This window comes from Gopherus flavomarginatus, chromosome 9 (genome assembly GCF_025201925.1).
Source record: "Gopherus flavomarginatus isolate rGopFla2 chromosome 9, rGopFla2.mat.asm, whole genome shotgun sequence".
In the NCBI taxonomy this organism is placed as follows: Eukaryota; Metazoa; Chordata; order Testudines; family Testudinidae; genus Gopherus; species Gopherus flavomarginatus.
This window is the reverse complement of record NC_066625.1, coordinates 15,283,704-15,405,599: the sequence shown is the minus strand read 5'-3', so window position 1 is coordinate 15,405,599 and position 121,896 is coordinate 15,283,704. Positions and strand designations below refer to the sequence as shown.

The 121,896-nt window shown below is 39.2% G+C and overlaps 1 protein-coding gene across 3 annotated transcripts; it reads right to left on the bottom strand.

Moving 5' to 3' along the window:
• Positions 1 to 1,610: 1,610 nt before the first annotated feature.
• Positions 1,611 to 68,461, bottom strand: BAIAP2L1 (BAR/IMD domain containing adaptor protein 2 like 1). Of its 3 annotated transcripts, XM_050966737.1 has the most exons (14): positions 68,164 to 68,309; positions 56,868 to 56,943; positions 45,114 to 45,200; positions 23,702 to 23,763; positions 23,535 to 23,606; positions 22,926 to 23,063; positions 20,406 to 20,558; positions 19,676 to 19,843; positions 18,789 to 18,906; positions 15,969 to 16,176; positions 14,797 to 14,874; positions 13,914 to 14,091; positions 3,792 to 3,832; positions 1,611 to 2,738 (listed from the first exon to the last, which is right to left on the bottom strand). In XM_050966737.1, the coding sequence occupies exons 1-14, from the start codon at positions 68,212 to 68,214 to the stop codon at positions 2,663 to 2,665; spliced, it is 1,506 nt and encodes a 501-aa protein (XP_050822694.1). In that variant the 5' UTR covers positions 68,215 to 68,309; the 3' UTR covers positions 1,611 to 2,662. The 3 variants fall into 3 exon arrangements, with proteins under 3 accessions (XP_050822694.1, XP_050822696.1, XP_050822695.1); XM_050966739.1 differs by lacking the exon at positions 56,868 to 56,943 and having other exon boundaries at positions 68,164 to 68,461; XM_050966738.1 differs by lacking the exon at positions 13,914 to 14,091 and having other exon boundaries at positions 2,640 to 2,738.
• Positions 68,462 to 121,896: the final 53,435 nt, after the last annotated feature.

Genomic DNA, 121,896 nt, shown 5'->3' with positions numbered 1-121,896 from the left:
TATTTACAAAACTATACTTTTTATAAAGTGCTCTGTACTCCACAAATTCCAAAGTGTTTCACAATTAACTAGATTCTGGTGGCAGTGATTATGCAAGCTCAAAGAGTGTTAATGCTAGCAGAGATAGCCTTTGCCAATACTCTGGGAGGCAGAGTGGGAGCATTGGTCAGGACATCCATGTTAGTGCCTTCTTTTTGAAAAATTACCAAGGCTATAACTACCCACAGACGGCCACCAGAGATGATGCAGGGCCATCTTTGTACAAAAATACATTCAGTGTTTGGCAAGAGTTTGAGTCTGCGACCTTCTACGTCACAAGTGAGTGTCAGAGATAAAAGGATAAGGCTGCTTATTAACAAAGCTTTAAAACGTTCACGTGGGCTAATAGTTTTTCAAGTGCTAATACATAAGTGGATTACCATATGGTTAGGAAGTCAGACTCTGTGGTCTAATATTGCAGAACAGCAGCTTTACATCTGCTGAAATATTTGCCTATTGGCTACTATCAGACAAGGTAACTAACCTGAAGAGACTGACCACAGATCCAGTTCAGTATGGCAGTTTGTTCTTTGTTTTACCGTTCTGCCAGTTTCCCTCAGACTTTTCAAATAATTACTTAATTGTTTCATAATTAGACAGCTTTTTATTCAAATCTCTTTCCAGATCACTGTACTTGAGCTTTTCAAAGTACAGCGAACATCCATGAGTACAAATCCAATCTTACATTTGTATAGCGCTTTTAATGCTGAAGGATTGCAAAGCACTTTACAAACCAGATACAAGAATTACTTTAACTCTGAAATTTTAGCTATTTACAGTATACAGAAATAATACATACCAGTTTCTCAAAAGGAGTGACAAAACATGGTATCCGCAAGAGGAATGTAGGAAAACAAAGCAAAATGTAATACTCAAGTTAGAATTGGACCAGTAGCCTGGTGCAGATTTCCCTACTCTTGCAAAACATACAATGGGATTTTAATGACCAAAAGTAGTCAAATCTGTGTTTTACAGATCTGGGCAATGGCACCTTGACAAGTAGGTGCTACTTAGAACTGTGGTGGATCACTGGTCAACAGAGTTAGAGTGAAACAGACCATTAGGTAGGTGGCTACAGACCTTTCAGCACCAGGGTTTTTCCTTGGTCGTTACTTCCTGGAAATGAGAAGGCTCAACTCTGCCTTGTTTAGGAGATTAGACTCAGGGGCAATAGGGTGATAGGCACAGGTGAGGATTTAGGGGCTCAAAGTATCCATCACCATGATTAGAACTCAATTTCCTGTGGTCAGACCACCAAGGCTGTAACATTGTTATTAAATATAACACCCCTTTAAATAGAATGTTCAGAACAATCCGGCAGTGGCAGTAGGATGGACAAGATAATTAAATTTCTTCCATTTTGAATTTCTGTGACTTTAAAGGGGCACTGTCTACATAGCTGTAGGCAACACAATGTTTACTTACATTACTACCATCACTTAGGATTATTACAAATAAAATTTTAAAAATCCAATTTACTCTTTACATCTCTCTAATTATGGACAATCAAAGTAATTTGTCAGTCTTAGTGCTGCAGTGTTTGGGATATAGAAAACTGATACGGGGGGGGGACTGTTTGTTTAAAGACAACAGTTTGCACTGGAATTTGAAGGAAAATTGTGGCAATGTTTGATTTTTTTAAATTTTTTTTTAATAAAACAAGTTTGACAAATTTGAGTAGACATGGTCCTTTTAAGGACAGTACTGTATTGCAAATGGGTGTTTCCCCCACTTTAAATAGTTATTTCATTAGAACAATAAAACTCTTTTTCAGAGTAGAACATTACTGAACTAAAAGTCAGACTTCATATAATTTTAGTAGCTTTATGCTGACACTTCAGATCAAATTTCCATTTTAACATCAAGCAAAGCATACTACATTTGTCTAGAATCCTGGGGCACCTTATAGACTAACAGACGTTTAGGAGCATGAACTTTCGTGGGTGAATACCCGCTTCATCAGATGCATGCATCTGACGAAGTGGGTATTCACCCACGAAAGCTATGCTCCTAAACGTCTGTTAGTCTATAAGGTGCCACAGGATTCTTTGCTGCTTTTACAGATCCAGACTAACACGGCTACCCCTCTGATACATTTGTCTAAGCTCTTAGAGGATAAATATTTATTTATTTATAACCCAAGGCATCTATCTTAAAACAATGCAATACATAATAATTTTATACAGTCAAACTTCTACTCTTAGTATTAAAACAGTTGCATTGTTCCTTTTATGAAAAAAATGCAGTTTTTTCTTTTATATATCTACTAAATGATATATGCAGACTTAAACACAAACTTATCCATGGTATTTTCCATACAACAGATAGTGAGCATTTTGATAAAATATTAAGTATGCCGGTAACTACAGTATTCAGACTTCTCCCATACTTTCACAACTGTCTTTCTTCCTAAAAAAGGCATATAGTGTAAAATCAAGCCAAAATTCTCAAACATTTTAACCCAGAGCAATTACCTCATTTAGAAAGCAGATTGTTAAAATCAGAAATCCTCTCCAATATTCTCCTACTGTACACTAATTACATTTAAATAAACAGCCTTTGTAAATCATATTGCTGAACACAGCGTTTACAGGGAGTAAAAATATTTTCATGAATATTATATTCATCGAATTATTGGTGCTGATCTGTCATTTGTTACTGTTGGTCGGAGTTTCACAGTGGTAAAAGGATTTTCTCCGCTGTGAAAAGAAATATAAAATTACTACAGGTGTGAGGGCAAGACAAGGTATACGAGTAGCATGACTAAAAAGTAACTCTCATAAGCTACCATTCAATACAGCACAAGTATGTACTTGTGTATTTATGTGCTTTACTGAATAGAGATGGATTTAAGTATATGCATGAGTACTTGGTTGAATGGAGGCCATTGTCTGCATGCACTTTTTTCAGGGAGTTATTTGGATTTTTTTTCCCCAGGTTGAATTTTTAGTACATAAATTTCTATCTATTCAAAATATACAAGGAATTAAATGCTGCAGTAAAACTGAATTGTGCAACAATTTAAACTAAAATTTACATTTCCTTCTCTGCACTGACCCTTATGTGAAGAATAAAATGAGTGTTTCAACTACAAGACACTTTGCAATTATTTTTCATTCTGGTTAAGTTAAAAATATTTTTATGGGTTCACTTTGAGGGCTCTTAAGAGAGCAAACCTTTTTTCATCTGTGTAGCCCAAGGAGCTTTCACTTTCCATATCTGGGACTTCACTCCTGCTTCAACCAGTTTTAAGGATGTTCTCGTTGCTTTTTCTTTCCAATCCTTTATGTTTCCGTTGTTTGACCCCAAACTAAGAGCCTGACCCTGCTGCCTTTCATGTAATGGGAAAAATCCCATTGGCTTCATTGGGGCTAATTTCCCTTATTTTGCCACAGAAGGACCAACCCACTATGCTTGGCGGGGGGTATATGGCTACACTGCAAAGATTCTCAGGGTATGTCTACGCTACAGTTAAAAACCTGTGGCTGGCAGTGCAGATGTTCAGACTTGTGCTGGAGCCTGGGCTATAGGACCCTGGACACCACAGTGTTTTTAACTGAAGTGTAGACATGCCTTCATAGGGGATCATCAGCCTGCTCCTAACTGAATGCCTGGTTTGTAATGTGTGCCATGCTTTTTTACTGCTGCCCAGTAGGGGAAACTGCAAAATGGACACCTATTTTCCTTTTAAGATAACGACTAACTACTACTGCATTAACCTGTTATTTTAACATATGCTAAACAAAACATACCTTAGGAAAGGTGGTTTTATAATGCCATTTATAACAGGTTTCTGCAAAGGAAAGAGAGGCTGTTACCACATCAATTCTGAAAATTGTTCAGAAAGATAAGCTACTTGCTTGCAGTCAAGAATATATTTAAACAAATTAAGTATTCCCAACATTCACTATTCCACATTATTTGGCTGCACAATGAAATACTCAGCCAATAGGAAGGGACAATAGCAGTTCAAATGCAGAGGGATACGGAGAAGAAAAAACAGTAAGACCAATGCTTGAATATCAAACGTAGAAAATTAAATAAAAAAAATCAAACACATGACGGAGACCCCCAGAGATCTTCGCTGTAAAATATTACCCTTCTATTGTTTTCAAATGTAAGGTCTGCATGGGTTACCTGCATGTAATTGCTAGTTGAGCATATAGATCAAATTAAAGACACATTGGAACAAAAACATTAACCAAATAAGTAAAAGAAGATTCTAAAATAGGCTGGGAGAAATCTATTGATCTGACAGGTTAAGAATCCCAAGATGCTGTATCTATCGTAGCATACTACAATTCATTCTTCTAAATTTATAAGCCTCATTACTTGCAGCAGTTATGAACATAACACACAACTTGTAAAATGCTAGTGATTACAATAAGACACCAATGCATGAATGGCTGGTCTGGACCGGCTCACTTGTAAGAATGCAAATACATATTTTAGATGTTATTTCTATAAAACAGGATGTAATCAATATATCTGCTTGATACATTGTGAAATCATGTAAAAAGTAAAGACATCACCCAATTTAATTGCAGGTTTGAAATTAAAAACACTAGGGCACCAATTCTGATCTGTTTTATACTGGTTGCACTCTAGTCTAGCTGCATTTATTTCAGTATAGCTACTGCAGAGTTGCAATGGATTGAGTTCAGAATCAGACCCTTCCGTTACTCTCTTGCACTGAAAAAAATATCATTTTTACATGCATCTGTGCTTTCTCCACTATCTGTAGTAGTGTGATACAATAAAAGGGAAAGGATGTGAATAGCCATATCTTTACCATTTTATTACTATTAACAGTCACATATTTAAATATGAGCCAAAAATATTACTGTCTGGTTAAAATTAATATCTGGTATTGTACATTACTTTTCCTCCTGAAATACATGTGCAGTTATGAAGTTCAGATAACTACCCAAAAGATGGCAGTGTTGCACTGCCATAATGTTATGATAATAGTCAGTTTTACAGCTGAGATAAGGAAGTGTCACTATCATAGCAGTGACATTTCAGACACATATCTGAAATGTTTTCTTGAGACCGTTAAACTAGTTTATACTGCCTACTAGAGAGAAAAATTATACTAAATCAACTGTATAAGTCAATCCATAAATCAGTTCAATAAATGTACACTGCAAAATAAACAATCATGTTACTTCTAACAGTTGTCAACCAAAGAATGAAACAGCAGTTCAAAGATGATGAAAAATTGCAGTTACTAAAATGAAAAATTACAGTTTTATATTTGAACACACACATTTGGATAAAATTATAGGAATACATGATTGTCAACCAGTAAATGAGTCCTCATTTGGTTTACACTAAGCATTTCCTTTGCATAGGTATTCTAGGTGTTTAATTTTTTAAGTATACAACTGTTAGAAAGAAAATTGGATTGGTAAACAAGGGTCCATAAAACCTTTGTTTTTATGTACATTAAACAAATGAACATAGTTAAATCTAGATGTATGGCTTCTAATTTCACCAGTATGGTTGAAAAGGCATTTAGGGATCCATACTCATTTAGGCCCCAATTCAGCAAGGTACTTAAGCATGTAACTAACTTTATGTGCATGAGCAGTCCCACTGAAGTCAATGAGATTGCTCACACCCTTGAAGCGTTTAAATACCTTGGTGTATCATAGCCTGAATCATGGGTTGCTTGTTATTAAACTTGCCTCCCCTCCCATCAAAATGAAGTATTTTTAAAACCTGGGCTGCTATACTAATCCTTTTAAATGTAATTGTTCTGTAAGGAATCTCTCTGCCCCATGAATTGAAATATCAGAGGGGTGGCCATGTTAGTCTGTATCCACAAAAACAACGAGGAGTCCGGTGGCACCTTAAAGACTAACAGATTTATTTGGGCATAAGCTTTCGTTGGTAAAAACCCACTTCTTCAGATGCATGGAGTGAAACTTACAGATGCAGGCATAAAGATATTGACACATGAGGAGAAAGGAGTTACCTCACAAGTGGAGAACCAGTGTTGCCAGGGCCAATTCAATCAGGGTGGATGTGGTCCACTCCCAATAATTGATGAGGAGGTATCAATACCAAGAGAGGGAAAATTGCTTTTGTAGTGAGCCAGCCACTCCCAGTCCCTAGTCAAATCCAAATTAATGGTGTTAAATTTGCAAATGAATTGTAGCTCTGCAGTTTCTCTTTGAAATCTGTTTTTGAAGTTTTTTTGTTGAAGTATGGCGACTTTTAAATCTGTTACAGAATGTCCAGGGAGATTGAAGTGTTCTCCTACTGGCTTTTGTTTGTTACCATTCCTGGTGTCTAATTTGTGTCCATTTATTCTTTTATGTAGAGACTGTCCAGTTTGGCTAATGTACATGGCAGAGGGGCATTGCTGGCACATATCACATTAGTAGATGTGCGGGTAAATGAGCCCAATGGTGTGGCCAGGACCGGCGCTAGGGGTTTTAGCGCCTTAGGCGCACGGCAATTTCGCCACCCCGCGCCTCTGGTGGAGCTGCCGCAGTCGTGCCTGCGGGAGGTCCACCGGAGGCGCGCGAGCAGCCGACCGTCCGCAGCCACGACTGCGGCAGCTCCACTAGACCCGCGGGAGCAACGAACCGTCCGCAGCCACGACTGCGGCAGCTCCACCGGAGCCGCCTGCTGCCCCCTCTGGCAAAACGCTGCCCACCAATAATTCTGGCACCCTAGGCGATTGCCTAGGCCGCCTAAATGAAAGCGCCAGCCCTGGGTGTGGCTCATGTGATTGGGTCCTCTGATGGTGTCGCTAGCGTAGATATGGGGACAGAGCAGGCAATGGGGTTTGTTACAGGGATTGGTTCCTGGGTTTGTGTTTCTGTGGTGTGGTGTGTAGTTGCTGGTGAGTATTTGCTGCAGATTGGGGGGCTGTCTGTAAGTGAGGACTGGCCTGTCTCCCAAGGTCTGTGTGAGTGAGAGTTTTCATGAAGTGAAAGTAACTTTCATTGCCTCAGCTTTAAACCAAGAACACAGAAGCAAAGCCCCAATACCGAAGCCACTAAGCTATCCACTCTTTGTAAGTCAAAATACTTCAGTGAGTTAAATTGTGCTTCCAAATAAATTGCATTCAGTTGTACATTGTTCCATTTGAACACTAACCGAATAGTGCAAAGCATTCTAGATCAGCCTGGTGTTATGGAGTCTGTTTCCAGGCCTTCACAGGGAAAGGGTTTAAAAAAAATTGCCACAGAAGTGGGAGGGACAGGCAGTAAGTAAGTAACTCTACATAGTGCTCCCCTTTTCCCTGAATATGCGCATGCTCCTCCGTGTGAGTGCCACTTGGTCTGCGTTTTGTGGGTTCTTTTAGGGGAAGGAGTTGGAGTAGGCAAGGGGCATAGAGCGGGCATGATTCATCACAGCTGGCTTCCCTTCTGATCTAAGTGGCAGTGATTTCTCTCTACAACATCTATCCCTTCTGGAGTGGAAAAGGTCGGAGGCAGCAAGTGGGCATTGCAGAAATGTTGCTGTAAGGCCTTAGGGGCACCCCAGACAGAAGTGATGAAGATCACGTCCTCAGGAGCTGTGGAACTCATTTTTCCCTATGTACATTTCATATCCACAGAGCTTTCCCGTAGTGCCCCTCTCTCCTTTCTAAGAGGCTATAAACCCATCTTTTCCTCTGAGGGGAACATGCAGCTCTAACTACCCAAGGGGAACAAGCTAGAATTTTACAGGTGATTTTGCTCTTCCTCTGGGTTTTTCCATGCAATGACAGCACAGAGGCCACTATCATTATGTTTATTAATTTTTAAAAATCACCTAAAATGAATGGTCTCTAAAAGTCACAAGAGGTAAATTAACCACATGAAAAACTACACAGCACAATGCTGCTGAGACAATTTAACTGATGCAATAATTTAAGAGAACTACAGAAAGTCACCTCTTTCCCTGTCACATGGCAAAGAACTCACTGTACTGCTTGCTTAGCAACTTCCACTGTGCTAATAAATCTTTAAACTATTGCAAACGTGATTATAGTCAAAGGACATGTTGATCTAGTAGGACTCACCAGTCAGCAATAGAATCAGTGAACCAATATATAATTTTGACATTATATAATTGTTAAGGCTCATTTATTCTTCATCCAAAAATGAAAACTGCAAATGTTTCATAATGTAGGTGCTTCGTTCACATAATTATTTTGGAAGTTCCTAGATACTTTGTCAAATCTTTTTTAAAAACTTTCCCAGTATTTTTTTTTAAACACAATACTGTACTATATTTGCTTTTTTTTTTTTTGTCTCTGGTGCTTCCTGATTGCATATTTTCAGTTCCAAATGAGGTGTGTGGTAGATTGATCAATTCATAACTCTCAGGTTCTACTGTAGTTGATTTACTGCCCGCCCCCAGCCTCGCCCTCCCAGCACTGTCTTCTGGTGGGGCTGCTGTTAAGTCTGTAGTACACTGACGGAGACACAGCTCCGTGGAAGGGCTGGAGGTTCTGCTCTTTTCCCTGGTGCAGCAGGAGGACAGAACCACCCCCCCAAGTTAACATGGGATGGATCATGAGGATGGGACGGGGAGAGCGTGGGGGCCCTGGGCTGGGGCGGTGAGGAGTCGCATGGAGGGTCACATGGGGAGGTCACATGCCCCCCTTCGCTGGTGGCCTCCTGCCCCCACCTCCGGTACCAGCAAGAAATTGATTTTACTTGCACCAGTGGCAACAACAGCTGTTTACCCCATCTAATAATAAATCCAAAAGCAAACAAAATAATAGCACAACTGTCTACAGAGTTTAACAACAAATGCAGCGTGGCTATTGGAAGAACATTTACATGTACAATATTAGGAGTTGTGGCCATGCTCAAGTGTATAAATTGTTATTACCCCCATTGAAGCAGTGGCATTGGACCAATTTATAGAGGGTGTGCTGAAAGCCACTGAAGAAAACTATACCCTGTATATGATGGAAACCACTTCAAGCCAAGGGGTGCTACTGCACCCCCAGCACTCCTGCATTGAATGAATGGTCTTGCACCCCAAAAAAGCAACGTTAATCCCTAAAGGAATATGTAAGCCAGGAGGAAGGAGAAATAATGCTTTGATTTTTTTTTTAAATAACTCATTCTGTTTCCAAGTCTGAAAATATTTTTGAAACGTAAACATTAAGATTATACTTAAATGCCTTGTCAGAAGTGACATATAAGCAAACAGATAATAACGTGTTCAATTACTGGTTTCTATTTAAGGTTGTAGTTCTGGTGGATATACCAGGATCTGTCCCCTATTTTATACTCACATAACAAATTAACATTTTAAAATTAATAAATACATAGGTAGGAGAGTCATACACAAGTGGGTATATATCACATTTTAAAGTATTCTATATACAGGTTTTAAAATCTCCTTTTATTAATTGCATATCATAGGCCAGTATTTTAATGTCAAGGTCAGTTTCAGTATGTGTATTGTAATGAGGCACCATTTTAAAAAAATATTTCCCCTTATAAATCCATAAAAACCATAAAACGGTGCTTATTCTAAGCTCTAGGCATCTTTGATATATAAAACACAAACCACGTCAGAAAAAAAAAAAAATCAGCAAATGCCACCATGTACTGGCAATAATCAATTAGCCCTTTAACAGCAATTATAAAAAATCCCCACAAAAAAGCACTATTTTAGACCAAAGACTCCGCTGCTGCTACTGTGACTACACTGCTATCTCGATGAGAGCTAGTGTTAGTATGCATACGCAAGCAGGGGAATCACTCCCCAGGTCGTAGCATAGCCTTTGCGAGAGTCAGACATTTACTTTTCATGGGAGGTATGGAATTATTTATCAAACATTCTCATTTGGCAGGGAATCTTTGAGTTTCTGCATCTGCAAGTGATATATATTTTGGCTTGTGTCTACAAGTAATTCTTCTTGTATATGTATGAATATTATTGTGGAACTCCTAAGCAAGAAAACAGAAGATCAAAGGGAAGCTCACTGCATTGGAAACTATATGCAGTAAGAGAGGACATTTCCAAGAGACCTGGCTAGCTGAACTTCTGGCAAATCTTCAGATTCTTTAAAGGAATCAGCCAGATACTGTAGGTCATGTGTTTTATTTAAAAAAAGCCAATCCAAATTTTGATGTTATGACAATTAATTCTTAAAAGAAATATTGTTTCTTCCTCAAGGAGAATTCACATTTATTTTTTTTCCCCCTTCTGGGCATGTCAAACTTCATTATTTCATATGTAAATACTCCCTTCTTTCCCCCCACACTTTATTTTATTATTTGGAAATAACCCAGCTTTCAGATACATCATAACTTGTGTTTATAACTGGTTAATGTGTGTCATGTAAATCTTTTTGCCCGAGTTCAAATCTTCAAAATAATACTATAATAATGTGAGGTTTTGGATAATACTTACTTATTGTTTATTAAATCATTATTAAAAATAGTATTTACTAGTTCATAAATTTCCAGAAATATTGCTCATTCTCTAAATTTTTGAGATACATGTGGACAGAGAACCACAAATACCCATATGCAGACACAAATATATAGGCTAATCTATTTTGTCTAATTAAAAAAAGTGCCTGCCACCACTGTATCTAGGCACTTGTACACATCTAATTATATTAATAAATTAATTAAAAAAGGAGAGAGCGAGAGACCTCTTTGATAAAGACTATAGTTTTCTGATGCCACCTGAAAGTCACTGCTCTCAAGTACTATCATGTACATATTATTGATCACTAACTGAATATTTTAATATTAATCAAAAAGATGTAACAAACTTTCAGTTTCTGCGATCCACTTTCCCAGCAGGATGTTCTGAGACTTCTATATTTCACATTGCCACAGTATGAGATTTACAGGGGCATTCTCATTTCTACTATATGTTCCAGCAGATCACTTAACAAGCACAAACATGACAGTTTACAGTGCTAATTAAATTTACTGTAGTTATAAAATACTTAATTCAGTCATACTAGTTTTCTGTTTATTTCTGATGCAGTAACTAAATGTGAATTCTGTTTCGTTATTCATTCGTGACAGAGTGGTAGGCAATATGGAATTTAAAGACACTCACAATGGAATTATACACTATTAAAATTTGACATCTTACTGTGGCACTGCAACTCAGTTTTAGCAGAGCTTCAACTACTGCCTTACAGACTGTTATATTAAAGCAGATTTTCCCCCCCAAAGCAGGTATTCTGCTTCAGAAATTTTGGGAAACAATCTGAGCAAAATCATTTATCAGAGTTAGGTATAAACTCAGCAATCAACACGCATCGTTTGTATTCAGATTTAATGGCTAAACTACCAAGCTTACAAATGAATAGGTAAAAAATGCAGTCCATTCAGTCGTGTGTGTTTGCAGGATATGGGACTTAATGCATGTTTCTAAATACTCCCCCGGGTCCGTGTACGATTATTTTATAGACTATGAGCTATATTCTGCCATCAGTTATACCCACACACCACCATTTACTTATATAGGGTTGCACAGATCTTTCTGAAGGCAGAATGTGGCTCATTGCTCTCAATTGCTTGGACTATTATAATTTTAAAATGATGTAAGTGATCGGTTTTCCATCACCTTCCTTGAGATTTTATTCAAGGGTTTAATATCTTCCAGTGCTGGGAAGTTTTCTCAACATTCAGCCTAAATTTCACTTCCAAAAAATCATATTATTCCTAGTTATGCTCCTAAACAATTCCTCTCCCTTCTTAACGTTAGCTTAAAGACAAGGACTGAAATGGAAAAAATGTGGTGTTTCCTAAACAGGGCCAGCTCCAGGATTTTTGCCATCCCAAGTAGCAAAAACAAAAAAAAAGCCGCCATCGCAATCTGCAGCTCTACTGCTGCCGCTTCAGTCTTTGGTGGCAATTTGATGGCTGGTCCTTCACTCCGCGAGGGAGTGAGGGACCCGCTGCCGAAGACCTGGACGTACCACTCCTCACCACTGGCCACCCCAAGCAGTTGCTTGCTGGGCTGGTGCCTGGAGCTGGCCCTGTTCCTAAAAAGGCTTGATCCAGTGCCAACAGAACTCGATAGAAAGCCTCTAACTGACTTCAGTGGCCATTGGATCAGGCCCCCAAGGACACATATTAACTTTGGCATTGTTATTTTTAGGCCTATCTGCTATTGATTAGCAATTAAATAAGATGTCAGTTTTTAATAAAAACAACGAGGAGTCTGGTAGCACCTTAAAGACTAACACATTTATTTGGGCATAAGCTTTCGTGGGTAAAAGACCCCACTTCTTCAGATGCATCTTCGGTTGCATCTGAAGGAGTGGGGGGTTTTACCCATGAAAGCTTATTCCCTAATAAATCTGTTGGTCTTTAAGGTGCCACCGGACACCTCATTGTTTTTGTGGATACAGACTAACAAGGCCACCTTTCTGATATTTGACACTGTGCAGGGCACTCAGTTTTTAATGTTTGTTACATTGTTATTTTTGAATGTATTAAAAACAATGGGTCTGTCTGTCTATTTCTAATCTATCTATCCTTTTTACACATGCTAAGATGCATCTTCACTTTCTGAACTGAAATAACAACACAGAATTGTTTACATTAAATGCTTATTTTGTTTTAGTAAGAATCTTAATAAAGAGTAACCAGTTTGATAAAATGACAGAGATGCATGAGAAAGAGAAAGTGGGTATGTCTGTTTTAGAGAAAAGTAGACAAACTCGTAAATGTAGATTAGAGGAGGCACTATATAACAATAGTGAGAAGTAAAAATTATTTCAGGTGGTTAAAGGTAGTTTAATAAGTAGTAGCCCGAGCCTCTAAAGGAAAAAGTTTTAATTAGACATCAGGAAAAATGATTCTTACAATGGGGACAGTTTGGCAAAAAAAAGACTTTGACATTAGGGATGTGTGATGAGGGCAGAAGCTGTTAATGTAAGCTGTGGGCTCAATCAGCCTCTCCCGGCTACACCTGCACTGTGTGTGTGTTGAAGCAGTGGGAGGGGTGGGGACAGGAATGAAAAAGGCTGAACCAGGCAGGTCTCTGACTCTCTCAACAAGAGAAGCCTGGCTGGAGTCAGGGAGCTGAGAGGGACTGCTGGCAGACAGAGCCTCTATGAAGGAAGGTAGGGCTGCACCTGGGAGTCCAGGGCTCTTGGGAAGGAAAGTAGAAGGAAGGAAGTCTGCCCAGGATACTTGGTACTGGTGAAGAGGCCTGCAGGGAGCAGGAAGACGCCTGCTGGGGTGATAGAAAGTTCAAAGAAGCTCTGCAGTGAGCCTGTGGAAGAGGTTTGGAGAGGGAGAAGTTGATACACTTTGATCCTGGTAAGAGGCTATGGCAAAGGCTCTCAACAGAGGAAGAAGGAAGGTAGGAAGTGGTCCAGGGATGGAGCAAGGGGTCTGTGTAGTCAAGCCTTGACTATTTATTAAAAGGCACAGGACTGGAACCCAAGGGAGGAGGGAGGGAAGGCGTGGGACTGTTGTCCCCACTACTAGCCTACTGAAGAAGGTGCACAGATAAGGACTACTGAAACTTCTGGATACCAGTGGTAAGGGCTAGTGAGTCCAGAGTTGGACTGAAGGCCCAGTGTAAGGCCAATGGACTATTATTTGTTGGACCATTGGTTTATCCCAGAAGTAGTAGTACTGTCTGTGACCTGGCTGGAGGGCTGAGTTGCAAGAAGTACCCCACCATGGGACTGCAATGGCTGTCAGCAGGGGGCGCTAAAGGAGGAGTGCTTGCTACACTATGCCCAGACACAAAGAGGGTTTGCTGATTGATAAGGCACATGCATACATGGTCTTCAATAGCAAACAAGATAAAACAATACATAGCCTGTGAGGAGATCAGTCAGATGGCCAGACAAATGATAAAGGATGGAAAAGAACTGTTGGACCCATATAACTGATTAAATGTAATGCAATTTTACTCACTGGAGTTGTGCTTTCTGGTGTGGCCACAGGTGCTTTAACAATAGTACCTTTGGAAGAATCTGCTCTCATTTCTGAAGTTGTGCCTGTTTGCAAAGATCCCAGATAATCTGGTGGGGGGAGGACAACACCACCTTTATCTGCTAGATTTACAGAACTGATACTTCTGATTGGTGCAGCGCTAAAAGCGGGAAAAAAGCACATAATAGCTTAATTAAAACAACAACTGATACTGGTTTGGGCCCCAGTCCAGCAAAGAACATAAAAACATGTGCGTAGCTGTTAATACACGAGTCATCCCATTGACTTCAGTGGGTCTACTTGCACTTAAAGTGTTTTAATAGATATAGGTCTTTGGTGAAAGAAGATGGTGTTTAATCAAGGCATATGAGAAAGAATATATAATGTTAGAAAACATTTATAGTATAGATCACATTACTGAACAATAAAACACTAGGAGAAATTAATTTTAAGAAGAAAAAAAGTTTACTAGAAAATGTGATCACCTTGACTGAATGTGGTGGGTCTTTGTCTAACGAGCAGAAAAAAGCAGAAGAGACTCATTTAATGGTTCCTACTGCATTTGGATTATGAGAGAGGGGAAAGGGGGATGAATTTAACTGAGTGGAGCCCAGGGGGAGAACAGGAAGTGACCAGCATAGATCAGACCATTATGTGCATGAGGGAGGATAGGGTGGGGAAGACTGGAGGATTTGCACTGAGTGCATTCTGGAAGGATTTCTCTCTCTTTCATCAGTCACCGGCAAGCAGCACCTCTGGGAACAGAGTAGGACTGGGTAATTGGCTGCGTGCATCGCTGGGACACAGAGTTTCTGTAACGTTTAAAGATCGTTAGACAGTTCAACAAACCGCATAATAACATTACCTTCGCACTGGAACATGTTCTGTTTCATCACTTGGCTCTTCCAGTAGTTTTGTGTATGATGATGGAAACCATCCTTTTCTGTAAAAAGGGAAAAAATGGACAGACTGATATATTTGAGTATTTATACTTTTAAATTGATGGCACTGTATGGAAGAGCAGGCTCAACAAGGCTAGATGAAGATTTAGCTTTTATGCCTGGCTTTTAGTGATATTGTTTTCAGAGGATTTTGTGTATATACCAGGGGTCGGTAACCTGTGGCACCGCTGCTCTGGTGTTCCAGCTGCTGGCCCCTTGCCAGCCGGGGTCCTGCCGCCGGTCCCACTCTGCACCTGCTGCTGGCCTGGGGGAAGGAACCCCAGTTTGGCAGCAGGCTGTGAGCCTAGCTGACAGGAGCCAGCAGCCAAAACCCCAGAGTGGGGGCTAGCGGAGATGCTCAGGCCACTAACGAACCCCCCGAGCTGGGCGGGCTGACCTGCTCAGCACACCGCCACTCTGGGGTTCCGGCTGCTGGTCCCTTGCCAGCTGGGGTTCCCCGCATCCCCACTCACCTTGCTTCAGCGCAGGCCCCCTGCCAGACAGGGTCCAGGCTTCCAGCCCTGCTCAGCCCTACCAGCCACCAGCTCCACTCACCTCAGCTGCCAATCTGGGGTTCCAGCCAGTTAACAACTGATCACTCAGAAGCCCGTGTGCTGCTTAAAATATCCAAATACATGCCACTGGACATTGGAATACTAAGCAAGGGCAAGGATCACACTAAACTAATAAGATCTGCATTTTAATTTAATATAAAGCTTCTGAAACATTTTGAAAACCTTGTTTACTTTACATATAACAGTAGTTTGGTTATATATTATAGACTTATAGAGAGATCTTCTAAAAAACGTTAAAATGTATTACCGGCACATGACGCCTTAAATTAGAGTGTATACATGAAGACTTGGCACACTACTGCTGAAAGGTTGCCGACCCCTGATATATACACTTCTTTCTATATGACAAATTTGCCTCCACAGTAACACCTTCCTGGCTGCTGAACACTTCCTTCAGAATTCCCAATCAATGACAGTGAACAGGGAAGCAAAAAACTACTTGCCAATTTAAATAGACATAATAAAATATGATGCATTTATCCCTCTGATGCTGGAATCAGGTAATACACTGATTGACTTACACTTTAGTCAAGTCATGTTCCCCATAAAGCCAGCCATCCTTTTCTTCAGCTATAAGAAGTGTGATGACATCTCCCTGTGCAAAGCTAAGTAATGTCTTGTTAGTTCCAGCTGTATGTGGAAAGATAGTTTTTACTTTCTGCCTTTTCATTATGTTCAGTCCTGTGGCAACAGAAGTTGAACGTGATAAACTGGCATCATCTGAATTACCTGTTAAAAAAATCAGTGTAACAATAACCACAGGGTAACAGAGTGAAACAGGTGCCTAAAAAGAGAAAAGTACAACAGCAGCACCAAAATTTTCCACCAAACAGCTCATCCAAACTATCTATTGTCCTGGCTCAATGGTTTCCAATTACAGTAAAATCTTCACAACTGCCATTTGCAAATAATTAACATTACCACAATATTCCTTCTGCTAAGTATAGCAAATACTATGGCTAGCGCAATAACTTTAAGTTAGTAAATGTAAAACATGTACAGAATTTAATGACCACGACTGGTTTCCTCCAGTGACTGGATGTTGCTAAAGTACACATTGATGAGAAACCTGACATGCTATCATTTCCGGTTCCAGAACACTTTAACTGTGTTCAGAAACTAAAGGCCTATAAAATCTGTAACAAGAACTCAGCTTCAGTTGAAGTCAGTGAAAGGTACAGTGAAACTCTCAAGAGTTTTACAGGCAGGTGTTTGACACCACTGAAAAATCAGGCCATTAATGTGACTACAAAGATGTCTCAAACCTTTGTCAATGACATAACTACTACACATAATACAGGAACTCCTCACTTAAAGTCATCCTGGTTAACCGATGTTTTGTTGCTATGTTGCTGATCAATTAGAGAACATGCTTGTTTAAAGTTGTGCCATGCTCCCTTCTAACCTCGTTTGGCAGCTGCCTGCTTTGTCTACTACTGCTTGCAGGAAGAGCAGTCCCTTGCAGCTAGCTGGTGGGGGCTTGGAACCAGGGTGGACCGGCAGCCCCCTATCAGCTCCCCACTCCCTTAAGTTCCCTGTGCAGCAGCTGCCTGCAGTTCAGCTGTGTCCCTTCCCCCACTGCCATGTGCTGGTCCTGCCCTCTGCCTTGGAGCTGCTACCCCTGCTTGCTGTACCGAGGAGGAGGGAAGGAAGAGGGGGGCTAATGTCAGGGTGTCTCCCTCCCCACTGCTCCTGCACCTGGCTTACCCCATCTTCCACAGAGCAGGGCTCAGGACCAAGGGAGCCTGCAGCAGCTGAGGTCTCAGCAAGCTGATCTAATAACAAGGCAGCGTACTTAAGGGAAATGCGCATATCTCCCTCCATTCCTGCTGTCTTGCAGAGTGAGAGAGTTAACCCTTGAAGGCTCAGCCAATTGCTAGTTCATCATTTAGCAGTCAGGGAAATATCACACCCTCTGACTCCTCCACCTCAACCAAGTTTCACAATCATCATCACTGTGTATCTGTATTAAATTGTTTGTTTAAAACTTATAGTGTGTGTGTGTGTGTGTGTTTTGTCTGGTGAAAATAATTTCCCTGGAACCTCACCCCCTCATTTACATTAATTCTTATGGGGAAATTGGATTCGCTTAACATTGTTTCGCTTAAAGTCGCATTTTTCAGGAACATAACTACAGCGTTAAGTGAGGAGTTACTGTAAATAGTTTGAGTGTGTTTGAGCAGGAGAGCCAAGCATTATTTTGATTATCTCGGAGAATTTTGTGCATTCCTTAACTTATGATCTTGCCCTAGGTTTTTTTTTCTAACAAGCAGAATATAATCTGGATGTAATGTTTTAACACCAGTACAGCATATCCTAATCTTAATGGCATTTCCCAAATCTTAATGGGATTTTCCATTTGAGCAGTGAGAAACAATGAAACAGTAGACTCATTTTACCTCACACTTGTTTTTCAAAACTACTTTTGGCACCATTTTTAAACAATGCAATATTTGTTCATTTTTACTACTTGGATGCACTGAAATAATCACTTCGATTAAGAGAGAACGAGCTAAATTAGAATGCTAGCAATTTCCATTTGGCTTTACAAAATGGCACACCAGTATGCCAAGAATGCAAAGTGACGGTCATGTGGCTGACCAAATACTGTATTTCATGAGGATGATATTAAAACTTATTACACTTTCATCAGAGAATCTCAAGAGTTTTACAGGCATTAAATAAATGTGGTCCAGCACTGCACTACTATTTTTCACCACTTTATAGATGGGGAAGTTAGGCAAAGGGAGGTTAAAGGTGGGATTTTCAAAGACTCTGTTAGCTGAAATCTACTCCCACTGAAGTGAAACATTAGGTGCTTTTGAAAATCCCACTTTGAGTCTTGCTCACAATTAATCAGGAAGTAATTGGCAGAGATTGATAGAGCCCTGCAAATCTGTGGATATCCGCTTTATAGCCACAGATATCTACATCCAGACCATGTTTGTGGATCATGGATCGGATGTGGATACAAATTTTGTATCTGTGCATGGCTCTAGAGATTATAACAGAATCTAGATCTCTTGATTTGGGCTTTTACCATAAAACGTTCTTCCCCCTTCAATATTTTCATTTTTCTTGTTAGACAGCTACCTACTGCAATATCTTTTTACTAAGAATATCGCTAACATTTTGGAAAGACAATTTTTCCTTCCCCTAGGATTTTCCTGCTGGAACTCCAAAGATATATCATATAGTGACTACGGTGACAGCCAAGACAGCTACACTAATTTTTGATAGATAGCACAGTATGTCATTTGTATGTATTGTATATCAGTAGCAAGATGAAAGTGAAGCCCATTTTCTACATTAAAATAACATTTCAACAAGTAAAAACTCACCTGCTGAATTATTTAATCTTTCCGAAGGAACCTTTGGAACTGCTGGTGGATTGTTAAACATGTCAACTAAAGGACTAGTAAATGCTCTAACTGTAGGAGCAGGGGGCACTCTTCCAACCTAAAGACACAAAGTTTTATTAAGATAATATTATCATAGTAACAAAATGACAGGGATCTCTTAGATTACTTGCAGCACTGAATTCTAAAAAGTAATAACCAAATATTCTTAAATTATACAAGCTTAAAATTGTGGAAGGTCCCTGGCTGCCCAACTTCTTTGATTAAAAAAAAACAAACTTGGAGGAGTCCTCTGCCACTGGAGCCACAGGGGTGCAAGGACCTTCCCCACAGAACCAGTTGCAGGAGTGGGGCCTGGTTTCTAACCTAAGTATTCCATTCAGTTACACTCTGGTTGTTATATATTTCATCAGATATATAATCACTATTATCTTTTCAAATCATTTGAAAATAGTAGGTTAGGTTTCTTTTTAATTCAGAAAAAATAAATACTCTCTTGAAGTAAACAGGGTGCCCCCTGTTCCAAGTATATTTCAGTATATTATGACCATTTTATGGCTACCAATTTAGTTGAGTTTCATTCAGAAACTCAAGTGTTTCCAAAAATTATTTCACCTACAAATAGGGGTCTGAACATAAGAGCCTATGCCTTCTTTTTCCTGGCAACCCAGAATTCACTGGAGTCAATGGGGCTTCATGTAGATACAAGAATCTACCTGATGCATCTATTTACTGGACTGAGGCTCCAGTTTGTAACTCATTCCAGAATCATAATTCAAGTTGTTTGTTATGGCTTTTGAGTCCAAATGTTTTTGTACATGAAGAGATGGAAGTCGATCCAACCTTGAGAACTTGTAACCAATACATACCATACTATTTCTCTCTGTCACTGGTGAAGGTTGTGGAGTTCCTGAGATTGGAGTGGACAAAGGCGTCTTCATATCTTCTATCATACTCATAACTTTTTCTGGCACTTTTGTGGCATCACTACACATTTCCTGCCATCCAGGCAACTTGGAGTTAAGTAAATCTGCACACTGTAACCAGTAAAAAAAGTTACATAATATGTTTTTGGGTTTTTTTTTTGGTTAAACCAACATTTGAATTGTAAAGGGGCACATTCTGCCTTTAATTACATCCATGCAAACTCAGTGCTGTATATAGGGTTGTACATATGTCAGGGACAACAGAATTTAGTCTAATATAAATACTCTTGCTAGGGAGTCTTTACATACAAATGTAAAGTAATGCTATGTGATAGAAATAACTGCCGTATTGTAAGACTGAGATATTGGAATATTTATTCTATCAATCCATTGAAAGATCTATAATATTTGATTTCTGGTCATAATGTATTACAACAAGAAGTAATGGATTACTAACCGAAAATACTGCATTGAAAATATTTTTTTATTAAATAAATAAAATTTTCATGAGCTACATATTATATTTTATATGATCTTTATCATTTATGGACCTCAACATACACAAAGGAGATGAGTTTTGCCTCACCTCATTAGGCCCTATCAGTTTTACCTCACCTGATTAGGCCCTGTGAGTGTTTGCATTCATGCCACCTGTATTTCCAGCCACACTGACCTGTTTATGATAGAAGTGCATGTGCTGTGTTAAACTGCAGTGCTTGTCAACCAGAAAACAGAATCTTCTTTTTTCTTCAAGTAGAGCTTCTCTGCAACCTTCAGCAATAAATCTTTGAATATCACTCTGTCGAGAACTCACAGTTTCCAAATACTAAATAATAATAATTAATAAATTAATAATGAATTATGCTCAGGCTACTCATGAGCTTGACTTTTCTTACACAACCCTACTTATCTAAGCATATCTTGTTCCTTTCTGGAATTATTTTAAGAAGTCTAGTAATCTGAATTCCTTTATGTAAAGGAACATGAAGCTGTTGCTTTAAACATCTCTTTTACATTTCAGATAATTATTTATCCTTACTATGCCCACCAGAGTAGACAAAATTGATTGTTTGCCAGTAATCATGCACATACTAGAAGAAAAAAACAAAATCCATACAGTGCAGCAGCAAAGGGAAAGAACTTCTAGCCTCCACACAGAAATGAAATAGGTCATAGGACTACTTCAGACTAGCAGCAAGTGAGCAGAACAAATCAATTTGTGTATTTTTTTTTTAAACTTCAGACATTATTATCTACTATCTGTCTTTTTTTTTTTTTTTATCCCACAGGTCCTGTCTCTGGGCTCCCATCACTATAGTCTATCAGTGTTTCACAAATATTAACAAACTTAACCTCACAAAACCACTGTGAAGTATGGAACTATCACTACCTCAATTTATGGCTGGGGAACCGAGTCACCGAGAGATTGAGACCTGACCAAGGTCATCAAGGAAGTCTATGGCAGAGGTGGGAATTAAACTTTGATCTTCTGAATCCCAGTCTAATACCTTAACCACAAGACAGTCCTTCCTCTACTGAACTTATGTTATTATACAAATAACTACAAACAGTAGCTAAACATTATGTTCAATATACTTGGCTAAAATGTCAACTGTTTTATAAAGAAAAAACATTTAATTTTTTTCTTTATCTTCTATGTTCAAAGAATAAGTAACATGAAATGAAGACTGAAGGAAGTGCAAAGAAAACTGCAAATAAACAAGTATTTGAGTATATCTGATACATACAAAACATTTATATTAAAATTTGTACCATTATTTGAAGCAACAGCACAATCTACCTGTTTACTTTCACAATGTTACTATTTTTTATTTTGCATCATAATGGCAAGGCTCTTTACAGGAACACTAGGACAGGTAATACTAAGTGATAATATATTATGTTTAGCCTAACACCTTTCAGAATGAAGGTTTCCAAAGCACTTCAAAAACTTCAATTGATCGACCAACTACACACAGGTCTAACTTTACCCACTATTGTTACTATAGGCAACTGTTATATGTACACAGAGGAGTTAACACCAGTCTTTTACAAAGATTACCTGGTGATCTTTAATTAACACAAATAGTCAGTCCTAAGTTTTACGTCTCCCCTCGAAGATGGCAACACAATGTCCCCCAGTAGCATACTGGAACCTCCTGCACCTAGTCTGACACTTGCTGATACCACCTGCTCCACTAGGAACTTGTGTAAAGGGGTTGGGGGTTGGAGATAGAATGGCAGAGAGGGAGTTTATCAGTGGAAGGAAGGGGAGGGGTGTGTGATCAGGTGAGGCTCCACTAGTCCTGATTCTCTACTGGTAGATGGTCTTCTGCTAATAGCATCACTTAAAGCTTTCTCCCTGCAGCTTTATGTTATACCAAGGCCAGGCAGAACATGAGAACGGCCATACTCGGTCAGATCAAAGGTTGATCTAGCCCAGTATCTTGTCTTCCCAACAGTGGCCAATGCCAGGTGCCCCAGAGGGAATGAACAGAACAGGTGAACACCAAGTTCACCCATCCTGTCGCCCATTCACAGCTTCTGGAACAGATTCAGGGAACAGTGGCTGGCCCTCTGTCAACCCTCTCCCCCACCCTCCCGGGCCCCTCACTGTGTCTGAACTTGCTTGGGCACAGTTAAGAATTCAAGCTTGTATGTACTGGAATATATAATAAGTTGCAATTAATTGTGGCCACAAGTAATAGTATCTGGATGTCCTACTATTTGATGTTGATTGTAAATCCAGTAGTCAGAAATCCAAATGCCATTACTACAACCAATAATTAATTGCTAGTACAAAAATAGAAGCCACGTTAAAAACAAAATCCAGGGCCTGATCCTACAAAGAGTAATACAATCAATGGGACTCCATGTAAGGAGTATAGGATTGGACCCTAAACCTTAATGTCAGTTTTTTTTTTTATTACATATGCTAGTAATCTTCTTAACCCAAAATAACTTGGGAAAAATCAAAAACAATAACAACTGTTTTGAAGTTCTTCCGTTGCCAAATAACTAATATAGGAATTATTCTATATGATAATTAAATACATTACAGGCATAGAAATCAAAGGCAGTTTGCTCTAAAGGAGAACTTGAACTAACAGCTGTAAGTTTTCTATTACTGACCAGTTTCCCTAAACTGGATAGAAGAGAGGAGCCAATAAGTAAGAGGAGCGAGTACACTAACCTCAAATTCTTTATTCTCATATTTCATTGCGTTTCTTCCACCTTGACTTTTCCTTTTGATTTTTTTCAGCTCAGCCTGAGATTTTTCCAACGAATCTAACTTGTTTCTGTGTTCTGTTTGGTATCGCTTTAAAGTTGCCTGCAATCAAAGCATTGAAGTATCTTGCAGTGCATGCAACAATACAACTATCAGAGCACTAATGCAGGCAGCTAAGAAATCCACTGTATTGTTATGATGATTAACATTAACGCTACAAATATGTCAATTATTTTTCTTCATGTTGGAGAATCTAGTCAAAACAAAATTCCACTGTTAATTCACTCTCAGGTTTTTCATTTACAATTAAAAATAAATGAAAAATGTTACAGAATTTTTTTTTTTAATTTAGGATTTAGATAATATTCTCTAATATATAGTTGTACATTGCAGAATAACTTCTAAAATAAACCAAATAAGTTGAAAACATCCCTCAGTAGTTAAAGATCAAATTCTATGTATGCTCCTTTTGTAAATTATCATTTTAAAAAGGCACAAACAATTGCTATGGCTACACGCAATGCAAATAAATATATGAGATTTCTTTTCTGGTATTTAATTCAGTGTACTTACATTCATATATTTTACATCCAGTTCTGTTTTCTTCTCCAGTTCAGATATAATCTCTTTATGAAATTTTTTGAACTTTAAAAGTAAGCAAGTGATAATAGGGTTATTTAAAATTAAAGTAAAACAGTTCTTTTATTTCAAAAAGATTAGATAGAGTAAAAAATACTTACACTTTCCTCTAGGCTGTCATTAAGTATCTTGTTTGTGCTTGAAATCTCTATAAGGACATGTCCTGTCGATAAACAAACACGCATTATTCTTGTTTCTTTACAGATGTTTGAAGCTGTCAACACACAGTAGAAGCAGGATGATACCTTTATAATTAATAGTATAAAGTGAACTAAGAATTTAAGCAGGGCACCTTCTTGCAATGGTTAATCATGACAATCTTATTCTGGAGAAAATAATTTTATCTGGCCACAGTTTTACTAACCAACTTACACACATGACTTAGGTAATAGATTATTGATTATTCATGTGAAAACAACACTGAACCTGTCTTCATGTTTTCTAGCCTACCCCCCTATATGCATGGAACTCCCTCCTTGGACTAGTCAGCAAAGCCACTGTCCTTTCTTCCTTCCTCCTTTAGACCAACTTCTATAACTGCTGTAACTACGTGAAATCAGCCAATCAGGGCAAAATCCACAAAGGCTTTGAAGAGAAGACAATCCCTCTCAAAACAAAACAAAAATACAAACAACCCCTTCCCACAACAACACCCCAAACAAAACAAATCTTTCTCCCCACATTTAAGGGAGCTGGAACCATCAAGCTGAGGACATAGCTAGGCTATGTAACTGTGTGAACATATTGTTTATACCCTTATCTCCCTATCTTCCCTTCATTATTGTTTGCCATGCTCAATTTACGTCTGTCTTAAATGAGGCTGAAGTAGAAACCATGTCTTTTGGGGTTGTAAAGCACCTCGTATACAAGGCACAATGGAACTTGCGCTAATTAATGTAAAATATGGGGTGTACAATCTTTTCAGGGAGAAAGATGTGTATCTCCCGCTATTTCTTGGGCTGCCCATGTCTGCCCCATCCCAGCCAGTCTCCATCCCCTGCAGGGATTGCTTCATGAGATTTGGCAAAAGAAGAGAAAAGAATGCTATGGAGACAGCTGAGCTCCAGTACCTCTGGAATGAAATATATCTCCAGTTGGAGGATCCCTTTTGTGCCCAAATCTTGTGGGTGGAAGAGCTGGGCTATTGTTAAAGGGATTTTTATATATCTGTTTTTCTGGGTCATTGCATTCACCTGACAGAATGCTGTGATTGTTTCTTTGGGTGTTCTCTGTTTGTAGTTAATACAGTGTGCAGGGGTAAATACCATGTGAGGTGAGAGTTGCTGTAGTAACTAGTTCTTTATATGCAATAACAAAAGTAAATACAGTGCAGTTACATAAAAACACTTGTCTGGTAAGTAGATGGCATGAGGAAGCGAGCCTGTTATTTTAGGACTTCAGGAGTGGATGCACTCTCCTCTAGTATTCCTGTTAATAGAACTCCATCATCACAAAGATATTGTAAATGTTAGACTGGTATTCCCAGACAAAAAACAAGATTAAACTGGAGAAAGTCTGTACACATTTATCAATAACGTAAAGGGAAAAGAAACTTAAAAACAAGAAATTCAAATTTAAGGTTACACTTACAACTAAAACTAAATGTTTGAAAACATATAAATGATGGGGGTGAGGAAAAAAAGAACTGACAGTACATTTACTTTAAAGGGCATTTAAACTTGCCTGTGGAAACGTCTTTTAAGAACTTACTTCCACTCTCTCTTACAGCATGTGAATTTGCTGCCACAGCAACACACTTAGCTAATGGCTGGCAGCATTGTAAAGATTAATGCAGTAGATTTTGGAGCTCCAAGTACTGACAGCTATCCAACAACATTGGGTGCTGGCTCACTCTCTCATCACCCTTTTACACTCCCTTCCTTTGGGTTTCCCCTCCCACCACAGTGTAAATGCTTAGTAAAACAACCCATTCACCTGGTGCGTCAAGAATGGAAAACCTGACGTGTAAATGTTGTTTTTCTTGTCTGAAACGGCACTCAGGCTGACTGTAAGCCCTCAGTTTTAGGGTCTGAAAACTTAGTTAGAAACACATTTTTTTCACCCTTATTACAACATGTATCTTGGCAAAATTTATCTTGAAATAAAACATATTTTTAAAATTACATGTTATTTTAAAAGTTTGCACTGGTTTAGTTTACAAATTTGTTTTCTTCATATTTGTATTTCTTACAACATATAAGAGTACATTTTTAAATTAATATTTTTAAAGATTAGTGACCATCTGTTGCATAACATTTTTACCTTTTTTAAGCAAATTCAACCAAAGTGAATCTTAGCATTCTTCACTGCCGATAAAAAACCAGTTTCATGCTAGAATCCCCTCATTGCTACCAGTAATCCAGCAGCACTCATATGTATTAGCTGACCCATTTCACTTCCTGTTTCATGTTTTGAGTCAACATTTGGAGCAGAAACCCATAGTAAGTGACCTGTGATCTAATAAGATGTAAATTATAGGCCAATAGACCTCTGGTATAAATCGAGAGTACCTCCACTGACTTCAGAATTTGGCCTTGTGTTGTTAAAGGGTACTTTAAAAAGAATTTGGCATACTTTTAGATTATAATCAATATAGATTAAAATAATTTGAAAGTCAATGGGAATTAAGCTCCTAAGTGCGTAAGTAACTTTTGATGACAATGTTGAGCAAAGCAGCACCTCAATAACTTTACAAACCTAGGATTTATGGATATTTACATGGGGAAAAATATGGACTCAAACTGCTCACATGTAGTTGCCCCATTTTCTTAGTACTGCAGATGAAAATTGGTAAAGTTAAAAGCAATTATATTTACTGAACACATGCAGAGTGCTCCACAGGAGACAGAGGAAGACATAATCCCTACCTCAAAAAATTTACAACAGTACCTTTTACCAGAGTATCTCAAAGTGTTTTACAAAAAGGAAATAATCTTTTCCTCATTTTATAGGTGCGGGAACTGAATCACCAAATGTAGTTGTACTCTGAAAATTGACAAGTCAGAATGGTACTACCATGCTAATTTGTGAATCATATGTGCTTGATGTACAATTACTTCTGATAACTCATCTTGACTTTTGAGAATCAAGCTGGCCTCTTTCCATCTCATTCCCTTAGTAACATCTGTGCAATCCCATTCCCATCACATAGGTTTACAGAAGTGCAGTGAATCAGAACTCAGTAAACAATTCTCTTGATGAAACACAAAATGGAATAGAATCCCATTAACTTAATCTTAGCTGTGTTGGTTCTGCAAAGCTAACATGAAAAACACTTATTTATTTCAGTAAAGCAAATAGATATGACTGCATGCACAAAAAGAGAAAAAATCTGAATAATTTGTATTTAGTTTTCAGAGTAGACCTGCACTTTAAAGAAACTTTCTTAGGAGAGACAGATGGAGCCTCACTTTAAGAGCCTATGGATGAACACACTCCTCTTTAGGGCTGGTCTACACACTGTTTTTCTACCATTAAACAAACTGATTTAGTTAAAATGCAATCCCCTGGTGTGGTCACACATATTTAATATTTGATTTAAAAGTCTGTATATGATATTAGCTTATGTTAATTGTTCTTAATATGAGAATTAATTCAATCGAAAGACAAAAATAGAACATTTTTCATGCTAAAGAACCTACCTATAAACAAATACTCATATTATGCAAATTATGTAAGCCACTTGAACATGCTTTGAAAATGTCCAATGGCTACACCAAAATTAATGAACACATTATATATATAACTTACTGAGGAGAACACAAGTATTATTTCTATTAAAGGTGGATTGTTCTGGAAACACTTCAAGACCACATCAGTAATATTTTTCAGAATGTTTGGAGTGGTCTTCAAGTACGTATACTATTTCACTCATCCATCTCCTGTTGTCTCATCCATGGCAGTTCTAGTTCCTTAAATATGAAGCAGCTCACCACTTTCATTTAATTAGGCATGTGAAGAAGAGGCTGAGTCTAAGTCATAGGCTACAATGGGAGACATCGAAGTTGACAAGTATTTTTAGGTTCGATTTATATTAGGATGAGTCCGTTCTATAGATTACTTTCAAGCTTTCTTTCACCAGAAAATTCTTCCACTTGGACATAGAGTAAAGTCCTTTGAAGCCATTAGTCCCCCAAAATGTGGATAGGATAATAGGGTGCATCAAATAAGTATAACTAAACAAACAAATGTTATTACTAACTGTGTTAAGTTTGTCACCCTTTCAAAGGAAAGATTTATTGCATGAAGACAGTATGATCAAAAGGACCACTGTATTCACATCCCACACACTAGTATAGCCATATAATCTTTGTCCAAAGGATTGTGTTGTGTGTTGTGAGAAGCCCAGTTGGGAGCTACAACAGCAGAGCATTGCAAAGCACCCAAGCTTATAGCACGGTTGGTGACACACCCCTCACTGGTCTGGATTGCAGCCTAAACTGTGACAGAGGGTTCAGTGCACAAGAACAATTCTTTGAAAGAGGCTAAAGAGGTTGAATTTAACCACAATGGAGTTTAACATAGATCAATAAAATGAAAAGGAAAAATAAAGCAGCACGAAAAACTGTTTGCAAAAAGACTAACTGCATTTAGCTCCTAATACAGCTGGCCCAAGTGTGACTTTGATTAAAAAGAAATAAAGAATATTTGTGGAATTAACTTCAAGTGTGCATATTAATCAGTAAAGCTAGGTCAAGCCTGCCCTTCTGGCATTAATGCACTTGAGATAACAAGTGCAGAGTAGCCAATCAGTATTTCATGTTATAAAATAGCACTGACGTATGAACATTCAGTGCTATTCTATGAAGATGACCACGGAGGGTAAGAAAAAAAAAAGTGAAACCCATATGAAAGGTGGTGGTGATGAAGAGATATTATCAATACAGTCACAGAGACTATATCTGAAGACCAGTATGAATATTGGATCAAATGCCAAAAAGTATCACCTTCAGTAGATAGTCCTGTTGTTTGGATAGTTGGACTCCAACATGTGCAGAGAGGTTAGAAAAATTGGAAACCCCAGACTAAAGAATCAGAGCGTAGCTGTGTTAGCCTGTATCCACAAAAACAACAAGGAGTCCAGTGGCACCTTAAAGACTAACAGATTTATTTGGGCATGAGCTCTCGTGAGTAAAAACCCACTTCTTAGAATTTCACATCAAACTACTTTAAAAAAAGGTTACAATTAGGTCAGGTTTGGCTTAAAAACACAGGTTTTGTAAAAATAAGTTTTCACAAAGACTAAGACCAATAGAAATATTTCCATGACTTAAACAACCAACCAAAAATTTTCCAATGAGAACAATTTAAACCCTTTAAAAAACAAAAATCAGTAGTTGAAATCCATATTACGCTATATCTTGCTAATGTATTAAATGACCTGAGATTGACTAGAAACTATTTAAAAAGTGACATTGACCAGTCTGCTCTCACTTTGCAAGTAGAGAGAAAGGCAAAAATTAAATTAGACCCTGATCTTGCAAAGACTTACACACACACTAAACTCAGCGCAAGTAGTTCTACTGGTCAATGGAACTACTCACAGTGTGTAAAGTTAAGCACGTTTGTAAATTTTCACACAAATCTGCACGTTACATTTTTAAAACTGCTTTCAGTTTCAGTGCTTGAAGTTGTTGTATTTGTTTTTCAAAAATATATGCATTTGAACCTGGCAGTGTCCTTTGAAATCAAATAGCAGCACATAGTAAAGTTACTTTCCAAATAAAGCAATCAAAAGAAATAGCTCTTATGTTCAAGAGGCAGACAGAAGTGTCTATTTATAAGAAAAAGCTAATCTGCAGAGGTGCTTGGCAACCCTAAATCCCACGTGCCCAAGGGGAGGCCCATTGAAGCAACAGAGTACATGTTAACAGACCCTACTGCAGAATGAGGGCCACAGTTTAGTTTATAATGGTGCCTGTCACAAGGGGAATGGCCCCTTAAGGGGAAATGGGCCCTAATTCCCCCCCTGTGACAAGCTATTTGCCTCCACAGTGGAGGAAATGAATTGAATCATGTGACATATGGTCACGTGACAAAACCAGGCCTCTAGGGGTTAGAAAAAGAGAGGCCTGAGGCTGTGGATGATCAAAAGTGAGACAGGCATAGAGCTGGAACAGAGAAGTGACCCCTTGTGAAGGAGGAGCTGATCCAGACAGAACCTAGTTGGAAACTGGTACAAAGAAATCTCCAGGGAGCAGCAAAGCTCCTGCAGAGACTGAAAAACCAAGAGCGCACCTGAAGAGCAGCAGAGGAGGTCTGCACCCTGACCTCTTTGAACCATGGAGAGTTGGAAAAGCAGGCAAAGGCTGGGGGAAGAATTCCAGGTAAGAGTGCCTAGGAATGGCTGCTTGAATTATTTTGGGACTTTGAGAATGGTCTGAATTGTTTTGAACTCTAATAAATCAGACCCCCAAGAAGGAAAGTACTTACTACACTTGTGAAAGCTTTTTGTGAGTTATTGATGAATCTAAGAGAGCAAAGTAAGGGAGGTTGCTGCAGAGCCTTGAGGTTGAGGCAGGGAGGCACTCTAGAAATTACCAACCCTCTTACAGTGCCATTTTCATAATCAACAACAAAAAAGTTCTGATTTGTATCAAAGTAAACCTACTAATGTGCTGAAGAATTTTCAGGAATTGCCCTTTAAGTCTTTAATTTTGGCTAAATTAAAATGGAATCAAATAACAAACCTTACTATACTTTTCATTCAGTACAAACTGGTATAAAAATCCTATCCTATTGTAGCACAGGTTGTCTGACTTGTTTGCAGTTGAACACATAATACAAGTAGGTGAGTTTTTTGTTTTTTAAAAAATACTGCAGCAATTATTGGTTTAAAATATAAATAACCTCAAAATCCTGACAGCATTCCTTTAACTGTAGAAGTGCTTTGTATTGATCTGTAAAAGCAGCAAAGAATCCTGTGGCACCTTATAGACTAACAGACGTTTTGGAGCATGAGCTTTTGTGGGTGAATACCCACTTCTTCAGATGCATGCATGCATCTGAAGAAGTGGGTATTCACCCACGAAAGCTCATGCTCCAAAACGTCTGTTAGTCTATAAGGTGCCACAGGATTCTTTGCTGCTTTTACAGATCCAGACTAACACGGCTACCCCTCTGATACTTGTATTGAGCTGGTTCACAAATACTTTTCTCAAAATTTGCTCAAGTTACATTAGCCACCATGTTTCAAATAAGTATTTCCAAATTGAATTTTTTAAGAAGTTTATTAAAACTCAGACAATTCATCTCCTTTAAAAATGTCTGAATTTATCCCTAGTTCAATTTCATATACACTCTCTCTAATTTTTGAATTATTTTAATCAGCTGTGGCTTGCTTTAGTAAGCTAATATAACTATTTCATTACAAATAAAATCCAAAATGTTTTAAATATTTGGAAATCTCATTGCATTTGATTCAGAAGACAAGTTCCACAACCTTCTTAACTCCATAAGGCCCTAGAAGCTGCCTAGGACTAAGCATATTGGTTCAATGGCCAGACAAAGCTACAGTATTAAACAGCAAGTTAAGCAGAATTGTAACAGCTACTGTTACTAATTTTGTGGATAGGGTTCCAGTGTTACTAGGAGGTGACAAGCTCATGCTGCTATTCTTTTCTCTCTCTCCAGCTTCATTCGTGATTCAGGCAAGTAAAAGGCTCATCTTCCACATTAAACCCCTCCCCCACCAATAAATTCTTCTAGCACAAGGAAGTAGTAATCCATTCACACATGCATGGATACACCCCTTTTCATATGCCTGATTTGATCAAACTCTCAATATCTTTAACAAAAACAGAGTAAAACTGTTTTTACCTTCCCCCCACCCCGTCTTGAGGAATTTGCACACCTCTAAGGCTAGGTCTACACTGCGATTAACAACCTACAGCTGGCTCATGCGAGTTGGCTCAGGCTCATGGGGCTTGGACTAATGGGCTGTTTAACTGAGGTGTAAACATTTAGGCTTGAGCTCCAGCCTCAGCTCTGGGACCCTCCCACCCTGCAGGATCCTGGAGCCTGAAAGTCTACACCACAGTTAAACAGCCCCTTAGCCTGAGACCTGTGAGCCCGATGCAGCTGACATAGCCCAGCCAGGAGTGTCTAATGGCAGTGTAGACCTACCTTAAAATACTAGACTAAGGGTCTGTCTTCCCTGCAAAATTGACTTATCTACACTCTAGTTACTTCTCTTAAGGTAGCCTAGCTTGAGTGAGAGTAGCCACACAGCAAAATAACACTTGAGTTGCTGTGTCCTCACACACACTACACAGGTATGATTGACTATACTGATTCTAACCACTACTCTAGCAATTAGACTACACATTGCTCTAAGAGTTACGAATGCAGTCAAGGATTCCTGATACCTCAAATTCTTCTGCTGTCTCTCAAATTGTTGTGACATACACTTTCATAGATTCATAGACTCTAGGACTGGAAGGGACCTCGAGAGGTCATCGAGTCCAGTCCCCTGCCCTCATGGCAGGACCAAACACAGTCTAGACCATCCCTGATAGACATTTATCTAACCTACACTTAAATATCTCCAGAGATGGAGATTCCACAACCTCCCTAGGCAATTTATTCCAGTGTTTAACTACCCTGACAGTTAGGAACTTCTTCCTAATGTCCAACCTAAATTTCCCTTGCTGCAGTTTAAGTCCATTGCTTCTTGCTCTATCATTAGAGGCTAAGATTAACAAGTTTTCTCTCTCCTCCTGATGACACCCTTTTAGATACCTGAAAACTGCTATCATGTCCCCTCTCAGTCTTCTCTTTTCCAAACTAAATAAACCCAATTCTTTCAGCCTTCCTTCATAGGTCATGTTCTCAAGACCTTTAATCATTCTTGTTGCTCTTCTCTGGACCCTCTCCAATGTCTCCACATCTTTCTTGAAATGTGGTGCCCAGAACTGGACACAATACTCCAGTTGAGGCCTAACCAGCGCAGAGTAGAGCAGAAGAATGACTTCTCGTGTCTTGTTTACAACACACTTGTTAATGCATCCCAGAATCACGTTTGCTTTTTTTGCAAAAGTATCACACTTTGCCAGTGGGCTACACATCTACTCTAAAGCCTGATCCCAATGGGGGACCACAACCTATTTCTGCTATCAGTTACTCCTCTAGTTAAAATGGAAGTGGCTGTAAATTTGAAGGCCCTGTGTACAAACCCTGATGATGACAATGTGAGGAGGGGAAAACAGTATGTCATGACAGAGTATCCTAATATATCTGCCTAAAAGGGAAGAATTAAAGTTGCAAAACTAACCTTAATTCCGGCTTTCTTTTTTTTTAGTTCTGAGTGATTAACTTTGCAACTTTAATGTTCTCTTAACATTTAAGAGAACATTAACACAGCTGCTGGGAGCAAGTCCTGCAGCTTGGGTTGACAAGCTTTTGTTTGCAGGGTTTATGCTAGTGTAACACCAACAGACCCCAGTCGTCAGCATTGAACCTGGGACCTCAGTACATGAGCCTCTACCGCATGAGCTAAAATCTAACTGGCTGTTACCTTAGGCTGTAGAGTAGACTCATTAATCTCTTTTTTTCTCTCTCTCTCTGTGAGATCTTGGTGCCACTAGATGGGACAGAACACCACACCCAGGAAGTGTGTGGGTTACACTAGCATGCTAAAAACAACAATGTAGTTGTTCTGACTCAGGTGAAGCATAGGGAGGAATGTGGGGTTCAGAGTCCAAGTTCTAGCCAGAGCCTGAACATCAAAACTACCTTTGCAAAGCTATTTCTAACACGCTAGCCTGAGATCTGCTAACATAAGTCTGTCAACCTCAGCTGCGAGACTCTCTCCCAGCAGCTGTACTGACATACCGTACTCTAAATGGCCCATGGAGTTGCTCAAGACTTACCACCTGGGAAAGCTTATAGGTGCTTAATAGAGCTACATGTAACTAATAAAACTCAGTTGGTACTACATGACATAGATCAATCAGAATACTTCACATAAGTTACAGATGAAAATTAATGCTGAAGAAAGGTCTGAATGTACATTTTATGGATTATTCTGTCTAACTTCATTAGGCCTGACATACTAAGTTGTTCAAATAAAGCAACTGAAAGTTCTTACCTAACATGCTTTACACACAATATAATAATGATGAACTGCTTACAAATAGTCACTCCCACACAACTACTACCAAGAGAAATAAAATATTTATAATGAAGACTATACTAAACTTTCCATTTAGCCAAGTCAGGAACACTGTTCCAAAACCAACCTTACTTGTTAACGTACAACACTCTGAAAAGGAAATGTATTTTTATTTCCTGCTGTCAAAATTTTCTGCAAAATCAACTTTTTGCCACTATAGTTTGATCTCTCAAGGGACTTCCCACTGAGCAAGGACAGCAGGACCAGGCCTATACTAAGTTCCACAGTATGTCTTTTAAAAAAAAAGTTTTAGACTAAAATATTTTTATCTAATGTTAATCAATCAGATGTATATGAACATTAAACATCATCTTGTTTTAAACAATTGGTAAGTTAAGGTCGCATTAATTAATTTTAATGTTAAAAAGAAAAACAAAGCAGGTGCACTATAAATAATGGATGAAAAATGGCAAACTTGCTTTTTCCACCTGTCACACTGTTGCTAATAACTTTAAAGACTGCTGCAGGCATATTTTTGTTCAAAGTGTACAGGAAATGGTTTACATTAATACATGTATAATAAAGACTGACATTTTATAAGACCCTGAGAACATTATATGTAATGGCTTTGCATGTCTGAGCTCTAATCTTATTGAACAAGTAAGTGGTTTTAATCATTACACAAATCAGGCACAAATAGAAAATAAAGTTACTACACAACTATAGGTCTGAACTTGCTTGTATGAATCCCTGCTGTTCTTTAGGCAGATAGTAAAGGAACAGCACACACCTGAGTTGGTCTTTGCTCTTGCAATAAGACCAGCACAGGCAAGGCACACCTAATAGCAGGAAATGAAGGCTTCCTGTGCTTAAAAAATAAATAAAACAGGGGTACTTATAAGCTATACTGTGGTTCTGTTCTGGGTGGTCTGGTCCAATTTTAATATTGGAACTCTCTGCATATCTTATCAGTTTCTCAGTCCCAGCACTGTCAGAAACATCTAACTCTAAAATGAAGAAATTAATGAAACACAAATAATATTGTAAAATTAAATGTCAATTGGTAGAGTCCTAAAAAAGTTGCCTTCTCTTAGTAATGGCCCATATCCACAATTTCTTGATTAGAGTGTATATTCTTTAGGCAAAACCTGTCTATATTTTGTCTCACACAGCCCTTAAAATACAGTCAACTCTGTATTACTAAAACATGTGGACAATCACATTACATATATTCAGTGGCCTTCTCCAGGGCTGGTGTTAGGTTTGCCCACCCTTCAGGATTGTCCTGGAATCTCCAGGAATTAAAGATTACTCTTTAATTAAAGATTATGTAATGTGATGAAACCTCCAGGAATACATCCAACCAAAACTGGCAACCCTAGTTCGTGTCATCTAGGTTTCCTACTTTTACCCTATTATTCTCCCCTGCAAGAGAAGCTTCAATAGCACACAAATATAACTAATATAATGAAAGCTCAAATGCCATTCTATATGCATGTGCAGTCAGCTGCTTACTCCCTTGTGCATTAGCAGAATAATGCTGGAAGGAAACACACACTACCAGATGTGGCCAACTAGGCACATATGTACAGATCTGTGGGAGTGATTATCATTGGCAGGGAGTGGACTCCTGTATATGACACTCAATACCCCAATCTAAATATGTGACCACACCCTGTTTGGACAAGCCTCACAGTTCAAAGAGCTGCCAGAGGGAACACAGCTAAATAGTGCGCACACACAGAAGCCACAGTGTGAAAACAGGCATCTAAGTATGCTAGACATGGGCACTGGCCAGTGTGTTTTTTATCTATCTATCTATATAAGCAAGGAATGCACCGAAGCTTTGTGTGGCTTCTATGGTTTAGATGCCAATCAAACAAGATGCCTACAAGACTAACATATGTAACACCATTATCCAGCGCAGCCACACATGCTACAAGACAGAGCCCCTTCATAGTGTCTTTGCTGTTACCCACAAATCATGCCCAAAGCATCAGATTAATACACACCATTGCAGGTGTGTTGAGGGTTTTTTGTTTTGTTTGTTTTTTACCTTCAGGGTGTCTTCACACATATGGTTACATATGCATTATACTGTGCTCTGTACAGTCGGGATTCATACATTGGTGTGTGTACAGTAGCAGGTGCTTGGACGTGGTGTGTTGGTGTATAAAAAGCAATGAGTCAGAAAGGGGTGAATATGCTAACTAGTACAGCCTAAGAAATCTGCATATCTTTAAATTAACCACCCTGACACAAAACACAGGACAGTATACTGTGAGGCTACTCGTTACCCCCACAGCTCTTTCACTGGGGCCACTTTAAGAGTGTGGGTGGTAGGTGCTTGAGAAGTTGTTCAAGCTAGCATATTTTTCCAGTTATTTATTTAAACATTATAGAATTAAAATCTTTATCAGTCCATCATATGCCTTATCATATTTAGTAGCAGTGCCAATTTCATTGTTTTCTCTGCTATTAATACTCTCTTCCCCAACCTCAGTGTCCCTGGAGTTGATCTCAATGGGCTGTCTTGAAGGACACCAGTCTATCCCTTGCCTTTTAGCTTTTTCTCATGGCTGTAGGAGTTACCAACATTAGAAAATTCAAGTTTCATAATAGAAGTCTTAAAACTGAAGTTAAAACAATGCAGCTGAGTATGAAACAAACATTCTCCTGTAACCTTAGAAGAACTAGCTGTAGTAGCAGAAGCTTCTGAGCATGTGTGCCCCTTGAAGTGCCCTCCCCACACTATCACTTGGTGCCCATATTGCAGAACTTTTTGTGCTTTGTGCTTTTAGAAATTACATAATCTGAAGGAAGAAGAGGGGTATTTTGGGCTTAAATTATTTTGGGTGGTTTGTCCTGCTTCACTGTGTAGTGTCAGGTGATCTGAGGATGTTAGCATCAGCCGTCATGTTCCAGGCTATTTCCTAGCTTCCAGTGCTAACTGCAGTGTATGATTAGCTATGGTTGGTGACTATTCACTGGCTGTATTCTATTACTTGTGAACTCTTCCTGCTAGCAATGATTGTATGCAACAGAAGGATCATGCATTTCCTCTTGCTTTCTGTTCATTATTTGGTTGGAACATTCCTAGGCTGTCTATGAAGCAATTTTGGAGGAAACTTCTGAACATCTGGCTTCTGGGATATTTGAACAACAGGCTCCTTGGGCCATCATCAGAGGATATATATGAGCCCCATCTGCAGGCTTCTTTTGGGTGTGCTACCTTTACTTGACAGAAATGTACACAGCTGCCGCTTTGTCTAAAGAAAGACATTCCAGTTCTGCGGTGACATATAATGCAGGGACCTGTTAAGATTCTTACAAAGCACGCGCCTCATGTCAGCAATGCAAAGCTTCAGCTACTCTAGATAACTAATCTTTAACTACTTTCTCTCAACCCTGTTCATGGACTTAATTTAAGCACATAAATCTGGTTAGTTGCTGAAATACAATCTGTCTGATTTCTTTTTCCAGAGTTCCTGAATATGCACACCTCCCACTAGGTGCTCAGCATCTCTAAAACTCGGGGCAATGATTAGGTGACTAAATATGGACTTATCTGCTTAGGTTCAAAGCAGCTATGCAAACTTCCATCAATTTGTTACATGCAAAATAAAGGAGGAAGGAAAAGGCTCCAAGCAAAAAAACCTATACTACTATTTTGCCAGAATTAGTGTATTTATTAGGGCTGTCAATTAATCGCAGTTAACTCACATGATTAAACTCAAATTTTTTTTTATTTTTAGGAGATATATCAATCTCTTAGAACTGGAAGGGACCTTGAAAGGTCATTGAGTCCAGCCCCCTGCCTTCACTAGCAGGACTAACTACTGATTTTTGCCCCAGATCCTTAAGTGGCCCCCTCAAGGATTGAACTCACAACCCTGGGTTTAACAGGCCAATACTCAAACCACTGAGCTATCCCTCTATTAAAAAAATTAATCTCAGTTTAAATCAGACTGTTAAACAATAGAATACCAATTGAAATTTATTGAATATTTTTGGAGGTTTTTCTACATTTTCAAGTATATTGATTTCAATTACAACACAGAATAAAGTACCCACTTCATATTTTATTACAAATAGTTGCACTGCAAAAATGAGAAACAAAAGAAATAGTATTTTTCAATTCACCTCATACAATACTGTAATGCAATCTCTTTATCATGAAAGTGCAACTTACAGATGTAGATTTTTGTTATTACATAACTGCACTCAAAAACAGAAGGTTGGATTTTTTTTTTTGGTGGTTCGGGTTCTGTAGTTTTCACATCGGAGTGTTGGTCTTTAAGACTTCTGAAAGCATGCTCCACACCTCATCCCTCTAAGATTTTGGAAGGCACTTCAGATTCTTAAACCTTGGATCCAGTGCTGTAGCTATCTTTAGAAATCTCACATTGGTACCTTCTTTGTGTTTTGTCAAATCTGCAGTGAAAACGTTCTTAAAATGAACAACATGTGCTGGGTCATCATCTGAGACTGCTATAACATGAAATATATAGCAGAATGCAGGTTAAACAGAGCAGGAGATATACTATTCTCTTCCAAGGAGTTCAGTCACAAATTTAATTAACACTTTTTAACGAGCATCATCAGCATGGAAGCATGTCCTCTAGAACGGTGATTGAAGCATGAAGGAACATATGAATCTAACACATCTGGCATGTAAATATCTTGCAATGCCGGCTTCAACAGTGCCATGTGAACACCTGGTCTCACTTTCAGGCGACTTTGTAAACAATAAGCAGGCAGCATTATCTCCTGCAAATGTAAACAAACTTGTTTGTCTGGGTGACTGACTGAATAAGTAGGATTGAGTGGACTTGTAGACTCTAAAGTTTTTTTACATTGATTTGTTTTTGAATGCAGTTATTTCTTGAACATAATTCCATGTTTGTAAGTTCAACTTTCATGATAAAGAGATTGTATTACAGTACTTGTATGAGGAACTGAAAAATACTATTTATTTTTATAGCACAAATATTTGTAAATCAAAAATAAAAAAAGTGAGCACTGTACACTGTGTTCTGTGTTGTAGTTGAAATCAATATATTTTAAAATTTAGAAAACATCCAAAAATTGTACATAAATGGTATTCTATTGTTTAACAGTGCAATTAATCACAATTTTTTAATTGCCTGACAGCCCTATTATTTATAAATAAAATACTTAGGTTTGTTTTACTTCTGAATGACCTAATAAAGTAGAACCCCCAAAAGGAATAGAGATGAGTATACCAGCCTGTGTTTCCATGTGTGGAAGACAAGATCTAGGAAGCCTACCTCTCTCCCCCTTGCACTATCTACTGCAGATTAGAAGTTATAAGTTGATACAGTACGATAACAGATCGGTCATGACAAGAGAGTGTTTGAAGTACAAGACGAAGAGCTTATCCTTGCAGAAACAGAGGTCAGCCATGCGATGATGATGTGGGATGTCTAACTGGTAGGTGATGTATGGACACATACTTGTCTGGCTGAAGTGTACATTCTCTCTCAGTCCACACACACACACACACACACACACTTGTTTGGCCTAAAATCTGACAGCATATGAGCCAAATAACCATACAGGATAAAAAAAGTCTCTAGAAAAACCCAGTTATTCGTTCTCCATAATATGTCCCTTGTATCAACATATATTTTCATAGAGTATCAGGGTTGGAAGGGACCTCAGCTCAGGAGATCATCTATTCCAACCCCCTGCTCAAAGCAGCACAAATCTATTCATTTATTTTTAAAAAAAAACAACACCCTGTTCCCTAAATGGCCCCCTCAAGGATTAAATTCACAACCCTGGGTTTAGCAGGCCCATGCTCAAACCACTGAGCTATCCCTCTTTCTAAAGAAAAGAATTATCCATAGCACAATTTATTTTTTGAAAAAACAGAGAACCAACACATTACAAATATTGTGTGACTCATACCAATGAGTCACCAATAAGAAATTTATTGACAATTTATCACAATTTAATACAAAATGACACAATGTTTGGACTTTAAGCTGAGTGCAAATGTATAAAAACAGTTAGTTGGTTTAACAACTTAGTTAAAAAAATCATTTTAGAACTTGCTGTACAAACATTTTGAAACTCCAGTTTCAAACACTTTCTAACAGTAAACCTTATTCTTTCAGACCCATTTTGCATCTCGTTTTCAAGATAGCTTCCTGTGTACTTAATTTGTTTTTAATTAAGAAAAACATTGTTGGCTTCTTCTAATTCAAGTTAAATTTAAACTGGAGTGTTCCTTAGTCTCTAATTTACTAATCCTTTTTAAAAAGACCTGGTCCTATATAGCAACTCGTGCTACAGCAGCAGGTAGACTTTTGATTTTTCCAGAAATTTCAATTGGCTGAGATGCCAGAGTAGTTCAGTTTTTGTTGGCATCACTCAATTTGCCTGTCTATCCACAACTCATTTTATTTCAAATAGTAAAATGATTGTAACTATACAACAGAAGACAGTCCTGCACTGGCAGGGAGATGAGGGCAGATAATCTATAGGCTCTTTTAAAAAAAAAAAAAAAGAGTCAATGAGCTAATAAAGAAAAGGGCACTCCGTGCTTAGCTTTCTAAGGCAGCTGAAATACCTTCTGTCCAGCTTTTCCCCTGATTCTGTATCAACTTGTTTTCTCACCCCAAGAAAACAGCTATCCCTCCACCCCCAATTTGATTTCACTTACATTCTGTCTTTTGTTCTCATTTCTCTTGGTATTTTGTTCTCCTCTAAGTTGCTATTTTCTTCCCTGAATCTTCTGCAGTTTTGGTTTATACCCTAAGAGTCTCTAAATTTCTTTACTGTAGACTTTTTACTGGAAGTCCAGTCTTCTGCTTCATTCCAGGGAGCCTAACATTTTTCAGCTCAATGTGCAGTAGTGGTCAAAAAGGTTAACAGAATGTTAGGAACTATTGGAAAAGGGACAGATAATAAGACAGCAAATATCATAATACCATTATGTAAATCCATGGTTCACCCACACCTTAAACAGAGTATCCAGTTCTGGTTGCGCCATATCAAACAGGATATAGCAAACTAGAAAAGCCCATTTTATAACAATTTTATTCCTACATCATCTGATGACATTACTGTCCCTTCAGATGCTAGGTGATGCCATTGCCACAGAAGAAAAGCAAAACCACCTCCTCCATCCTTTCTATGGCAAAACTCCTCTGGAAGTAAACAAACTTCCATTTATTAAGACTTGGTAGTAGGACCAGGACTGTTTCTTTATGACATGGGATCTTTAAAACATCCTTTTATGTTCAAATACAAAATTTCAGTAATTTTGGCCAAGATTTTAAGTAGTAATTAATTTTGGGTGTTTCAATATTTGGGCGCTCCACTGAAGACATTTTTATAAGTTTCTGATACTTTTGTTTAGAAAGCCCTGAGCACCTATCCTGAAAATCTGGCCCCTTTAAAGGTGCCAAGTTGGGCTTCTGTACAGAGGCACCTAAAACAAAAATTTTAGAAGTGACTAAAGTGATTTTTATCCTATCTATTGGTGGTGAATTAGGCATATTTTGATAAATGGCATTTGTTAAGGACCAGCTCAAAAAACAGAAATAAATGGGAATTTTGCCATTCTCTAAGTAGACAGAGAAGGCCCTACAGTATTTCCTTTAACACATGAAAGTAAAATGTGCTGAATACCTCTCAGGCTGACATTTGGATGTAGACCGCACATACTGATAAAGATACTGGAATTTTTTCCTTTACCTTTGCAGGTCACCTTTAGAACAGCTTTATTTGTTCGTTTAATACAACATGCCAGTTCACCTCTAATCAAGTGAAACAAATTCTGAGAAACCAGTTCACAAACAGACATGCACATTACCAAACCACAACACAATTAGTCACAATTGGCTTTCCTGGCCCGTGGAAGACAACAAAAGTTGTATGGTAGAGGTCCTGCAGGTCAAGAATAGAGCGTATTGGCAAATTTCTCAGGAAGCTCATGAGAGGCCCAATTCTTTTCTGTATTACATCAGTGTAAGCCCAGAGTAACTACTAAAATTGGAGTTGCACAAAATTTTTTTACATAAGGGTAGATTACAGCAAAATTTGACCTCTCTTTTATATATTTGATTCTACTCAATTCATGTTCTTATATTTGCAATTACTGAAGAATGTGTCACAGTTAAAGGCTAAGTTTCTATGTGGCTTTAAGCTAAGATACCACATCATGAGACCTGCTTAAATGACTTTTTTAAAAAGTATACTCCTTTGTCTCCGAAAGAGTTGAGTGCTGTTTACAGACCTTTTTAATAACGTGAGCACTATTTTTTTCAGACTTTTAAAAAGTATTACTGTGCTTCTTCAAATGTTCTGACCTTTTGTATTTCTACAACATGTACATTATCAGAGAAATATTTTTCCAGTTTGACTTCTGTCTTCTCAATGAAAATAAAGATGTTGTTGTTATACCAAAAAACTCAGTATAAAGTGTTTGTGTGCTGTGTTCAGGGTTTGAATCTGGTGACAATCAGAATTAACTCCTTAAACCCTACTTACAATACACACATTTCATAATTACTTGGGGGAATAGGCTATTAGTCCAATGATGAACATAATTTCAATGTCAATAAGGAGCACTCAAAACTCAGTTCTTTTGTAGACTCTTCTCCACTAAAGAAAGGACTAACAATAAATTTTGTAGTTAGCCTTAGAATACCTAGCAATGACATTTTTAAAAAGAGGAAAAGCCATTTCAAGTTCTGTAAAGAGGTACACTTTCTGTGCCTTCTAATCAGTTCTTTAAAAGGAATAAAGTTAGCAAAGGCATAACTAAAGTTTTTTTATTAACTACTGTTGTTTATATGCATTTTTACACAACTAATAGCATTTTAAAATTTGTGTGGTTTTGTACTATAGCACAGAAACTACAACAACTAGACTTGCGGTAAATGACTTACAAAGCAAATAAAGAAAATGACTATATCATGAACTGTTTGCTTTTTACTGTTTGCTGTTCTACCACTCCCTCAGTTTGAACGTACAATGTGAAAAGTCACACAACAGTGGCTTCAGAACAAGTCATTAAAATGTGAGCAAGCACAAAGAAACCAATATTCACTTCTCAAGAACAGCTTAACTCTTACCATAGAAATATTACAAAAAAATTCAGTTCCTCTCACCAGTTGGATTCTGTATTAACAAGTAAAATCACAGGAGAAGGAGCTATCAGTTCCCTGTTTGTCTTCTATATATAGAACTTTAGAGAAGGAGACTCTTATTACAGCATAGTTTAAAAACAGACACAATCAATTCTGTCAATAGTTTTCTGTATTTCTTAAAGTATACCGAGGTATCATAAAAGCAGCAAAGAGTCCTGTGGCACCTCATAGACTAGAGGTATTGGAGCATGAGCTTTCGTGGGTGAATACCCACTCCGTCGGATCTTTGCTGCTTTTACAGATCCAGACTAACACGGCTACCCCTCTGATACTTGAGGTATCATAGTGCTTCTCTCTTATAAAACTTATCTTCTCTGACTTGATTCTGCAATGAAGTCATAATCCTTTGTTGGAAAGGAACAGTTGTCATGGAAATATTTGTGGTGATGTATTTGTAGAATTAGTATTATGACTTCACTGCTAGCAGAACAAGGAGAACACTGATAGGGTGTTCGGAATTTTAGCTCAAATGGCAAGGAATCTTATGAAACTTACAGATTATAATATTTCCTGGAGTCTTGTCTCTTTCAAAGACTGAACTTCAAAAAGAATATTCTTAATATCTTTATAAGATTATGGAAGAAAGCTTAAAGTAGGGTTTAGATTTTCAAATATATGGTGCTCAGATGACTATCAAATCTTGTTCTTAAACTATCATATGCTAACACACCCACCCCAATGTTCTGTTATCCAAAATCCAACATTCATATCTAAAATGAAATTAATTTTTTCCTGTTGCTTTGTAACAGAGTATTACAAACGTTGAAAAATTTATGCACAACTATAGGTACACAAGACCAGAAAGAACTGTTACATTTATAAAAACATCATCTTATCTTAAAATTTAACACCTCTTAAACATAATTTGCTAAGGTACTAAGTAAAGAATAGTGGATCTAAAAATTAAATATAATTCTCAGGTTTATGTAGTCCCTCCTTCTACCCATTATATACAATAAGATTAATGTATTGTGGCTTTAGCCCTTTAGTTAGTCTTTATTTCCTTTATAAAATAAGTGAATACTCTTGAGGATTTCCTTCACTTTTTTTTTAATTTAATTTTTCCTTACTAGCAATCTTTGTCCATCATCCCCGATTCATTTCCTCCTACTTCTGAACATTTTTTGTTAGTTGCTCCTGTATAAAATATCTAGTCGATAACAGTGTGACCTAGCCCAGAAACAGGCTTGGGAGGAACACTGCAGTCTAAAACCATTTTTGGGTGAATGATCAGGTGACTCATAGGGAATTCATGTATCACAGCATAGTAAAATTCTGGGATTTGTTCAGCTCTCTGATGTAATAAAAATCATAGTCCTACAAAAGTTTTCCTGGTTAGCCTGAGGTGAACTCTTTCAGGGGTGTGTATGCCTGCAAAAAGCAAGAGTGAAGAACTAAGGAAGGTAGTTTTTGTTTTCCCATTTAAACTCATCATAACCAAGGAGGGAAGCAACATGAGTTGGCAAAAAATGTAAGTGCACTTCCTGCAAACAGTAATACTGAATTCAGCAACAAAGAAAAGTGTTCAGCTTATGAAATTTGAAATGGGACTGTGTGAAGACATTGAGATGGATGGGCATTTCTCCTAGGACTGAAACTACGTGACACTGGTACAATTTAGTGCAGCAGTTCTCAAATTGTGGGTTGCAACTGCATCTTAATGGGGTTGCCAAGGCTGGCTTAGACTTGCTGGGGTCTGGGGCCCAGGGATGAAGCTCATGTTACAGGCCCCCTTGCGTGGGGCTGAAGCCCCTGGGCTTCAGTTTTGGCTCCACCCGAAGCGGGGGGTTCAGGCTTTGGCACCCCCACCCTGAGCACTGGGGCTTGAGACAGCTCAGGCTTTGGTCCCCCATCCTGGGGTTGGGAAATAATTTTTGTTGTCAGAAGGGGGTCACAGTTCAATGAAGTTTGAGAGTCCCATATCTAGTGCATTCCAAAGATACATTTTGCTCTTCAGAAGTATTTTAGTGAGCCCATCGGATAAGTCTCTGGGAGGGGTAATTTAGTATTATCAAAGTGAAGGATCCTAGGCAGAGCAGTCACCCCAACTCTCCCTTCAGTAAGAGGCTTCTACAAGCTCCCTCACCCCAGCAGCTCCTTCCAGTGCCTCACTGTCCCTTGTCTGTTAAAATCTAACTAGTTTGGTGAGCCTCCAGCTGGGAAGGAATAGTATCCTATGCTGTAATTGAATTAAATGTGATATACAGTCTTACTTACCCAATTCTTTAGAAACTGGAGATGCAGTTGCTATTTCTCCAATCTTTGCAACACCATCATAATATGCTCTTCCAGCCAGTATCATAGCTATAGGGAAAACAACAAGAGTACTCAGCTTGTGTTGCATTCAAAAAATTGAGTACATTATGAATTACCGTCCACCAGGAAAAGGTGGATAATACTTCCACAATGCCTGCCTGAGGTTCAAATGGCGTGCACAAACTTGGTTCTTTAACTTTTGGGAATTATTCTAGGGTATTCTGAGTCCAGTCCAGCGTCTGTTGATGTCAATGGAAATATTCTGACTTGAACAGAGGCAGATCAGCCCCCAATAATAGTAAATGGCTCACATCCATTAATATGATATAGAATTCCCAAAAAGCATATTATGTACTTTTTTTTTAAATGGCATAATACATACAACCAAAAAGCACATGTCCTTTCTGTCTTACTTTAGATTCATATGCACCCTTAGTTCCTATTAATATTAGTGGACACTTGGAAAAATTCTACTCCATTGATTGGATTACTCAAATTGAATTAAAATGGATTTTAAAGTCAGAGTATGGAGCATTGCAATTGAGTGGCCTCATCTCTCAGTAAATAGCATAGCATGTTACTACACAGAAAACCTGCATTTAAAAGCAGTGATGAGGATCTTGAACTTCAGGCTAGGAAAGAATTATAAGGATTTGAAAATATCATGACAGATATCAGGAGAGCGAGGACAACTTTTAACTGCTCCCCTGCAACTCTTAATGAGGAGGTAGTTTTAGAATTCAAAAGCTATAACAGAATACTTAAAACTACATGGGAGAAGGCCTGGGATATTCCAGGTAAAGTATTTTTAAAGAAAGTACAAAATGAAGTTATGAGTGGGGTGAAAGATCCTATAGAGGCCAACTCCAGCCCACAAACAGTACTTTCAGATGTTGTTTAATGTGATTTTTAACAGCTAGAAATAAGAACCACCAGCAACTCATGATCAGCAAGTTCTCTGTGGACCACAATTTGAAATTCTCTTGTAGAAGTAAGTTTAGTACAGTGTTTAAAAAAAAAATACTCCTTTCCCCCCCCCTATTTTCTATATTAAACTCTTGCATAGTAAGATCATGGTAAAACCCTCTCAAGTCTTTGATTCCGGCATACTTGCCACAAAGTAGTAGATTTTAAAATGATAAAAGTTCAAGAATGTAAATCTCTTGTCATGGGCATTCTATGAATCATGCAGGAAAAGAGTCTATATTCACACTTTAGTATATTGTAAACAATATCTAGTATAAAGATTGCCATAGACTGTACTACTTGTGCCATTATTCTCATTTAATAGGATATGTTTGGCTAAAAGGTGTGAGTGTGGCAAATTCCCAGTACACAACTATTTTTGGTCTTTCCAGTTCTATGTAAAATCTAAAAAATAATAAGTGTCACTAGATAACCCTATCAAGTGAGAGAAAGACAATGGAATGAGATAATTTGAAAACATCTTTTTGTAACTTCTCAATGTTTTAGACTTCCAAAAATTTGTATAAAAGGGGAGAAAAAAGCCTTCTCTTCATTTCTTAAGTGAAGATCAGCTAGGTAGATTCTGATATACCTGTCACTTCTAGGATTCAACAGAAAAGCTCAACCATCACCTATCAGAAAATCAAACACTGTATCAGCTGGAAACACATAAAATTCATAGGAAACAAAAGATCAGCATAAATTATATCAGTGAACAAGGTAACCAGTAACAGCTTTTCTTACTGACAAATCATAGTGTGGTGCAATACTTTGAAGATGACACAACTGGTCTTCTAGGAACAAATTCTGCCCACCCTCCCTTTCTGTGGCTGCAGAAGTTCCCAGATGCAGTGAAGATCTGCTGTGAAAGCTTTAGGGAAATCTATAAGAAATCTACAGTGCCAGAGTGTTGAGGAAAGGCAGTGATAGATCTGCTGCTGTGTGTTTCCAACAGCCAGTGATCCCCTGTGAAGTGGCATCACAAGAGTGACCAGGCACATGGAAGGATTACTTCTCATCTTACCTTCACAGAACCTCCCTATAACTAAGCCTGGCTACGCAGAGTTGGTAGTTAGGAATGAAGAATAAAACACAGTTACCTTAAACAGAAAGTTTATGATGTGAATTATTCCAGATACCTAAATTGCTATGACAGAGTAGCAAAATCAATACTGTTGATTCCCAAAAAAACAGATGACAATAAAAGCAAGGCACTCTTAAGAGACCGAATTCAATATAATTTAAATTAGTGCCAAAAGAGAGGTCTGTAATTGCCCTATGATAAGTGAGCATGAATTACAAACTACTAGTGGAAAATGTTTGCCATTTCACTGCTAGTCAGTACGTCTGAAGCATCCAGCTAATGTGTTTATCAAGGGTAGCTGAATGAACCAAACTATCCATCCTAAACATTTTATTCATTTGAAGGGAGGTTCCATTGATACAATTCCGTACATTTTTAATACACAAATAATGAAGCACCATTAGATACTCTTTTGTAATTTGTGCTCAAAGGACTTTCTTCAAGCAGTTCTCTAAGTAAGATTTTCATGTAAAACCATTGTTATATATATGGACTATTGTGAAATCACATCAAGGTTATTGTTCTATTAACAGGCAATACAATGGCACCTTAACTTCCAACAGTACTGACTACTAATATTAATGGCAACTGTAGTTGTGACATTCCCCAGGATACAATCTGGAATGTTGGACAGCTGTGTCCCCTCAGTTCTCCAACCTGGGCTGCTTTTTACACTGCTTTGCTGTGAGAGCAACTACTCCTTGCCTGCTCACACAACCTCCAACATGTAAAATTACCCCCAGGTATACTGCAAGAGTGCTTCAGCCAGCCACCCCTGAATTATACTGCAGAGTGTAGGGTTATCATACGTCTGTATTTTCCTGGACATGTCCAGCTTTTTAGTTCTGAACTTTTAAAATAACTAAAAATGTCCAGGAAAATACAGACATATGGTAACCCTAGATGGGAGCTGCCAGAGCTGGGCTTGCAGGTGCCGCAGCGGGCAGAGCCATTTGTGCCCCCCCCCGCCCCGACCCTAGGAGCCAGAGGGACCTGCTGGATGCTTCCCGGGAGCTGCCCCAGGTAAGCACCACTGGGACTCCCCACCTTGCCACCCCGGCAGCTCCCTCTGACTCTTAGGGTCAGGTTGTAAGGGGGGGGGAGAAAAGGGGAGACAGAGGGCTCTCTGCATGCTGCTGGCGCCTGCAAGCCCCACTCTGCGGCTCCGGCAGCTCCCATTGGTGCTTTAGCCAGCCAACGGGAGCCACAGAGCTTGTGCTTGTGGCGGGTGCAGCACATGGAGACCCCTCAGCTGCCCCTGATCCTAGGAGCCAGAGGGACCTGCGGCAGGAGGGGTGAGTAGGCAAGCGGAGCGGGGTAAAGAGGCAAGCGGTGAGCCAGCAGCAGGGGGGCGGTGGTAAAGAGGTGAGTGAGCCAGCTAGGGTGACCAGATGTCCCTATTTTATAGGGACAGTCCCGATATTTGGGGCTTTTTCTTCTATAGGTGCTTATTACACCCTACCCCCGTCCCAATTTTTCACACTTGCTGTCCGGTCATCCTAGGGCCAGCAGGGGGTGGGCAGGTGGGGATGCAGAGGCAAGAAGTGGCAACCCAGCGGCAGGCAGGGGTTCTCGGGGCGGGCATAGGGGTTTCTGGCAGGGGAGTGAGGAGGTGAGTGGCAGGTGGGAGGAGGTGAGCAGTGGGTGGTGGAATGAGGAGGGATGCAGCAAGCCAGCAGCAGGCCAGAGGGGTGAGGAGGGGTGCAGTGGCGGGGCTGAGCGGGGAAAGGGTACGACCTGTGGGTGGACTGTGGGAGGGGCCAACATCCCTGTGGAGTGTCCTCTTTTTTTGAATGTTTAAATATGGTAACCCTAGCAGAGTGCCACCAGCAAATTCACAGTCCCAGACTTCCCCCAGAAATGTGTATCTTGTACTGCCCAGATCTTTCCTTATAGATTCATAGACTCTAGGACTGGAAGGGACCTCGAGAGGTCATCGAGTCCAGTCCCCTGCCCTCATGGCAGGACCAAATACTGTCTAGACCATCCCTAATAGACATTTATCTAACCTACTCTTAAATATCTCCAGAGATGGAGATTCCACAACTTCCCTAGGCAATCTATTCCAGTGTTTAACTACCCTGACAGTTAGGAACTTTTTCCTCATGTCCAACCTAAATCTCCCTTGCTGCAGTTTAAGCCCATTGCTTCTTGTTCTATCATTGGAGGCTAAGGTGAACAAGTTTTCTCCCTCCTCCTGATGACACCCTTTTAGATACCTGAAAACTGCTATCATGTCCCCTCTCAGTCTTCTCTTTTCCAAACTAAACAAACCCAATTCCTTCAGCCTTCCTTCATAGGTCATGTTCTCAAGACCTTTAATCATTCTTGTTGCTCTTCTCTGGACCCTCTCCAATTTCTCCACATCTTTCTTGAAATGCGGTGCCCAGAACTGGACACAATACTCCAGCTGAGGCCTGACCAGCGCAGAGTAAAGCAGAAGAATGACTTCTCGTGTCTTGTTTACAACACACCTGTTAATGCATCCCAGAATCACGTTTGCTTTTTTTGCAACAGTATCACACTGTTGACTCATATTAAGCTTGTGGTCTACTATGACCCCTAAATCTCTTTCTGCCATACTCCTTCCTAGACAGTCTCTTCCCATTCTGTATGTGTGAAACTGATTGTTCCTTCCTAAGTGGAGCACTTTGCATTTATCTTTATTGAACTTCATCCAGTTTACTTCAGACCATTTCTCCAATATGGTCTGAGGTAAACAGACCATGAACAATACAAGCTCATATAAAGTCCGTCATTTCATTAACAGAAAATGTTATCCATAAATATTATCTCAAATGAAGTTTCCTAAACAAACACACACTAGTTTAGATAAAACAAATTTAACTATAGAAAGAAAGATTTTAAGTGATTACAAGTAATGAGATAAGTTTTAGTTTGTGTTTTACCTTTCTTACTTTGTAATGAGTTGGGACTTAACATGTTAAATTAATTCAAAGCATAAAAGTGTCTCTCTCTCTCTCTCTCTCACGCCATGCTCTTTTGCAGACTTCCTGGTTGGATACTTTCCAGCCAGGACCCATCCTCCAGTCCAATGCTCTTTTCCTTGTCCTTCAGGCATTGTGGATGTCATGGGCAGACAGAAAGGAAGGAGAGGGGTGGTTTGGGGCCTCTGTTTCTCATTTTTATATATTTTTTTTCCTCCTCTTTGATAATCCTCTCCTGCTGGGGTTCAGGAAAAGCAAATCTGGGGAGATGGGAACTTCCAGCTGTTCCATTGCCAAGATGTAAATTACTTGCTCAGATCCTTCTTCCTGCCAGAGTGTCCGCTTAACAAGGTGCCACTCCATTTGATTATGCTGACATTCCATTTGGTTATGCTGATTATGCCAAGGCGTCAGTTTGCCTTTTGTCTCTAAGGAACTGGTTTGTGCCTGCTTTTCTAGACTTGGAACATGTCTCAGCAATATCATACAGTAGAATCTTATAACTTTACATACAACGTTGTCACATTTTACCAGGAGAATGATGTTCAGCATGTTCAGCAGTTTTCAAATGATACATTTTGTACAAAGTATGCCTTGTGAGGTATCATTGTTTTGTAAAAAAGATGAACATAAGAGTGCAGATTGTCACAACAGTCTGCTAGACCTTTATGTTTTACTCTTCTTAATTTTTCTGTAGCACATGGACTCATGGAAATGAATACACCTCTACCTCGATATAACGCTGTCCTCGGGAGCCAAAAAATCTTACCGCGTTATAGGTGAAACTGTGTTATATCGAACTTGATTTGATCTCCCAAAGCACACAGCCCCACCCCTCCAGAGCGCTGCTTTACCACGTTATATCCGAATTTGTGTTATATCAGGTGGTGTTATATCGAGGTAGAGGTGTATATTACAAATATTTAACCTGCAATCATCACATACTTCCAGCTCTTATTTCACTAAGTGTTCAGAAAATGTCTGAGGATTTTCTATGGCTAGAATAATAATTAGGTTACCAAATATAGTTCTAGAACTATAATGCTATTGATGTTTTTCATTTTAACTTGTAAGGCATTCTGGAGTCTTTAAATTATAGGACTTGGAAATCTTTCAAGAACTTAATCTTTCAGGTTAAAGAGATTTATGCTAGCTAGAGTTGGAATGCTAGATAATCAGATTTGGCATTATCTTTATTTTCAACTGGTGACACTAACACTCCTGAAACAATAAGTAAGTTGCCTGAATGAGCCATACAGCATAATATGTACCAACATTTCAAGTTAATATTTCCACTTCCTTGGACAGATCTGAGGAAGATTTGTATGGAGTATTGTCTGAATACAATTTGACAATCAAGGATTTTGTCATTCAGAGAATCAGTTTCAGTCACCAAAAAAACCCTATATCTATCTGTGTTTAGATCTTATTTTACTCATGAACACACAAACTACTTTGAGCCAAGGTTCACTTGAAACTAGACTGAGACTATCAATTGATATCATACAAGTTACCCAACAGCTATCGGCTGCTAATTAGGTCCTTTTTAAAAACAGGGAACGCTACAAATCTGTGTATCAGAGGGGTAGCTGTGTTGGTCTGGATCTGTAAAAGCAGCAAAGAGCCCTGTGGCACCTTTACAGACTAACAGACGTTTTGGAGCATGAGCTTTCATGGGTATTCTTTGCTCCTTTTACAAATCTATGGTATCCTCTGGAAGAATGTGTCGAGTGATAGCCTGTTTGAACATCTATATGATTACAACACTGTCCCATCACTGACTCTAGATGTCACAATGATTTTCTTTCTTTGTTCTATTTTCATAGGTAAATTCTCCTACATAGGCATATGATGATCCAGGAGGTCCCTACCAGTCCCAAGTCCAGTCCCCTGCTATTGCAAGCAACTCCATCACATAACCCTGTTCACAAACTTATCATGCTTCATTTTAAAACTAATTAGTTTGTTTTCCCCACCAGTCCTATTAGAAGCCTGTTCAAGAACCTCACTTCTCTGATAGTTAAGTCTTTCTTCCAATTTTCAGTCTAAATTTATTTATGGCTGGTTCTTACATGTGTTCTTTTGCCGTAATTGTCCTTTAGCTTAATTTGATCTTCTCCTATCTTGATTTTTACCCCCATTATGTATTTATAAAAGGGCAATCATATCCCCTCTAACCCTTCATTTGCTAGTCTAAACAAGGCAAGCTCTTTGAAAACTCCTCTCCTACTCAACTTGCTGTGGGAAATTTAGATTACTAGCACAAAGCATATCAGGATGTAACAGCAACTTGAAAGTGAGCATATACTATAAATTCTTCCAGGCTTGCAGTACTTATGGCACAGTAAAGCTGGACTCAGACCATTTCAATTCAGCTAGAGGGCTGTTAATTGATAGAACTTACTAAATATCAATAACATTTCTCACCTTTTCTTGGTCAGTGAATTCACAACTCCAAAACAAAATGCATTCTGCATGTTTGACGTAATCACACTTGTTAGGCAACAGGCATTATAGAAATTTAAAAGGCAAAGCTGGAAAACTTTGATTGCTGTAAGACACAAGGACTGACCTAATATACAAGAAAGAAATCCTGTTCTCTGAGAAGACGTGACAAAGTTGTAACTGTCTTGATTTTAAGACAATGTTTTGTCTGCTTTCATTGCATATTGGCTGGATACAGCATAACTGAGTTCAGGTTTTTCAGGAAACATTAATATATTATTATGTTTAAAGTCATAGCAGTTTCAATTATTTCCTGTTAATGATTTCCATGTTAATATGGGCATTTGATTTAAATGGTAGGGCCAGTTTTGCTGGATTGAACACTGAAACAGCAAGATTCAAACTGGAGAAGGGCTAGCAGTGAACAGCAGTTTACACATGTAGAAGTAGTTTATAACTAACAAATCTGATTCCCTGCATCGTCAGGGCATCTGGATCAGATTTTTATGTCATGAAGTTAAGAAGTAATGGCAAGAATTGGTCAGATATTCTTGCAAGTGGAAATGATGCATATGCTTTGAATAGTAGTTTATTTTTGAAGGAGACAAAGTCTTCTTCCTTTATCTTTTTGTTGTAGTAAGCTTTTCATTCCCCAAGTACAATCCAAGCAGGCCATCTCCTCTGACCTTAGAATACTCTTGTTGGGGACACCAGGGAAAAGACACAGGGCACTAGGCCAACCAGCCAATTATAGTTGTACTGCTGAAGGGAGGGTTGCCAATTTTGGTTGGACGTATTCCTGGAGATTTCATCACATGACGTGATCTTTAATTAAAGATTAATTTTTTTTTAATTCCTGGATACTCCAGGACAATCCTGGAGGGATGGCAACCCTAGCCAAAAGTAAAGTCATTGCCTATCCCATAGTACATCAAGTCGTATGTACTTTGGCTAGTTGTCCTTAAGCCAAGCTCCAAAGGGGTTACAGGATCCCCTTCAGTTCCTGGTCTCACTCCCCTACACTACAACTCAATTTTTTTGATGGGTAATGCCCATTACTTTCTAACTCTTGATGGAGTTGATCAGTACTCTTCACAGTCTGGGTCTGAGCCAATTTTCTTGCCCCATTACCAGTATCTTTATTTATGGTTTTCCAGGTAAGCAAAGCTATCCTGAGGGCTAGATTTGAATCAACTGGACACATTGCAACCTCTGCTAAAGCTCTGACCAGCTATAGATTCAACTTCTTTTCACCACATGGACTAGTGAGGCACTGGATCAGGGGTGGGCAAACTTTTTGGCCTGAGGGCTGAATCAGGTTTCCGTGCCCCCCTTACCATGCTGTCCGGAGCACCGGTGTCTGGCGGCGCTACAGCCGTGCCGCCCGGCTGGAGCCGGGCCATGCCGCCACCGTGCAGAACAGAGACCAAGTCGGGCCGGGCTCTGCAGCTGCACTGCCCCAGGCGCTTGCTGCCCCGCCACCCAGAGCAATGCGCCGGCAGCGGAGTGAATGAGCTGAGGCTGCAGGGAAGAGGGAACAGCAGGGGAGGGGCCGGGGCTAGCCTCCCGGGCCAGGCAGAACAGGCCCACGGGCCATAGTTTGCCCACCTCTGCACTGGATCATCAATCATCCCGAGGGCGTGGGCTACAGAAGTAGCCTGAGGCAAAAGCTTCCCTCTTCTTGCATGAAAATGAAAAACTTCTTACCATGTTCCAGGTCCCTGCAGTCTCTCACTCCTTTGTAAGCCATCTTTCACAGGGGTTTAGTATTCAAACTTTCTGAACAGATGCTGCCAAATTAACCTCACTGACTGAACTATAGGATACAGAAGTCCAAGAGATCAGTATGGTGCTCTGATCTAAATCCAATATTCTCTCAGGCTGGAAGCCACAATTCTAATTTCGAGCAATAACTTCTAAAATTTCTCCACCACTTTCACCAGATATGATTGAATGATTTGGAGCCGACTGAGTATGTGAGCAGGAGTTTGCCTTTTGTTAAATTATATTCCAATATATGCAATCTAAGTTATTTAATGCTCCTTTTTAAAAGTAAGGTTTTTCTATGCTGGGTTTTTAATGGGAAAACATACTATATAATCTCTTCACCTGTTTAATGACTGGTAACTTGTAATTCAGAAAAGAAAGGGAGATATATGTAACCCCACAGTATCTACAAAATCAGTAATGAAATGTTCTGTGTGTCGATTTAAAGTTTTACTGTTTGTCCGTTTTAATTCTGATTTATGTGAGAAGTCATGATACATTTTACCGCTTGGGAACAGAATATTTACTCCTCGTTACAGCTCCACTTAAACCATTTACAGTTTACATAAAACAACAATTATATCAGATCTCTATTGTTGGCTCCCATAATGTGCCAGTTGCTCATCAGCTGCTGTAATTAAATATTCATTCATATTAAATTGAGCACACATACAAGACCCAGTACATCAGTCTGCTCTTAAGAACACATTATCTGCTACACAGTACATAACAGCAATGTACTTCTCTAGTGCTGCTGTACAGACCAAGTACATTTTATACCACTGTTACAAACACACTTTGTTAAAATGGACATGAGTAGAATTTGGCAGCAATAAGAGGTTTGAGCTGCATTTTCAAAATGTTAATGAGCAATACACAATGAATCAAAATAGCAAGTATGAAAACCTCAGACTCATAGACTTTAAGGTCAGAAGGGACCATTATGATCATCTAGTCTGACCTCTTGCACAATGCAGGCCACAGAATCTTACCCATCCACTCCTGTAATAAACCCCTAACCTATGTCTGAGTTATTGAAGTCCTCAAATTGTGGTTTGAAGACCTCAAAGTGCAGAGAATCCTCCAGCTAGTGACCCGTGCCCCATGCTGCACAGGAAGGTGAAAAACCTCTAGGGCCTCTGCCAATCTGCCCTGGAGGAAAATTCCTTCCCGACCCCAAAAATGGCGATTAGTTAAACCCTGAGCATGTGGGCAAGACTCACCAGCCAGCACCGAGGAAAGAATTCTCTGTAGTAACTCAGATCCCACCCCATCTAACATCCCATCACAGACCACTGGGCATACTTACCTGCTGATAAAAAAAAATCAGTTACCAAAATTAGGCTATCCCATCATACCATCCCCTCCATAAACTTATCAAGTTTAGTCTTAAAGCCAGATATGTCTTTTGCCCCCACTACTCCCCTTGGAAGGCTGTTCCAGAATTTCACTCCTCTTGAAATGTTTAAGTATTGTTGTCATATATCGTACTGACTTCATTCTATAAACTGCATAACTGATAAAGCATTAGTTAATTGAATCTAAACAGACATTTTTGTAATAAGTCAATTTTCCTTGTATGTGTCTCCATCATGCTGTAATTTACTGTTTTGCAAAATATGCACTGGAGTTTGAGAGTGAAGAGAGATCTCAATGGCTCTTTGGTTGAAGATAAATACATTACCATTGACATGTTCATGAAGTCTAGGACTGTGACAAAGGAGAATGACAGGCAATAGATACCTTCAGCCTCTTGAATCAGGTCATATCATTTAGGGGGTCCACATCTCTCTAATATCAAATTGTTCCATAGGTCCATGTAAAAGAAGTGAAGCAAACCACAAGGGGTCCCTCTAAGCAAACTGTGGGGGTCAAGCACCCACTCTTGTAAATCAATTCTTATACAAATAGTGTCACTAAAGTCGATGGGTATATGTCACATGAGAAAAAGTTTGAGACTGGGTCTGAGGACACTAATTCACTTATTTCAATTTTAACTAGATTTAAAAAGTGACACTATTTTTTTTAAATGTAGTCCAGTCGTGCAAACCTTACTCATGCAAGTAGTCCCACTGAACTCATGGGGCTATTTGCATGGGTAATGAATACTTATGTGAGTAAGAGTTGGCAGGAACAGGTCATTTTTCCCATGCATTTCTAAAGACACTTAAGATATTAAAACATCTAATTTTTTTAACCTTGATTTTTTTTTAACCTTGATATTTTTACATTTCCACTAAGCTTGGACAATGAAAATTGATTAGTCAATTTCACTTTATTTTTCATGCAGTAGCACTATAGTAAAATGTTTGGGATGCAAACACTGCAGCTAAAATCTTATTTTCACTGATTTAAAGAAAAATACAAAACTTAATTAATAGAAATTATGATTTAACATGCAAAATTGAATTTAGACATATATAGCTTCTAATCTTAAAATGGCATATACATTTAAATAAAAAGTTATTAGATTTATAATTGAATTTAAAAATTAGGAAGACTTACCATTAACAGCTTTTTCATAATTTTTCCCCAGGTTTATTACATTTCGTAGCCCAGGATTGAACTGTTCCATAACATTCTGATGATCACAAAAAAAGCCACATTATAACAAAGAAAACTCAGTGCACGCAGTAAGTACATGAAAAAGCTGATTTGAGTCACCACAGCATAAGCCAGCACTTGTCTACATTGCAATTAAAAACCTATGGCTGGCCCGTGTCAGCTGACTTGAACTTGTGGGATTTGGGTTAGGGGGCTGTTCAACTGCAGTGTAGACATTCCAGCTTAGGCTGGAGTCCGAACTCTGGGACCCTGAGAGAGAAGAGCGTCACAGAATTTGGGCGCCAGCCAGAGCCTGAATATCTACACTGCAATTAAACAGCATCCCTGGCCCTGTGAGCCCAAGACAGCTGATGCAGGCCAGTTGTGGGTTTTTAATTGCAGTGTTGACATACAGGTCCAGATTTTAATCTCAGATGCAAGGCACATATTGAAAATCTGCTATTGTGAATGTTTGACCTCCACAGTGAATTTTTTTTTGAATGCTAGGCATCCAAGATTAGGATATCAATGCAAAATTAACCTCTGGCCTAAGCAGTGCAACACTTCCAATTTCAATGGATTTGTGCTCACTTAAAACAGAGATGAATCTGACCTTTTCTCTAACCTTGGTAAGAGTGCTCATATATTCAAGACTAAAGTTTACACAGATCCTTCTTTAATGAGGGAGAAAAGGAGAAGCAGGAGTAAAGGGAAATCCCTTTTCTCCACTACTGCCTAAATACTATAAGACAAAGAGACTACTGGCTACTATTCAGAATTTGGATATTCCTTCAAAAAGAAAGAATGCTTTTGAGTTTTCTGACTGGACAGGTGACTTGGAGATGACTTAACACCTTCCAATCAAAAACAATAAAGTAATGGCCCTACTGAAAGGGTTGTTTTTTGTTTTTGTTTTTTTGGTGAGTCACAGCATGGCATTTTTGAAAGAGTAGTTCACACATTCAATTTGAAAGCTCAATGTATTGTATGGTGTCAGCCCAATTTGAGCGATGGTACTTCCACCAAAAGTAAAATGAGAATTACTGGCTTCCTTCAATGCAAAACAAAAACAACAAAATAATGACTATAGCTGCTTTTGAATGTTGAATGTTACAATTACTTTGGCTGGAGCAACTAGGACTAGAAATCCAAAAAACACATAGTATGTTTGCCTTCATAACCACCAAATTCTATAACAGGTGAAGTGGCAGAGATTGTGAAACTGTCATTAACAATTCAGGAAAATAGCTGCATTGGTCCAATTTAGAAAAAAGTAACCATTCATTGAGATCCAGTTTTAAATACTCAAAATTTTAGAAATGCCTCCTTTGTCGAAAAGTGGAAGGAGAACAGCAGCATTTTCCTTCAGACCAAGATATTCAAAAATACCCACTGATTTTTTTGGTGCCAAAAGCTGAGATCTCTTGAAGAGGTCTGATTTTTTTCAGAACATCCATCCTTGGAAAATCTGGCCCTTTAAAGGTGTCTCAAATTGGGTAATAAAATGGATGCACCAAAAATTACTAATTACTTTTGAAAAAGTTGGGTCTGGTGTTTAGCTACTTGGTAAGTTACTTGAACGGTAGTCCAGTAGATGTATGTGGTTGTGGTTTACCTGTAATTCACATAGTTACCCCATTTATGTTTGGAAAAAAAAAAGGTAAAGAAGCAAAAGAGGAGTGGGTTGATCTTGCATTCCTTACTTATGCTAAACTTCCACTGATGTAAACAACACTTATGCCTGAGCAAACAGCACAGGACTGGCTATATTTATCGTATTACTGGTCATTTTAAGCTAAGTAGTTTCAATATTATGACTCTCTTTTCCCCTTGTATGTCAAATATAATTCCCCATACATATCTTTTTAAAGGAATTTCCTCTTGATATCCACAAATACTGAGCAATTAATCTTCACAACATATCCTTTTATTTGAATATTATATAATGCTAATTTTTGTGAATCGCTGAGATTTTGCAATGTTTATAATTTCAAATTACCTCAAGTACTTTTATTCCAAAGCAATGCTATAACTCAAATATCACATGTGAACGAAAATGAAATAGAGAGAAATATAAAATTATATTGGATTAGTTCTGCACTATCAATTTTAAATTGAACAATTTTAAAAATCTCCCATCTTTTTCAATTTTTTTTTCCTCTGTGATGGCTTGTATAGGAAACCCAGCAGCTGGAAGGGGGGTGTCTTATACTGGGAACAGATACATTCTATTAATGATGTGTTTTGATATCAACTTATACATATGTTACTGAAAATTGTTCTGCAAGTCCATTATTTTTTGTTTAAAAGCAACCTTTCCATTTTATGACATTTCTGTAATGGTACATCAAATACAAAAAGAATAGAGACTTATTTTTGTAAAAGTGTTACAGGTTCTGAGAGACTCTAGAAAAAAAGACCTATGAAAGACTATGAAATCTGCAAAGTAAATTACAAATCTGACAGTGCTACATTACAAACCACTAGAAACAAACAAGGATCATTACATATCTGAAAACTCACATAGTAATTGAACAAAGGAGTTTGACCTGAAGCACTAGCATCTTTTTAGATGTCAGTTAAATAAATGTACTTTGAAAATCAAGGTGTTCAAAATACACACCTTCTGTTTAACAGAAATAACAGACAACAATGAAAAAGTCTTAATCTTTTGCGTACCGTACTGGTAATATACTGGCAAATGTATGTCTATTTAGTATATGCATAGACCAAGAGACTGTGATAAGAACATTTTAAAATTTAAAAAAAAATGGGAAGAAAAAAAACAACGAAATTGTCATCTTAAGGCTATTCAGACACCATAAAGGAAAAAAAGAAGCCTTTTTTACAAAGCATCAATCCACAATGAAACCTAGTCAATTTATAAAGTGAAGAATGAGTTAAAATCGGTTTCAAGTACTACCTCACTTGTGTTTTTATGGTCCTATTTTCCTTTTTCTAAAATAAACCCCATACAGAGGACAGAAGAAACTAGATGACTGCACATGAGAAACAATGAAAGTGATTGATACACGCAATGTTGTCAAAACTGGAGAGAGAGAAAAAAACATTTCCCCTATATGGTTTTGTTATAATCTTGAGTGTTTCTTGTAACAGCGAGTAGAACATTTTCAAACTCACTCTTTTATACATTTAGTAGTCACAGATTCTACTAATAACATTTAAAATATATGTGACTGTTTATATTTTGTTGGAATGAGAAAATTATAGGGTTTAGACACTGCAGTGCTTACCCATGCACCGCTCTCACTGAGGGCACACTGTAATATAGCATTTTAAGGATGTGTATGCAAATGTATGGCAGCGACTATTGTCATACTAAAGCCCTGTCAGACAAGTCTGTTTTGTAATACTAAAAGAATTATAGCATGTTTCTGTTCACACACTTGAAACCAGTTTTCTTACAGAATTAGACTCCATCCATCCGTAATTCACATGTTGATATCAGAACCAACAAGACTTAAATGGATATCTTCGGAACTTTTCCCTCTCAAGTGATGCAGTATTTTATTTAACAAAGATGCACACATGTACACTGAATACATTTATTTTTCTCTTTAACATACAGACTTGGCCCAGGTACTCTCATTGCTAGGAAAACATAGTATGGAAATGTTGATTACCAATGCCTCAGTTTGAGTGGGCAATGTAACCGCTTCCCTCCAGCAAGCGGTTGCTAGAGACATGATCATGAAACCTACTTTTAGCACTGATAAATCTCCCAGTTATTGCCAAGACTCTGACCTTCCACTTCTGCGTAACGGTACTGAAAAGTTTGTGGCCTTCAACCACACTGCCATTAGTCCTTATACTTCGATACCTTTCAATTTGGCTTTCAAACTGGGTAGACAAAGACTGTACTAGCTTTATTGTTCATCTCCTCCTAGAAACAGACAGAAGTCCAGGGCCAAAGTATTTTTTACCATCCATAAGTAGATTTCAGTACCATTGACCATTAGATTTTTGTTGACTCTCTGCAGACACTGGCAAGTATAGACAAGATTATGATAGAGTAAGTCCACTTAAGTATAGAGCATTCTCAAGAAGAGTTCCGCTATATCACCCTTTCTGCTCATGGTGTATATGAGGCTATGGGGAAAGCTAGAGAATTTGGCCTGCATTAATGAAAGACACAACTCGTGGATCTTTTCTCTAATAGACCCAGATGTGGCTGGAAGCCTTGACACTGCCACAGCAGTTGACTGTTAGCAGAAGTGCCCCAGCTAGTCTCTAGATTTTAATGCTTGAGGGATGGAGACAGGACATTCCCTGTGGAAGGTCCTGTGCTCTGGAATTTGCTTGTCTGATTCAATGCACTGGCCATAGTTAATTGACATTAATGGAACAGTGCAAAGCTCATCTATTTTCCTCAGGCGTTTGTCAAAGAGGATGGTTGGTGGGAATGTTCAGCATTACTTTGACGGTTTGGGGAAAAGGAAACAAAATCCACTTAAGTTTGTTATCTGGCAGAAAATTATGCATTTTATTTTTAAAATTTCCTACTCCAAGATTATTAAAATCCACCCTTCAGACAATCTCAAAAAAAAGGCAACTGAATTTATTTTTAAATAGGGTTTTCTTCTGTTCAGCAGTAGAGAAAAGCAGGATGAATCCTATCATTTTATGAAAATAACCTTAAGACAAGCAAAGTCTGATCTGTTTATGCAACTTGCTTTGTACAGTAATGACACTTCTTGCCCCATCCCCAAAAACGTCCCACAAAAATGCAGAATATTTTTCAAAAAGAAAATGGCTTTATCTTGGAGTTATCTTTGAAGTTGATGGGAGCTGCAGGTGCTCAGCATTTCTCAGGCTCAGGTCCAAATGTTCTGACAAGTATTAGTATTTTACACATTGCTGAGATATTTCATAATTTAAAAAAGTGATTGCTTTATTTTTGTTGAAGTAGTAGAAAAGTCACCCAGGGATAAAACACTGGATTTAAAAAAATAATTGGCAGAACATGCTTTTTTTTTTTTTATAACATCCCAGTGTTTTATAACTTCTGCTATTTATAATTTATTGAAAAACAATAACCCAAGAGAACTTTTAATATTAATTATTTGTATTACAACAGTGTGTCTAGAGGTCCCAGCTGAACCAGAAACCCATTGTTTGAAGCATTATACAAACACACAAAAAGAAATGGTCCCTGCCTTGAAGAGCATCATCCAAATAGACAAGACTACACCATGCCTTAGGGCTTGTCTTCATGTACTGTGCCGCTGTAGTGCTTTCGTGAAGACACTACTATGCCGATGGGAGCGCTTCTCCTGTTGGTATAGTTAATTCACCTCTGTGAGAGGCAGTAGCTATGTCGACGGAAGAAGCTCTCCTGCTGACACTGTACTGTCTAGACCAGGGGTTATGTCAGTATAACTACATCGCTCGGGGTATGGATTTTTCACGCCCCTGAGGAACGTAGTTATATCAATATGTTTGTAGTGTAGATGTGGCCTTAGTTTTCACCAGCGAGAGTGTAAATTCTAACATGCACCAGTGTGTCACAAACTAACTGGCTTATGTGGACCCTCTGGCATGCACTAAAAGTCCCCCAATGAAATGGGACTACCTTTCACATGCAAAGAGTACTACATTAATGCGCACTATAGATCTTTTAGGGATTGCTACATGGGCCACTGTGTGTGCAACAAGCACAAAGGATGGGAAAGGAAACAAATGAAGTGACAAAATCCAAGTCTCCTACATGTTAATCCAGTGCCCTATGCTCTGGTACCACAGTGTGTCTTATCTATTCATAAAAATACTTAACTAGAAGAGAACAATAGGCATATAATCAGCTCATACAGCTTTCCGATCTTTAGGATGAATGGAAATTAAGAGGAAACACCTATTCAAAACAGACATCAGGAAACGTCTTTTTATGCAAAGTACAAAGGCAAAATGACCTGCCATGAAAGAGTTTGAGATAAATATACTGTGGTCATTCATGAAACAATTATATGGAGTTGTACTAGAGTCCACTGCTGGGCGCCTTCAACTCCTATTGAAGTTAATGGGAGTTGAATGTGCTTAGCACTCTCCAGAATTAAAAAGGAACGAACCTTGCATGTCCACATGTTCTCGTTCTCTCTCTCTCTCTCTGTGAGAGACCCACTGTAGGAGTTCTTTCCTGTAAATGCTCAGCTTTGCTTTTTATTTTGAGATACACCTATGCAAAACAATAGCTCAGCAGGTATGAACAGAGCTAAACAATACCCAGAGTCCCTGGAGCTTCAGGTTTACATCCTGCTGACACTTTAACCAAAAAAAAAAATTGATAATTACTAAATATACAGCATGTGTGTTTGTGTATAAACCTTACTATTCATATTATTAGTGTTAGATATTTAGTCATAGCAAGAGTGAGCCATACCTTAGTAGTTATTAATTAAAAGTTTATATTGGGCTGATTATATGTGCTATTTCATATTTAAAATAACTGCAAATTACATTTAGAAGAATCCTGTAATATAACAATTTTATGTTTGGAAATCTCCTTGAGATTTCTTTAATTGACTCAAATAGGAGTCAGATATAAACATACATAAAACAAATCGTATTGTACTGTGCCTAAAACTTTTTTTTGCATGATCATACTACGTCTCTATAATAAATAAAATTAGGGCCTCATTCTCCTCTTCATTAAGAGTCTCATCCTGTTCCATTTAAGGCAATGGGAGCTTTACCACTGATGTCAATGGGTGCAGAATCAAGTCCTAATCCCATTTTATACTGGTGTAATTCCACAGTAATCAACAGAATTACAGTGTAAAACAAGACTAACAAAGTGAAAAAATTAAGATCCAAGTGTTTTCAAACCAGGTGAGATCTTATGACTGATCATCAGTCAGCTTGCCAAACATTTACTATTTAAAGGAGAAACACATTAAAGCATCATCCATCAGTATATTTCAAATATAAACTCTTTTTCAGGAGGTTATGAACATGTGACCCAGGATGAAATCTAGGTCCAAATGAAGCATTAAGTTGGCACAACTCTACTGTGGTCAATACAGAATCATATTTTACACTTAGGTCGAATTTAGCTCTTGGCACTCCAGATCTCAACCTGGGAGTGTCTTTTTACATTTTTAAACACATTTTTTAAATAAATTTATGTTAGATTTCAGTAGTACAAGACAATTGTTTTGATGAAACATTTAAGGTTCTTAAATTGATTTTAATTTGTTTTTAAAATGAATGTGGCAGGCAGTCCATAATCTAATCACTGGTCAGGGCCAGCTCCAGCGTTTTTGCCACCCCTGCTTGCTGCGCTGGTGCCTGGAGCCAGCCCTGTCAGCGGTCCCTTTTTCTTTTAAAGGAATTTAAAATAACTATTGTCAAGATTTTTAACTATGCATATATAATTACGTATTTACTTGAGAAACCATTATTATTTAATAATTCCATACATTACCAGAAGAATCTAACACTTCCTGGAGTAAAGAGGATATTTTAAAAACTGTCTAAATATGCACTTAGAATGATTGCTATAGTGTTCAGGACAGTTATATACAGTTTAAAATCTAGGCTTAATAACAAACACCATTGAACTATAAGGGCTATCACCCCATTAAGAGTTCTGGAAACGTCATAAGCCACAAGAGCACAGCATGAGTGTCTTGTGCAGTCACTAGAACATAGAAATGGAATTATAGCTTTCTAATTCAATGCTTTCTTGGTTATCATTTTGCATAGTATGCTATCACATGATTCACTCGCAGTTTTTCTCTATACTGCTGCTAGCATGAAGTCACATTGGCTGTAGAGCCTTCCAACAAGTGAATGGCCTAGCAGTCTACCTGAGGTCACAAAATATCTACTCTCACTGCAGAGCCTCCTGATTCATAGGTGCAACATCACTCCAGTAAATTATTAGGGTTGTGTGCTATGAGGAATGTTGTGGCTGCCTTTAAATCATGATCTTCCACACCCTCAAGTTTCATCCTGCATGTGCCACTGTATCATATACTTAAAAACTATGTAATACCTAAAGAATAAGAGGGCAAGATTAAATATCAATCTTAACTGAAATTCTTTGCTTTTGTTGACTTGTGGCTTTAGGGTGGCTGTGTAATAACAATGTTGATTAGTTTTGGGATGTTCACTTTTTCTTTTTATATAGCTAAATTAACACACAAATGATATCCCAAAGAAACATGAATTTACAGTCTACCTTGTCAACTCATCTTTTAGCCAATCTGATTATTTGTATAAATATGAGTAAGAACTTCATACAGAGTGAGTAAATATGTATTCAAAGGGCATCCAATAGCATGGATAGTACTATTAATAGACTACAAGGGAGGCAAGGTGGGAAACAGACAAGCAAGAGAACATTTAATTTTCCTTTTCTTTTCCAATATCTTTCAGTTCCCCTTCAAGCTACGATTTTTTTTTAAGGATGAAAGCCTATCACTGGTCCTGCAAGCCCTATGTCCCACTATTTCTCAGTTCCTGTAATCCTATTACAATTAACTTTCAGAGCTTCCTTCTGCAAACTTACTCAGGAAAACGATCATTATTACTAACAGGTACACTTGTGTGAGTAAAGTGTTGGCTAATTTAGGGCCTGTATTGGTAACTGTGATGTCACAAATATTAGAGATAAAAGCTCTCTGCTCTACATTCTATTTATACACAAAGAACCTGATCTTCCTTCCAATAAAGTCAATGGTAATTTTGCCCAAATTTGGTATTTTAAGCCCCCTAGTCATAGGTGCTGGAACTAGTGGTGCTGGGGGGCCCTGCAGCACCCCCTACCTGGCTTGAAGTGGTTTCCATCATAAACAGGGTTTATAGCTTGGTACAATGGGTCCCAGCACCCCCACTATACAAATTGTTCCAGCACTCCTGCCCCTAGTGATCAAACAGAAAACACAACATGATGCCAACAAAACTGGACTAATTGCAAAAATAAAAGGTTGTAGGATCAGTGTGATAATAACAAAACAAATGTGTGGGGGAGGGAACCTTACAGAAACAGTTTGAGGGATTATAAACAGTCAATTTTTAAAATTTTGTTTTATGAAAACATACCGTGACAATGTCATTATTATTATTATGTATTATCTTGTATGAAAAAGACTAGAAATCCTTCATTTGGGCTCAAAGCTCTAAATGCACATATGTAACTTGATTCACAAGTGTTTTTTGCAAGTCTGAACACTTTGTCTGGTAAAAGATAGTATGCAAAACTAAGATTATAGGCCAAAGATTGCACTCATCTCTCAGTCAAAACTCTGATTTTAAAGAGAGTTTTTCATGAGTAAGGATTACAGGATTTGACTTAGTATGATTAAATTCAGTGTGTTTAAATAGAAACACATGCAAAAATTGTAAGTATAAAGACCTTTAATATAGGTAGTTGTTGAGTTTGGAGAAGACTGAGTTTCAAAATAAGTATGCACAGCTAATGTAGAGAAACAAAACATTCTGCAACTAGTAAAACAGGTGTGTGTGATTTTTTTCTAATTATTAGAATTGGACTGTCACTCATAGTTCATATACTTCTACATGAGGCTCATTTGTGGCTGCATGTACATATTTTTACAAAATGGATTTTGTATCCTATAGATGTTGATTTATTACACGCTTTAGCATATACTTATGATGCAAGTTAAAATTTTAAAAATTTTTAAAGGAAAAATGTCACACCCCATACATGAACTTACACATAACTAATCAGCATTCAGACGTACAGTTAAGCATGTCCCCATTTATGAAATCAGATCCACAAAGACAGATCCCTCTGCTGATTTGTAGCCTGCCTGAGGCTCAGATCACTGCATGAGTGGACCCGTGTGAATCTGATTGCCAGACTGGGGGACATGCCAATAACTTTACTCAAGTGCTTAAATATTTTTAGGCTCTAGCCCGGAGTGAGAATCACTGTTCATAAAACACCAGCAGTAAAATACTCTTATCAAAATGGGCTATATGAATTACTGGTCATTTAAAGTTATTGATTCTGCTAAAGAAAAAATAAATCTTGAACTCTTTAGGGCAAAAGAGCTTTAACGCACTGTGGATTATATTGCAATAGAGTGTTATGTGCATAAGCATACATATAAACAGACTTGCCATAAATTTGGTTAACAGTTGTCATATTGGGATATGTATACCCCACGAACATTAACTTTTCATGGATTTATCACAAAAAAAAAAAAACAAAAGCAAACCCAAAACAATGCAAGAGACATAAGCTTAGCTGAAAAAAGTGAACACCCATGGCACAATATTTTAATATACTGTTTTCCACGTGAAACTACAAGCAGTTAAACTAATATCCTTAATGATATCATAAAAGTTTTTTGAATTTTTTTGTGCTGTTTATCCACACACACACACACACATACATTCTTCTGTAGTGAGGCATGTGTAAACATATCATGGAGAAAACTTGCTTAGTAGTAGCCTGATCAAGGTAAAAGACCCTGACTCTTTGGGAGCAGTATACAAGAGGACTATATTATCATCATCCTGGGTATGCTGAGTTCTCCTATATTATTTAGAAAGGAAGAATAAGGCAAGTATGGTATACATCAGTGGCTCTCAACCTTTTGAGACTACTGTACCCCTTTCAGAAGTCTGAAAGGGGTACAGTCTTGTGTACAGTGTACCTCTAAGTTTCATTTCCCTTAAAAACTACTTGCTTACAAAATCAGACACAAAAATACAAAAGTGCTGCAGCACACTATCACTAAAAAATTGCTTACTTTGTCATTTTTACCATAGAATTATAAAATAAATTGATTGGAATATAAATATTGTACTCACATTTCAGTGTATAGTATATACTACAGTATAAACCTATCATTGCCTGTATGCAATTTTAGTTTGTACTGACTCCGCTAGTGCTTTTTATGTAGTCTGTTGTAAAGCGAGGCAAATATCTAGATGAGTAGATGTATCTCCTGGAAGATTTCTACATACCCCTACGGGTAAGTGTACCCCTGGTTGAGAACCAGTCAACTTTATACTGACATGTGTTTCTGAAAGGTGACCTTTACTGTGCCAGCTGTCCTCTTCCCGGAGGCAGGAGGGGCGCGTGTGTGCCCAGGCAGGGGCGCCCCAGCTCTCCCCGAGGGAGCAGGGGCGCGTGTGTGCCCAGGCAGGGGCGCCCCAGCTCTCCCCGAGGGAGCAGATTGCCCCTTGGGCTGGGTTATGTCGCTGACTCCCTGAGCGCCTCCTTTCGCCGCGCCGCGCCGCGGGCCGGCCCGCCCCTACTCACCCTGTAGGTGCTCTCTGTCAGCTTCTTCACCTCTTCTGGATCCCGAGACATTGTGGCCCCGGACAAGGCGGCAGCGCCTCAGCCAGGAGAGAAGGGGGCGGCGGCGGCGGCGGCTCCGGAGAATCCGGCAGAGAGGCCGAGGGGGCCGGCGAGAAAAACTTTCTCCTCGAGGAGCTGCTCCGCTGCCCTCACTCGGGGGCCCCGCTCCCTGCCCGGCCGCCGCCCAGAAAAGTCCCGGCAGAGGCGGCTCCGCTGCCACCGTCGCCCAAACTGTCAAACTTGTGGAACCAGCCAGCCCCGCCCCGCCCCGCCGCGCTCCCGGGGCGGAGCCTGCGAGGTGGGGCCGTCTGACGCGGCAGGGCCCGCTGGCCGGGCAGAGCGAGGCCTCCCGGGAGCTGGGGTGGGAGCGGGTAGGGCAGGCGGATCCGCTCTGTCACCTGAGCTTCGAGCTGCTCTGTGGCGCGGTGACGGGGCCAAGGCTCCCCAGGGCACGACGTGGCACCACCACAGCGACGGGCTTCGAACAGCTCTGCCAGGCGAGCTCCCCTCGGGGGACACAACACGTCAAGGCCACTCAGAGGTGGTGCCATGGGCCTTCTGGCGGGGTGCGGCTGAGTGCTGTGTCACTGCAGTATTTGAGCACCTCAGGAAGGTTAATGGAGTTACTCTCAGAGCACTTGGGAGGTAGGGAAGGGTTATACCCCTTCGCCCCCCGCTGCGGTATTGAGGCACACAGAGAGTGAGTTGCTTGCCCATAGTCACCCAGGCCTGGCATTAAACCCAGATCTCCTGAGTCCCCCTCCCGTGCCTTACCAACAGGACCACCCCCCCATGTCCCTGAGACCTGAGTTAAGTTTAGGGCTGTGCAAAGACTGCAATGGTACATGATACCCTCCTCCACCCCTAGCTAAGGAAAAGGGCTCAGGACTGGCAGCAATAAAGGAAGCTTTTTCAAAACAGAAAGGAGATGAAAGGGGTGAGAGGGTTTGAGGTTTATTGCAAAAGCTTTCTGCAAAGTGGATGGGATTAAGACACTGGCGTCCACTTTAGGCACATTTCTTTAAACAGCTATGCCTCACTCTCCACAATGAGGTTATTCCAGGGCTAACTGGAGGGAAGAAGGGTTGGAGCAGTCTACAAATATTTACAGTGTGTGAACATCAAGGATGGAGAAGAATATTAGAATCGTAAAAAGTAATTGGAAGTTGTGAGATGAAATTCAGAAATGACATAAACCCCATGGCCTTGGACATTTAAAACTATGAATTGAGTGTGCTGGGGCTCATTAGTATCAAGAATGATTTTCCTGTCCCTGAAACTTGCTCAGACTCTTCTATAGTCTAGACGGCAGATTCAGTCTCATTACGAGCCTCTCTTCCTAAAAATGATTTTCTAAAAAGGGATGTTCCGAATTAGAAAGAGTTTGTTTTCAAGCTTAACAGCTTGTTTTAATTAAGAAAAACTTGTTAATTTTTTCCCATCTCTCTCTCTTTAAATGTTGGGCTTCCCCATCTGGTATTGTCTCCTTGTTTTTCAAGCCACCTTGTTGCTGTGGTGAGATCATAAGAGGCAAACAACAAGAACTGGACTTAGAACAGAAAGGCAAATGGACTCATGTGGGAGGAGACTTATCAGGTTTCACGAGTTGTAAAACAAATTGTTCTCAAGGTGTTTATGCCTTTAATTCTTCCTGCTGGGAAACAGTGAGCTGTGAGAGCATTATCATGAATACAACTAACATGGCAGGCACAGAGGCAGGTTTCTGGGGCATTTCCCACCCTTCCAAGCAAAGTCTCAAGCCTCTGGAATTTATTGTATTGATAGCATTTCTGGAACATACAGTTTACAGTACTGTCCTGATAACTGTTCTTAATAATTTTGGGTCCAATTCTGCAACCTTTACTCACACTGAGTGGTAGAAGCAGTATGTACAAGAAGTTCAATTAAAGTAACCTAAGGGGGCTATTTGTGTGAATAAGGGTGATGAATCAGACCATTTATTTCTATACCTTTTTATAACATCTTTCAGCCTGCTGGATTTCAAAATGCTTTGCAGCTGGAGAACCACATTCTACCTAACTACTCCATGGGTGTTCAAAGCAGGTGCACAGATGAAAGGGTGCAGAGAACCCCCCACCTTGCATCCTGGCACAGCATGAGAGAGCCCTGATATATAAATCAGCTGTACATTTACGTCTTGATTCTCATTTAGATTTAAGGCCCCTTTACACCACTGTGGCAGAATCTCGCTCGCAGGGTTTACTTCACGTACTACTCAAGTGCAACCACTTTTAGGTTACATATACACTCCAGCAGCAGATATGATTTGCAGGTCATGTAGATATACCCATACTAGCTGTAATCTAGCCAACTTGCTAAAAATAGAAGTGAGGATGGGCAGGTGTGGGCTTCAGCATTTGTTGCACAAGTGAGCAAATACCAGGGGGGATCAAACAAGCAGACTTCTGCAGCCCTTGCTGAAGCCCAAACTCATGTCTGTTTTTAGCAAGCTAGCAGATTACAGCTAGCAAAAGTACATCTAGCTGCAAATCACAGCTAGGGCTGCAGTGTAGATGTACCCTTAGGATGATAGACAGCAATAACATACAGCCACACTACACAACAACTTAAGACACAAAGTATAGAATACTATGTCCAACACCCCACCCCCCGCCTCTCTCTCCCACAAAACCCTGTAGGAGGGATTTAAATTGGCTGTATTATAATAGTAACATTAATTACTTTATATATGTTTACATTCAGTATGGCATTTTAAAATTTTATGATTCTCAGCACAACCTCATTAAATTCACTGGAGGATGAAGAAGGCATTGCTATCTAGGACCAGAGCGATCAGTTCTGGAAAGGTTTCTCTTGTGATCCTTGTGCTTACCCTCAACATTCACCAGTAGGTTGCATTGTTGTCCACTGATAAAAATGCCTCTGCATGTAAGGGCTGGTCTACACTACGGGGGAAAATCGATCTTAGATACGCAACTTCAGCTATGTGAATAACGTAGCTGAAGTCGAAGTATCTAAGATCGAATTACTCACTGTCCTCACAGCGCGGGATCGATGTCTGCGGCTCCCCCTGTTGATTCCGCAACTCCGTTCGGGTTGGTGGAGTTTCTCATTTTCTTCCATCAGCATGGACAGTACTCTATTTTTAGCTTCTCCAGTCTTCAGATAACATATTTTTGCACTTGAATTTATAGTAACAGAAAGGTACAAAATTTTACTTATTTTCTTTTTTAAATACTTCAGAAATATAAAACACAAAACAGAAGGAGGTAAATTAAGATTTAAATGCATAAGCAAATCAAATTGAACAGGTCAAAAAGGATCAAAAACATTTTAAAGATAAGGAATGCCACAAAGGGAATTGTATATGGCAAGGGAGAATACTTTAATTGGGGAAAACAATGTTGTTATTTGTCCATCAAATAATTATGCAACATAATGAAAGAATGAAAATAAATAGTTGAACCAGAGAAAAATAGAAAATATACTGAAAGTTAAATTTCGCAAGTCTGGCTTATACTTCAAAGATATACACACTAAAAATGTTTCCTCCAATGTCTTGGAATCTGTGTCGAAGGCATAGTAATTTACAGAATCAATATGTTGAACTGTAACCTTTTTATTGGAAAAAATGTGTGTACATGACATTAGATGTTAAAATAAAAATGGCAAATGCGGAAAAATATTTTCTATTTCTTTTATGGAAATTTGTTTTTCATGGTGGTGAATATTACTACTTCTAATCTTGTTGACATTATTTGTATATGCAGCATTCAGAAAAGTTTACAATATACCTCTTGTTCTGTTATTCAAGGTTTTAAAATATCTGCTTCCCTGCATAATAAATGGTAGTATTGTTCAGATTTAGTTTAACATAATTGTGTTTTAGCAACCAACATAAAAACCCTTACTTGAAATATGGAAGTATGGTCTAATTACATATTTACAAATTCTCAAACATTGCTGGATCAGAAAATCCCACATTCACACAGAAGGCCCCTGATAGCAATAACAGTATCAGCTGGACTTGACAGCAAAGTTTTATTATAGTACAAAATTCTGTATTTTGATCTTTTATTATAAAGATATAGAGCCTTTGATCTCAAACTGGTTTCTCATTATTTGTAACTCCATTGACTTAATTGGGTTATTCCTGATTTGAACTAGAGTGAATGAGATCAGAATTGGTGAAATAAGTCTCCTTCAGCAAGTTACTTAAGCATGCTCTTAAATTTGAGCACCTGAGTAGTCCCATGGGATTTAAAATTAGACATGTGCTTAAGTGTTTTTGCCAAATCAAGCAGAATGCTCATTGCATTGCAGGTGTGAGCTCTTAATGACTAAATTTTGCTTTGTGCTCTGTTGCCTATGTACAAATATCAAAATACATCATACTGTTTTGAACATTCTGTCCCATATTTTTGTTTATTTAGGGTAGTGGTTTTCAACCTGGAGTACACATACCCCTGTGAGTACACAGAGGTTTTCTGTGGGGGGTACATCAACTCATCGAGATATTTGCCTAGTTTTACAAGAGGCTATATAAAAAGCACTGGTAAAGCCAGTACAAACTAAAATGTCACACAGATAATGACTTGTTTATACTGCTCTATATACTATACACTGAAATGTAAGTAAATATTTATTATATTCCAATTGATTGATTTTATTATTATATGTGGTAAAAATGAGAAAGTAAGCAATTTTTCAGTAAGAGTGTGCTGTGACACTTTTGTATTTTTATGTCTGATTTTGTAAGCAAGTAGTTTTTAAGTGAGGTGAAACTTGAAGGTATGCAAGACACATCAGACTCCTGAAAGGGGTACAGTTGTCTAGGAAGGTTCAGAACCACTGATTTAGGGAACATTTTTCAAAAGTGGCCTCTGATTTTGGGTGCTGCAATTTTTGATCTAGCAACTCCACACACATCTTGGGTCTAATTTTTAGATGTTTGGACCACACATGACTCTCATTGACTTTGAGTCATGGGTATTAAGCCATTTTGAAACCCAGGCCCAAGGTGTCACCTAGAAAAAGATGACATCCAAAATCAGAAGACTTTTTGAAAACTTTGTTTTGCTGAAATGCAATATTCAGAATCTTTTATTATTATTATATTATGAATATACTTGTAACTATATAGTAAAACATATTGTAACGTCAGAGGTATTAGAAGGGAAGAAGCTACTCCTCATTGTCTTAAAAATCCAACAAAGTTTAATGCAGGTGGGGCTCTAACACAGGTGCCTGCCTACTCTAGAGATGAGGACAGGTGGCTTCACTAACCAAAAGAACACTTCATTTCAATCTTGTACCTTCAGCCTCTTTTTAAATTACACCCACCTACAACACAGCTAAGGGAGGAGGGGAAGCCCATCACATTATTTGAAAGATATCTAAGAGACATTATTTTAATTTGTTTGAATGAAGTCTCCTCCATAATGTTCCTAATCTCTGATGAATGAAAACTATAGTCCAGAATCTCTGGTGGGTTCAATGTGAGCAAAGAGGACACCCACACAGATCCAACTGTAGAACTGGGACCAAGGAACTGAACCAAAATGAACTGGGATATTCACTCCCCTCACAAGGCCAATCCCTCTTTGCATTATTTTAAATAAATTTAGAGATGTTCCCATGGAAATTTAAATTTGAATAGACTTGCTACTGAAATACTGTATCCACAGAACAGGTATAGCTTGAGCAGCAATTGTGAAAGCTTCGTTGAGAATTGTCAGCTTGTCACAGTTTTTTACGTGTAAGGGGTAAGTGTTAGAATTCATGTCTGTGAAAAAAATAGAATTTATCCTATTAAGCAAATATATAGAATTCCTAAAAATTAATTGAATTTAATACTAACATTTTTTTAAAATGTCCTAGATCTCATTGACAAACAAATATACTTTTAAAAACTATTTAAGCATATTGTGATCCATTCATTTCAGCTCATCATTAAATCTTCAACATGTTTTACTCAGATAAACACAACTGTTAGTAATTACACAAATTACTGTTAAGCAGTAATGGCATATGCGTGGCAGAGCCAGCTGTGGCTTATTTCATTCCCTATGGTCATTAGCAGGCATTTAGCTTAATTAAGAAAAAATGTACACAGCACTTTAATTTGTAATATGAAGTGATATTCAAAGTCTACAACCAGAATAACATTTTCCAATCTAGAATTTAAAGAGACTCTCTCAACCTCATTGTTTCAAATATTGATTAGTTTACAAAAAAGTTCTCTTTCCAACCTTTTGAACAATATAGTTTGAATTAAAAAAAAATCTTAAAAAGATTTTCTCCACCTCTGTTCATGTTTACAAGGATCATTTCAGGTAGTTTCTCCTCTACTGGCTGTACAGGGAAACAATGAAACTTATGTTCAAACTGCTGTTCAATGAACAGTAAATACGCTTTTTGTAGGACTCACTGAACGTAATGAATCTGATTCTACTCTCACATTAGTTTTATACCTAGTTCAGAGGATTTACTCCATTTTTAAACTAATACAAGTATGGGCAAAATTAGCCCCCATATGTCCCCTGATGTCATTCCCATGAGCTGGATTTTCGTGGTGAGTGGAACTTGAGTCAGTCTGTGATTTATGGCTCAATCCTGTGAGGTGTTGAGCAACATGGTCCTGATCTGGCAAAGCATTTAAACACAGGCTTAACTTTAAGCATATAAGTAGTCTCATTGGCTTCTTGGGAAAAGGAGAATTTCAAGCAGCTGCAGAATGCTTTTTATAATCACAGGTGATAGGGCTACTTCTTCCCACATACCCTTTAATAGGGACATGCTGTCATGACTTTGTAGCCTAGAAAGCTACATTTTTGTTCAGGCAAGACTCTTTGGTCTATTTTTAGTCAGTTTTTGGACACCTGTGTTGTTGACACCTTAGTGTCTCCAGTAACAGATTACTATGGCAATATAAAGAGGAATTATAACCTATTGATTTCTCCATTGTGAGATCTCTTTTTCATATTGGAAATATGTGTTATCCTGAACATTGAGAGTGAGTTTTTCTCTAAGAGATTTTTTTGTACTTGCGCAAGACACTTCAAGTTATTTAATTTCCCCAGGATTGACAAACTGGCACTTTGACAGGGCAAACTGGTGGCTGTTTCCACTAGCAGATCCTGAGCAGATCTGCTGGTAACTGAGAGTCTTAATTTTTCAGAAGCGTTAAACCAGTTATACAAGCACTGATTTCTTATCAATAGATGGATAGATTTTTGCATCCTTTATTTTATCAGCTGTAACCACTAGATGGCAAGCATGCTATACATAACAGAACCAAATATGATTTTTATATAATGCTCAAAGTGCTTTACAGATTAACAGGGTAGATACTGGTAATAAGCAAATGGAGCAGCCATTATGTTGCTCACACACAGCCTTGGACTTTTTTCCTTGAGAGACAAAAACATTTGTAGGATGTTGATATCACTTGTCAAAAAAGTGCCTTGAGATTTTGAACTTTCCCCTGGAGGTCAACCTTGGATAGCAAGTCCAAGTCCTGCCTAGGGACTTGACCTTCCAGCCTTTAAGGGCTGGTCTACACTAAGGGGGAAAATCGATCTTAGATACGCAACTTCAGCTATGTGAATAACGTAGCTGAAGTCGAAGTATCTAAGATCGAATTACTCACCGTCCTCACGGCGCGAGATCGATGTCCATGGCTCCCCCTGTTGATTCCGCAACTCCGTTCAGGTTGGTGGAGTTAACGGAATCGATATAAGCGCGTTCGGGGATCGATATATCGCGTCTAGATGAGACGCGATATATCGATCCCCGAGCAATCGATTGCTACCCGCCGATACAGCGGGTAGTGAAGACGTACCCTTAGTCTACTGACATTGTGAATGCTGCCGTATAAGACATGCCAATAACATACTACTTAGAATATGTATATATTCATTCCTCCCTTTTGTAATCGATCAAAACATGTTCTTTATTCCAAAGGGATAAACTGTTGTTGCCTGAAGGAAAATGTAGAGTATTACAGATAAAGGTAGGATACACTTATGCTGCTCTTACTACTTCTAACTGTTTGGCTATTAAATTAGTTATTATTATTTATTTTATTAATTGTTTGAAATGTAGTATGTTATAGGCCCCAATTAGAGATTGATTCCCCTATTATTCTAAGCACTGTACACACACACACACACACACACACACACTGAAAAGACAGTACCACACACATTTGGGCTCTGTTAATCTTAACTCTTATTTTAAAGTGGTATCAAATAAACAATGAATATCAGGGTATTTGTTCAGTGGCATCTCAGATTTACACCAAGCCACTTCTGAAGCTACTCGTTGGCTCATTAATCTGGACTTGATTATTTGAACATTGCTAATCACCTCTCTTGCTCAGTGGTGCAGTCCTAAATCTGAAGGTACCAGAATGACACTAAAATATAAATTTTTCTTCAACAAGGATTATGTGGTAGAAGCATGAGGGCTGGAGCCAGGCTCTCAGGGCAGCTTCCTGTCTGCCCTGGGCTGTAAATCTAGGGCTGGAGCCCTGCTCTTCCAGCCCTGCTCAGGCTCTTAGAAACACTACTGTTTTCCCAGGCTGCTGGCATGGTGCTGGGCTAGCCAGGGTCTGCTGACTCTGTGAAAGTTTGTATCCTCAGCCAGAGGAACCCTGGAGTGGGGACGTGGGAACCTCAGCTCCACAGACAGCACAGCTAAGTAGAGCCTGATCAGGATCAATACTGGGGCCCAGTGCTTTGTGGCCTTTAGTGAGAGGGATCCCAAGGTGCCTTGGGCGTGCAAACCTCAACAGTGGCCTGAGGCCAACACAACAGGATGTGGTTACCCAGAGGGTTTGGCCACAGCCTGCAGGGAGATGCTGCAGCTCCAGCTCTTCTAGGAACCCTCTCCTCTGTGCCAAGAGAAGGAGCTAAACAAAGTAGCAGTAACGGCTGTGGAGCATGCTGTGAAGCATCCAGGTCCCTCTGGAGCCCACCGGCTTATACCCAGGCACTGCCCAAACAAATAATGTATCATAACATAGAATATCATATGTACAGTTTATCCAGTGTTCATATAATATATTCTATTATGATATGTATTTTGTTTGGGCAGTGCCCACTAAATCTTTAAACCTTCTTTAAATGTTTAAAAAGTACATTTAGCAACTTTGATAAATCTCCTAACTTACTACGTTACTCCCATTAACAGTTACATGCATATTTCAAAAGGGAAATATAAAATGAATTCTGATAAATACCTACCAATACAAGGTAGAAATTCCAGTGACTAGATGGATTTAGCATCTACTCTGCAAGTGTGTTTAGTGTTAAAATGCTCTGGACCAAATTTTGCCATCAACGTTCAGGCAATAGTTCCCATTGCCTTAACTGGGGCTACATATGTGCATCAAAACACAAGATTTGGCCTTGTGTAAAAACGTGAATGCTTTTGCTCTTGGTAAACTTTTAGGCTACACTCTGCCCTCTGCTACATCCTTGCAACCTCATTGAAGTCAGTGGCAATAACTGAGGGCAGAGTTTAACCCTTCATTTTTAATAGGACTTATTCTGTATATTAACCATTAACTATCAATTTTAAAACATGAACTAATTAATCATCACAACACCCTCTTCTGTGATGTGAATGAATATTACTTTAAAAAGACCATTTACGCTGGAAAGACAAGCACCTAAAAGTTAGCAAATGCCAGAATGAAGGTCAGCCGTACAACTTTACTTGGTTTCCCTTGGCCATGTATATTATGATACAGTTTGTAATTACATGATCCATGTCACAGGCCCCCCAAGACTGCACACTGTAGCCACAGAAAGGTGTTCTTGAGCAAGGTCATCTCTGGATTTTAGTGGTACCAGGATCTGGGTGGATAACTTCCATCCTATGCTCCCTGAAGGTGAACGTGGCTTTTCTGAGTGTCTATGAGAAGTCCCTGTCAAAACTTCACCTGATTTTAATCTACTGTATCAAACAATAAGGCTACTTAAATAAGAACTGGCTCAAATTTGACTAGGAAGTACACAATGATCCCACATGATCTGTACATTTTTTTTAAATTTTCGTATTCCTTAAATCCTGCTCAGATGCTACCACTTGCTTCTGATTTATACAGAAATGTTTTAGAAACAGCAGATGGACCCTTGGTAAGCCCCAGACAGAACACCCCAAAAGGCTTTTTCTAAGAACATATTTTGTTGTTGAGCTCTTCTAGCCAGGTTCTTGTTGTATTACACAATACCCAGTGAAGCTACTTACAGAAAATGTTATGATCTCCTTCCGCATGGGGAAAGCAGTGGAACAGGTTTCTACACCCTGCGAAGAATACACTGAAACTTGTTTTGCTTCAGTCTTCAGAGGACAGCAGATAGCCAGTTCCTACCTTTATCTTTCCTTTCTGTTATTTCTCTGTTAACACAAAATGTTGGAGAGTAAGAAACATGAAGTGTTAGAGCTAATTCTGCTCTCAGTTACATCGCTGCTAATCAGGAACAATTCCACTTACGTCACTTTGAGTTCCTTCGGATTTATAGCAGCATTACTGAAAAAATTGGGCCTAGTGCACCAGGTTTTTTGCTTTTCTCTTTGAAACGGATCAGCTCTCTGAAGAATACTGTGGTCAAGCCTATTGACTTTCTAGGGAATCAGAAGAGAATGAAGATTACTCTTGTAAATCCTAGGAGCTGAATTCTTACCTTGCATAACTTAACTGAAATCATGAGAGTTACACCGTAGATGAAATTGTCCCTCTTGTGTTTTGAGGAGACCCACTTACTGTTTTCCCATGTTGTCCATATAGACACAGTGATCGATATTAACATTTCAGTTCAAGGATGGCGTAGAGGGCTGTTCAAAATAACTAGACACCCTGGAACCCTATGTTAAAATCCAAGTTTTGGATCCAACTGCAGGAGATATATTGACTTCCATGCAGTTTACTAGGTCTCTGATCCAAAGCTCATTGAAGCGAATAGGAAGACATCAATGGGCTTTGGAATAGACCCCATATGTGAATCTTCTGGATGATACTATAAATACTGAAACTCTTTTACATGTACTGTATAAATTCATATCATCCACCACAACTGGGGTAGAAAGCAGCATCCAGAATGGTGGATTTTCGCTTAAGTATCATTATACACAAAAGTCAGGGCTGTTCTGTACATTCAAGGGGAACTCAGTGAGTGCCTTATTCTTTTAATTTGTCTTGAGCTTTCAGTGACATCAAAAGCTATTTTAAGGGGAAACAAGTCTCCAGAACTCTCTGCTACACTAATGGAATAGTATTCAGAGAACATCAATTGACAGATATGTTCTCCTCCACTCATTCTGAAATGTCAACAGGCAGATATTGAACATTCCACTTTTTCATTATCTACTGAACATCAATCAGTTGAGTATACTGTATGGATAGATGGGATGTTTTTATAAAGTTTTTTTCCATTAGCATCAAACAAGGTACATGTTTTTCCAGCTTAGATCATACATAAAGTCATAGGAATTGTTCGCTGCCCACATCATTACTATTATAGTGCTACCTAGCAACTAAAAGTAAAAAAGCATCTTACAGGGAAGAGTTGGGCCTGAGCTGCTAAATTCAGGTTTGAATTTGGATCTGAATTTTCCCAGAATTCAGGGTTGTTTGGATCTGTAATTTTGGTTTCAGAGTCATCTCTTCTCACATTATTATACTAACAGAGCCAACTATAAATTGTGGGTACTCTGTATACAACATTTACAGAATAAAGGGACACTCAAAACAGATGATGGTGGAAATGGAACAAAGTGCTACCATATTTATCCACTGAATATAAAAATGAAGGTCCAGGGCTTTCCCTTGGTGGGAAGACAAACAGAGGGAGTGAAAATGTAATGTCCTCAATGTAGAGTGTTTCTTCTGATCAACCTACTGGAGGGCACCCTCCCCTGCAAAATTAACATCTCCTAAAACTTGTGATTCCTTCAAAATCATTTTCACCTCTTTTTCTGGGATTGCAGTGATCTTGCAGAAATGTAACATGACCTGAATAACTCAAATTATACATGATAATCCAGATTAAAAAACAGAGCACATCATTGTGTAGCTCTTACTTTTCTTAAAGTGTGTAAAAATTTGTATTTCAAGCTGCATTAACAGCAGAATAGGGCAGTTAGGTCTCCAAGATGCTTAACACACCTATGGTATGTACAATGGGGTGAAGTAAGCCTGGGGTGGCATCTTTCCCACTACTGTCTCTTGTTTTTATTTATTTAAATTAGGCTCTTAAGGTACTAATCTCATTTTGATGCCTGCAGATTTATTCCCCGTGCATCAACATGAGAATAAAATATGTGCAGTCTAGAGAAAATAATTAAATGAATCACTAAAGCATAAAATGCTCAAGTTAAAATGCTTAAATATTCCATTTGATGCAACTATATATGACAATGCAATTTTCATCAGCCCAAAATAAGGATTCAGAATCCTCTTAGGCCATGTCCAGACTAGGTATTAAAATCGATTTTAGATACACAACTTCAGCTACGGGAATAACGTAGCTGAAGTCGAATTTCTAAAATCGAGGTACTCACCCGTCTGGACGGCGCGGCATCAATGTCCGCGGCTTTCCGTGTCGATTCCGGAACTCCGTTCGGGTTGATGGAGTTCCGGAATCGATGTAAGCACGCTCGGGGATCGATACATCGCGTCCAGACTAGACGCGATATATCGATCCCCGAGCAATCGATTTTAACCCGCCGATGCCGCGGGTTAGTCTGGACGTGCGCTTAGTCAGGCTGCTCTGATTTTCATGGCCATTAAGAGGAATTGCACTGAAGAGAAGATACCAACGCAGTATTAATGCTACTGTCTGGGATGCTGCAATGTCACTAGGTTTCTGAACATGCCCATGTAGTTGAGATAAGGCATTATCCTTATAAAATTACTAATAATGACCCTGGTCAGTGAAGTAGCACTATTGTAGCATGCAGACCTTTCTGTCGAAATTGTACTGCCCTTTTATAAGGTATCTGCAGTAGGATAGGAACTTTAAATTATTGGCTGACCAGGTACCAGAGCAAAAAGTTACTGAAAGATGTAGCTATGACAACCCAGCATAAGTAGACTAATTGGCAAAGGAGATGAGCTAATAGTCAAGTACAAGCAGTTGTGAAGCAATTCATACACTTTTCATATTCTATACGAATTTTACAGCTATTGTGGGACAGAAAACTGTTTTTCTTTCAGGGCCGGCTCTAGCCATTTCGCCGCCCCAAGCACGGCAGCACGCCACGGGTGGCGCTCTGCCACTCGCCTGTCCTGCGGCTCAGGTGGACCTCCCACAGGTGTGCCTGCAGATGCTCCACCGGAGCCGCAGGACCAGCAGACCCTCCACAGGGAAGCCTGCGGGAGGTCCACCGGAGCCGCCTGCCACCCTCCCGGCAACCGGCAGAGTGCCCCCCGCGGCATGCCGTCCCAAGCACGCGCTTGGCACTCTGGGGCCTGGAGCCGGCCCTGGTCGTGGCTCCATTTTAATGGGGTCGCCATGGCTGGCATTAGACTTGCTGGGGCTGGGGCCAAAGCCCCACCACTGGGGGCCAAAGCCGAAGCCCTCGGGCTTCAGCCCTGGCTGGCAGGGCTCAGGTTACAGGGCTCCTTGCCTCGGCTGAATCTCTTGGGCTTTGGCTTTGTCCCCCCATCCCCAGTGGCAGGACACTGTCAGGCTCAGGCTTTGGTCCCTACTCCTGGGGTCATGTAGTAATTTTTGTTGTCAGAAGGTGGTCGCACTGCAATGAAGTTTGAGAACCCCTGCTCTAACAGAAGGAACCAACATGAGAATGAGATACCAAAAGACCTATGCCCCAGAGGTGTGGTACCCACCTCTTCAAACCCATATGCCTCTTCGTGCCCCTTCCTCCTGCTTCTTAAAAACCTAATGGTGACATTTGGAAAATATGCTCCTTAACCTCTCTGTGCCTAAATTTAACCATGTAAAAATGGGTACAGTAATATTTATTACCTAGCAGACTGGGTGCTGTGAGGTTCATTAATTAATATATGTGAAGTGCTTTGATATCCTCTAATAAAAGGTGCTATGTAAGAGTCAAAGATTATTCTGATGTCAAGAAATGCAGAGAAAACTGGGACTCCTTTCTTAAGCCTACAACTTTGTACTGAAGATAATTTTTGAAGCATCAGTTTGAATCTGAGTCACAACCTTAATATTATTTAAATAAATACATTTTTTCTGTTTATAATAGAATAAGTCAAAGGATTCTGGGGTCCCCATTGTCCTAATATTCAAAGTCCTCCCTGGAACTGGCCATGACTGAGAGATCACCAACTATGATCAAAACCTACAGTGACAGCTGTGTCCAACTGGAATTGCAACGCTGTCCACAAAAGCAGGGAAACTGAGAGCTGGATCAGGACCTAAATGCAAAACTTATCTCTTTGAATTAACTTTCTTTTATGAACACAGCCAAAACATAAAATACACGCAAATCATGTATCTTACTACTGCTAACTGGGAAGGAAAGGAGGGAGATTGTTATATCTTTCTAATTGTTAGGAGGCATTCGCATACCATGGTGGTGGGAGTCAGAGAAAATTGTAGATACATGACAAAGAAAATGTTACCGAGTTAACATAATGTTTATATCCATTCTAACAAGCTGGATTTTTATGGTTTGGCTCACAGAGAAAAATGATAAATAGATTAAGCTACAGCACATTGTTGATTCACACTTCCTCTTATACCAAGTCTCTATATAATAGAGATTTTGAACAGATTCTACACTCCTTCAGTTTCACAGCTAGAATCAATTTAGCAGATCCACACAAAGTGTGAGAAACTAATAAGTTTTTTTCATCTTTAAAGTAGCTTTTGCGTCATTCTGTCCATTTCCCACCCAAAAAATTTCTCACCTTGACGCAAAGGACTGGCTTTAGGTTAGAGAAATCTAATGTTAATTAACATTTGTGGTCATGGTGAGTTGTGCAAATGTAACTTTAGTACTAAAGAAAATTGATATGCCAACATTGATCTAAAATACAGAAGATAAAGGCCTATTTGAAGGATATCTTTTCCTTCAGAAAGAGGAAATCCCTTGATCTAACCTAGAGGTAAAATAAATGGACCTTTTGGCACCCAGAAAGATAATTTTTATTTTTAAGTGTATAATAATTGAAATAACAATGGACATAATTTGAACAGAAATTGAATAGTTGTTGTAGGTTGGTAATATTTTCATATAACTAAAGATGTGTTGTAATAATAAAAAGTGGTGAAAGGAATTATTTCCCAGCCCTTTCCCAAGATGAAACCATTAAACAGATTATGCTCCACCTAACGGTGAGGCACTTTGACTTATGCACATACTTAATGCAATGGTCCTCTGGATATGTTCAGGAGAATACCTGCACAGAACTTATTGCAGAATCAGGGCCAAGCCAGTGGTAGAGTGTCAAGCTCTAGACCACATTATCTCCATATTACAGGGGAAAAAATGTAATAAGATCTTTGAAATTTCTAAAACAAGTATTTTGTTAATCTGGAAAAAACATTCCAAGTTTAATAACATTTTTTTGGTTAGTAACTTATTTATTTGTGCAGGCATAGTCTTTTTATTGCTGTGGTTGTATTCCAGGATTAAACAGATGGCGCATAGTGTGAATTCAGTGCAGTAGTCAGTTGAGGGCAGCCATAAAGTCAGCGCAATACAAGGACACTGATGGCTACTTAAAGTATGGGCAAAGGCCCAGTGTGACATACCAGGGTACAATCCAGACTAATGATCAGCTGTGTCACCTCTGCCCTCTTATCTGGGGTGCCCTTTACAATGCTTTCCTGCTGTAGCCTCCAACCAGACTGCTCACAAGTAACTTCTAGCATGCAAGTCACTCCCAGCTATGTCTGTGTGTGTGCTGCAGCCAGCCAGCCACAGCTTGGCTCTTACCAGCTTTGGTTATACTGCAGGTTGATCCCAATACACTCCCACTCTTAGATTTTCTCCCCAGAAGTAAATGTCCTGTACTGCCCAGCCCTTTCCTGGATAGTACAAGTTTATATGAAGTCTGTTATTTCTTTAACACAAATAATATGCACACAACTTGCCACCACAGATGGAGTGTCCCAAACACTTCAATTTAAACACACCAGGTTAGATAAAACAATAAAACAAGTTTATTAACTACAAAGAGAGAGATTTTAAGTGAGTACAAGTAATGATGCATAAAAGTCAGAAATGGTTATAAGAAAATAAGGTTAAAACAACATTAGTACCTAACTTAACAAACTATATTATATTCAAGCAAAGTTTCTTACCATCTGCTTTCTGCAGTCTCACTGACCAAACCCTCTAGGTCAGGACCCCTTCTCCCAGAATCCAAAGGTTTCCTCTGTTGCTTCAGGTGTATAGCATTGATAGGCAGGGAGAGAGAGATAGGAGTGCCTTGGGGTGTTTGTCCTTCTTTTCAATAGTGTTAACACCCCTTTTGAACAATATTTCCAGATGGTGCCAGCACACAAAAAATCTATGTGGAAGGATGTTCCCTGCTTCTGTTTTCTCACCTGTTTGAGCTTCCTTTGTCTCCTCTTCCTGCTTGATGACTGTTTACTACTTAAATGCAAATTAAGCAGAGCACACATTCCTTTGTTTAGGACAGACCTGTTTGCCAACCTCAGTTTCGAACATGTGTTAAGAATACCATACAGTGGAATCTTGTAACTTTATCAGGAGATACTGATCATCAAATTATGAGTTTTCAAAAGATACTTTACAAGGCATACTTTGTACAGAGATTATTACAGCAATGTGCAGGGTGTGAATACAGGGGTATGTTCTGTCACACTCAGATCCTGCAAACACTTACATACTTGTTCAGATTTACTACTGACTATGTAAGGTAGTAAATTTAAGTACATACATGTATGTTCGCAGGATTTTGGACAAAGTGCAAAGTTCAGACCAACTATGAGAGGCAGCAACTCAAAGTGTAAGCAGCAAAAGAAAAATAAAGACTAAATGAAGCGTGCAGTTGATAGTAACAAGAATATGTACAATATGTTTATTTCCACTGTAAATGTTTATTTGTAGGATTATTTTCTTGCTCTGCTTCTTCAGGTCTCCTTCTTGCTCTCATCACTGCACTTTGTTTATTCTATAAGCAGCCACCTGTGTGAATATGTATTATTATTATTACTCCAGTTGTTTGAATTAAGCAGGGCTAGATTTGGGAAGGGGTTTACAAACTGAACCTACAAGTTGTTGGGGTGGAATTGGAAATGAGCACACCCTTAGAGATTTAAGTTTGACTGGCTTGAAAGTCAAAGGGAAACCTCTCCTTCCTCACATTAAGGCTAAGCACCCCCTTCCAACCTTGGATAACACAAGGGAAGCTGGCTTTGAACTGAGTGAACATCCTCAGGCTACCTTTACCAGTTTTCCTCCAGAATGGGCTGAACTTCAGAAATCCACTCAACCTTGAAGAACTCTTGTCTTAGTTTAAGTAGGTATGAAGTTCAGTGTGAATAGTTTATCCAGCTCCAGTTACTGGATATCAGGAATATAAGAATATAACCTTTAGCATAGAGCAGAACTATACAAGTTCTCTTTTTTATATATTCTAATTACATAATACTAGATAGCTTATATAGTATCTGTCAACCTGATATCCCGATGAATCAATTTCTAAACAGGCACCTGTCATGTTTATGGGTTTTTGCTGGGTTAATGCTTTTCACCGTTGTTGACCAGTGTGTAGGCATCTGTGCCACATCATGAGAGATTACCTATTCTGTGGGGCATATTTTGTCTAGGAAAATGGTATTTTGTATTATCATAGCTATTGGAAGGTTCAGTAAACATGTTTTAAAACATGCTACCAGCATACAAAAGAGATGATTTAATGCTTCATTATATTTTATAAATACTGAAATGTATATTCTTCCTTTGATAAGATGCAAAGGTTCTGCACCACGACCAGCATGTAGGTAGTTAACTCCCTACTAATCCAGTCTGTTTCCCACACATGAACAAGCAGGCCTATTTGGACATCTTTCTAGGACTTCTGATTGAATGAAAAGAGCCCCCACCTGTGTTCAATTATTAGATAATGGTGTGATCTGAATCAGGAAGCTTTATAAAGGAGTTTCCTTTGCAGTCAGTTGATGGTAGTTGTACCTCCCCCCCCCCCCCCCCAAAAAAAAAAAAGGTCTGCTCTGTTGACCTTCATGCATGAGGTTAAAAGAACAATTTAGTCCCATGTGAGACAAAATACCTAAATGAATGATTTATCTTGGAATGATTTTTTTGCATTTCAATTAATATAAAAAAATCTCAGAACAGAAATGTGCCTGCTGACCAAGAGAATGTCTTGAAAAGGAAGTAAAAATATATCATATAAATATAGCTGTTCTCCAGTCTAGTGCTATTATAGCTACTGGTGAGAGTAATTTACTGTAGGTTATTATAATTCTCTTTCAGATGAGAGATTGTTATCCAGTGTCGTTGCAATTTGTGGGATAACTTGGCTCATCATCCATTTATTCATATTAACTTAGAAACACTGCAATAGTGACAATGGAATTGGTAAAATAATTTTGTGCTTGCACTGTGTCTTTTATCCAATGATATTAAAGCTCTTAATGAAAATCTTAGTCTCACAATGCTTTTATTAGATAGGAAAATATTATTGTTTTTCGTATAGGTATACGAGAAACAGAGAGAGTGTAAGCAGCTTATGCAACAAGCTGGTGCTGAGGCAGGAATGGAACCTGTAAGTCCTGACTCCTTGTCCTATGCTCTAACCACTGGAAATACTATTGTGTACGTTGTTATGGTAGAAGATCTGACTCACCAAAGGAAATGCTTGTATGATAATATGTAGGTTAGGAAAAAGTGCATATTTTTCAGAAGTTACAATTTTTCTGCCATAAATTAGTGTAATTTCTTTCTCTATTATCCTGCAGTCTCTTTTTGTCTTTCTCAAACCCTCTAACTACTGGCAGAATAAATGAGCATGTTATATATAGTGTTTTTCAAAGCTTGCTTCTGAACTGCTAATACTTTTATCCTGCCCAAGCTGATAGTCTTTCAACAAGATTTTTTACAGTACGGTATAATATGTTTATTGGCTCTGGCTCTGCAAATGAATAGTTCTTGAAGTTTAAGGCTCTGTAGCAGCACCATTAATGTTCATTAGAGTTAAAGTGCTCATCTATAATCTCAGTGACAACTACATGAGTGATATCCTCTTAGAGATTTTTTCATAATGATACAACTTGTTTTCTATCTTGTAGCACTTTTGGAAATGCTAAGGAAAATTTGTCATTATTAGGTCATTTTAAAACATGTACATTAAAAGTGGCAATAGAGGCCAAATTCTGCTTTCGCTTAAACAGTGTAATTCCAGAATAGCTTTACTGGAATGGAACAAAGAACCAAAATTTAGAATTTAAGGTTAGAAGGGAACACCAGATTATCTAGTGTGAACTGTATATCACAGGCAACCAATACCATCCGACATCTGCACACTAAACACAATAGCTGAAATTAGACCAAGTTATTTCAGCCCTCAGGAGACAAAACTATTATGTGCCACAGACAGATAACAGGAAGGACTTAGTGGGACCAAAGACTGCAGTGGCAGGGAATTGATTGATTGGAATGTGTCTTTGCCTTATAGTTTTTTGGTTGCTTATATAACAACCCCACCATGGGTTTTCATCAGAGATCGAATTTATAACATTCAACATCAAAAACTGAAACTTAAGGGAGTAACTCCATTCAGAGAGAGATATTACCCATTATATAGACCAGCCACTAGAGGGGGACATAACACATTTAGGCTCTGATGCTGGCAACACCTATGCATGTTCTTAATTTTGTGCACTTTGAATAGTCCTACTGACTTCCCCACAACCAATATGCAGGGAGTTGATTCCCTACTTATCCATTCAATTTCACTGGGGCTACTTTCAGTGTGTAAAGTTGAGCACACGAGTAGGTCTTTGTGGGATCTACTCCTTAGCCACTGTGGTACGCTAAGACACAAATATCATTCTCCTACACAGCATGTAATATTTGTTTTGACAAGCAATGAATCACAATTTGTACAAAATTACATTTGTGGTTCTTGGCTTATTGCAGGTAGAAAGAGAAGGAGAGTTTAGTCACTAATTTTATTTACTTAGAACTGGTATGAAACAGTTGAAAAATTTCAGGACAATGTTTCCCTTTTTTGGATTAATTCTAATTTTACTAAAGAAACAGAATTGTTGACAGTCCATATTTTCTTACAAAAGCATTAAAAGACACACTTTAAATACATATTTTAGTTGGAGGCAACTTGAAGGGAAAAAAGTAAGAACTTAAAATGCATGGCCTAGGGGTACTGACAACAAAAATTTGATGGCCTCAGAGTGCGGCCACCAACTCTTGCTGGTGGCTGCTCTGACAAATTTTCCTAAAATACTTAATTAACTTTAGGAAAAACAAATAAATATGCACATATACACATCCAAATCATTGTAATTTTTTTTATGTAGGGTTTTTTTTCATACTCAATAATAAAAATAATGTACAGTTGTTTGTTGGCACTCCTGGCCTCCGCTGCTTCCTAGGCCTGCTGCTTCCCCTTTCCACAGCCTCACAGCCCAGGCTTACCCTGCTCCTTGCCTCTTGACTATGGTGCTGGGTAAAGCTGGCATTGCTGAAGCCCAGCTGCCCTGGGCAGAAGCCCAGAGCCCCACGGCTGGAGCCAGGAGGGGCTGAAGCCCAGAGTCTGTCACCAGAGCCCCAAGGCCAGAGGGGGGGAAGGGGTTAAACCTGCTCCAGAGCCCCTGGGTTCTTTGGGGAGAGAGCCTGTTGCTTTGCCCTCTCCCCCATATCTGCCCAGGAGGCTAGAAACCCCCCTGGTGGCTGCATGAAGCCACAGTGGCTGCATTTGAGAAACACTGGCCTAGGTCATACCTCCTGCCCCCATTAAACCATCAAGAGGGATGAAATATTCCTCATGAAGATCCTATCACAGAGACTTCTGTACCAAGAGGATGGGGGTCTTCTCCCTCCTGAAAAAGGCTACGGGGCCCACCCTAAAACCTGGCAGATTACCAGGGATTCATGAGAGCCCACAGCCATCTGACAGAGGACTCAATGGTAAAAATAATGATGTATAGCTATAGGCTGACTTATCCATTCCAGAGAATCAGCTCTCAACAGGGCTGAGGGGGCCAATGTGTTCTCCCTTCAGTCTAATCCTGATCTCTGCCCACACACTCTTCCCCCATAGCCTGTATCCACCCCCTCTCTTGGTACGGATCTGAGAGCTGTAGAGGGAAATCTGTGGGGTCCATAACAGGAGACAATCTACAGAGGTAGCTGATCTCCCTTTTCATGTAAGGCAGGGGAGACCAGTATTTGGAATAGACACAGATTTCAGGGGGACAATCTGGCCCTATGGCAGCATCATGGAGATTATTACCTTACTGGAGTCACAGAAAACATACATACCTCGGAACAAAACATCAGAAGGATTAAGGTAAATGGCATTGTAGAAGAGATTATTCACACAAAAAAAATTTTTTAAAAATGGAAATCCAGCCCAAGCACTTCTAACTGCATGGATTGTAAACTTTGATAAGATATTCAATGGAAATTAGGAGAGCTAACAACAAGTTAAGAGCAAGATATTAACAAGTTATCTTTGTATTCACATGAGAAGCAGAAGGCCTTTAGGAAAGTTGGAAGTCCACAATCAAAGATGATAAATAGATGGCAGAAGAGCTAAATGCCCCCTTTTCCCATCTGCTTTCTCTAGAGAGGATAATAGTTACATGGGGGGAGGGGAGGGGTTACTCTTCAGGTAGAGAGGTTGAGTAAAAAGAAGTGAGAAACTAAATGAAGAAATTAAATTGCAACAAGTGCCCCAGAGCAGTTGATGCTTTTTGGGAGTTTTAAAGAAAGGAGCCATCAAAGTAGTTGAACTAACAAAAAATATATTTTATCATTAAAATTGCTAGTGAACCAAAGGGATGAAGGGGGGAGAACTTTGTAGTCATCTTTTAAAAAGATAATATTGTGATACCAGGAATTATAGAACAGTGAGCCTTAGTTCAGTACCAGGAAAATAGTTGAGAAAACCATGAGAGATAACAAAAAGGCAGCTATACACATAATAATGACAGGGACAAATCAACATGGCTTCTGTAAAGGTAAATCATGTCTGTTTTAACTTCTAAGAATTGTTAACAGGTTTAACAGACTAGAGCAGTGTTTCCCAAACTTGGGACGCTGCTTGTGTAGGGAAAGCCCCTGTCGGGCCGGGCCGGTTTGCTTACCTGCCGTGTCCGCAGGTCTGGCCGATCGCAGCTCCCACTGGCCGCGGTTCGCTGCTCCAGGCCAATGGAGTTGCTGAAAGTGGTGGAAAGTAAGTCTCTCGGCCCGCGCCACTTCCAGCAGCTTCCATTGACCTGGAGCAGTGAACCGGGGCCAGTGGGAGCCGCGATCGGCCGGACTTGCGGATGTGGCAGGTAAACAAACTGGTCCGGCACAACAGGGGCTTTCCCTACACAAGCGGCATCCCAAGTTTGGGAAACACTGGACTAGAGGATAAAGGGGAACTGGTTGGTATCCTTTATTTAGACTTTCAAAAACCTTTTGATAAATTCCCCCATAAGAAACTATTAGGAAACTAGATAACCCCTGAGTCAGTGTGAGAGTTCTGTCATGGATTCAGCACTGATTAAGATATAAGAAGTAGAGAGGACTAATTCTCTGTTTAGAAAGAGGTCAAAAGTAGGGTGACTCTGAGCGCCATACTGTGACTGAGATGTCATTATGTTAACTATCTGGAAGAGGGGTGAATAGCAAGACGTCAACATTTTTTCATGACACAAAATTATTTTAGTTAAGCATCATTAGGAAGATTATGAAGAACTCCAGGAGAAGGTAATAGAACTAGGTAATAAAATGTCAGATTAACTTCAGTTTAGACAAGTGCATGGTAATGAAAAAGTAAATCACTTGTACATGCTGGATTCTAAATTAGTTCTAGGGAAAATTGCATGATACTATATTGGATTATTTGAGAAATAGTACTGCTATCATGTAATTAAAGACTGTGATAAAGCATAAGCACAAAGGGGAAAAGTTACTGTAGAATTGCATATTCAGTTCGTTTTTTACATTTACTGACTTTTGAGCATTCACAGTTGTGATCACTCAGGCTTTTCCTGATGAGAGACCCCCACTGGATCAATGTCACCCAATGCAGTCACAAAGGTCCACCCACAAGGAAGTAGCTTGCAGGATTAGGGCCTATATTTGTAAACTTAAAAAATAATTTTTGTATGCTAATGTAACCTTTTTTCAAGGGGGAAAAATAGCAGAGAAAACCCAGAGATATTAAGGTTGTATAAGCAGATCTACAAAGCTCATTGTAAGTTCATTCAGAACTCTTAAAGTTAAAGTCACAAAACTAAGTGAGTGGGCAACAAAATGACAAATGAAATTTACTGTGGATAAATGTAAAGTAATGCACATTGGAAAAAATAACCCCAACTATACATACAATATGATGGGGGCTAATTTAGCAACAACGAATCAGGGAAAAAGATCTTGGAGTCATCGTGGACAGTTCTCTGAAGATGTCCATGCAGTGTGCAGAGGCAGTCAAAAAAGCAAACAGGATGTTAGGAATCATTAAAAAGGGGATAGAGAATAAGACTGAGAATATATTATTGCCCTTATATAAATCCATGGTACGTCCACATCTCGAATACTGTGTACAGATGTGATGTCCTCACCTCAAAAAAGATATACTGGCACTAGAAAAGGTTCAGAAAAGGGCAACTAAAATGATTAGGAGTTTGGAGAGGGTCCTATATGAGGAAAGATTAAAGAGACTAGGACTCTTCAGCTTGGAAAAGAGAAGACTAAGGGGGGATATGATGGAGGTATATAAAATCATGAGTGGTGTGGAGAAAGTGGATAAGGAAAAGTTATTTACTTATTCCAATAATACAAGAACTAGAGGTCACCAGATGAAATTAATAGGCAGCAGGTTTAAAACAAATAAAAGGAAGTTCTTCTTCATGGAGCACACAGTCAACTTGTGGAACTCCTCACCTGAGGAGGTTGTGAAGGCTAAGACTATAACAGCGTTTAAAAGAGAACTGGATAAATTCACGGTGGTTAAGTCCATAAATGGCTATTAGCCAGGATGGGTAAGGAATGGTGTCCCCAGCCTCTGTTTGTCAGAGGATGGAGATGGATGACAGGAGAGAGATCAGATACTGGGCTAGATGGACCGTTGGTCTGACTCGTTATGGCCTTTCTTATGTTCTTATGCAGGAAACTGACTACCTCAAAGATAAAGCTTCAATACACATTCTGTTTCTGAACCAAAATCTTTTTTGTATATAAAAATGTTTCTGCATTGAAAAGGTTCTTTGTGGGCATTAGCAATGATGCTAACTAGCTACGATACTAACGTTTCAGAGCTCCCAACATCAGGAAAAGTTACTTTCATGTATTCACAAAAATAAGATAATAAATACTTCTAACATAGATATTTTTTATTCTTTGCCAACAAGGAAAGGGCCTTGTAAAAATTAGCCAGCTTTAAAGTTTCAAATTGTAAGGCTGAATGAGCAGAAAATCATTTTACAAATGTACTTTGTAATGGGAAAGCATTCTTTTTCCATTTTACATACTTCAAAACCAACTGAATAGGTATCACTGAATATTTAAAAAAATCACGTCTAGACTGAAACCAAGCATGGAAAATTTCAGTCCAAATGATGAAGCGCCATATTGTTCAACCATATTTAAGCAGGGGCTAAAGGGAAATTCTGCTGAAAATGGTTGGCAGAATATTGGTTGACAGTTTCAGAAAGCTGTGTGTCATAATGAAAATCCTGATGTAACTTCGCTTATAGTGGATGATATCATGGATTTACTAAAATACTAGTTGGAGGGCCATTTACACTAAGAATGTTTTCCAGACTTGGTGTAATTGTACATTTGACCCTATGTCTTGTGTGTGCACTGTCCTAGTACATAACATAGCTCCTCTGGGAAACAGGTCCAAGAATGCAGTTTATTCATAATCTTGTCTATGGAATTATATTAGCTTTTTACAAACATACTATAAACAGATCTATATATAATGTAGATTTATGTTTAGTCATACATTATACTTGTAGGTGTTTACAACTTAAGACATTTTGTTAAAGATTTTTTTTTTTGCTGAAATGAACTAGTAGATAAATTAGACTAGTTATTTTCTACTCTCAAACTGCATGCAGAATTCCCAGTAGTATATGCAGGAGTTCATGAATGGATCAAAACAGTATATGGTGAAATATTATTTAAATGTTACTTGGATAGATCTAGGTTTTAAAATATCTTTAAATATGGAGAAGAGTTGAAGAATTTGAAAATGATATAAGCTAGTTAAAAAAACATCGTACAGTTGCTTATGTATTCCCTTTGATTTCTCATTTGCAGTTGCTGGGATAGAGGAGTTCTCTGAGTTGTTCTCTACCTGCCATTTATTTATAGGAAAACAGCCAATAAGCTTAAAAGCTTAAAGCTTTGCCATTCTTGGCCTGATGACCCCTACGTTTATGTCTCCCTCTTATATTCAATAAATGTAATCTACTATTATAAATACTATAGGAATGAGTACTATAGAGTTGCTACACAATAATAAGCTATAAGGCAGTCACATTTAGGATTGAATGGTGTTGATCCTGCAATAATTTCAGCAGTATTTGGATAGCCAGATAATTAAAACAAAATCTTTGGGTATGAGACAATTATGCCCAATTCAGCCACTATTGAACTACTCCTGTGTGATTTTTAGAAGCTGTTTTCTTGGGTAAAATCCCTGAATCCCAGAACTCCAAAGGAAAAAATGCTTTTCAATTTGTAAGCAGAGAAGGAAGATGGCGTAAAGGATTCACACCACCAATGCCCATGGCAAATTCATTTCCCTCTTGCTGACCTGATTCATCAACAGATGACACAGGACAGCAGATGAAGTGAGGAAAAATAATAATGATTCTAAGTACTAAGGTACAAAAAACAGCCATAAAAGAGGAAAGGCCATTGATGTGGCTGCACTGAAAGAAGAGTTGATATACTTGAGAAAAAATACTAATACAAAATCACAATGATCCCAATTACAGAGAGGAATTCATAAAATGTTAGAAAGAACTTTTGTATTAAAGTATGATCTAGAGGTACAGAATTCTTTTAAAAATATTCTCCTTTGAGTGATAGCTTATGTATATATTCCGCAGCAGGTGTATGTGTTCCCAGTGCACTCAAGTTGAAGACTTTTACCAGCAGTACCACTAGCCAGCGCATGTGTACCTGCCGTCTTTGAGTTTTCAGGTGAGCCTTTACAATATCTTTTCAGATGATCTGGAGTCTCTCCACGGGTAAGGAAATTGCTGATGAGTCACTTGCAGTGGAATGTATATGTACACAATCACAAAGGAGAAAAAAGCTGGACTTAGCTGTACCTTAACTGTTTTTTCCTCCAGATGTGTTGTACATATATACATTCCATGACCCTCCCACCTTCCCTGCTACTTCAGACATTACATACAGCAGTCTGAAGGAACAGAAAGGGAGGTGGCAGACATGCTGTGATGGGGTGTACAAACCCCATACTGGTGAAGACAGGGTTAAAGAGCAACTCTGGGCCCAGAAAGCATCACCCAGCCAACCCTACTGGGCATGCTCACAGTGGAGTCCGAGTTCAAAAGGGAGCAGCTAAGCTCAGTCAGGGTGGACGGAGCAGGGGAGCAGTTGTGTGTTGCAGGCTCTTGCTGAGAAGCTGCTGAGACACCATATGGCAGGGCCCAGGTCTCGCTGTCAAACCATCCCAGGCCTTTCAGTTGCACAAGTTGAGGACAATGAGATGTGACTGTGAGAGGAAGACCCTTTGCAAGAACAGAGAGGTCTTCAGGACAGCCCAGAAGTGAAACTGTGACACCAACAGAGGAACAGAAGCCGGGTGGAAGTGGCCTAGGGAGCAGGCATAGGGGTGCCCACTTCCGTAGGCTGCATGTTTTGAATTATTGTTTCATTGGGCCATGTGTTGGAACCCAGTGGAGGAGGGGGTCCCCTACCTCTGGCCATTGACATTAGCGGCTAGGAAAGACGCCACTGACTCTCGTTATTGTCCGATACAACAATGGGTGGTTTAGCCATCGGCTCTTGATGCTGGACGAGGCAGACAAAGACCCTTGCCCCTAGGCAGCATAACCCAGAGTATGCCACCAGGCAGTGCTGCCAGTAACTGCACTAACCCCGCTCCTGACACAAGACCTTGTATTCCCCCATCTGGGAACATGAGGAGAACAAGGGTTCATGTGCCACCTAGTAGCACTGCTGGCAGAAGTCTCCAACTTGAGTGCATTGGGGGCACATACACCTGCAGTGGAATATATATGTGCACAACACATTTTGAAGAACAACAGTTATGATACAAGTAAGTAACAATTTTTTAAATTTAGGAACTCTTTAATTCTAACTCAGTTTTGGCCTTGGGCAAGTAATTTAACTTCCAACTCAGTTTTGCCATCTGATATGATGGTTATTTTGCTAATATGTAGTGCATACCATAGGGCTTTTCACCTTAAAATCCCTATTAATAAGTGCTAGGTATAGTATGACCAACCTCAAGTGTTTGAAAATCAAGAGATGAGTCCTCCAAAATCATGGGATTAAAAGAAAAATATGTGGAGTTCTTTTAATTTATTTTCTGTCTTTTGAGCCTTTAGAATACAATTGATCACATTTTCAAACTTTTCATGAAGGCAAACTTAAAAAAAAAGGTGTGATTCTCATGTAATTCCAAAATTCTTGAAGGTGGAGCTTTAAGAAAACCATAAAATATCGTGAGACTTGTATTTAAAATATGAGATGTAGCAAGACGGTTAGTATTATTTTTAATTATTTTTAAAATGGTAATTTTCAAAACTAAACATACTATACATCAGATTTTTGTTCACATATTTCACGGTCAAGCTTAAATACTGGTTAGTGTACAATGTGCAATACCCTTTGTGGCAGGGTGCATGAGTAACAAAGGTTAACTTCAGCTGATCTCTCTCCCCTTCCACAACTGCTTGTGGAGAGGAATTATTTATTGGTTGCTTGGGAGACAGAAATGGGAGGATACCTTTGGGAAACTTAAGATCCAAGCACAGGGTCATAGGATTTGGCGAAATCATTTAATTTAACTGTATATCGGTAAGATCTTCACCCACGGACACAACACATTCTTTCACTGAGACATAGAAAAAAGCATAAATAACAAAACAAAGATAGAGCTGAGCACTAAATTGCAGTTCTGGAATCTACCGGAATCTACACTAGTACACTGGATGATGTGTGAAGTTGCTATTTGGGTTTGGTTTATTTTAGAGACCAGCACAATGGCAAAGTTTGGATCTAGGTCTGGTTCAGGCTCATCTGTAGACCTACCAAACACTTTCTAAAAGAGTCTTGTACGATACATTTTATGGGTAAATTTGATGTGGAACACTCAATATGTTCTTTGAGAATTTCTTTTTATGAATTTCATTTGTCTGATGTTTTACATAGTGCACAAGATCTTCCTTCTTTTGAAACAACAGGATATATTTGGTCGGAATGTGCATGAAGAATAACAAAACTGAACCCCTCCCCCACACCAAGATACAGTAACTCGCTTAACGTTGTAGTTATGTTCCTGAAAAATGCGACTTTGAGCAAAACGATGTTAAGCGAATCCAATTTCCCCATAAGAATTAATGTAAATAGGGCGGGGTTAAGTTCCAGGGGAATTTTTTTCACCAGACAAAAACCTATATATTATATAGATATACACACAGTATATGTTTTAAACAAACAATTTAATACTGTTCACAGCTATGATGATTGTGAAGCTTGGTTGAGGTGGTGAAGTTAGAGGATGGAAGAGGGAGGGATATTTCCTGGGGAATGCCTTACGGCTAAATGATGAACTAGCACTTGGCTGAGCCCTCAAGGGTTAACACGTTGTTAATGTAACCTCTCACACAAAGCAGCAGGAACATGAGGAAGAGGAAACAGCATAGCAGACAGAGACAGATACACACCTTGTGTATGGGAGAGAGACTGAGATGCACACTGCCCGTTTAAGTAAGTTGCCCCACTCTTAAGTGCATTGTCTTTTTAAGTGGATCAGGAAGTTGAGACAGCAGCTGCTGTCCCAAGCTCTCTCTGTTTCTCTCCATCCATGTCCCCCCACCCCACTCTATATGGAGAAAGAGTAAGCGGGGTGCAGGAGCAGGGGGATGAGGGACATCCTGACATTAGCCCCCTCCCTTCCTCCCCTGCACAGCAAGCAGGAGTTTCTGGGAGCTTCAAGGCAGAGGGCAGGAGCAGCACATGGCAGTGGGGGGAGGGACAACTGAACTGCCGATTGATAGCCTGCTGGGCAGCTGCAGCATAGAGAACTTAGGGGAGTGAGGAGCTGATAGGGGGAGCTGATAGGGGCACTGCCAGTCCACCCTGGTTACAAGCCCCCACTAGCTAGCTGCAACGGGCTGCTCTTCCTGCAAGTAGTGGACAAAGCAGGCGGCTGCCAAACGATGTTAGAAGGAACATTGCACAGCTTTAAATGAACATGTTCCCTAACTGATCAGCAATGTAACAATGAAACAATGTTAACTAGGATGACTTTAAGTGAGGAATTACTGTACTGATGGCCTTAAAATGGAAGACTAAAACATATGTTTATATACAAATAGTGGGGATTATTAAACACCCTCTGTATTTAATTGTCCTTCCCATGCAATTTACAATTTGTCCACACCTTGGATAAGATGTAAGGAGCCAGTTTGTGGGGAAAATTAGTAATACCCTAATTAGGTTGGTTTACTTCAACAATTATATGGATGTTCATATAAATAGATTATACTACAGTGCATAAGAAGAGAAAGTAGAAAAGAAATAAAGATGGGTCATTTGTTCTGGAGCACTCAGACAGGAGAGCTCACTGCTCACTTAATGCCCAATGTTTTGCACTACACTACACCACTTGTACCTTCTCATGGCAACTCTTCACTTCCTTGTGGCAGGAGTCAGAAGAAAGGCAGTATTATCTGGATTTTGTTTATGAACTCCAAAAGGGATCTTATGCCAAAACAGCAGATTGTTCAGGAAAGGAATGTGTTCATATCAGAACACATGTGTAAGCCCTGTGGCGTGAAGCTTTAGAGCAGTGACACTCAGACTGTGGCTCTCAAGCCGCAAGTGACTCTTTAATGTGTGTCCTGTGACTCTTTGCAGAACTTGATAATAAAACACTGTGTGAGTATTAACCAGTCAGGATGATTTTACTATGTTATTAAGCAACCAAGTTATCAACTTGCATTAAGGTACTAACTTATGTGCTGGGCAAGTAATTTAACTAAATATATAAAACTAAATATTTCCACTGTCATTCACACTACTGTGGCTCTTTTGAATAATATTGATTGCTAATTTGGCTCCTGAACCACTGAGGTCTGAGTGTCACTGCTTTAGAGGGTAGGGGGCTTGCTACTACCATCTGTTGGTGAAGAGAGGAAAGCGCAATCAAGATTTAGTTGGTGTTGGTCCTGATTTAGTTGGTGTTGGTCCTGCTTTGAGCAGGGGATTGGACTAGATGACCTCTTGAGGTCTCTTCCAAACCTAATATTCTATAATTCGGTGATTCTAAGAGCATCTTTGAAAGCTGTTTACCTAGCGCTCCAGACAGAAGTTTCAAAGGGAAAGAGGGTCAGTGCTTGTGAGTGGGAAATATTGCCTATTAAAGGTGCCCAGGGAATGTGTTTAGTTTTTTCCAGGTTTCTGGGTTGGGACTTGAGCCAATAATGTTTGTTAATTTTAGGAGGAACCCCCTAGATATTTGACTCCAGCCCTTATTGCTGCTGACAACACCTGTCAGAAGGATTACACATTTACCAAAGAAAGCCCCAAAGTCGTATGTTGCTCTTTCCTTTTCTTTTAAATGAAGACAAGATAATGCTGTGGTAAGACATGGCATCGATTATCCTGATGCTGCGCCATTACAGCAACACAGAACAGGCAGAAAGGAGTCTTTCGTATTACATAACTTATTTTTCTGTGCTTGTCTGGGAAATGGAGCTCAGTTTGTAACCAAACTAATTCCAGGGTGTCTTGTATCAAGTAAAGTTGCCAACACAGTAAGCGTATTCTTTCGCTGCTGTTTAGAAACACATACCTGTGCCATTCTTTTTTTCACATCCTTCTTAATCTTATGCAATGTTGATTTCCCATTTAAAAACAACTTGCCAGAACACTATAAAAATAGGGGTGTAGGGGTCAAGTTACAAGCATGTTTGAGCTGAAGAGAAGATCTGATGTTAGTATGGAAGTGACTATACTAAGATCTGTGTTAAGCCTCTGAGCATGCCCAGTGAGATGTTTCCAGAAGTCTGAGCAGTATCTGGCTGAGCTGAATGCTCATGCAGTTAATAAAAGTGCTTTTTCTGTCCTGCCTGCCTTGAGTGCTTATTATACATTACATATTTTATTTTAAGCTTGAGGTTTTCCACATGTTGGAAGCTCCAGGCCCAGAATAAAGGAATTGAAAGTATGTTTTGGGATATAAGATAGAAAGGGAAGTTATTGATCATATTGCCAGGTCTTAAGAGAACATGGGCAATTTAGTTGCAATGTTTTCCCTTTTTAAGATAGGCAATTAAGAAATATATATAGAGGACAATTTCAGTTTATGCCAAACTCAGCCTATCAGATATTGCACTCTTAGTTCAGTTTTCTCTGAGCTCAGTTTCTAACAAAAGAGGAAATGTAGCTGCTATAACTTTTGTTATAATAAAAGTACTTATAAGGCCCTATGTTGCAGACCTTACACTGAGTAGCATGTATTTACCAGAGTTTTGCCATTGGAGTTTATGGGACTACATGTGTAAGTGCTACTCTATGTGAGTACAAATTACAGAAGAGTATCTTAATGAATCACGCCTCATAGCACTACTGTGAGGTAGTTACATAGTGTGTTACTTCAGTTTACAGATGGTGCAGAGGTGAAGTGACTTGCCTAATGACATAGAAGGTTTGTGACAGAGCCAGGAGGTGAATTCAAATAGTCTAACTCGTGGTCCTTTTCTGTTGCCATGAGACCATCCTTCCTCTCTAGTTAAAGAATCACTTTTTATAATACTCAGACAGTAAAATCGCTGACATGTTTGAGCTAAAATACATGTTGTTAGTGTTGTGTATTTCTTATTTCAAGGACAGAACCAAAATCTGTGAAACAATACAATAAACAGCATTTTTAAAGAGAGTGCTCTTCTCAATGATGTCAGGGCACTTTTGCCTTCTAAATATAAAAACTATTAAAAGTCTGTTTTTTCTTTAACTTAGTTCCAGGTATCATTAAAAACATATTCCCAGAAGTGATGTGCTGCTATGGGCCATGCCATCCTACTTATTTGCTTCCATTTCCAGACCAAGTGCCCCTTACGAATCATGCATTATTTCCTTTTACCACAACTCAGAATTAGTAATAATTTCTCATGGAGGTAATCTAGGGCACCAGAAAGGAGGGGGGTGGGGCAAAATGGGTATTTTATACCAGTTCAGTTTGCCTGATGTATTAGACTGTATCATTTGTGGGCAGTGCTGGAGTTGCAAAAGATTCCAGAGGGAAATAATTAGGAGCTACCAGTTACACACCAACTCATCGTTGTTATGGCTGAATACTTCCAACTACCCAACAGGACAGAAGCTCATGATGCAGTTGCTGCCACAGACATACACACGTGACAGACTTTATCTTGAAGGAAGAGCTTTATAAGTAATTTTGGAGCAATAACACTAGCATATGGTACAACAATTTAAATGAGACAAGCAGGATCATTGTTCTGCCACAGACTTCACAGATAAGAATAGCAGAAGCAATACAACTAATGAAAGGTGCAAAGCCTTATGGAAAGATTTACTGATAAAATGGATTGACAAAGCTAGTGAGCCTAAAAAAACCCAGCAACCCACAAATTAAACAGTGGAACAGCTTTTCCTTAAAATGCAATGATCAAGGCAAACAGATGAATGTAGGAGGCATAAGATAAATCAGCTGTTAACTCCCCTTTAAAAATCATTTATTTTTAAAGGGGATAAAAGGGCTTCTTAGTGCTTTTTTTTTAAATAAAAGTTTTGGGCTTTTCATCTTTTTAGAAGAAATTATCGGAAAATAAAGTGTTTCTTGCATCTACATTTTATTTATTTATAAAAATGAAACACTTGTTGCCCAAAGCTATGGATAGATTTACATAATAAAAAACATTATGTCAACATTTCATAATAAGCTGACAACAGTTGGGAGTTAGAACAGATGATCCTGAATCTAATTTCTAACTTACACAAGAGGATACAGTCACTATCAAGCTACATTCCTTTGGAGTCATGTGACCTCCAATCCAACCCTACTTTAGGGAAATAACCTGAGTGAAGAAAGAGGGAGAGCACCAGAGCCTGAAAGTCAACAAATTCAGGCTCCAGTAGAACCAGTAAGTGGAAAATGTTCCAGTGCTGAGGTTCTTCTCTTTAAAAACACCCTATTCCCTGCATCCCTATGTCTGAAATTTGGAGTGTAACAATCATCCTCTGGCTGATCAAAATAGAAGGAGAGAAGTGGTTTCCAAGTTAGCCAACACTTTAATTAAACAAGGCTTTGTAAATTAATATGAATACCTTGAACTGGACTCAGAAGCAAATAGGAAGTGCAGCATAAAAAGTCCAGCTATAATGTTTTCAGTACTGCAATGCAAGTGATTCCCCAATCTCTTCCTATAAAATGTGTGGAAATTCTAATTAGACTTTATTGGAATCTGGTATCATCCCTTCTGTTTCCATAAAAACACACTAATACAGGACACTATATACTGCATCTGGAAATGAGCTGCAAGGAACCCTATGGAACTTGGTGCTTATTGAACAGATCACAGCAATGATAAAAAATAGCTAGTAGTTGTGATCTACTCCACAACTCTTCTTGTGAACACTCCACCATGTTGATTATAATCATAGCAGAGAAATGAAGGGTTTAGACTTCAGTTCTAAAGACCTACAGAACAGATGAAAGAACTGGAGATAGGCACAGGCAGTGATGAGCTGCTAAAATCTTAACAACCGGTTCCCTATAAAAAGTTCTGATTTAAGGGATGTGCCACAGTATGTATTTTTTGTACCAATAGGGTTACCATACGTCCGTCTTTTCCTGGGAGGACAGTGATTTAAGCTCAGACAGCGATTTAAGAACCGAAAAGCCTGACATGTCCAGGAAAATACAGATGTATGTTAACCCTTACTAAAGTTCTTTTTTAAAAATATGGGCCTGAAGTAGAAATGAGCTCCTTTTCACATGTGTGGGTCCACGCCACTCCCTTGGGGTGTGCTAGGGTGACCAGATGTCCCAATTTTATAGAGACAGTCTCAATTTTTGGGTCTTTTTCTTATATAGGCTCCTATTACCCCTCACCCCGTCCCGATTTTTCACACTTGCTGTCTGGTCACCCTAGGGTGTGCACATGTGTGGGTCCCAGCTGCTCCCTGCCCCCCCCCCCATTGAAGCAGGTGTGCAGGGTTACGGCCCTGAGAACTGCAGAGCACCAGTAGACATGAGGCTGGCTGCAGACAGGGGCGTGGGGCAGGGCTAGCTGGATGCAGGGAGCGTGACACGGGCTGGCTTGTAGGCAGGTGGTGCAGACAGGGGCTGGCTGTGAGTGGCGAGTGGCTTCGGGCAGGGGGTGGCTGTGGGCAGGGGCTGCGGGCAGGGGGGCTGCTGGCTGCGGGCCGGGGCTGCAGCAGGGGCTGGCTGCCAGCAGGGGGTGGCTGTGGCAGAGGGTGGCTGCGGGCAGGGGCTGGCTGTGGCAGGGGCTGTGGCAGAGGGTGGCTGTGGGCAGGAGCTGGCTGCGGGCAGGGGGGGCAGGTACTCATATGGGGAGAGTGGCTGGGAGTAGCCAAAGCAGCAGGATGCAGCCGGGGACCCACCAGGCAGCAGCGGGAGGTCCAAGGAGCAGCAGCCCACATGGCTGCTGCAGCACAGCGCAGTGCTCCCCTGGCGGCTGGGAGGAGGAATTACACGCTTCCCGGTCAGAGCCCATCAAAGCTTCCCTCGCAGTGAAGCCAGTTAACAAGCGGTTCTAAAACCGCTTCTAAATTTAACAACCGGTTAGTGTGAACCCCTGCGAGCTGGCTCCAGCTCACCCCTAGGCACAGGACCTAATGTTCAGATCTGAACTTCCCAGAGTCGACTGCTGTCTGTATTATGTAAATCCTGGGTTTTTCAGGCCTAGTAAATATGTGGATTTTCAGCTTTTCAGGAAAAGTATTATTATTTTAGATTCTTAGAACATATCACTGAAAATGTAGTGGCAGATGATAATCCCCCTTTTTAACTAATTTGCAATTAATTGCTAATTAACTGATGGGAGAAACCAGAATACTATATTTCTTCTCTGTGAATGGTAATGTTGACAGAAAAGGTCTTTATTTCCAATTTTCCCAAGTGTTCAGAAGCCTTCTAACTAGTTTAAACAATTTCTGTTGCTACAGCCTATGGACTGCTTACAAAATTTAAGCAGCTTAAATATAACTTGCAATCTTCTCAATGCCTTTTACATTAATGTGTCTAATTTGTGGTGAGAACAAACGGGCATAGATATCACTGAACCCTTTACAAAACTCTGAATGTATTTGCTGATAAGAATTACTTTTACAGACATATTTATTTTCCTCAGATGACTCATGTTTTAAAAATAAGTGATGGGGGAAGGGGTATAAACAGTAAATGCCTTTTAAGTCTTTTGTGGGCCCAGTTTCAAAATGAGGTCCCTAAACGGGACATTCAGACTGACACTTATTATGCAGGTAGGACCAAATGCAGCTTGAGTCTTCATTAGCACTGGAAGTTCTGGATGAAGTAGAACTACTGATGTTCCCCTGCACTGTGGAAGGAAAGGCTGTAGAGAAGCCTTAAAAATGTAAAGTTTAGGGTTATACCCAATTCCATATCTACTTTCTAGGGTTTTCTTGCAATGCTAAAAAAACAAATCCAAAGATGTTTTTAATCACATGAAAATATAATTCCATATCTCTTATAATGAAAATACAACTGTAATTTACATAGAAAAGGATGTAAAATAAGCAAAAATAAATGTATATTTTTTCACTGGTTTTAATACTTTTTTTTCCCTTTGTGGCCCTGATCCTGCATATTTTGATAAACCTGTGAAAAACTGTTTGTACATTTAATTTTGTTTATTTCTGATGTCTTTTTTACATTTATATTATATTTATATTTTATGTAAATTATATTTTATTATAAGAAATGAATGTTTTTCTTCAGGAAAATCCTTGAAAATTGCTATATAAGGATAGGATTAAAGTTTAAACTTTACATTTCATAAGATGCTCCAATTCAGATTAAAGGCCTATGGAAAATGAAAAGGAGAATTACTGAGTGTACATTAAGTTATTCAGCGTATTCCTGCAAGTGGAATTCCTCCTGTTGGTGAATTAATAGAACTGCTATTATCAGAGGCTGTTTTCCCCTTCTAAATCTCACAGGCTTTATTGGTCTTGTAGGGAGACAAAAATTGCATTTATATTTTAAGCCTTCTAATGGAAACATATTCTGGTACGTATAATCAGAAACAATAACACTCAGGAAAAACTCCCTCAAAATGGCATTGCATTGACATGGAGTTCACGCTGAACAGTTAATTCATCACTTCCATTCTAAGGAACCACGATTTTAAACATTTTCTCCTTTCTAATGGATTTGGTCACTTGTTTTCCTTCCAGCCATGAGGGATATGCTATATAGCTTTATCTGAGGCTGCTCACCAATGCCACTCCATGAATCAGCAGCATTAGGTACTAATGTAATGGTGAACGACTGACCTTTCTTCAATCTATTGGCATCAGAACTGAGACACACTTTTGTCTCCCACCCCCGTGCACTTTACTGTTGTACAGCATTGCTGTTCAGCCACAAATGTTTCTAGATTCATGTAGACTCATCAAGCAGGATTTCATACTGCTGATCCTTCAGTGGATAAGGAACCAGTTTGTAGACTTGAATGTTTTCTGTGCTTAAATAAAAACTTTCAGTAATGTTACCTTTTCGTTACTATGTAACTACAGCAGGCTTAATGCCTAAGAAAGTATGTGAATGTATGTAAAAATCTACACACAGTTATACCTATGCTATCACACAGTTCTGCACATTTGTTTTGTATGCTGTTTGGTACAAAAACAATCTATATTTACTATGGCAATTACTTCATCAAGTTACAAATATACTACTTATGAAGGGCAGGCCACCTACTTAACAAATCACACACATCAGATTCATGTGATGTGAAAATCTCTTAAGTGTCACAACGTTTAAAAGGAGAAAATGCGATGTAGGTGATAGAAGTCTTTTTCATTTGTGGCCCTGATCGTCAAACTTGATTCATGTGGTTGAACCATTGTTGCTGTATGGGGCTCTGCTGAAGTCATTGGGCCTCCACACAATTGCGTAGGCAAAGGGATCTCTCTCTCTCTCTCTTTCTCTGTGTATAATATTTAAATACAAAAAATAAAATTAAAAGAATGCTAAGGTTGCAAAGTCAAGCACTGAAAATGTAGGAATCATCAGAATTAAGGTTGCCTTTTCAACTTTGATTCATCCCCCCTAGTGCATATACATTATGGCAGTCTTTAATTACATAATCCTGTGCTATTTTTTCCACAGGACCCCTGTCGCATTCAGTGCACAAAATGGACATTGCTTATTAAGTGGGCAGCTATTTAATATTTCATGTTATCCTCACCATTAAATGAGTGACTTCATGCCTTATTTACTATGCTCTATTTAAACCCTGCTCTCAAGAAAGAATTATTAATTTCCAAGTGGGAATTTAGATGGCATTCATCACTGAGCTCATTTGAGTGGTTCACAAACATTATTGAATTTATTTTCATAGCACCCTTCTGAGATAAGATGATATTATTATTCCTGTTTTACAGATGGGGAACTGAGGAACATAGACATTATTGTAAAAAATATACACTGATCTTGGGTCCCCAGTTTGAGACACCTAAGGCCTGATTTTTCAGTGCAAGTAGCATTATATAGCATTTTGCATGCTGAAAATGTAGCCCCATTGACTTCACTTGCAGCTGTGAGCACTCAGCACTTCTACAAATCAGATCCAAGGATCTCATTTTGGGCACCCGGAAAATGAGGAACACACAGTTAGTAACCATCTGTGAACATTTGGTTTAAGTGACACCTAGCATCACATTGAAACTCTGTGGCTCAGGCCGGGATAGAATCCAGTTTCCAAGGTGACGTTTCACTGCCTAAACCAGAGGTGGGCGGGCTATGGCCCGCAGGCCACTTCCAGCCCGTGGACCGTCCTGCCTGGCCCCTGAGCTCCTGGCCGGGAGGTTCACCCCTGGCCCCTCCCCCACTGTCCCTCTTCCCCCGCAGCCTCAGCTTGCTTGCTCCGCCACTGGCGCAATGCTCTGGGCGGTGGGGCTGTGAGCTCCTGGGGCAGTGCAGTTGCAAAGCCCGGCCTGACCCGGTGCTCTGAGCTGCGTGGTGGCGGCTGCAGCGTGGTCCGGTTCCAGCCCCACCAGCCACTGGTGCTCCAGGCAGTGCGGTAAGGGGGCAGAGAGCAGGGGAGTTGAGGTCGTGGTCAGGGGGTGGGGGTGTGGATAGGGGTTGGAGCAGTTAGGGAGTTGAATGGGGCAGGGGTTCCAGGGGCGGTCAGGGGACAGGGAGAAGTGGTGGTTGGATGGGGCAGGGGTCCCAGTGGGGCCATCAGGAATGAGAGGAGGGATTGGATGGGGCAACGGGGCTCAGGGGTCAGGGAGCAGGGGGGTGGATGGGGCAGGGGTCCCGGGGGGGCCATCAGGGAGTGGGGGGGGTGGATGGGGGCAGGGGTCCCGGGGGGGCCACCAGGGAATGGGGGGGTTGGATGGAGCAGCAGTCCTGGGAGGGCAGATAGGAGATGGGGGCCAGGCCACAACCCCCTCCCCTAACCGGCCCTCCATACAATTTACAAAACCCGATGCAGCCCTTAGGCCAAAAAGTTTGCCCACCCCTGGCCTAAACGATACGGCTCTTTTCCTCTAATCACCACAGGTGATGGAGTGGTTGGGAGCTGTGCTTTGAACATATAAAGTGCTATATAATGGTAAGTACTCTGAAAAATCAGGTCACCCAAAACTAGTAGATTCTTTTGATCTTAATCTCTGTGCCTCTGCTCCCCATCTATAAAATGGGGAAAATAATACCAACAGCTCATCTCGCAGGGGTGTTTTGAAAATAAATTAATATTTGTGAAGAAATCAGATACAATATTTATGAGCACCGCAGAAAAAGCCCATGAGGAAAATAATAATTCTGTCTTCCGAGTTGGGTTTGAATAGGGTAATGTAAACAAGGCACAGAGCCATGCACTGAACAATGAGGAAAAAACAAAATATTGAATAAGAAAAAAATAGTACATGATCATGTAGCTAAAGACTGAATCATAATGCATATGCTAAAGGGGCCTGAATTAAGGTTGCACAGGCAACCTTAATCCCAGCATTTCTTAGTTTTTGAGTACTTGACTTAACCTTAGTAGTGTTCTTTCAATGTAGTTTTTTGCATGTAATACTTACCAAGCTTAACAAATGCTTTTCCTTACATATCCTGTTTGTGAGAGCTACTTTTCATGAGACAATGAAAGAATTCATACAATCCTCTTTGGACTAGTTCTTCTGCTTCTTAAGTGTCATCTTTCATTACTGTATGTTTGTACCCGTGGTAACCCATTCTGTACAAACCTCTGCTAATCTCTTTGTGGAGGAATAGTCCTTTTGATCCACCCAGGATATCATATTGTCCATCCACAATATTCTTTTTTTGTCTTGTGTTCTTCTGCCATTGACTTTCCTTTCCAATGACCATAAATGTGCATTGCTCTCTGAACCTCTTAAAATGTTCCCTGCAAATTGAATCTTCCTTTTCATAAGATCTCTAACTAGCATTTGCTTAGTTCCAGTAATAGCCAGTACTTTTTAGTTGTTTACACTGTCTATCCATGACATTTTCAGAATTCTTCTATAACACCATAATTCGAAGCAGGGCTTAAATGCAGCCGGAGGTGTCCATAGTGGAGCTCTGGTAAATATTTTCAAACCCGCAGGGCAGAAGCCCCAAACTCCAGAACTCCAGGAAATACTGTGTGAGAATTTAAGCCCTGATTTGAAGGACTGTAGTTTCTTTATTATCAATTGTTTGAATGTCCATGTTTCACAGCTGTAAATTAACACAGATCAAACATAAATTTTTAAGAGTTGAAATTTAGTCTGCAGATTTATGCCCCTTCTCATCAGATGTTTATTCTTCCAGAATGTCTCTTTCATGCTTAGTATTCTGGTGCTGACTTCAGCATCAGATCTTTGATTTTCTGTAATGAGGCATCCTAAGTAGCAATAATTTCTCACTTGCTGTACGGCTGTGTCAATCTTGCATTTTTTCCCAGGATTCTTACATATCACCATAGTTTTTGTCTTGTCCACATTCAACTCTAGACCATGTTCTTTGCTGTATTCATGTACAATCTACACTAACTTCATCAGCTCTTCTTCTGAATCAGCCAACAGCACTGTGTCATCTGCAGAGCAAAAGTTGTTCACCCATTTTTCATTCATCCTTATACCTTTGTCTGTTCTTCAATTAATTTTAATCAAACACTCACTATAAATGTTGAATAAAGCTGGTGACATTATACCTCATTGTCTCACTCCTCTCTTGATCTCTATTTGATTTTCATTTTCATTTCCCAATATAATTGCCTTCTGATTCCAGTATAATTGTTTTATCACAGTTCATATTCACCAATCCCTACAAATCTGAATATATTGAGCAATTTGTAGGGGTAGATTCTGCCAAATGCTTTTTGGAAGTCAGTAAAACACAAGTTGTGATAGACCCAGGCCAGTTGGGAACAGCAGAGTAGTAGAAGGCAGATATACTGGCCACTGGATAAGCAGTTTTCTGTTCCCTGACTGATCAGAGCAGGGGCTGCTCTAAGCTAGGGTGGACACATGACTCCTATTAGCCTGCAAAGAGTCAGTTGAAGCCGTTAGGCTAAAGAGAACACCTGACTTCAGTTAACCTGCAAAGAGTCAGGTGAGGCTGTTAAGCAGAGGAGAGGAAGTGCAGATGAAGGGCTGGGTAATGAAGACACCTGAAACCACTGGAAAGGGAGCCCTAAGGTAAGGGTGAAGAAGGCGTTGAGAGAGAGAAGCGGGGGATCTGTGGGGAAGTGGCCCAGGGAAATGTAGCAGCTCTGGCAGTGAAAGGTCGGCTGCCAACTGCTGCTACCATTAGGGTCCCTGGGCTGGAACCCAGAGTAGAGGGCGGGCCTGGGTTCTCTCCAACCCTCCACTACAGAAACATCTCCTGGGAAGGGAAGACAGGACCCTGTCAGAACAGGAAACTCAACTGTTCTTGAATAAGCCTGTAGAGACAACAGAGACTGTGGGAGTTTTCTCACCAACCTCCTTGCTGGCTTATGATGAAAAGGGCTCAACAGACTGTACTCTGGCCCTAGAGAGAGAGAAGGGCTACATGGAGGGTCGCAGTGAGCCTCTGAAGTTAGCATAAACCGCCTGGAAGCACGGGACCCACGGGGTCAAGGTTGGAGCTCTGCCACAAAGTATTTAGTGTTTTTTCCCCATATGATTTTTCTTATAGGAGCTTCAAGTTCATAATGGTGTTTGTTGTGCGCTTTCCACATTTGAAGCTGTTTTGTTGTTCGCTTATTTCCTTATCTATCTTTCCTTGTATTCAGTTTTGAACAACTTGCAAAAGTATCTTACAGCATGTGATACTAGGCTGATTTGTTCTGTAGTCTTTACAACCTATAGCGTTATTTTTTTCTGGGATTTGGATACAGAGTGAGGTTGTAAAATCTTGTGGCAATTCTCCTTACTCAAGCATATTCTTCCTTACCACCGATAGGGCTTTCAAGCCTTCATCTCCTAAACTTTTTAACAATTCAGCCGATATTCCCTCTCTGCCTAGTACTTTTCCATTCAGAATTCTTTTACTGCTGCCATGATTTCAACCATTATTGGCATGTTTATTTGACTGACCTCTAGTTGAGATTTTTCAGGCCTATATCACTATATAGTTCCTTGATATATTCTCACCATCTCTTGTTCATGTCTTTAGGGTCTGTCAAATATTGTCCATTTTTGTCCTTTAGAGTTGTACTGATCACGTTTATTCTGTAATTAAAGGCTCTTATCTTTTGATACTTTGATACTTCTCACTTAGTTTGTTCTCTTTATCCAGTTCAATTTCTTTGCATTTCTCTGACTTTGCTAATGTGCATTTATTCTCTATAATTTTATTTAGTCTTTGGTATTTCCCTTTTACTGTGATCCATCTTTGTGCTTTTACTTTCCTTCTTTCGTCCATCAGAACAATGATTTCATCTGTTATCCATGGGTTTTTCTTAGCTAATAACATCTTCCCTACATGTTTATCTGCAGCTTCTTTGATAGCATCTTTCAGATGTTCCCACGTTACGTGTTCTTTGTTTTCATTAGTGATCTGCAACACTTTGTCTTAATAGTGGCTTTGTATCTCATGATTCCTGAGAGCTTCAAGGTTCCATCCCAGACAGTGTTTGGCTTTCTGTAACTTTTCCAGTTTGATATTCAGTTTCATCAATACCAATCTATGATTTGGTCCACAATCTACACTTGATGTAACCTTAAGCTTCGTAACATTATTTGTACTAACAGTTAATCATGATAAAATAAATTTGGTTTTTATACATCCCTCCTGGTTACTCCATGTATGCATTGCATTTTCTTTTTGTTCAGAATAGGTATTGCAGATAATGAAATCATGGCTTTTGAAATACTCTGTGAATCTTTCTCCTCTGTTTCTTTCACCACGGTCAAATGGGCCAACTGCCACAGATATTCTTTCCTTTCCTACTTTTGCATTCCAGTCTCCCACAAAAATTATGATTCTATCTTTCTTTCTGCTACTGATTTTCATTACTTCTTCAATGTTTTCATAGAATTTTTAGACATCTCCATCATAATCTCCAAGTGTTGGGGCATACACTTGAATAATCATTATCTTTTAGATATCATTTTATCATTATTGTTGCTACGTGTTCAGATGATAGAACTGTAGCTGGAAGGATCAAACAAGTGAATCTATCTACTATAATTGCCATTCCTTTCCTACTTTGATATTCACCTTCAGTGACAACTCTGTATTCTTTGCTACGTGGAAGACTTATGTTGGGATTTGGTGGTTCCCAGTGAGTCTGATGCTGAGCAGAAATCATGGGACTTCGATCCAATGCGATTCAATTCAATTCAATAAAGCTTTATTCAACATGTGCACAAAGAGAGCCCCTGGTACAAAGAATCAGGCAGAGTCCCTCCAGCAAAGAGCTCCTCCCCTCGCTACTTTATAGCACATGGTGCTTATATAACAAGTTATATAACAACTTACATAACATGAACCTTAACCAATCAGAGTTAAACAAACCCATATATGGGTTTGTTTATCACATGCTCCTAGTGCTCCAGTCCACATGCCGAGCTCACACCCCTCCCCGTGGCCTTCTCCAGAATGTTGCTAGGCCGGTGAGCCACAGCATGCTTCCCTATGCATAAGCACCCTGTAAACCACATTTTATTTAAAATAAACACAACCATACCCTTCACTTACGACAAAGTTATTTTGACCTATTTAGAATATCTCATTTGGTCCCATATTTGTAATGTCTAGCCTTTCCATTTCTGTGTATGTATTGGCTAGCTCCCCAGGTTGATGATTCAGTCCCCTTACATATCATGCGGTGATCCCTGCAGTTGCTAATTTCATATGTGTGACGGGATCGACTAGGCCCAAAGACCCCCAGCTGGAGGCCTCAAGGTCCTGCCACACCCATCCCAGAAAAGAAGCAGTGGAAAGGATGGGCAGGGGAAGTCCAAAAATCAAGAGACTGACCTAAAAAACACAATATAATCTTTTTAAAAAGTCATGATTTTTGGGCCAATCTCATGATTTTTGTGGGTCCAACTCATTATTTTTGTTCTCTTGAAGTTGGCAATACTGGTGCATGTTCAAGTTTTCAATGCCTTTAACATACATTTTTGCTCTGCATTATGTTCCTGCTGATCACTTGCAAAGAATCATCCTTATAAAAAAGAAGCCTTGTGTGATCTTTTTGGATATGGTACATATATTCCTTACAAAGTTTCTCTCCACTTATGTTTTTCCATGCAGCTCTCGCTACTTCATATTAGATTTATTATCTACTGTAAATGCAGATTCTACCACCTTGGCACAATAAATGGTAATCAAATTTGATTGTGAGATTTTTCTCATTCAAAGAAATCCAATTTTTTGCATTATTTTATAAAATAATTAATGCTATTAATTGTTTAGCTTCTTATGTGGTCTTGGCACTACACAGCATACATAAATACACAGTGTGCGCCCCAAAGGAAAGTTATTTGCTGTTTACAAATCTACATATTTTGTTGGTTCACATGGGGTCTGATCAATGTCCCATCAATGTCAATGGGAGACATTCCATTACATAAAGGTATAGGGACAAATCTTAGCTAGTGTGAATCAGCATAACTCACTTGACTTCAATGGATTTATAACAGCTGAGGATTTCATGCATCATGGTGAAGTTATTACTGTTGGTTTTTTTAAGCACCAGCAGTGCTCAGTGTTGTGCAGAACAGCAAAGACGGGTTCCCTGACCTAAGGCCCTAACTTCAATGGAGTTCCTCTGAACTTTCATCAGAGTTACTGTGATTGGAATTTGGCTTCTTACATATAAAATAGTATGGGGCATATCTTCGTCCCGTATCTGCCTGCTTTGAGACACTTTGGCAGTTCAAAGCTAGTAGAAAGTTAGCTTAATCAGCTGGTTGGGGATTCTCCTGATAGAGGAATCCTCAGGCAATATAGAAGCAGCAAAGGGAGTCATGCCAAGAGAAGGGTATTGAAAAGGAGTTGGCAGGAGTGCTGCTGTGCTTGGGTGATCCTCAACTCCTGGAATGGTCTCTTGGGGGTTATTCTCAGCCAGCACAATTGAGAGCATCCCTAAACCTGTTCTGTATTGTGCTTGGATTAGACTGGGACTGGGGGAAGGTCACCTTTGACACATTGCCTCTTCCCCCAGCTATGCTGAATGAAGCTCGACCTAAATTGAAGACTCAGTCCCCATAAATTGTAATTTTGGCTTGAAAAAGCAGAGGTATATTCTCATTTAGATTCGTACTGTTTTGTATGCAAACCTTCTAGGCATCAAGATGAGAATATTCTCCAAGGTGTATTGTTACTGCTTCAAGTACATGGCTCTGCAATTCATTAAATTCTTCTCTCTTGCACGAAAATGTTGGCTCACGTAAAAAACTGTAATGTAAGTCTATAGAATGATATGTCTAACCACAATGCAGTTATTTTCTAGTCATTACATTCTAGTTACTGTGCAGTTGGTGACCTTAATACCAGTGTTATTGAAAGAAGAACACTTAACTAAGTCCTTGTAGTGTCATGGAAAGGACATTACAAATGCTCACAATTGAAAAGCTTCTATTATATAATAAAATTCCCAGAATCACACTAATACTAAATGAGAAAATTTTAGGAGTTTATCACACCTGTTCTCTGACAGCTAAAATGGCTTCCCATTCATTTCTGGGTGCAATTCAATGTGTTGACTTTGATCTATAAAGTCCAAAATGCCTTGGATCCCAGGTTTGTGAGACACTGCCTCCGCCACCCCACCACCATGTAGCTCTATGGCAGCTGAGATTCACTGGGGTGTTTGAGGAAACAATTATGAGATTTAAGTGACTGAGAGATGGGAGTGCTCTGATGAAAACACTTAACTCTTGAACTTGCTTCTCCCACTAGTCTGACAGAGCCTGAGTTTGCTGTTGTTAAGACACTGACCAAGATCCATCTGCATTAATTTGAGTTTTGCCTGTGGGGGTGTTTTTCCCTTTTTTGGGTGGGGAGCAGGGCCTGCTTTATGACCTGTGGGGCCTGATTGGAATACTTGGTGGTGGTCCAGGGCTTTGGTGGCACTTCCGTGGTTGGGGGCGGGGTCCGCTCTGGGTCTTCCGTGGTGCCAAAGACCCCCGGAGCGGACCCCCTGCCACTGAAATGCTGCTGAAGACCCCCGGAGTGACCCCCCACTGCCAAAATGCCACCAAAGACTCCTGGAGCGGGGCCCCCTTAGGCGCGGGGCCCTCTTCAGCACAGGGTCAGATTCTGTGGAATCGGCCTAAAGCCGGCCCTGGTGGGGAGAGGGGAGGAACTGGAGAAAGTCTTTCTTTTTTGCTTTCCTTTCATGTCATCTCTTACATTAAATATTTTCCATATGTCTGGACAATGGGCCCATTCTGATCTTGCACAAGAGTAAATCAGGGCTAAATCTATTGAACTCAATAGCATTAATGAGTATAGAATCTGTGGAAGGGAGATCAGAATTGGGGACAATTTATACATTCAATAAAATGTAAATTGCATAAAAATATAATGCCTCTGGCTGCTGTAAGTGCCTGTAGGTAACCTGTACAGCCTAGGCTGTATGTCTTGCTAGCTAGTGGAAAATCAGCATGAGAGGAAGGATTAACATATATTTGTACAGTTGTTTGTTTTCATTCATATGTAGGCTTTTCGTTCTTACTTACTGTGCAGATTTGTGATATCTAAATCTTTTAATTGCAAAGGATATTTCCATGGAAATCCAGATACTAGGCCTCTGTGCCTGCAGCGCTCTGAGGTTTAATCCAGGGCCCACTGAAGTCAATGACAGTCTTTCAATTGACTTAGTGAGCTTTGGATCTGGCTCAGAGTGAACATTTGGCAACAGGAAACAATAGACATCTGCGTATTCTTAATATTAAAAGGAGAAGGAAGATGCCCTGCTATGTAGACTTCAACCTTGTTGTGATCTCTGGGAGGGTGCTGGAAGGCTGCAGGCCATTATACACGGATTCACCTGCCTGTTTCCATGCCAGTCGGGGTTAAAAAAGGCTGCCTGTGGTAGTAAAAGCCATTCTTGCTTCGCTCTGGTGACTTCATTAGTGGTTTATTGTGAACAGGGCTGCAGGTTTAAGCCCAAGTGTCCTATTTAAATTAGGCCTTAGAAAATCAGTGCAAGATTTTTCTCAGTTTCATACAAGATACATTTTTAATAATCCATGTGTTGGCAGCAAGCTTATGTAATAATAACTTACTTTTATATTGTTCCACTCATTCCAAATAGCTTTGCAAACTACACGCATATCACTATTTCCCCCCATCACTGCATATATCATGAATGTAGTATGAAGATATAATGTTCAGTCTACTCTTTGACTGCACTTACCTAAATCTCCCTTCCTTTAGAGGAAGTTATTCTTCCACCGGTTTCCTTTCAAAAAGCAACCATGCTGAGAGAGACCAAGACCAAAGGATTGATTCTTTACTACCTTGCTCCTTTGTAATCATTTCGTGGCTGTGCAAAGAGGGTACCTACAATGGAAGTGCTTTTACACCTAGGCCTGGTCTACATGAAGAAATTAGGTCAATTGTAACTATGTTGCTCAGGGATGTGAAAAATCTACATCCCTGAGCAACACAGTTAACCTGACCTCACCCCCGGTGTAGACAGCACTAGACTGAAGGGAGAATTTTCCCATCGACCTAACTACTGCCTCTCGTGGAGGTGGAGTATTTATACTGATGGGAGAAACCCTCCCTTTGGCATAGGTAGTGTCTTCACTGAAGCACTACAGTAGTGTAGTGGCAGTGGTGCAGCTGCCATGCTGCAGCATTTAAAGTGCAGAAAAGTCCTTATTCACTATTGGACAAGAATAATGGTGAATCTGGCCCCAAGTTTCTCCCTTCTTTAAGTTGAAAGAATCTTCATTCTTTTCCCTTTGGTCTTTGTGTTTTGACAAAAGCAACCATTTTACTGTCAAGGTTTCTTTTAAGAGGAGGGAGGTGTCCTCTCTTGTTCAGATTTAACATATTTATGTATGGTTGTTTCACATATTTATAAGTTCAGTTTGATTCATTTGCTTCTAAAGAAGTTGCTGTCATTAACTTAGTTTTTGGGTTTCTACTCTGATTAAATTCACGTTATTCTACAGGTGCCTTACCTTTTGTTTGTATGCTTGTATCTCATTGATAATCAGTGGTAGTTTTGGCAAGTATCAAATAGAAGATGGTGGATTTGAATTTTTCAGTGCTAGGACTCTTCTTGTAAGGCACAACTATCACCAGATGGTGGATTTAAAGGGACAGGTTGTGAAAAATGTATCATTCCTTTAAACAGAATTACTTTTTGCAATAACAATAACATATTTTAATCCACATGAGAAGACTTAATGACTAAGATGACTCTATGGGAATGAGGACTTTTTTCTTACACATTCTAGGTATTTCAATCCTGAGAGTTAGGATGATGTTTCATAATGTTTTATCTGTTTTGAATTAAAGGGGATTACTTCACTTTGATTCCCATTCATTTACAAACATAAAGGGCAAGGAAAAGTAGTTCAGCATAGCAGCTATGTGCAGGAACATCAGTTTCTGTTCTGAAGGCTCTTAAATCCCATAGTGATCTACAGTAGCACGACTCTAAAAACCAGAAAACATTGACCACTTGCAACTGTAGTGAACTGACAATACTATAAATCATTAAAACTCATGTACTGTAAATGCAAAATGTAAAAGCTGGATAATTTCATTGTCACTCTCAGCCAAAACATCTGTCTCATTAATATTAAATTAAAGTGCTTTTGGTTGTTAAGAAAACATTACTATAAAATGTATGAGTAAAATGATCACCTCTTTAATACACTGTTATGAAACTCCCTGCACAGAGGGAGATTTACCCTTGCTTTATCTTATGTGGGTGAGAGAGGTAATAGGAGTGTAAATTTGTGCATGATAATAAAATGTATAATTTTGTGTCTCTTCATGAGATTAATACTACATTGTGCTATGATTGCTTTTTGATTTGAGACTAATATTTTCGTTTGTTAATTTTTGCCTTATTCATCAAAATCATCAATTGAACACATTCTAATTATGTGATTTTTTTTGTAAGCAGACAATCTTATTAGCCTTTTGTTCTTACAGAACAAAATTATTCCATATTAATTTTACTATCAATTCTTAATGCTCAATTTTTGCTGAATTGTCAGGGACTTTTTATTAGCTACATTACTTGGTTTTGATTTTATTTTGGGTGTTCATGCTCTGCGGAAACAAGTTATGATATGTTAATGAAGAAACATAAATATAATGAGAAATGAGTAGCATGTAAATGAGAAACGTTTTGTAATATTGAAGGAAGTACCAGTAACCAACATACAGAGTAAGGTATGTAATTTCACTGTACACACTGGATTATTAAACCTCTTGCCAACTCTGTACAACTTCTAATAATAAACTATTACACTAACAAATTCTCTTTTCAGAATAATGGAACAGCACCATCCTCTTCATCTCTTTGTTGTTACTTTATTATACATGTTGGAAGGCAACTTGATCCAGTGGAAAGGGCACTGAGCTGACAATCAGATGCCTGGGTCCTTGCCTTGGCTATGCTGTGAGATCTGGGGCAAGCCATGTGCCAGCTCTGTGCCTCAGTTTCCCTATATACATGTGTGAGGGAAAATACGGTGGGCTTACAACTTTGGCCAGGCTTTTAGGCCTAAACTTTGGATAAGCTTGTTTCTAGGCTGTGTTGAACTTTGGTTCAGCTTGTCTCTGTGTATAAGGAGAAGAGAGGAGGCGGACAGAGTGATGAAAGAGTGATGGAAAGTTGCTTCTGGATGTCAAGAGGTAAAAGGAGTCACAGAGGAAAGTTCCCAAAATGGAACAATGGCTTTGTGTGTATAAAGGGCATGAGGGGGCAGAGTGAAAAACTCCCCAAGTAGCATAATTTGCAATAGCCAGGCTTATGGAATATATAACAACAACAGTTGTGTTAGAAAGGTTGCTGACCACAAAAGAAGAGACAGTGAGTAACGGGGGTTGGGGGGGCGCTAGTGGGCGAGACGCTTGTTTTTGCTGTCGTCCTATATTAATTTTGCAATGTATTCCAAATAAGGTAATTAATATGGAAGTATGTGTAATTTGTCAGTGGTTTTAATCTTTATAAGCTAGCTAAAATTTAAGGAGGTCAGAGCAGCTTGCATAAGGCCATGCTGACTCCCCTTGCATATATGCTCGTATAAATTAAAGGAGCCTCAGGCTGTCTGATCCAAAATCAACCGTGTGGTCAATTTTCCACAACACATGTGAGGATAACAATACCCTTTTCCATAAAGCACATTAGTGCAGCAAAAAAACTAAGTAGCATTAAATTGTGCTGTTGGTGTACTTGGCCCTTCACAAGCCAACAGGCATTACCAGAGCTGCCTGGAGGACTCCAACTGACCTGAGTCAGCTAATGAAGGTTGCTCTTGTTATAGGGCTTACTGTTATTAGCCAGTCCTAAAGGGATTCATGAAAATGAGTTCCGTTTATTCGAGGCAGGAGCATCTCTTCTCTTCCTGCAAGGAGGCAAGGGCAAGGCTCTGATGCAATGCTTTGTTTTCAGTCTCTTTGTTGCCAGGACTTCCTAACCATGAAATTTGCTTGTTTTAATAAAGCTGCACCCTTGTTCTTCTCTATCAAACCTAAAATCTGATCACCTGTCCTTGTCTGAGAGTGCCCATAGAACATGGTTCCTTGGGCATTTGCTTCCTTCTTTGAGCTGGGTATTGCAAGCAGCCTTCCATTTATTTTTTCCCTTTAACTGGAATGGATTGGTTTCTTTTTACTGGCTGGAAATGGTTTCCCTTTCAGGCTAGAGATACCTTTAATCTACTTTTACATGTACCCTGGAATAACGCTTAAATTTTTGACTGAAGATCATTTCATTTGTCAGGAAATTATACAGGGAATCTCTCCTTCTTGTATTCTTCTAGCCGTTATAAACAGCTTAACTGAAATAAATGCTTAGCCTTTTCTGGAATTCTATAAGACCAATCTTAAACACACTTTGATATTGGTGGAACCAGCGCTTTGGCCCTGGCTTTCTTCTTAATGATTCCTTAAAATGCCTCCTTTTCATCTTCAAAGGAAGAAACAACTTTGAGGTGAACGGTCCTTCCAAAATTAAAAGGGTTTTGTTTCAGGATTTAGCAGAAGAAAATATTTCTTAAATACTTTCTCTCAGAAGTTTGTAAGTGAAACATGTTACAAAACTATTGACCCCAGCCACTGGAGCACACATTTCATTTTTCTCTACCTGGAAATGGTATGTGCCAAAAAATATGCTTCCAGCTAGCTTTTTAGAGTAGGTACTATCCAGATAGGTATCTTTTTCCTTCTTTATAGGATGATTTGTCACTTCCTTTCCATTCTGCTCTCTTCCCTACACCATCCATGTTCGCTGTGCATCAGTGATGCAGTGTCAGTATTTAATAAAGAGACTCTCACAATATCCTTCCCCCCCCCCAATCTGTGAAAAACCCTGTGTAGCCTCCGGAGGGAAAAGGAGAGGAATTGAACAATCTAGTCATTTGTTTTCCCATTTAAACTTTCTCATAAACATAACAGAGAGAACGCCATACTGCTTAGCAAACAGAATATGTGTGCTCTGTGGAAAATATTCATATTTGATATACCATTCAGGACTACATATGAGTGTTCAGTTTTTACAATTTGGAACAAGAAAGGAGAGGATGGTATGCAGATGGTTAGGACGTGAAGAGCCGGGGGAAATGTTTTGAAAATATCTGACCCCGCCATTCCAAAGACAAATATTTGTTCTTCAGAAGTATTTTTATGAGCCCTTGTGATATATCATTTCTTTCAAGGCTGGATTAGCAGAATTCTGAGAAGGGGAGACTCCGCTTCAGTCTGGGAAATCATCCTAACCCTTCCCTTAAATCTTCCTTCAGTACATGGCTTTCATACATTATATCCTGTGGCCAGGAAAGAAAGCAGTGAGAGACTTGTGTAGCACCATTCCAAAGAGATGCTAGAGTATGAAATGTGAATAAAAGCAGAGTTGATTTTATGAGGTGTGACGAGTGGGGGATGCTCCCAACCCTGCATCTTCAGGGGTGACTCAATGCTCTTTTTTCTTATCCTTCAAGCTAGTCCAGGTTTTACATTTGAAAATGGCAACTGCTTGGTTTCCGTGTCTTTGTTTCTTTCTAATTACTTAGGGTCTGAGTCAGAAAATGGCTCCATCTCATTCCCTCATTCTTATAAAAATTCAACAAGATTGTCCTTTTTGATAATCTGAAGAATGGTTAATAATAATAATAATACTATTTAGCACTTATATTGTGCTTTACTTATTCAAAGCTCTGTATAAACATTAACTAATTAATCAGGAAGGTTTTAATGAATAACATTATTCTTTATCCTTTGACTCACTGTAGTTTCTCATTCTGATAATTAAAACAGTTTTTATTTGTATGATATAAGAAGCCATCTGGACAACAAGGCCAACAGAAATGTTTACATATAAGTTGATATATGAGCTCAGTCCAACACATTCTTGCAGGAAAATTTAATACAATTAATTAAGCTGAAATTGACTTAGTTCTTACAAGTGTCCATTATTAAAGGTTTTTAATTTTGTTGGAGAGTTGTTGGAAACTGCTTCGTTAGATGGGGATGAAGTTATTAATGTTTGCAGGATCATTATAGTATCATAACTGATTAAATTCATGAAGCTTTCATTTACACAGGGTATTGTTTTAGAGGTATGCAGCTGGGTAGTACAGTTTTTTCTGATATTCTTCATATGTCCAAATGGAAGTATAAAAACATTCAGAAAGAAAGACTATCTAATTTACAAATGTGTCTGCACTGACAGCAGTTGCATTATGATTGATGCAAAAATATTGTAAGATTACCAGTGGGAACAAAAAACAGAATTTGATTTTTCTGTAGAACTTTTTGTTATTTGTAAATTTTAAGGCCAGTGAAATGTTTGATTATGAGCATCTAGTCTGACTGCCTGCAGAATCCAGGCCATAGAGTCCACCCAGTGATTTCTGTAGTTAGCCCAATAACTTGTGGTTGAATGTTACTTTTTAGAAAGACATTTGATCTTGATTTAAAGACTAAATTCTGGAAAATTTGCCACATGCTTTGATGATCTGTTCCAATGATTACTCACCCTCACTATTAACAATTTGCATCTTTCAACTTCTAGATACTGGATCTTGTTATGCTCATTTCTACTAGCTTAAAGAGCCATCTGAGATCTGATATATATATCTTCTCCTTGTGTTGGTGATGGTAGACCATGATCAGCTTGACTCGATATTTTTCTTCAATGAACTAAGTAGACAGAACTCCTTTAGTTTCTCATTGTAAGGCTGAGAACTGATCTTTTCAGGATCCTATCATAAACAACGCCACTAGTTCCCCATTAATGATTGTTAGTTGGCTAGCTTTTACAAGATTTAAAATGTGCCATGATGATTTTGGGTAGTGCTAGTTTTTTAATGTCTAAAGCATTTGATTTAGTACCACACAAGTCCAATAATTTTATATTAATACAGTTAACTTTTTACAAGACTTGTCAAAAATGA

Coding starts and splice junctions, on each gene's coding strand:
- BAIAP2L1 (XM_050966737.1), bottom strand. CDS start 68,214: ATGTCTCGGGATCCAGAAGAGGTGAAGAAGCTGACAGAGAGCACCTAC. Junction 23,764..45,113: donor TCCAGTTTCTAAAGAATTGG/GTAAGTAAGACT, acceptor GTTTATCGACAG/GACATGTCCTTATAGAGATT. Junction 14,875..15,968: donor GAACATGACTTGACTAAAGT/GTAAGTCAATCA, acceptor CCCTTTTTACAG/AAAAGGATGGTTTCCATCAT.